The sequence below is a fragment of the Molothrus ater genome, chromosome 4 (assembly GCF_012460135.2).
Source record: "Molothrus ater isolate BHLD 08-10-18 breed brown headed cowbird chromosome 4, BPBGC_Mater_1.1, whole genome shotgun sequence".
Taxonomy (NCBI): Eukaryota; Metazoa; Chordata; class Aves; order Passeriformes; family Icteridae; genus Molothrus; species Molothrus ater.
The window spans coordinates 47,108,470-47,224,349 of record NC_050481.2 but is presented as its reverse complement, the minus strand read 5'-3'; the positions used below and the strand labels follow the sequence as shown (position 1 = coordinate 47,224,349).

At 38.8% G+C, this 115,880-nt stretch overlaps 1 protein-coding gene across 5 annotated transcripts; it reads left to right on the top strand.

The window, feature by feature from the left end:
• The first annotated feature begins 11,240 nt into the window (after window positions 1–11,240).
• On the top strand, window positions 11,241–113,753 carry GABRB1 (gamma-aminobutyric acid type A receptor subunit beta1). 5 transcript variants are annotated; one of them, XR_004980109.2, is made up of 11 exons: window positions 11,241–11,424; window positions 11,519–11,610; window positions 11,688–11,755; window positions 71,475–71,695; window positions 89,880–89,962; window positions 105,937–106,074; window positions 106,182–106,334; window positions 107,655–107,905; window positions 109,270–109,406; window positions 109,872–110,038; window positions 110,148–110,465. XR_004980109.2 is itself a non-coding variant. In XM_036382112.2 (9 exons), exons 1-9 carry the CDS (start codon window positions 11,345–11,347, stop codon window positions 112,984–112,986), a joined length of 1,419 nt encoding a protein of 472 aa, XP_036238005.1. In that variant the 5' UTR covers window positions 11,242–11,344; the 3' UTR covers window positions 112,987–113,753. The 5 variants fall into 5 exon arrangements, 2 of the variants coding, with proteins under 2 accessions (XP_036238005.1, XP_036238006.1); XR_004980108.2 differs by having other exon boundaries at window positions 109,258–109,406; XR_004980107.2 differs by having other exon boundaries at window positions 11,242–11,424; window positions 109,145–109,406.
• The last annotated feature ends 2,127 nt before the right edge of the window (window positions 113,754–115,880 follow it).

The window sequence follows — 115,880 nt, the reverse complement described above, 5'->3', positions numbered from 1 at the left end:
TTTTCAGTCAGGGAGGATACCAGGACACTGTGGGCCTTGCCTACACCTTAAGTGATGTGCTTATGGTTAAGGAATGTAGATTTTGGGTCTATTGATTGAAACTTAAGTTCTGCTCTGGGAACAGTAAGATAATAACAGTAAGATGAATAAGCTCTTTCTAGGTCTTCTTCCAATCCCAGCTTTCCCTGTAGTTCACTTTCCCAATATAGTTCTCGAAGTTTTCTTTCCAGGTTCCTATTTCAGTATCTGATCACAAAGTTTTTACCTACACACTTGCCTCTCTAAAGAACATACAGTCTAGATAAACAAGACTAAGTAAGGACTGGATACAAGAAAGTACTGTTATTTCTGTTCTGGGAATAGAGACACAAAAAGTGGCAATGCAACACAATTTATGAAATGTAACTGCTTCCAATATAAGACATTTACAGGAGAACATGAGCTTAATTCCAGTCTGCTGTGTCCCAGGTCAGTTTTCTAGTCACATCCTCACCTGTCTTTTCAGAGCACAGCATAAGCTAGCTCTGTGTAAAACTGAACCTCCAGCTGGCCCAGCTCTGCTTCAGTTCCATGGCCAGAACTCCTACGAAACTGCAGGAGCTGATGCCGACATGCATTTAGCTGTGTATTTTTTCCTCTGACATATGGTATTTACAAGACTGCTCTACAGTACCATGGTTATTTTAACACATATGTCCTTGATTGCTTGGAATAAGACTAGAAAATCCTAGTACCAAATATAAATATATATATATATATATATACACATGTATATATTGCTATTACCGATTGCAAGAAGATTTATATGGATTATAGTGATTGACACATGGATGTTTAAGGAGGTAAACTGTGAGCTTCATATTTAAGGGGACCTCTCAGTGTTTGTGGAAGCATTCACTGCAGGAACTGCAATTTGGGGCAAAAAAGTGTTGTCACCAAGAAAGCACTAGAGGATTCATGTGCCTTCATGTCTTCTTTCTTATCTGACCCCAATACTTTCCTGGCACACACATTCATAATTTGACACATCACTGACCCATGTCACATCTGCAGCCAGGGCCATCAGGACAAGTTGTAGTCATGTCCTCATTGGCAAAGTGGGAAATCAAGGAGATTTCCTGATTTCTGTCTCTAAAATGGGCATCCCCAGAAAAAAAAACAAGAGAAAAAAACCCTCTTCATGCAGGGGGAAATACAGATGTTCCTAAAAGCAATACAAATCTGTCTCTCTTTCATTGAGGTGAAGGACATGGCAACCAAGGTTGTGGGGAGGAACCTGGGAAGCCACCACCCTGTATCTTGCCTTTCCCTGTCAGGGTTCCCACGTTTAATACAAAATGTGTCAAAAAATTTTGGTTGCCACGAGCAACAGTTGCACACTTCCTGCAGCACTCAGAAGCGACAGGCAGGGCAGAGAGGGGCAGGGGGCTGAGGCAGGGGAAGTTTGTGGGGGCTGCCATAGCTCAGATGGAGAGGGGAGGAAGGCTGGATGCTCCCACTTGCAGAGTCCTTCAGATTTCTGCTTTCAGGCAGAGCCTGCTGCTCTGCCTACTGGTTTTAAGACAGCTGCATCCTGCTGCTGGCAACTGCTCCCAGAAGGAACAAGAGAGAATATGCACCAACAAACTGCCTTCCTGGAAGGCTTCATTGTTCCCAGTCATTACATGTCTACTAATCCCAGAAGTTTATGAATCATGGGCAGATACCTGGGGAATGACTTAAATATTCCACGGAAGCCACAGTGAAGCCATTGGCAACAGCTCTAGTGATTTTCTCCCTGCCTTCCTGGTGCCTGGCTTGCACCAAAGGAGGAGGAGCCTCATTTTTCTTTAAAAGGAGGAAAGAGTTGTAAAGTCTCTGGATTTTATAGTGCCAGGAAAAACCTGAAAAATTGACCTAGATGGTTTACAAGTACTGCATAAAGAACCCAAAATCCTGCAGGCAGGTAAGTAAAACTGAGATTCTGAATCTCATGAGCTCTGTGGGGCTGACTTCTGGCTCTCAAAGGTCTGGGGCTAGCAGTACTTAAGAGGCCCTGTTGATGCTGCTCTTCCCTCATGTTGCCATGCTGGGGGGTTGGTGGGCTGTGCCCAACACCACCTCTTCACTGACAATGATGTTCAGCTAAGAACTTTGCTTTGGTTTGGTTCACTTCTTAACGCTGCTCCCTTTGCTGACATCAAGCACGCACACTTACAGACTTTCCTTTCTACCTTGAAAGAGGCACACCCTTCATAACATTTGGAGAAATAGAATGGCAGCAGAAGAAGCAAGGAATACAGTCACTTAAAGGTGTTCTGCATCTACTTTCTCACAAGAGATAGCTCATATAGTGATACACCAAATATAGTCAAACCTTCCTTATAATAAGAACATTTTTGTACTAAATAATAATATCAGCATTTGTGCATTAGGTAGAGAATATTCCCTTTCACATATTTTAGTATAAAAGCAAACAGAATGATTGGGGGGATAATACAAATAGAGCTGCCAAGTGGACTGGCCCAGAGGTAAGCAGCTGAACAAATTGGTGTTTAGACCTGTAAGTTCTGCTAGTAAAAGCAAAATTTGCTACTGTGGCAAAACACTAAAGCTACAAAAGACACTCAACTCGTCTGCTCTTCATTACCATCTGGTGGTTGTTGCATGGAGTGGCATTACTCACATCTCAAAGTTACTGAGTAAAAATTTCATATCCTCAGAAAGAAAAGGAAAGTAGCAGCAGTGGGCAGCGCAAGGGGGGTGATTTTGTTTTATAGGCATCAATAAAAAGGCATCAGGCAAAGAAACACTGAAAAGATGAGTGGGTAGAAAAGAGAAAAAATTAAGTACTTCTTTCAAGCATTTTAAGGTGTACCTTAGTATCATTTGCAAGGAGCTGAGAACTGCTTAGGATGCACTCTGAATCAAAGAACGAGCCACTTAAGGAGACAGCAAGACAAAGGAAGACACAACAAAGAGGTTGAGAATATGAGAAGTCAAATCATGCGAAAGATTGCTAAACCAACCCTTACAGTAGGAAAAGATGAGAGACAAAGGTTTCCAAATCATTAATTTATTGATATTTGTTCTTTTGGCCGCTTCTGCAGACAAAACTAAATCTTCTCTCAACCTCTATTCACTTCTGTCCCAAAATGGTACTAAAAACTGTCTGAAGCTAATACTGACATCACACAAATGCTTGATGCTGCTCAAGAGAAGCTCAAGAGAACAAGGGGATGCTCCTGCATCCCTTATGTCACCTTTTACTGCTTCCTGAGCTTTAACATGCTGCTCGTTGTTCTAAAAGAGAAGTCATGATGGTTTCACCCTCTGAGCTGGGTTTGAAAGCAGCCATAAAAAGTTTGGTCTTTTCCAAAATGTATGAACAGTGAATAAAGCAACACTCCATGCTGTTGAGCCATTCCTCCTGAATACCTCTTCTAAGAGAAGTTATCCATGGGAGCATCCTTGTGCCCCTGTGCCTGCCACTGCAGTGGGAAGAGATACAAATAGGAGTTAAGAAACCACTAAAGCATCCCAGTTCTGTGATCTGGCTGAGGAACATCTTTGCCAATTCTCTGTCTTTGTGTTCAATTTCTTTTTTTCTTCAAATTCTTAACTTTGCACTTATTTTAGTCTTTATTTTAAGGTTCTTTTTCAACTAGCTAAAAGCAGCTAAATGACAGGGCACAATCCATTTCTCAGTATATGGACTGCTTCCAGTGACTGCTGCCAGCCCACACAACATATATAAATCATGGATTTTAGACCTGCATCCCTGCATCACTTAAAGAGAGAAGTAAAATTACTGTTGTCTTACAATTCCCTGATGACAAAGTGACTCCCAGCAGAAGAGATTCACACGTGCTCTTTATTTCAGCAAGCCAGAAGCATCTGTCTCACTCTTCAAATGTGCTCCTAAGACAAGAAAGGAGTGTGCAAGCAGCTGGTGTGTAGGACTATTGCATTTGTTAAAGTCATGCCTACTTTGTTTTCTCCTAGCGTAGGTATGACTGTGCATGGTGGTACCTAATGCTGTCATTTTCATGGCTGTAAGTTGACAACAGAATTCTAGGGGAATTTGCCATCATCAAAGAAAGCATCTTGCAAGTTTTCAGTCTGGCAGGTTTTATTGTTATATTTTGCTCTTTCCATAAAACTCACTCTTAAATATGAGAGGTGTCATATTTGTAAACATATTCTTGAAATACAATGCAAATTTTTCTTATTGTCACCTCCATCTTTGGAAGCAGCAGACAACCTTGATAATGAGTGGAAATATAAAATGCCTACCTTTCATGAGGCAGGTGTAACAGCAAGATAAAGAACTGTTTCTATTTGCAATGCCCATTCTTGGCTCTGTTCAAGCTTTTCCTTTTTAGGGTTTTAACATATATATATTATATATATATAATTCACAACCTACATATTGTTAAAAAACAAGTACTATAAAATCTCAACCAAAATGTCTGTTTCCTTTCTTACTGAACTTGGCTGTTTTAGGAGTATGTGATTTGCAGTGTGGGTCTTCAGTGCACTAAGAATAATTTTGGGTAGATTTGATTTTAAAACTGGAAGTGGTGGCCAATGGAAAAGGCCTGTGTTCAGCACCAGTTTTCATCACAAATCAGATTTAAGTCAAAACCCCAAAATTTCTAATGTAAAACTAGCTTTGAGGAACAACTAGCCAGGATCTTCAAACTTCTCAGCAATATAATACACCAAATAAGCAGAGGCTACGGGAGATTGAAAAGGAACTGGAACTACCATTTCTATGGAAGAATTATAAACCAGAAGCAGAGGCATAAAGCAATGCTACCACCCTTTAAGTCCACAAAATACTTGAAATTGGAAGGGGAAGATGAGTAGCCTACCTCCTGCTCAACTGCAGAGCCAAGCTCGCTTTCTTCCCTGAGCTGCATTAACCTCAAAGATAGACCAGGTTGCTTAGGAGTATTTTTTAATTCAAAACTTCTTGAGAGAATAAAATGCAAAAATTTATATTTTCTCAAAGAAAATTTCATTTTGATCCAGTTTGGTTCTTGGTTCTTCCTGAGTTGGTTCTTGGTTCTTCTCCACTTGGTTCTTCCTGAGAAAGCAACTCTCTGAGCTACACAGTTATGGAACATATCTCCAGAGAAATTCAGTATGTGACTAAATTCAGCCATTCTATTCCCTTATTGCTAGAAGAAAACAAGCTAGGCTCTTATTTACATGACTCACATTCACAAGTGTTTGTAGTGAGTGCATCACATCACTGAAATGGGAGAAAGAGACACATTGCATTCTAGTGGCTCTGTGTGGTAAAATGCTTGTGAGTATGAGAATACAACTCATAACCTGATAATTTTAATAAGGATTTGCAGTGAGCTGCTTCAGAAAACAATGGAAAGGCAAATCTGGGTTAAATTAATCCATTTATCAGAAAAATAATTTTTGAGCCATTCAACTAACAGTGCTTTGTTTCTTATGCTAAAAAAAGAGCAAAAAATAGCCTTTACAAATGAAGACAGGAGCTGGCCTAAAAAGCATAGCAGCAAAGTTCTCAATCCTGCAAATGTAAAAGCACCTTGCCACAGTATGCATCAGCCTCTTAAAACCAAGGGAGCTGCCTGTAATCAAAAGGTATACATGTGCTCAATTTCTCCAGGATAAAACATCAGCTGTTAACTCTTTCTGTCCTGCTTCTGACATACTCCACTACTGAAAAAACTCAAATTTAGGAGCTGTATAAAAGGAAGTATCTGAAGTACCTTTAAAGAAAAGTCAAAATCATCTTTCATATTTCTCTGTTTTGTAAATACCTCCTTAAAACCAGCTTCTGCAGTGCTGCCATCAACTGCCTTCCTTTTCCAACAACACTTAAGATGACTGGCTCCTTGTAGTTAATATGTCCATAAAAACTATACAAATGCATGCAGACTAACTGCTGCCTTCACCTTCTTCATGTCTGTCTGAACACTTATGGCTTGTCTATCCTTATTTACCCTGAATGGTTTGTTCTCTGAAACTAAAATTGTCTTTTTTTATAATCTCTATAGAAACTGGCACAAGACCTTACTCTTTAGCCCCTACTACTTCTCTTGAGCCAGAATCAGAGGCTGAAGGAGCTTCTGAATCTTTCACAGATGGGATGAAGGACTTTGAAGCAAGGTTGTTACCCATAGGTGGTGAGGAGGGAGGGCAAAGGAAATGTGCTGCTCTAGTGCTGCTCTAGGGTTTTCTGTCATTAGGGGTGCAGTACTGGGCACGCACATCTTGAGAGGAAACAAATTCTCTAAGGTAAGAATGGATGTTGAATGGTGGTCTAGACAAAAAGCTGGGAAATCTAAAAAGCGATTTCAAATGAGTAGTACATATGTTTAGCTGACATGATTAAAAGACTCACTAAATTATCCTGGCTATAATTATTACAGGACAAAATCCTATAACTCATATATTCTCATTTTGAATATTAAAAGTGAGTAACTGATTCACACTTTTGATATTTACTATTAATTCCTTAAAAGAACTGTCCTGAGCATTTTACAGTCCTTTAAAACAAAGTAGAATATGCACTGTAGAAAGACCTTAATTGATCTTTACAGGGTATAAAGAGAAGGATGAAAATGGAGCACCAAGAGGAACCTTTTTCTTTCCTGAGATAAGAGTGAGGGCTTGCTCAGAGAGACCCAAAGGAAAGGGAAATAGGTGTGAGGGTGAGGTGATCTCCTCAGTGTGTAGCAACCACACTGCCTACAGATCCCAGGATAAAGCACAAGTTCAGCATGGCAGTCCTCAGCTCTTGTCAATCGTTTGTGCAGCTTTGCTGCTGTACTGAAATCCCCAAGGCACACTAAAAGTACTTCCAGCTTGCAGTTTTCTGTCATTTGAGAAGATGGCTCAAAAGCTCTATTTGACTCGAGGGATTGCTGTAGGTACAAAACAACAATAGCACTATCACTAAGCAGATGAAATAAGTGACCTATTTCATTACCTGCCTCTTTATGTACAAATATGAACAAGATTTGTTTTTTACCTGCCCAGGTAGTCATTTCACAATCTCAAGGTTTCACTTCATAGTTTTCAAACCCAATCATTCATCTTAATTGTAAAAAAATTGATCTAAAATTTTGAATTTATATAATTTATATAATTACTGCAAAATGTTGCCTGCTCAGTGCCAATTAAAAAAAAAAATATGTACCCATCCTATGTCTCATTTTTCTTTCAGCTGTGTATGTAGTATGAAAAATCCACACAGCAGTTCCAATTGGACACAGACTAGGAGTATCCAGGGTCTGCAAGTCCCTATTTGCACTATCTCAAAACCTGTCAATATCACAATTATCATTCTCAGTTACCACCTCCACATACAAGGTCTACACTGTGAGGGACACAGCTCCCCATTTGTTTTGAGCAGAAGCACAGAGACACCTACTTTCATTCTACTTTTAAGAAGGCACAAAATATGAGTAGAGAGAGATTGCATAGTCATAATGTTTTTATTTCTTTAAAACTTGTGGTCTTCCTAAACCACTTTAGGAAGTGCTGCCTACAGAGCTTATCTAGCGGGACACAGAAAGAATTTCCAAATTTCCCTCTTTTTCAGTGATCTTGCTTTTTTTTTAATTAGCCAACATTATCTGAGCAGGACATTATCTTTGTATGATGTGCACTTTCTGGTGCCAAATTAAAATGAGCAGTGCAAAAAAGGTATTTAGTAAAGTGGAAACATTAATATGTGTAAGAAAAAAGATGCCATCCTGAAAGATTAAACATAATGAAGGTAAAAAATGAACATGCATTTGGCCCAGGATAGTTTCTGCATCATGCTCTATGATTATATTATTTGTCTTGCTTCTAGTAAGTACTTGACATGCCTTAGAATATGAAAAAAAGGTCATGGTTAATATGATAAAACTAGTGGATTTCAATTGGTTTCATTTATTAGTGCTTACATATGTCGAACAAATATGAAATTATTCCCTGCCCAAAAGGTCTGCCTTGTCTAACAAAGACCAGAAAATATATTTTAAATCTTACGTACAAGTTGTATTTCTATCTCATAGACCCTGTACATACTAAACCCAGAGTAGAAATGATTGGGAAAGAAACTTGGCACTATCATTAGCAAGGGTTTCAAAGTTTTGAACAACAGTATGAGGAAATAAGCATAATGAAAGACCATAGGAGCTGAAATTGATGCCACCACAGGTGTTTGAAAACCAAATTGGGCTTGGTACAATGGAGTTACAGCTCCCATAGGCTGTGAGCTGACTGCATGCCACCTCAGCACGCTGCTAGGTTCACTAAGCAGCACACATGGGTCAGGGTGGTAGGTCTGCCATGGGAGCTCAATTCACTGACAGAGTGGACAGGAAAGGTAATAGCAATAGAAATATTTAATTATTTCTGTGAAGGTAGAAACTTCCATGCAGAGGACATGCACTTTTCTTGGTATAGCAGCTGTGTTATAGCCAGTCTTATTAAAAAACCACAGATTTATAACTCATATTTCAGAGGTGAGAGAACTAAAAATATTGAAAAGTAGTGCCAAAACTCTCCAGATTAAGCTCCTAGAATTTTGGACACTAAGCAGCCTGATTTCCAAAACTGCAAATTAGCTATCTACTTAGTTGTCTATATTCCAAGATGCCCAAAACCCATGCTGAGTACCCACCAGGTTTCACTCAGCCTGGGTGTTTGAGCAAACCCTGTTGGAGAGGATGGAAAGACACACTGCTGCATTTTGAAACGAATTTATTGACTGCAGAAGCAGCTGCCATATTAAGCACATGTCAAAAACAGATCACCAGACGACTCATCACCTGTATAAGCTTTTAGAAAACATTTGTAAATGATAGTCATAATATTTGTGTGTAAGCCCCTTCCCCATAGTCATTCATTTTGGATGTCTTTGTTCTTTGCACAAGGTGTTGTTAAAGAGATCCTGAAGCAAGAACTATGTCACATGGAGTGTTTTATCAAAATTACATCAAAATTCTTCCCCATTGGTGGCCTGGAAAAGCATACTGTATTCTCCTAGAAACAGATGATCTGCAAAGAGAGCAGAACTTCCAAATTCTTAATTAATTGACTACTTCAGCTAGCAACACGTGTGAGAGTGGAAGTCCTGCTGATAATAATGTACCTTTTTAGTCCTGAAAACAATGGAAAACAGGTCTCACTCATGTTTCCATCATCCTCCCCATAGGGCAAGAGAAATCCTTCTCACCCCCTCTGCCCCGGCAGTGTAATGCCATGCAGGTCCTCCTTTGTATGGTTTTTTAAAAAGACATATAAATCTCTTTGTTCCCAAGCCCCCAGTACTGAGGGATCTGTTCAGTATTGTCTCTACACTGCAGAATATTTGTAGCTGTTTCAAAAACCAAGCTTAGAGCCCTGATGTTCCCAGTAATCAAGCTGTACTAAGTGGAGTTGAATTTCAACAATTTGGGTCTTATTTTTGGGATGTTCAGTGGAGGAAGCTCGAGGCTGGTGTCCTCGACAGGACAGCTTGGTTGGGAGAGCTCTCAGAGGAACCAGCTTGCCCATAGGAACATCCTCATCCCTCCTGGAAGTATATTTGCTGGGCTGAGGCATCCCTGATTGCAGGAGACCTGCAGGACAGGCTTTGCTCATGCCTTTTCAGACCAGATGGTAAGGTCAGAAATTCACCTAAAATAGTTCAACCACTAACGTGCATTCAGTCCAGGGACCAGACTACAGCTCATCTGAACTAAAGCTGCCCTGAAATGTGCTGCAGATTAAGAATTCTAATAGAATAAACCTCTGCACTTATGCCTTAAGACAGATTTTGGCAAGCCATGGGGAGCAGTGGTCTCCATTAAATACAGGCATAACTGACTTTCACATGGCTTATGACAAAGCTAAATGTAATGCTGTATACCATCAAGAAGTAAAATATATAGCTCTATGGTAAATCCTAATTCAGAAGAACCAGGTAGCTTTATGATGGCTGTGTGGGATACAACTCTAATTAAAGATACTATTTGGCAGACAGCTATAGGTAGGATTGGTAGGATTTCTTTTTTTTTTTTTTTAAGCACTCTACCCAAGCCACACCAATTATAATTGGACAAATCTCTTTCCAAACAGCAATCCTAAAGTACTCTCAAGTTGAGCTGGGAGGTCACATTTTTCAGGAACTAATTACTGAACTAGGAGGAAAAGAAAAAAATATAAAACTCCTAAAAGAAAATCGAAAATATTTATTATATACTGTAACCAAGAACTGATAAAATAATTCTTTTCATAAATTTGTACACTTATGGTTGGAGAAAGCAGATGTGAGATGAAGGATCCCATAGTAATCTCTCAAGAAACACGTTGGGCTCCTTCTCCAAAAGGGACAAATTTTCATAGAAAAATGCATTGTTCAAAAATTTGTTCCAAAAGCTGCTCAAAAGTATCACTAGAATGTGTGTCAGTATCAATATTCCATCATTTTTCAAATATCGTGGCATATTTCAGCTACAAGAAACATCACCAAGTCTGCTATTTCTCAGAAACAAGTCTGCATCAGCAGGCTGTAGCAGAGTCAGAAGCATCCAATATGTATCCCAAGGGCAGCGCACGCAGGACTGTGAAGCGCACAGAGATGGGCTGAACCTGAAAGGGATAAATGTTATTTCTGCTGCGCTACGGTGCAGTGAAAGCGAGCGGCACCGGCAAAGTCATGAACTATGCACAGGGCTCCGATCAGCCACTCTGTAATGATGCACAGGAAAGGTCAGGTTACATTAGAGCATCCATTCCGAGAGTCTTAAAAAAGAAGACGTTCTAAAAGCAAGATCAGTTACAAAAAACATTGGTACCGGGATCAGTTTCCCGGGGCACCGCGGGTACCGCTGCGGGAGCGTCCTCAAGCCCCCGCCGCTCGGCAAAAGGCGACCTGCAGCAAAACGTGCCATTTTGTCCAAATGGCCGTGCCCCTTTCACTTCATGGCTAACATAACATCGAGGGGAATTTTCACGCCGAAGCGCCCTCAACAATCATTCACTGTCTCTTGACGGGAAGCCGGCGCTCCAGCGGTTGGGGTTGCGCCCGGCGGTGGCAGCCCCTTCCCCTCGGCAGCTCGGGGGTCTCGGTCCCGCTGTGCCCCGCCAGCCGCGGGGCCCCGCCGCCCTCATGGCTGCCGCGGTACCTGTTGCGGCGCCGCGCCCTCGGGCCCCGCTCCCTCAGCAGCCCGCGGCGGGCGCGGCGCGGCTGGGCCCGGGCGTCCGGGGCGGGCAGAGGGGCGCCCGGGGCCGCGGCGCTCCGCTCCGCGCATGCGTCCCGCTCTCGGGAATTGTCTCTCCCCGTCGGTCCGCACCAAGTTCCAGTCCGCGGCTCGTCCCCCGTGAGGCGGCGGCCGGGATGGGGGCGGCTGCGAGGCGGGCCGGCCCGCGGGCGCTGCTGCTGCCGCTGGCGCTGGCCGTGGCGTGCGCGGCGCGCAGGTGAGCGCCGCCGGGCTGCGGACGGAGGCAGGGAGACAGGCGGGCGCGGGGCCGCCCGGCCACCTCCTTAACCCGCTTGTGCTTCTTCCCGCAGCGCCGACGGGCCCAGCAACATGTCCTACGTGAAGGAGACTGTGGACAGGCTGCTCCAAGGCTACGACATCCGCCTCCGCCCGGACTTCGGAGGTGAGGCGCCCGTGGCCCCCCGACCCGCGCCCCGGCCCCTCCAGGTGCGCTAACGCCGCCTCCCGCTCCCCCCGCAGGTCCGCCCGTGGATGTGGGCATGCGGATAGAGATCGCCAGCATCGACGTGGTCTCGGAAGTCAACATGGTGAGTGACCCTCGGGCCGGACCCCACGGCGCCCCGGCCGTGCGGGCGCTGCCGCAGCCGCGGGACCCGCGATGCCGGCGGCCGGGAGCCCGGCTGCGCAGGGATGCGCGTACCGAGCCACTGCGATTGCCACAAAATAACCGAGCACGTCGCAGTTGCTAGGAAAAGTTATTTGCGTTTTTGGGATGATGTTGGCATGCCTGTGGTGGCACTTCAGAAGAGCTCCCTGTCCCGGTCAGAATACCTATTGCAGGTTTGAGGTTCTGCGTCCCTCTTGCCCTGGTTTGCCCTTTGCGTAGTCAGCAGCTGCCGTCGGAAATGCTGGAGTTTCTTGAACTGTAGCAGCAGATGGCCAGATGTGCGTGTTTTCATGTTAAATTATTTAAAGAGTTAGACAGTTCACTTTGCATGTAGTAGCCTTGAGTAAAAGGTGCAAAGAGAAAATAAGGACTTCTAGAAATGCTCTTTCTTGTAGAAGGGAAAAAAACAACACTGCAGAATAAGTACATAAGGATGCTTCCTGCTATCAAAATCAGAAGTCTCGTAGCTACAGGTGTGAAACATATTGCGTTTGATTTCAGTTCTCCTGCAGGAAGGAATGCTAATAGGCAAGCAGGTTTAAAGAGCAAAAATGTGACTTTAGTGCCTGCCTCATTTGACAGCCTTTTCCCAGAAGAAGACAATGAATCAGTTGCAAGTTTGAACATTGTACAAAATCATGTTGAATTAGTCAGCATCATGGGCATTTTGCTCTCACTCTCTTTTCTTATGTTTGATCTCACTTGAAAATCTCAGTTGTTTCTGTACGTAAGGGAACACCTACTTAGTTAAAAGAAGCTTAGAAACCTTACATTTCCATCCTGATCAGCTGTTTATTTCACTGGGTGATATTTGCCTGTTTGAAGTAATTTACCCAAAGGTGGGGATTTCTTCCTTGGTATATTAGTTAATAGCTGCTATTCAAACAATCTCTTCATTGATTTTTTTTTTTTGTTTTGTTTTCATTCTTAGGTTTTTTTCTGTTGTTTGTTATATGTATCACAGGTTCTGTTTGTGTGCTACTGTTTTATTTGCTTATGAATGAATATGTGTGGTAGAGTGGGGAGGAAACAGAATTTGTCATGTTGTGTATAGCATACCAAGGTCTGCAGACAAAGACAACATTTTGCAAGTTTCAGCTCCTGGTCTTCCTGTGTTGTACTTTCAGGGAGGAGCATGGTGCATACCACACAGATAAGGCAGAGGAAACAGAACACAGATCTTATCAAAATAGTCAAAGAACAAATCTACTCCAACTCCAAGCTATTTCTGTGACACTGTAGTGGGATTGCTGCTTTCACATCTGGAAAAAGCCAAACGGAGCAAAACACAAAAACACCTGTTCTGAAAAGTCCAAAACTTATCTTGTAAAATCTCAACACCTGAAATACTGTTAATCTGTAGGAGGTGGATGTGACAGTTTCCAGTGGCAATCTCACAGGGTATTAATTGTCATTAATTGTCACCAGCTCACAGCATTTCTTAGTTGCCTCCTGTACTTATCAAAGCTTTCCTCTCTGTTCCAGCACTTGCACAGTCTCTGAGAAAGAGAAGTTATATGCTAAATAGATTTTTTGTATAATCTCTGTGTGTAGGGGGCAGCTTGACTAAAACTGGTCAAAAAGTAAAAAATGTTTTCATTTCATAAAATGCCACATCTCACAGTGGAAGGAAGCAACTGGTCCCAGCTGTAGCTGTAGCCATTCCTGAATGCAAAATATGGAGTCTCATTCTGAATCAGTTTAAAAGGGCTTTGATATCACAAGTGCTACCTGTACATACCCATATCTAGTGTTCTGTGTTGCAAGGTCTTTATTGTGTTGCTAGAGATTGTCTGCCTTGTTTTGGACAGTGATCAGTAATTTCATCCATCATTGCAAAAACAAGGTGATTGATATCTTGGCATAATAAGAAAAGGTTTTTTACCTAGTAAAATGATGCTTTCTTCTGGTACTTTTTTTTATTTCTGAGAAATCGTAGCCTTGAGATGTTTAATGTTGCAGTCACATGTAAGTCATTAATCTTCTTTTCCTTTAAACTCTGTCTTATAGATTTTTTTTTTAATTTATTTAGTAAGAACTACTGTTCTGTGGCTTCAGAGCCAGAAATGTTTTTCAGAAGATCTAAGTTTACAGTGTCCTCTGGCTATAGGGCAGTTTTGTTGCTGAAGGGATAGGAGAAAGGAGGGCAATACATCATATGAGGTCCTCCTGACAAGAGAGTCAGGTTGGATCCACTAGAGTTCAATCAGTCTCACCCTAGCAGTATTGGAGGGAATTGTCTTATCCCTTGGCTTTCCTCAGCAACATGAAAACGTATGTCTAGAGTGATAGAGGCACACACTGCCAGTCATCGTGCCCACAGAGTTAAATTTTGTGTTCCAGTCTCAATGCATAAATAAGAGTAAATATTATACATATATATATATATATATAGAGGTAGAGAGAGAGAGAGGAGGTGCTCTCCTTTGGTGTGTTGGGTGAGACATGGTCATGGCTGTAGACTGTCTGTAGACTGTCTGCCATGTCAACAGGGTGATTTGTATGTCCAAGTACATCCAGTCCTTGGGTAAAAAGTTGAGATATAGGCAATAGAATTATTTTGAATTCTGCAAGCACCAATAGTAGTAACTGTCTGTTCGAGCAGCTTGGCTGGTTGAAGTGGCTTGTGCTAATCTGTGAGACTATTGTAAGATACTTTACTCAGTTAATGAAGCAAGTTTTAGTTTAGTTTTCCATCTGATTTTCACAGCCTTGTTGTGGTAAGTGCAAGCATTACCTTCCAAAGGCACATGGTGACCTTTCTCCTTGTCTCAGTTAGTGACTGTTGAGCTAATTTTCATTCATGACAGAGCTCCATAAGTGTAATAGACATTTACATGAATATAGAGTTCATTAAAACCATGCTATGACTAGATCTATTAAGCTGCTGTGATGTCTGGTTTACTCTGATGCCTTTATGTGGTTGGCAGAAGGTGCTGCTTGTACATCAACAATAAACATGGGCAGAATGATTGGCAGTAATTAGTGTCATGCTTCAGGGCAAGCAAACTGATAATGTATTTATCTACTGAGAAAGAGTTGAGAGAAGTAACTGGATTCGAAAAAAATTGACATGCAGTACATGTTGTAATTTTCTCTAAAATGTGTTCCTTACTGAAGTAAAGGTGGTCAAACCTTTATAATGGACAAAAGATGTCATGTACATGTCCTAAAGTTTAAAAAAAATGTATATGATAAAGAACCTTTTATAGAGTAGTTAAAAAAAGATGCCAAAGAGGAAAGAAAAAAAAAGGAAAAAATCCTTTTATTTTATATTGGGAACACTGTTCCTGACCTACCATACTGATCTTACATTGATGGTGATGTAATTTCTGTGATCACAGACTGAAGGTTTCATGTCTCAGCAAAAAGAGGTAAATAAAGTCATGGAAAGAATGTATAATTCTTTAGCTTCTCTAAAATTGTATTCAAGGCTCTTACATTTATCTGATCTCCCAAATAAGCCACAAATCTTGCAGACATTAGTTTTTTTGACATTCCAACCTGTTGGGTAATGTCTTTTTGCCCCAGAAAGAATTTATATAGCTTAAACCACTGACTTTTTGTATACTTTTTGTAAAGTGGATAATTAAATAAGCCAACTGCATAAACATATATGTATTTATTATGTATATATATGTATATAGTTTTCCAGTTTGCCACAGAAGCATCCAGGGCCTAGAAGAGCAAAGGCCTTCCCTTTACTTTAGGGTTGATGTTAGCCCAGGTGGCTGTGGCATCCTACAGTGGTAGATGTTTAGCCAAGACAATCTGAATCTGTGGGCTTTAACACCTGAGCTGGGTAATGCTTAGAACCAAGGCACTGAAAGTTTGACCATTAATCCTGGCAGGCCACTGCTCATGCATTAGATCCCAACTCCAGAAATGGTAGAAGGACTTTACATACATGGATGGAGGTTATCTTAAGACACTTTCTGCAGATTGAGAAAGACTTAAGCTGTGTTTACTGGAGTAGCCAGAATTTCACACATCTTATTCCTCCTTCCTGTCTTAATTAGGTATCTGAGAATTTAGCATGGTGGCTGTTGTCAGTCTCAACATAGGAAATAAATCCTGGGAACCAAATTGGCATTATGAGCCTCATCTCATACTCTTTGCATCACAGCATCCAAGTCTCATTTTTTGTAATCATAAGTCTGGTTTATATAGAACTAAAATGTCAAAAATTCCTTTAGCCCCAGCCAGTGTGGAAACACAAATGATAATAAATGGTCCTTGGTCTAAATATATTTACCAGAAGATGTTCATATTAAACTAATTAGATTACACTAATTTTTTTTTTCTGAAAAGTCATAAAGCCTAATAATTATTAATGAAAATTTACTTAGCTGTAGTGCAGAAGAAGAAAGGAGAAATACTTTTTTGTTATATAGCAACTGTCCTAAAGAGCATGAAGGAGATGCAGAGACACTTCAATATTAATAAGAATGTTCAGTAACTGATTTTATTTTTTTTCAGCAAATATGGAAAAACTAATCAAGTAATAATACATAAAGGTCAGATCATTTCATCACTGTCTATTCCAAACAGGAGTAATTATATTAGAGAGTGAAATGTGGAATGAATGTAGAAATGGGTAGCTTGAGGTTAAATGACTGGGTCACTGTTCGTGGATGTTTTGTTGGATCGTTTTTGATTTGACAAGAATAAGCATTTATTCAACAAAATTGATAAACAGGCAAAACTTATAAAGCAATAATGTGAATGTTGTCTCTTAAGATCCAGAAATCTGATATATCTTAATTTTTTAAACCTCGAGCAAAATTGAGACCAGCTTCAGGGTTGATATAAGCTGTAGTCCACATTTTCCTTTAGGCTGACAGGTACAATACTTTTCTGATTTCAAGGCTTAGACAAACTAGCTGTGAATGCCCTCTAGAAAATATGTATTTTTTTTGTCTAATGTTAAACTCACAGTTCCCCACAAATGCAACTCTCCTGACTCCCCCAACAGAGAGTTAATCATATCGTAATGGTGCCTATGAAATTAAAGGGGTGACACCCTCTCCTTTAGTAGTGGAACCTTTAGCACCCAGTTTGAGGTCTGTAGGATTTCATTAAAGAGAGTAGGCCTGTAAAGAGATAGGCTTTTTAGTTGTGTAGAAGGGAAAATGAAAGGATTTCCCTGGCACTGCCTGTTTAGTGTACGTGCATCAAATAACATGACTGCTGTGACTGTGGAAACAACCAGCTGGGCATCTGTTAATGTGCACTAGTCCTACAGTTCAGTGGCACAAACCTTTGGAAACATTCATAGTGCCAAGTCGTTGTGTAGTAATGGAACACAAATTATTAACTCAAAAAGACCTATTCTCCTAAATTAACTTCTTTCTAAAAAATGAAAAATAAATCCATAAAATTAATTTCTTGTTTCTTTTCTTGTGTGCAGGACAGGACAAGTGGTTATTTAAAAGCTTTCACATTTTCTACAATTGCATTTCCCATTTACTTCTGATTTTGGATTTTACATCTGACTTCTGAAAGAGAGTATCAGAACCTTCCAAACTAAGAATTCTTCTTCTTGAATAAGGAAATTCAAGGTATGCATTTCAAATGCCTGCAAAACATAGTCTTTTTTTTTTTTTTTATAATCAGCTTTACTTTGTACTCTATTGCTTGAAAAGTTCCATACCTCCTCTAGGCCATAATAATTAATTATCTACCAACTGCAGCTCAGTACAGACCTGAAGCTGAAGCTGTGCAACCAAGAGAGGGAACACTCACACCACTAGTTCACCCTGAGGTTGGAAAAGGGGGGGAACCTCAGTGGAGGAACAGTGACAACCTGAAAAGCTATTACCAGAAAGACCTGTTCCTGTTCACAGGATGCCAGGTATTCTGTGACAGCAGTTCAAACTGTTAAATCAAACTCAGAGATTGGCTTTATTTAGAGGTATCCCCAACCGATGTGTTTTGTTGATCACTGTATTCTAAACAGCAGCTGCTTGGGAGAATTCTCGGTAGTTTTTTCTCTCCCATCCATCTTGAGTGTGCTAGACTTTAAAGCATCAGTAAAGGCCAAAAAAATAACTATAAGGTCTTCTGGCAGATGTTGACAAGTAGCCAAGATGGCCACTGGAACGATTTTATACTTTAATGCTCTTTGAGACTCCTTATTTTCTTCTAGAAAGAGAACCCAGAATCTAAAGGTATGAACTTTTCATGCTTGTAGAATTCTCTCACATAAAAAATCCCTGTAACTCTGGCAGTGCTCCAAAAAACATATTAAAATGAAATTATTTCCACCCCAAAGACTAAACTACTGCAAATATGCTCACAAGGAAATTGGTCGTAGGAGTCACTGAATAATCTAGCAGAATAACACCAGATAATGCAGTTGATTCTTTCTTTAAGCAACAACTGTGTTAAGGTTTACGTGGGATGGAAAATGTAGATCAGATTTCTTGCCTATCAACTTTTACAATAACCTTGCAAGGTTAAATGGTTGCTTTTGTCCAAAGCAGTGTCACACTGAGGTTGACTTCATCCCCTGTTGGGGCAAGTCCTTAATGGTTTATGTCATGAACTAAGGAAAGATAATTTAAAAGATTCAAAGACAGCTTCTAGAAAGCTGTATTATTACTCAGACATCCACCTTATAACAAGATTGACTTGTATGGTTTTAAATGCTCACATTACAGTACATAGTTTCAAAGCATAGATTAATGATTTCAGACTGCCAAACTTAATTAAAGGTTGGAATAAATGTTCTCCATTAAAACTCATCAATCCATTTGACTGAGATGGAAGAATTTCAGTCATGTCTTTTTTAATTGCCTGTAGAAAGAACTGAAGAGTTAGCAAAGTTAAAACTGTTGAAACACATAAATGGTGTCTAAATATTATGCAGGATCTTAATCATATTAAAAGAGGAATTAAGTTAATTTTGTAGCATAATTTTAACCTCAAGAGCCTCGTAAGTGTAACTGAAGTAACATGAATAGAAGTCATTGGCATGTAGATGTGTTTGTGCTTGTGTACAAATGTACACAAGCAGGTAAGGAGCTTCTGTAAGCACTAATTACTGCAGTGCACCGCTGTCCCATCCAAGTGGCCTAGATGCTGATAGTCCCATGTTTTCAATGAATATGCTCACCGATAAAATTTCTTACACCACTAAAATGCAGTACATAATATCTCCACCAGCTCAACAGTTTACTCAGCAGCTTGCAGGAGCAGTTCAGCTCTCCAGTTTACATAATTTTAAAACCTTTGTTTCTTTTTAATTTTCTGTGTTGTTGCTCTTCAACAGCATGAGAGAGTAACTGAGACTGGAATTATACCCTCCCGTCCTGTGTTCTTCGTTATGATTTATCCTTTCCTTAATCGGTGTTTTTTTGTAAACCATTAACTGATCAAAATAATACACTGGTCAAGGAGGGAAATGGATGAGGTTTGGAGGTTTCATTCACATTAGCACATTTCATAGGCAGTGCAGTTTTGTCACTGATTTCCTATGAAGGGAACAAAACATGGGATTGACAGCCACCTGTAAATTCTGAAGTTAAATATTAATCTGTAGATGATTCTGACATATTACTCAGGCAAGCTTATTACCTGGGCTTATTGTGGAACCTCATGGTTTCAATGACTTTTGCACAGTTGCTGTTTGAAAATCCAGGCAACAGGTGCTCCAGATCATAGAGAACAAGTAAGTGGAAGCGGTGTTGCTGAGGACAACCTGTTGTGCCAGGGAACAGCATCAGGGCCTGACTGGGCAGGAAAGGACTGCTGGCTCAGCAGGGACACTCTGATCTCACTGCTGCTCTGCAGGGCCCATCAGGTCAAGCTGCTGTCGTGACAGATGGCTAATTCTTTTCAACAGATTTGCAACAGCAGTACTGTGGTAGATTATTTTTTATAGTTTTATTTTTTTTCTATTTAGAACCTTTTACAACGCAGGCAACATTTTTTATGAATTGCGTAGTTTGGTTTTTTTTCAAGGATGTTTGTGGGGCTAGAAGGATCTTGCAATAAAGCAATTGTGATGGTTTTTTTCTCATCTAAGTGATTACAGTAATGAAGAATTCAGCACAGTGTTATGGAAAGGAATTTAAAAATATGGAGCTCTGTACTTAAAACATTATGAATCTGTTAAACTCATTAGTATGCATAATTTTGCAATTTTTAGTCCAAAAAAATGGAAAGTCAGTATTTCATGTAACTTCCAGTAAACAGAAGTGATCAGTACAACATGTTGCAATATTCAAGAACTCTGGAGCAAGAAGGTGGACAAACTTTATGCAACAGCAAGCCAAATGCAATTTTGAACCAATACACTTTGGTTGAAATACTTTATTAGCTAAGGTTTATATTTATCTCTGTGCTCTTGAGTCAAGAAAAATATATTTGCTGTCTTGGTAGGGGAAAAGATTGATCCCATTTATTAGCTGTTCTTCCACTTCAGAATATCAGCTCCAAATGGCTTCTCTGGAGCACGTGGAGCATTGACGTGCTCGGCTCACCTTGTTCATTGGTTAGGTTCCTCTGAAAATCAGTGAAGTTGCATCAGTAATGAGTCAAACAAACCTTACTTAAGGTGATTATACTTTCCTGCAGTAACTGCATTTTCTTGGAAAAAAATTTGCCAGTAATGTGTAAACTCAAGACAAACTGCTCTGAACATACAGACATCAAGAAAAAACTTTTTAAAATGTTTAATTGTTATGGTGATGCCTCTGAGAAGCAAAATGTAAAACAGAATGAAAATGAGCAATTGAGAAAAAAACAAGAAGTCTGTTACCCTCATGGGAATATATTCTCTGTCATTGCAGAGTCTTGGTTTGCAGACAGCTTGGTTTTCCTTGAAGCATTTTTACTATTTTCCTGCTGCTGTATTCATGCATCCTAGCTTAGTGTTTAAAGTAAGAGTTGGACCAATCCTTAGTATCAACACAGGCTGGGGGATGAACAGATCAAGAGCAGCCTTGTTGAGAAGGGTTTGGTGATGCTGTTGGGTGACAGGCTGGACTTGACCCAGCCATGTGCACTCACAGCCCAGAAAGCCAGATGTGTCCTGGGCTGCATCCAGAGCAGTGTGGGCAGCAGGGGAGGGAGAGGATTCTGCCCCTCTGCTCTGCTCTGGTGAGACCCCACCTGGGGTGTTGTGTCCAGCTCTGGGGTCCCCAGCACAGGAAGAACATGAACTCGTTGAAGCAAGTCCAGAGGAGGTCGCCAGGATGGTTAGAGGGATGGAGCAGCTCTTATATGAAGAATTGGGATTATTCAGCCTGGAGAAGACACCATGGGTAACCTAATTGCAGCCTCCAGTCCCTAAAGCAGCCTACAAGAAAGATGGAGGGGACTTTTTACAAGGGCATGTAGTGACAGGACAATGGTTGATGGCTTTAAACAAAAAGATAATAGGTTTAGATTAGATATTAGGAAGACATTCTTTCCTGTGAGGGTGGTGAGGCACTGGAACAGGTGCCCAGAAGTTGTGGCTGCCCCATCCCTGGAAGTGTCCAAGGCCAGGTTGGATGGGGCTCTGAGCAACCTGGTCTAGTGAAGGCTGTCCCTGTCTGTGGCAGGAAGGTTGGAGCTAGGTGATGTTGTCCCTTCCACACATAACCATTCTATGATGGTATAATTTAAACATTGGTATAAGAAGCTATCAGGTCTTTCCAAGAGTAATCTGAGACCTCAGTCTCCTTAGTCTATGCTGAGCCAGATCCAGTGAAAACAAAATGGACATAAACAACTACCTATGCATCTTCTTTTTTATTATTCACACCCACAACCAAATTATCTGAATGGCATGCAAGTTTTAGAAGTCACAAGTGGGAATCTCTTCTGTTCTTTGTAGGTACCTTTGATTTTATTTGCATATTTGAGTTTAAAATAAAGAAATCAAAATAGATCCATAATAGGAGCTTTGAATTTTTACTGAAATTGGGGAAATATGTGGGTGTTAATGCCTTTTCCTCCTGGTAATCACAACAATCATTGTAGTAGCAGAACAAAGCTGTGAGTGGAGGTCCTTATTCCAAAGAAAAGGGCAGTGATTCAGGTGGCTTGGGTCATGCTCAGAAGGTGTTTTGGAGGCCAGTGTCTTAGATTTCACTCTTGCATTCCGCAGGAGATCAGTGCCTACAGGGGTTATATGTTGTTTGCTTTATGGAAGGAAAGAGTCTCAGGGGAGAGATATCAAGTGGAACCAAACTGTAAATTTCTGTCCTTACATGGATTTTTTTGATTGGTTTGTTTCATTTCTCTGGACCTCAGTTGCTTCTTTGTTAAGATTTCTACCTTTCAGGGATACTATGGGAATTAAATGCATTGTATGAGCATTCATTTGAACAGTGAGCAAGTTTCTGCACACTCAGGTGGAAAGAAAAGGCATACAGCCTGCAGCTAAAAAAGAATATATCCCCTGTGACCAGTTATTTCAACACAGCATCATGGCTTGTGACCCAGCTGGTCTGTTCCTACATCTCTACAACAATACTCCTGCAGTCCTGACAGGAATTTATTTCTTACTTACCTAGTGAGCAATCCCAAGAAAGCACAAGATGTTGCATAGTAATTACATTTTCCCCAGTGGTATTGCTGAATGACATATTGTGATATATCAAGAGGCAACTGTGAATTTAACTTCACTCATCACAGTACTCTGCCCAGTACAGTAGGTTTCCAGATGAACACAGTGAATGTAAGAATAAAGAGAAGTTTCTGAATACCACACAGCATCATGCATACTTTGTCAGCATTAGCTTTCAAAGCATGTACGATTCTGTGCTGCCTTGGGGAGTCTTCGTGTATTCATTATTTATTTAGCTTACATATTCACTCTAATATTTAAGAATATATTGTTTGCAGATGGTTTCACAGGAGAAGATGATAATGATAGTCATTTGTCAGAAGAATCAGACATCAAAATATGAAGCTTTCTCTTTCTGTTTAGTGTTTGATGCCACTAAATGCCTGTTTCTTGTGATTAACAGAACAGGTAAGCAACTTGCATGATTATTCTGTTAGGAAGGCTATTTAACCTTACCTAATTTCAGGACATTGTTTTCCCAGTTTTTGGAATGTGATAACAACATGCAAAAGCATAGGGTTTTGCTAATCATTAGGGAGGTGGCAGTTTTTCAAATTTATCACTCAGTCCTCATATTGTCTTTTGCAAGATATTGCAAGGCTGGCATGTGGGGAGGAAGAAACAATAAAGACTTGCACAAATTCTGCTTTTTGTCCCACACACTTACCAGGGCAGTTAGCACGAGCAGAAATTCCCCTCTGTGGAAAGAACATTTTTCTTTAGGTATTTGTGAAAGAGTTTTAGTGCACCCTAACAGACAATAACCTTCATGCAAAGTGTGTGGCTGACAACTGAAAATACTCTTCCCAGACCTCCATTCTTATTTCTAGAGTGGACACTTACTTCACTGGGTGCTCTGTCAGTGCCAGGCCCAATGTGCTTTTAGACAACTCTGCATTGCAGCTGCAGCCCTTTGGCCACTTGTGTCTTATGTTGGGAGTAGCACTTTCAAAGTCAGCCATCCCAGGGCTAAAAGAGTGTGGATACCTAGTTTTAGTTCCTGGGTAGATGAGAAGGGCAAGTACTTTAATTCTGAAATACTGCTACTGATGTGCTGGAATGAGAATTGAGTGCAATAGTGCCAAATATCTTCAGCTGTTAGCAGTCTACTCACCAGAGAGGTAATGCAGGTTCCTTAAACTGACAAAGAGGAAAGTTTTCCTCCCTCGTCTAAATAGTTTGTTTGAAGTATCCTAATCTCATTCTTTATTAATTCTGTCACACAAAGTCTATGCTGATATTTCTTTAAGGTTAGGAGGCTAAAGTTAGGCAGTATGAGACCTTGACAAAGATTTTTTTTTCCCTGCTTTATAATATGCTACTCCTTAAATTCAAAGCAAGGAGCGCTTTTTCACTTAGCAATTCTTAGTCTCAGGATTCAAGCATTATCACATTACCAGACCAATTGCAGAAGTAACGTAAAGGCATCTGAAAACTGTATGGATATTAGTGTGGTTTGATGCATAAAATTGCTTCTTAGACTCATTCTTTTGGCCATGTCTCTATGAGAAAGACCAATCAAAGGCAACACAAGGTAATATGGCTGATAAGTGCCAATTGGAAATTTTTGTGCACTTGACAAGTCCCTATAACTGAGTGAACTGGTGTTATAGCTGCTTAAAGATAATGAATGAGTGACAGGACCCAAGAATGACAAGATATTTAGGTCCCTGTCAAAACCTGATACATTTGTTAAGAGTAAAGTGTGAAATGAGAGAAGTTATCTAACTCCGTCCATACAGTAAGTGAGGAGAATCCTACCTTTCATTGTGTATTTACTGTTCTTACTCCAAGCCAGTCTGAAATCAGAACATGGTTGAGCAGTCCTTCCCTATCTCAGTCAGGGTGCTCTCCTTGACTCCAAGACATTATTTCTCATGTGTTTATTTTATGACTTTTGTATCACATATAAACATCTGTGCCTTTCACAAAAGGAAAGCAGTCATTTTTTTCTCCTTTGTTTTACATTCATTAGTGCTTTTTTCCCCTCAAGTTTTTTTCTCTGATATGGTATCTTTAAAATCAATGGTCATTACTTTCAAGTTAATAAAACAGCACATCATATGCCATTGCAAGTACCAGCCTATGTAAGGATCTGCCTTAGGCAGTCTGGAAGGCCATGCTTGGCTCTGTTCCTGCTTCATAGGTATATTTTCAGATGTTGCTGAGCAAACTTAACAACTGATGTGTAAAGCCATTACACATCATAGGAGTAGTCCATTTTGGAGTTGTACTTCTCACTACACATTGACATTAGATCAGAACTCTTGTTCACCAGTACTATTGTAAGCTGGCAGTAACTAGTCTGTATTGGATAAGTCATATTCAGATGAAAGAAAGAGGACAAGCAGACAAAGTGTAGTTTCAAAAGCAAACTTCTGTATATGTATGTATTCCAGAACAAAGTGTCTTTCAGATGTTGGATGGAAAGTAATTGCAATTCAATGTATCATTCCCAAACCTCCTCATTTCCCTGTAATTTTGTTCCTTACAGCAGAGCCGTACTGGTTTTTTTTATACTATAAATAATATTTTATTAATTCTGTTTTCATGCCTGTTCTTACATCTAAGCAATCTTACCTAAATATACCTGCAACCTGTTTATTTTAATACATGACTTCCTGCATTCACTCAACTTTCTGGTTGTCATCCTGGAAAACGATATATATTAAATTTGTTTGTGAAAAGAACTAGGAGTAAACAGGTTCAAGATACTTTGCTGGCATAAATTATTTCTCAGCAAGTTCTTAGGTACTCTGACTGAAGTAAGTTTTGAATCAACATCTTTGAGATAAGGATGTAGATAAAAAGCTTTGACTACTCAGCCTGGGCATTATTGCAGACCTGAAACTATCAAATTCCTGGACAGAGTGTATTTTCCACAGTATGAATTCTAAAAGATAGGCAACTTCTATATTGCTTTCCACTTCAGTGCCAAGAATGAATTTTCATGCAAGACTGAGTGGAAATATGTTACAATAAGATAAGTAAACACATTTTTTAGTGTCAGCAATCCAGCTTTTTTTCTCAGTGTTTGGTTTTCCATTAAATATGCAGCAGTAGGCTATCCGCAAATCTTTTTTTTTTTCATATTCAATATCTTCTGACACATGAGATATGCACAAAGGGGCAGCAAAGCTGAAAGGTCACAGGGTGTCTGATTCATTGTCATAGATGTGAGCAACAGGGCACCTGTGTAGCAGATGTGAAGGGGGACTTCCGGTATCTTTTAAGAAGATACCCGGCTAGAGTTTACTTATGGAGCTGCTGAAATTAGCCTGCACTTTGAGAGTCATTTAGATGGCATTCCATGGTTTTTGTCTGGTTCCAGAGAGAGCACTGACGTTTTGAAATGGCACTGGAAGCAAGAAAAGCAAATAGTGTATGAGCCTTCAGTGCAGACAGTGAGGCATACCTTAGATCCAGGTCAAGAACACTGCTTAAAAAGAAACAAAACCAAAATAGTCATCTTCTCTCCTGCATGTTTCTGAGTTTGGTGAGGGTGTGCAGTATGTTTCCCTGAAGTGGATTCTATCATCAAGCTAGGGTATGATTCTCACCTTAGCAGGGAGTGATTAATACCTTGATAGCACACATGGGCAATTTCTCAGTTTCTTTGTAGTCGTGATACACCCAGACAGTACTACTGACAATTTGAGTTCAGAGTCAAGTGATAAAAGTGTATCAGAGGATCAGTGAAATGTATTTCAGAAAGGATCAGCAGGAAGAAATGTGTAAATAATATGAAGTATGCCAAAGTATGCCAGACTGAAATATAAATACTAGATGGTGTATTGTATATAATCTGTCATAGTACAATCAAATTTTTTAAAATAACTTCATTTTTCATTAAAGATGGTGTCTGAGCAATGAAATATCTCAGAAGAGATTAAACATTAAAAATTAAATACCAAACAATTGTTTTTTTGTCTGTCTGTTAACAGATTAAATCTCTACTATCTAGATACCTGTAAGCATAATATAATCTAAAGAGAAATACAAAATGTAATTTAACTTTAATTTTTTTAATTTAATTTTATTTTATACCGTGTTTTATTGTCTGTATTTAGCAGGATGGAAGAAGATGGCCAAGAAAATATCCTTTCCAAAGAGAGCTCTCTGCATTCTTCTGTCCCATGGCTCCTGTCTCTTGTCCTCATCCCTTGCTGTATCTCAAATGATAAAAAGCCAGAACTGGCGTTTCAATAACTAGTGCTAGAGGTGTTTGCTCAGGTAGCTGCATAACTAGGGATTGGAGTAGGAGGATTTTGACCGAAGTATGGTGTGGGAAACGCTGTCTTGAAAAATGCTTCCTAAATTCCTATATTTATTTAGTGATTATCATTAACATAAAGGTCCACAAAAGGCTAGGGACTTGGTATTAACATTGGAAAATGGAATGGAATAATCTAAAGCATCACTTTACTCTTCATTGCTAAACAAACAGAACCAAAGAAAAATTCATAGAAATCTTCCCAAAGATGAGAAGCAATCCTGTAGTGCTCTACCATGATTGTGAACAGATATTATCATCTTTGGAACTGAAACAAATTCCCAGCTCTACTCTATAGCCTCCTTGCTCCAGAAAATATTTTGTAAACCAGACAGTACCAACAACTGAGAATGATATTAAACAGTGTTATGAAATTTACTCTTAGCTTTCTTGCTACTTCTACACAAAGATACAAATTTTTAAAAATAAAATCAAATATGGCTCAGTTTCTGTCTCCCTTTAGGGTGTTCCATGGAAAATATCAATGGATTCCCTTGGTGAACTAAATGGTAAATGAAAACAGTGCAGAAATCCTAATTTTATCCTGAAGATTCTATAAACAGTTCTTCCTGTACCTGTGGCAGCCATTGTTTCTTTATGTTTCCCTGTTCCCAAATGGGTATTCCTGGTTTTCTTGTAGAATCCTTTGAAGTCTTCTTCATTTGAGATTTGCTGCTAACAAATTGTCAGTGTACAAAAATCTGTTGCAAAAAATACTCCAAACACCAGTAATCTATCCCTTGCTTTCCACTACAAGTATTTGCATCTGTTGGAATACAAAAGTTGACAAGCAGCAGCAGAACTGTGTGTGTATACTGCACTCTCCAAGCAAAAAAAACTTTGAAAGTAAGATACTTGAAAAAACGTAACTTCCAAAAGAGGTATGAATGCCTGGCCACAGTTACTTAAACATTTACATAGTCAAAAGTATGAATCAGGCAAAGAAATGTTATCTGGTAACAATCATGTAAAAGGCAGTGGTGTTCTTCCCTGAACCAGGACTAGAAAGGAAAGCTGTCCTTAGGCTATGACCCTAGATAGTCTGATGCAGTTCCTAAGTCAGCTGGAGAGTTGCAGTTGTATTTTATCTAGCAATATTATTTTCTCTTGCTAAATGCCTGAGCTTTTCAACATGACCAGTAATAGCAACATCCATCAGATTTATTACTACAGGATGGGATGATATCTTATGCTACTTCTGATTTCATTTTAAAAGAAGAATTACCTAAATTAATTTCACAGCATAAGAGCTAGAGTCACAAAGAAGGATTTATTTCTCTGTATGATATATTTCTGCGTCTGTATTTTCGTGTTTTATTAGGTGACTATGATTTGCTTCCAGCATTTTCAGATCATGGAGTAGTGTCTTTGAATGCTCATAATTCAAGTTCCTAATCACTTGAGAATTAATTGTTGCTCACACAGTTGAGAAAGAAGTGGTTAAGAGGATTATTTTATGAAAGAATATACCTACAAATATGCATTTTAAAATTCTTTTCCAACCTGTTGATCATAAGCCTGAGACTTAAACTAACAATATCTACTGGACTTGCACACATTAGCAAAAAAAAACCACACCAAATGTGGTTTTATGGAGTCTCCAAGTCTTTGACCATTTTATCTTTTCCATAAGTTTCTGCAATCTGTAAACTGATTATAGAAAAGCAATTTTGTTTCCACTGAGTCTAACATGTTTGTCAAAGCAGTGATACAATTTGTTTCTGTGCTGGGCTTCAGAGACACAACTAGTTTTTTACTTTCTTTTCCATAATTCATCTATTCTGGAATGAAAACAACTGGAAGCAATATCAAGTAAAAATCCTTCCTACTTTTTGGTTCAGAATATCTGAATATACTGAAGAAAGTATAATAATGAAGACTGGAGGGAGAGGAGTGAAAGAGATTCAGAATTGCTTATCATTTTGTCAATTTGGACATTTCAGAAATACTGGGCTTCCCTAGCTCTACATTGCTGTAAATATTTTTGTTCCTTTCCCCATTATGTTGTTCTTGGTCAAACTGTAGGTTCATCCACTCCTTTTGCTCAGCTTGCATAAAACTCTGCTTCTCCATTACAGTGGTATTGGAAGGTCAGTTGTGAAAAAGAAACAGAAGAAACATTTAACACTTCAGTTTTTAGGGGCATTCCATTAGTGATTGCCAGCAAGGCGAAGTATCATACAAATAAACACAAATAGCTCATAAAGGAAAATTAAATAAAGAAATAAAATCCTATGACTGGTGGTTCCCCTTTGCTGTGCAGGATATTGTCTATCAGTAATCATTCAGAGTGCAGCCATGAAGTTCAGCATTTCCTCTGTGTTCAAATTGGAGGGATTTTCTAGCTGTCTGTAAATTTGCCATTTGGCAAAAAAGCACCAGTGGATTATAGAATATCTGTACAGGTCTTCTCACAACCTGTGACATAGATCAAGCCTTCTAGCAAGCTTTTCTACATTAGAACCATCAGCATCTTTCAATACCATTGATAACCAATGATGTGATCATTAAAAGATACCTTTTAAAGGTATTGAAATAATTTATTAAAGGTGTCAGAGCATTTGAAGTAGTTTCTTAAAAGATGTCAGAGAGTATGTGCTCACTGTCTAACCACGTCTCTTTGGAGCAAGTAGGAATTGCTTTCTCCTCTCTTTTCAATACAATTGTTCAAAATTTAGCACAAATAGTTGAAGAATCAAAGCACACTGTTTCTCAACCAGTTTAAAGTCTCTAAATCTCTTCAGATGTAGTGTTTGGACTGTAGTCCAGACAGAGAGTACGAATAGTGAAGACCAGTTCACAAATAGAAGGAGCTGTAATCAAGTTCCCAGTTCCATTCCCAAGCCCATTCTAGTGGTAACAGCCTCAGTAGGACTTAATTCTCCAACGTAAATCAGTAATAACTCCATTTGTACCAGGGGTTTATACCAACAACAGAGAAATCAGTATCAGGTTCAAGAACTACAGTGACAAAATACTGTGTTCTGTATAATTTCAGAGCATTTCAAATGCTGATGCTCTTTGATGATGCTGTTTTATCAATACAGCTATGAAACACTAAGGAGAGCAAAAGAATACACACTTGGTATGCTTGAGCTACTCTTTTCATGGAAAGTTTTCTAAAGAAAATGGGACAAGGTCAGTACTTTAATATTCATACCTCAGTTAAGATGTATGACCGTATATCAATATATTTGGGTAATGAAATTTATAATCTATTAACTGAAAAAAAAAATCAGGTAAATAAGGTAAATATCTTAAAGCTTTAAAATGGCATTTGTTGAAAAGAGAAGGATTTTGTTAAAGAGAAGGATTATTTACAACAAAATCACATTAACCAATCAACTACATTTTTGAAAACCAATAAAAACTTCAAATTAAAACTTTATGACTCTGACTGAAAAAAAGAATCATACTGCCTTGACTAAAAAGAAAAGAGGCAAAAAGGAAGTGATTACTGGCTGAGAATTTATATTCCAAGTTTTATTTGGATGGTTGTATCAGATTCATTATATGTATGTATATGTATCAGATTCATTATGTTCACACTGCCAAGAATTACTCTAATGTAGTAGATGAGAATTTCTCTAATGTATTACTGTTGGCTGGAAGTAATTATTTCAATTCAAAGAACTAATGACATTTACTAATATTGCCATGCTGCTTTATTGCAGCTTTGAAAATAGATGGGCATACTGAGTGGTGTGACATTCTAAACAGACTAAATTTAGAGCCCTGTTCCCTGCTCTTTCCACTCTGTTTCATGAGACCAAATCTGAACAGCAGCACTTTGTGTCAGGCCTGCAGTGTGTGATAGAGTAGGTGGAATGGCACCTTGAATTAAACCAGAATCTACAGCATGCCTGGAGAATGTGAGGCATCCAAGACAATGATTGGTCACCCTGTGATAGAGTGTAAGATAATCATCCAGCTAATCCCTTTCCAGAGATTCCATGTTATGCAGGATAACATGAAGATTCTAGTTTTAGTCTGGAAGCAGGGAAGCCAGATCTTGCAGCACTGTGCCCAAAATCATTAGTCCAGACTCAGCAGGGATGATGAATTTAGCCTTGGCATCCAGAAATACAGCTGTATCATTTCTCTCTCAGTACAGACATGGGTCAGAAGCCATTTAGGTTGTCTGTACCAAGACTTGTGGCAGAAGAGTCACATGGATGAAATTAGAGCATGGGGTCAGCTCACTCAACCTAAGCCAGACAGAAGTTTTCTTCCTAACTGATTGCTCATGGTGGGGCCTTGCAAACCAGATGTTTGTCACAGAGGAAAAAGGTACAGTACTGTTTTCTTTTCACTTGGCTGCCTTTGGGCAGTTGTGCAAAACACAATTTCTGTGTTCTGGAGTAACTGATTTCATGTCTCCCATAGTGGGTTTAGTACTGGCCAAACACCAGTGCACCCACTAGAATTATTTACTCATTTTCTGCTGTGAGATAAGGATTAGGAGGAGAGCAAAGCAGGCTCAAGGTTTTAAAGGGTGTAAGAAAACTTTATTAACAGAATTAAAAGAAAAATAGTAAGAAATCAGAACAAGCTTTCAGAATACTTCTCCTCCTCCCAGCTTTTCTTTTTTTCCCCCACCAACAACGTAAAGAGACAAATTTGGTATTTTCAGTCAGTCTGCCACTCTTAAAATAATCTTTTTTCAGTCCACTTAGGGAGAGGAGTGTCTCTTACCATGCCATGGAGACTTTTCCACAAGAAACAAATCTCTTGTGATTTTAATTTTCACGAATAGCAGCCACCCAGAAATCTGAAATTGTGAGGTCCCTCCCATGGTTTTGGTAGTTTTCCCACAGCTACCACCATGGGTCATTTCAGCTTATTGGTGTACAATTTTAAGGATGAGCCATTCTGGTATAGAAACAAAAGTTCTCTTATATCTGGGAACAGAGGTTTTCTTCTTCCATTCCTGGGGCAAGGTTTTTCATCTCACTCATTTTCTCTCTTTTCAAGCTTCTCAATGGATCACAGCTACGTCAACATCTGCTTGCAGGTGCCTCTGCTCATGTGTTTAGTTAGAATGCTACATCCCCCCAATGCATTCCATGGGTCACAGGGAAAAAAAAAGTCTGATGCAGCAATTATATCTTCCCCATAGCCTCACAAGAGAATTTCAACCCAAGACTAAGACATCTCCTCATTCTCCTCCCATCTGGGATTTGACTCCTTCTTTACTGACCCTGATGTCTCCATGTTATTTTCTTTACGTGTCTTCACCCCTTCCTTTTTTCTCACTCGAGAGAGGATTGATGTCTGCAAGTTTCATCGGTGCACTGAAAGAGTTGATATCTTGCCCTGGCCTGTAGATGGCTGGGCCGGCCTGGCTGTGCAGCAGAGCAGGGCCCTGCCCCACCAGGCCGCGCGGCAGAGCGGGGCCGGGCCCTGTGTCCTGGTCTTGCCAGCGTCCACTTACCTGTTCAAAGGACAGAAGCAAGAGAGCTTTTTCTGGGGCTTGTTCATTTCTAAGTGTGATTTCACAGAGGTGTCTTCAGCTTTCTTAAGTGGTTTAACAGAGTGTCAGCATTCAAAACTAGTTGGCTGATTGGTTCTGTCAGGTCTGAAGGAAGCTGCCAAGGTCCTTACAGGGAATGGCTTCCATAGCTCGTGGTCTCCATCCCCAGCTAAAAACCAAACTACATTAAACCACAACACCTCCTTAAGGAATGGTTTGAACTAAGTTATCCTGGTGTAGTGCTAAGTTGCTCCTCAGAAGACTTAGAAGTAATTGCATGTTTTTGGGTAAGAAAACATGAGATGTAACATATCTGAGGTCCTGCCCTCCCTCCATAAACGCCTAATATTAAAACCACACTAATACCAGATTAAAATGTTTGCATTTGCAGTTCGGTGGGAATTCTCTTCCCCCAGGAGCTGAGTAGAAATCCAGCACACTTACAAAGTAGGAATGTATGAAAACTCACAATTAAAATCTTCTTCCATTGCCTTGGCAAGGAGTAAGGACTGGACATATTCCACAGCCAAGGGAGGCTTCTTCACCTGTCTAGAAATTTATGTAGGTCTGTGTAAGAACCTATATTATAAATTCTTAGTACGCAACATTTACGTGACCACATTTTCAGCAGAGGTAAGGAGAACAAAGAAGCTAAATCATAAAGATAATTTTTATGAAGAGAAACAATATATTTCTCTGGATTTTCTACAGTGAAGTTGTAAAACCTCCCTAGAAAGATAAAAGAAGCCTGCTTAGAAGATTATTTGGATAGTTGAAGCCCCTCTGTACCAAATGTGCCGACAGACTTTATTTTTCAGATGACAAATTTCTTAATATGAAGTCCTTTCTCAAAGGTGCTAAAATCTAGCAGCAGTACAGCAGTAGCCACAAGGATTATAAACAGGAATCTGTCAAGTCATAAATAATTTATTAGCTTTCTCTAGTCTTGTAGCAAATTCATTATCAGAATACATGGTGTGTGTAATTCTAACTGAAATACACATCCGACAACTCTGTATGAGTGTTTGTACTGGGAATTACAAACTGGAGCACATGCAGCATCCTTCTCCTTTGTGACTGCATGTGCTAAAAAAGGGTGTGAGGCAGGAGGTCAGTACCTCCCACTGCATCACCACATGATTCCCAGCTGCTGGTGCAATGTATGGGAACATAACTGTTATTCCTTACTGGCTTGTGTTTCCCAGACAGAACAGGTTAAAACAGAGCTCTGAAAGCTGAGCTTGGTGATGGCAAGGACTCAAGCAAAATAAGCGGTTACCTAAACTAAGCAAGTGCTGGACACAGGAAATTTGTAAGGGTAAACATAGAAGGGAATCCTGTAGTTCTTCCAGCAGTGACCCCAACTCTACTCCAGATTCAAGCCTCTCCCCAAAACAACTCATTCAACTGCCCTCTCCCCATGCATCCCTGGAGGCAATTTGCTCTTGCAATGCACCCCTGGTTCTGCTGTGCTTGCCAGCGCTGACACTGCAGGAAAAGGCTGTGTGGTTAAAGCTGCTTTGGTGGGAGGGAGAGGCAGCTGGCAACCTTCTCCTTACATTCCCCCAGACAGCAGGGCAGGGTGTGGGTACATGAGCTCGGTACTGGCAGGAAAGCAGCTGCTTTAGGTGTAACTGAAGACACAAACAGACACAAGTGCTAGGAAAGGGAGCTCATTTGGCCTTTGCTTCCATCCCACGCAGGTAGATGGTGCCTGACAGACCCACACTCTTGTGGCTGTGAAACTGAATTTTTGTCAAAATGAGTGAGTTATTTTGTCTTATCCTCAAGACAGGAAATGTATTTGTTTGTACTGATACGAAACCTGCAGCCCACTGAGTATATGGGTGTATACAAACCATGCTGCATCTTCCATGTACTTTTTACAACAGAAGGCTGCAGATCCTGACACAGCATGCTTTGCCACAAGGAGAATATGTTTGCTATCATTGCATATGTCCTGCACAATTTGCAAGATGTGATTTCACTGTGCTGAATCCTTAAGAACCAAGGAGCACTTACATATGAAATAAGCTTAAGTTTCCTAGGCTTGATTTTCCATACAGCCTACCCTCTAACTCCAGAGGTCTTCTCATACTGTTTGTGGCTAGTGTAAGGGTTAACTCTGAAAGAACAAGAATACTCTCAAATTCATCCTAGAAGAGTTACTTCAGTTTCCAAAAGAGAAATTTCCAAAAGAACCTAGAGCCTGAACTGATGCTTCCATCTGCAATCCCAGGAAAACAGCATCTGTCTAGAGGGCTAGGCTTGGATTCAAATAGAGAATTTGCTGCAGCTATCAATGATGTAAAAATAGTTTTATTTTTTACATTAGCTCTCTCATTTTTTCTGCTAACTGACAAAACCTTTTCAGATTATTGAAGGGCAATTATGAAGTCCTAAAATGTATAAACTAAACTGCTCACCTACTGTGAGCCTTGTTTGTGTTCCACCAAGGCAGAAATTTTCAGATAAAAGCACAGCCCCATAGGTGTTAGGAATCTGGTCCAAATAATAATCTAAGCTCATTTTTACTGTCCTAGAGAAAGAAATGTCTGCCCAGCAAGTTATCAGTCAATTTATTATCATTTTAAGATGCACAAAATGTCTGTCAAAGGTATGATAAGAAATTTTACTACTCTTAAGTGAAATAACACTTCATATAAAGAGAAAAATAGATTTGTTAAATGAGGGGGACAATTTATGTGCGATAGTGAGCCAGGTGAAAAAAACATCAAGAATCAGCAATAAAACACATCAATAAGCCAGGGTAATTGAATCAGTCACAAATGTTGTTAGATTTTTTTCTCCACTCCCAATCTGAAGCAGTGTGAGTGGCTTTAGCAAAGCTCTATTTGGAGATACTCTCCGGTTCCATATTTGCCATCTGGAAATGGCGTGACAGAAACACACTGATGTGCATTTAAACACACACCCACACTCTCAGAGGCCCCAGTTACATAAGAGTGTGAAGCAATTAAAGCCTCCTGGTTTAGAAATAATGTTATTTATTGCAGCTGATTTCATGCCTCCTTCTTACATGCAGTGCTTCTTAAAATCACAGCCTTGGTGTGCCCCATCCCTGTGCTGGGAGGAGGCATTTCATGTCATGGCTTCAAGTCCCTTTGGTCCCAGTGCTGCAGCCAGGGAATGAACAGGAACATAGTAATGCTTCTCCTGCCTATGCACTTGATTTCTCAAGCATGGAAATGGAGTCAGGAAGATAGAACAAATCACAGTAATTTCAGATGTTGTTAGGCTTAATTTGTAGACTTAAATTGTGTAATTAAGTAATAGAAGCACTAGCTCTTAGGGGCATCTGATGCCGTCAGACTAGCAGTGCTGAGTTAAAAAAATAAGATACTGGTTTTCTGTGTGCATTTCAAATTAAAATTACTTTCAGCTGAAGAAAACTTCATCATTCAAGGCTTATGGAGATGAAAGTTGAAGGCATGGTGGTAGTTAAAAGATTCACAATAACAAATTACAAAAAGGCAGAAACTATGTAACTTTCTTTAAAAATAAAGATATGTCAAATAAACATAAAAACATAAAAAGAACTATACTAATCAAGTTACATTTAATAGGAAAAAATGGTGTACCTTACTGCCCTCTGTACCAATTTAAGTGTTAATGTTGCAGTCAGTAGCACTTAGGTTTTTTGTTGATAAACCTTCAAAACAGGGAGATATGTTCATTTTTGCTTGAAAAAGTCAGGTTGCCTCAGTTCAGTTCCTTTCTGGACCAAATAGACTGTGTGCAGTTGTGTTACCACAAGGAGTTTCTTAGAAATAGTTTGATAATGAATTAATCATTTGCCAGAAAAGAACAATAGGAGAAGTTCCATGTTAGAAACATACCACTGTTTTTCTAAACTTGTCTTCTTTCATGTTACTAAGTACTTCATCATGGATTTTCCTAGGAGTATCCCAAAAATCTTTTAAGACCATACTTCTGACAGGTTTTGCTCCTTTTCCTGTCAAGATCCTCTGGTTGCTCAATGACTAGTGTTTCTGAAAGACTTTTAAAAATTTTTACCATCTTCCAGTATAGTTCACAGGGCCAAAAGTAGCATTTCCAATTAATTAATCTGTGAATGAGAGCAGCTTCCCTGAGGTGGTCTTATGTTGTGCTCTAACCCTCAGCTTGTGCTTAGTTCACTTTGCTCAGCAACTAACTGGTTGCAAAATTTTTATCTTGGCTCCAGCCTCTGTTTTCTTGTTGAGCTGATATATAATGCAGTAAAAAAAAAAAAAATCGGATGGTAAATGATGAGTATGAGTAGTCAACTTGAAACAAGTAGGGTCAATACCTATGCTTCACCTGGCAAGCAGTGTCTGCAGCCCCCTCCCCTAGGTCCTAAAACACTTCCTTTCTCTTCCATCATGGCTACTACCCATCTACCTTTTTTTTCTACCATGCCCTCTTTTTTTTCTCCCTGAGATGCCCAATCCTCGCACAGGGCTTGGCAGCTTTCTTCATTTGCACTCTGTCTGGCTGGCCAGTATGCTGAACAGCACAGTGGGCATCTTAACAGCTGTCCACTTTCATATGCCACATATTGTGCACAGCATACCATAATAGATAAGATTTATTAAGTGTTTAACTGGAAATCAGGCACTAATCAAATAATAAAGCTCTGCTGTTTATAGCCATTTCCAGAATGAGTGCTCTACTCATGTCCTGCCAAGGATTTGACCTGAAATCATTCCAGTTATTTAGCTGATCCACTGCCTTAGGCACTCTGAGCCAGTGAAGGGCAAGAGAGCAAGTACCAAAGAGAGACACAGACATCTTTACATAGAGGGAAAACCCATGTGCAAGATGTTAATCAAACAGTAGGTGGTATCTCTGACTCAAAACACTTCATTATCTAAGTTACAAGTCTTAATACTTTGATAAAGGAAACAACTGAGCCAAAACAAAAGCATATAGGAATCCAGCTGGTGTGAAAAAAAAGATTTTTTTTCTTCTTCAGTGCCCATTGTCCTGAGTTCAAGAGTTAGAAAAGGTGGTTCTGGTTACAATTTACCACCTGTCATTATCAGTTTGAAAGACTGTATATTATAGTAAAGGGAAGGGGGCTGAAAAAGTTGTTTGTAAGAAGTTTTCCACAGCTAGGAGAGGTAATAGAAGAGAATAAAGGTTTTGGGGATGTAGGGAACCTCAAAAGCAAGACTTCAGCTGAGGATGACCTGCAGCTCTGGTAACAGGATAATTTGTATCCTAGAGATCACTCTGTGTGTATTTAGGGCACTTTCTTTAGATGCTATTAACATTTGCTGCTGGAACATTAGGAATTGGCATGAATACATATTTGAGTAATTGTAAAATAAATGAATGTACTTCAAAACTATGTTACCTTTCATCCTGCCTCTTACCAAATACTGATAATGAAATATTGCACTTAGACATCTTGGCAATTCCAGAGAAGCCTGAGAAAGTCCCACAGTCCCTTTCATTGAACGTTGCAAGTGTTAGTGGTGCTATAATACCTGCACAACACCTGTGGTTAATAGGGACTTAGAAACTGCCAGTGACTGATCCCCTGTAACAACCTGAAGTAACTGATGTAAAACGTATCCTCGGAATTAGAAAGTTTTCCCCCTGCTAACTGACATCTACTTTGTTGCATTCTAAGCCCATCCTGTCTTTACTTTGCAGGTCAAAAAGTCAGCAGCAAGTCAAGTCAGCAATAGTCTTTCAGGTACTTGAAGACTGATATATCTTATCTCCTATATGTCTTCTCTGTACCGTGTTAAATACAAGCTGTTGCAGATTCTCCTTCTCTTTACACATCCCACTTGAGCATATGCCACTTTTCCTTCTGCAACAGCTTGACAGTGGTCCACATTCTTTTTGTAAGCTACATCTTGCTCAGAGCTGCTTCTTATTCCCTGTCCTGTATATATACACATTCAGTGTATGTATACATATGCATAAATATATATACACAGGATGGGGATACTTTACACAGTATTACTGTTGAGTATAGAACTTGAATGTGTCATAAACTGAATCACATTACATTTTTTTCAGGCTGTTTTCAGAATTTATCAAGATCTTGACACGAATACAAGATAGGTAAAGGAAAAGACATAGCAGAATCTTTTCTGTTATTACAATCATTGCTTTATCTATTACAGGCAGAAATTTAAACAAATCCTGTCCCAAAAAAACAAATCAAAAACAAAACCAAAAAAAACCACCCAAAAAAATGTACAAATAAAAATTAAACAAAACCCCAATTCTGTCAATAAACGTGTTTAAAGTTGAATTCACCACTACTGTGACAGGCTTCTATCTTAAAATTTCTTTACAACATTCTTATAGATAGTGACAATTTCCAGTGACATTTTCTTGCATAGAAGGAATGCTGAAAACCCACAAAATAAAGCCAGAATGGGAGCTTGGTCCTCTCAGTATCTCTGATAGTATACAATATCAAGTCACTTAAAGTAACCATGAGGAAGTGACAAGCCACAATATTTTACTACTGCATTTGGTCACTTCAAAACATGACATTGTTTTTTAATATAATCTTTTTTTTCCTTTCTTTTTTCTTTTTTTTTTTTTTTTGAGATGTGATGCCTGTCAGCTTCTAGGAGCCATAGAGAACAGCATATTGAACTTCTTGTACTGTAATAGAATCCAAGAAAAATAGTCCAGTTCATAACACATCAAATTAGAGATAATTATTGAAGCAATATTGAAGCAAGAGATGCTGCACTCCCTCTGCTTATAACAAAGGATGGAAATTATTTTAAAAGGGTAATGCAGGAATCAACACAGTATTTTTTCTGTGTAATATTTAGGATAATGTGTCCAACTCCCTATTTAAAGTATTACAGCATACACATCAAAATAGTGCAAGAAGTGAAACATTAAACAAGGATTGAAATTTCTAAATTCCAACTCCAAATGCCATTGGAAACAATGGTGTACTTGAATTACCTCAAAATAAATGTGATTAGTAGGCAAAGATTAGAAAGAAAAGTTAAGGCCTTAAATCAGTCTTGCTGAATATCTGAAATGCTGTGACATTCAAAATGCCTATCCAGAATCAAATAATCTGTCTGAGAAATCTGTAGAGGTATAGTAAAGCAACACTTGTAAAAATTGAGAATATCTCCACTTATTCATTTCATATTTTAATACTGAGTCAGAGTAAGGGTTCTTCACCCCAGAAAGAAAAAATTACAGATCATAGTCACCTTCTGTGGCAAAAGATGGAGAGCAGCTTATAGGCATGGAAATTACCACAGATAATTCTCCATTCTTTCTCAATCTGTACAAGAAAGAAGATACAACAGCTCCCACAAATGCTGCCCCATCTCTGAACTTAAGCAGCTTATGGTAACTTATGCAAAAACACAGATCTACAGCCCTCACCTTGCTTTGGGAACAGGTAGGGCAAAAAAAGCCTGGACTGGCATGATTTAATACCTGCCAAGGATGCTACTGCTCAGAAGATATATTTTATAGTACTAAGTAGTGCAAAATCTGTGAAGACCAACTGTGGTGTATACATGACATCCATGACAGAATGGATTTGTAAAAGACAGCTCTGAGAAGTTGCTAGGTAACAGTGTCTTGTCCTCACAACTGCTGGGTCCTGATCATCTGTTCTCATGATGCTCTGCTGCATCCTCTTGTCCTTGCTCAACACTAGTGTGGATACAGATTTTTAACTAAAAGTAGATCTGAGATGATCTCTCTAATTGACAAATGTTTCCTTTGCCAACCTTTTGAAAGTCTGCCTAATTCATCACACTTACACAAGACACAGCTCTTCATATTTCCAGGAAATTACTGCCTGGCCCTCAATACTCACTCTTTGTGACAGACCAATTAAGAAATTTTACAACAGAAAGCTCACCCCTCTGCCTGATTTTATTAAGAGAATACATGACCTACAATATTGCGTTCAGTATGGTGTCAACTCAAAAAAAAAAAAAAAAAAAAGCGTTCCAGCAACACATAAAGGAAAAGTAGCTTTAAGGATATCTGAGAAAAAACTAGTTCTGCACCAGGACTCTCAGAGGACCTGAAATGGCCTAGGGGGACAAAGATGGTAGCACCAAAACAAATCCAACTATAAGGCAAGTTCCCTACAACCCATTGTAAATAATAAAACACATCTGCTGCAGATATAACATCACTGGGATTTGTATGATGGAATGTGACAGCCAAGGAACTCTGACACTAAGAGTGGCTTTGCTTGGGCTTTGTTTTTTTCCAAGCATGTTAACACAGCTTAGCCATTTCCTTGCTTCATTTCACTGCGACATTTTGTCCTTCCTGTTGTTTTTAAAAGCAGAGTGAGCAATACATTATAGATCATTGTCAGCCAGAATTAGCAATTCAAAGCTAAGAAGTCACCCTCTGAGGAGTGAGCTGGTACAGCAGCTCCCTGGGACCTCAGGTCTGAGGTGAGCACAAGACCTCTAAAGGAACAGCTTAGCTGCCCCATCTATTCACTGTGATGCTTTGCTCCCCAGCAGTGCAGGCAAAAGCCATGAAAACCTGGCTTCAAGAACCCAAGGAAAAGGAACAAATTCATTTTACTGTGCAGAAAGCTCTCAAAGGCTGTGTATCTTTCATCAGATCTATTATAACAGAAGCTGTAACTTCAATTGATACTTCAAGTGATCTCAATCTGCCCAACAGTGATGTCCTGCTTCTGGCAGTTTCGATCAGTTCCAGTCAGGAGAAGAGTTATTAGCTTAATAAATTCTGTTCAGCCAGAAGCCAAATATTCTCAAAAACAGATTTTGGAAGTAATCATTATATTCTTCTGCTGGGCTTCTTATTTTTCAGTGTATTGCCCTAAGCATTCTTTGTACTATCTAGAACTAATGGCTTCATGTTAGAGACTCTCTAAAGGCAAACAAGAGTTTTTAAGGTTGCTTTACACCCTTTCCAACAAGTGCCACAATTCAAGTGCATCTGAAGCCCCCTCACTCATGTTGTAGACACTCTTCCCAAGTAGGCCAGAGACTTGCTTTTTCACCAAGGTTAAAGCTGCACATTCATTAGGTGCCATGACTTCAAGCTAGGCTGTACAGTACACCCCTGACAGAAGCCCTCCTCCACCCAGGACACACAGTGTGCCTCTAGAGGCAGAGCCTCACCATTTTGCTAGGATTATCCTGCTTGAATAATTCATCACATCCTACTGCCAGTGGTGTTTGCTGTTTGGGGACCTAGTTCATTAAAATTTTGTCATAACAAAGGCACTTAGTATATGAAATAAAAGACAATGGCACATCTGACCAGTACTAAACCATAAAATTTTCCTTGAAACCTTTGTTAAGTTCAACTTTTTTAGGCACAAAATGGATTTTGGTGCTTACTTCAGCACCTTACCCTTCCAAATTCCCTTTTCAGTGTACAATGCAACTGATTTCAGCATCTTTACCAGCACAAAATACTTTCAGAAATAAATCGTTTCCCTGGTATCTTTCCAGTTCTTCAGAGTACACCTGAGTTTGCAACTTACCAAATGTTGCTTCTTTGTTACTTTTATAGTCAGTCACAGTCAGTCTTCCAGGACATACTGGGGTATGCCTTCAGCCCATTATTGTGCCACTACAACACATTCCCCCATTCCAGTGTGCAGCACCTCGGTCAGCTGCCTACAGGCACAGCAACATCTTTTCCTCCTCAAGGAAACACAGTATTTTCTAGAAGCTGTTCTATAGTTTAGAAATCTCCTGTACCCTGTATGTGTTTGAATCTGTTCCTTCTTCTTCTTCCAAAAACTTCTGTTGCAACTCAAAAAATATTCAACAGATTTCTTTTTTTTAATCTGAGGCATTGGTAGGAGTGATACTGGACACAAAAGGAGGAGTTCAAAGAAAACTGAGATTTTTCACACACGTATCAGAGCTGTAGATTTCCTCTGATTCTCTCTGCTGCCATAGTGCTCTTTCTTCATTGTTGTATTACGTGGGCTGCCATCAGCTGTCAGTCTTGGGTTAGGTTCAGCTGTGAGCTGTTTGGAACACTAGTCTTGAAATAATTTGTTTGTAACCAGAGATTTCACTTACCACAGCTGCAGGCTGTACTATGCAACTCCCCATTTCTCTTTTGTAAATAATTTTGCAGACATTTCAAATCCTAAATTCCTAATTTGCTACTGGTGGCTAAATGTTATGCATTAGTCTTCTTCAGTGACTACTGGCTTCTCACAACTTCCCTCTTCATTACACAACAAATGATTAAGAAAAATCATTTTGGTATTTGTTCCTTAATTAGCGCTGGATTTATTCTTCCTTGTAGTGATCTCAATGCCAAACTAGTCAATACAGTTCTTCATCGCCACAGATCTTTACCCATTAACCTTGCACATTTCACAATATAAACCAGGTGCTGTGCTGAATATATTCCACATGAAAACAGAAATACAGTCATTTCATTGTTTTAAAACTGGTTTGAAATAAATATGATGTCTAAAATTTTACAGTAAATAGAATAATATAATTAAGCTCCCTTTTAGTATGAGGAGTGAGTTTAGTTCATATCATACTTCTGTTTGGAGCTGCTTTTCTCTATATCAGATCCATTTCAGAATGGATCATCCAAAACCTTCCTAGACAAGTACATGAATACTTGTTTTTAACTGCCTGTGTTGTATAGCACAACAACATCATTTTCAACAGACATCAATATCAGAAACAAAATGACAATGTAGATTACCATCATTCTACCTGAGCCACAGAAATTATATATTGAGGTCAAACCTAAACATGTGGGACTCTAGGAAGTGCTTTAGCTAGTTGAGCTCACCACATGCCCAATGTGCCCCTTCAGTGAACATCTCTGCCATAGAACTTTTGAACAAAAGTGTTCATAAAGTGCAAAAGTAGGAAGCAGGAGACAAGTCAGGTACCCAGAAATTTCACTGAGAAGTTAAACAAAACACACGCAAAAAAAAGTTTGTAACATTTTCCATTTTTTTCTAATGAACAGATGCCTGAAAATTTCCCTTGCTTATAATAGATACCTGTTAATACCATATGTCAGCTCAAAGTCCCCAGAGCACGTCACATACTTGTTCATTTGCCTGCATTTCTCACTTCCTAGCTTGCTGTGACTATAAGGGAAAAGGTATATTACTGTTCATGAGATGTTTCTACTTTATCCCCTCTCTTTAAAACTGGTTGTTAGTTCACCCATTAACACTAACTGCAGCAGCAGAGCTATCAGATGTGGAAAGCCAATTCTCTCACCAAACATTTAGAACTTTATAGAGTAATAAGGCAGAAAGCAGCTAATGCAGCATGCAATGTGCTAGCAAAATGTGTGAAGCACTACAGCTTAGATAAACCCATCTGAGTCTAATTCACCTTTTGCATGATCTCAGTAAGCATTTCAATCTTCTGAATAAACGTGTATTGGTGAAGGGTGATTGCCCAAGTCAGAAAAGCCATATTCCCCTCAGTCGACATTGCAGCTGCATAAACATCCAGGATTTAAACCACCTAAAAACTGCAAACTTTTCATAAACTACATCGGTAAAAATCACAGAATTGTTGAGGTTGGGGGCCATCCTTAGAGGTAATTTGGTGCAACCCCTCTGCTCCAGCAGGGCCACTGTAAGTGTCTTGTACAGCACCATTCCCAGACAGCTTTTGAATATCTCCAAGAATTGAGACTCCATGACCTCTCTTGGTAACATGCACCAGTGCTCAGTCACCCCTCACAGTGAAAAGCATGTTTCTGAAATTCAGGAGAAACTTCCTATGTTTCAGTTTGTGCCTGCTCACTCTTGTCCTGTCACTGAGCACCACTGGAAATAGCCAGGCTCTGTCCTCTTTCCACAATCCCTTCAGGCATTTACAGACATGAATGAGATTGCCCCTCAGCTTTCTCTTCTCCAGGCTAAACAGCCTCAGTTCTCCTAGCCTTTCCTCATAGGAGAGGTACTCCTGTCCCTTAAATACCTTTTTGGCCCTTTAACTAAACTCTCTCCAGTAGTTCCATGAGTGTTTTGTTCTGAGGAGCCCAGAACTGGACACAATATCCAGCTTTGGTCTTGCCAGGGCTGAGTAGAGAAGAGATCACCTTCACCAACCTGCTGGCAATATGTTTGACAAACACAGCCCAAGGTACCATTAACCTTTACTGCAACAAGGGCACGTTTCTGGCTCATGTTCAGGCTACTTTCCAGTGAGTATCCCCCTGTATATGCCAGTGAATGGTGGCGTTCCTACCCAGAGGCAGGAATTTACATCTCCACAAATATGTGTATATATATGTGTGCATGTATATAGATATATATATTTATCTCTGTGATTTGCATCAAGGAATTGCAAATTTCTTAACCAAATGTTAATTTTCTCCTGTGGTGTAGCTGCAGGGAGTGTTTTAAGCAATAAATACTAATTGAGTTGAGAGTAGCTGCTACATCCAAACTACTTGAAAGGATGAAAGGCAATTTCCCTCCTAAGGAATCCAAAAATCACTTGGGATTGCAAGTCTACCAAAATTTCAAGCAGAAATGTACTAAAACCTTCAGAGGAGCCACATGCTTGCAGTTCCCCAGGCAATGACAAATACACTTTGGCTTGGTTCTGAATCAAAGAAAAAGGTCTCAAAAAATATACTCAGTACAAAGACACTATTTCTAGTGCCAGAGCTATAGCTTTCCAAAAGATTCAGCTGCTATATCGTAGTAGGTGGTAGGTTAAAAGGATGCCTTCAGTAGCTGAGTTCCAGACCCTCTTTCTAGGCTGAAGACACCATGCTGTCTTTTGTTTTGTCTCCAGTTCCCAAAGTCTACACATTCGCAATCTGAACAAGTCTTGCAAAACTAGCAGCAAAGGAAACATTATACTGATTTATTTTTCATTTCTCTTCCTAACTGATTTTCAAATTAAAAAGTTTAAAGAGCCTTCAAGAGACATATCTCTTCCCATGTATACCTATTTTGACATTTGTTACCAATTAAAGTGTGACATTTTCTGTAATGCAATATAATAACTACAGTCCTTTAATGAGTGTAATTAATTGAGTCTCAGAACATCCCTGTGAAATAGCCAAGATTTATTATTTTACAGGTGAGTGAGCTGAGGCACAGAGAAGTTAAGACCAAGAGAAAATAAGAAAAATACTCAGTGCAAACTCACCACAATAATTCTTACACAAATGCTGATAAGTTTACATTCCTTGATACTAGCAGCTTATTACTTTCCAAGACATTCAGAATTGTTTGTTAGTTATGAAATGGAACTGGTTTTGAATAGTCTGTTAGGCTCTCCCCCTACCCCCCAGCCTTATTTTGCTCCTTCCTTCAGAGTTCAGCGTATAGCTGAAAGTCTGTATTTCAGCATCTGAAGATGCTACACATAGATGACTTATGAAGGTCATTAAAGAAATAAAAATAATAAATTTCTGAAACTGGTTATGGTAGAGGTCCAGAGTGGATTAATCAGCCTTATCTGTCACTTCTACAGCAGATTGGAACATTATCATGACATATTTTAGCAACAAAAAGTCTATACTATGTCTAGCCTTACTATGGTTTATAAAACACGCCACTGAATGTTGTAAATAGGTAAAATAGTAAATACTGGCTAAATAGCACATAAAAACTAGAACAGTAAAGCATGGCATAGTAGATATAGCTGCCAAGGAAGCATGTTTTTAAAATTCTGACAGCATTCCAGGGCTAGAATGATTTTAATTTCTTCTTGTTCACAAATTCTTCTTAGTTACATCTTTGGATAAGTGGCCTGATTTTTTAAAAACCACTAGAACCCACAGACCTGCTCTTTAGGAGTGTTTCAGCATGTGGCATATATCTGGGGTTTGTGCCTGGCTTTTGAAGTCCTGGGTGTAGTTGTAGAATGCAACTGTAGACCTGTTAATGGTCACGGGAATTAAGGCAGAAATAGCTGAGAACTTGTTAAAAGTCTGCATGACATTCCATACTGTGTCAAAGAAAAGACACTTAAGCAAAGCAAAACTCTGTCAGGACATGTTTCAGGGATTGTTTTTGGACTTTTCCCTTTCCAAACCGCAGAAGCCTTGAAGAGTATGTCCCAAAAAAAACTGTTGGCATCACACGTCAGATTTCCAAAGTGATTGCCCAGGAGGTTTTTTTCATAAAACTGTCCCCTGGAGAAAGAAATAATATCCTCAGTATAACTGGGCTGGCAATATAAACTAAAAATGGTAATCAAATGATTAACAATGTCATATTCTGTAAAACAGACAAGTTAATAGCATTAATTCATGTTTGTTCCAACTTAATTTTTGAGCATATTTTTATTTTTCTTTTTCTTTTTAAATTATTTTCCCATTTGTGTAGCACAATATTTATGAATCCATTTCAAAGGGGTTTTATCACAGGGTTTTCACTCAAATCTCTGTAGGTGGCTCTTTAGCACAGAGCAGAGTTCATTTACAGAGCAGTTGTTTCAACATCTGCCACCACTCATCAGGACAGGTGACCTATTTTGTATTTTGTAGAAGTCTTACAGTGCCATGGTCCTTTAGACATTGTGATCTGGTTCTAAAGATCATCCTTTTTAAGCTCCTTCTTTGTTGTGTACTTGTTTCTTCAAGGCTTGAAATTTATACTTTCAACTAAACTACTAAGGGTTTAGTCAGCAGAAGTATAAGCCCAACATTTAATTAAGAGAAACATGCCCTAAATCAATTCCTGCTCATTGAAACCTCACTAATGAAGCACTTGGTGTGTCTAGTTTTCATTCTGATAGACATGTGTTCATGAAGTGATGTGTGTGTTCGTGATGAAGTGAACCATGTGCTAACACAAGGTCCTGATGCACCTGCATCTTGGTTTCCCAGAAAGGACCAGATAGTACATGTCACTCCTACAGGCATGTGTCAGGGAAGAAGGCACAAAACATCTTTCAAGTTCTTGGCCATATTCTAAGTTTCTTTATAAACTGGTCCTTCTATACCAGTCCCTGGACCAGAACCTACAGGTAGTGCTAATTCTCTGAATCTCATACAGATGCTGTATTATTATTCTCAAACAGAGATAGCAGAGCTTCTTTTTACTTATTCGTCTATTTACATGAATGCTTCATCTCAGGTGGCTACATAACTCTTTCCTAATTCAAGCCTCCTTCCCCCACCTACACAGACACAGGATTTTAATCAGACTATTTCTGGTCTACTTATAGTGGACAAACAAGTGAACAAAAATTCACCCACCCAATTTCCTTGGTGGATTGCCAAAGATACATGAGACAGGAAAACATAAAAACACAGAACTCTCATGCCATGTAGTTGGAGAGACAATTTGTCCTACCAGCATCAGAGGCTGATGATAATTAAATGCAAACCAAAAACAGGAAAGCAAGCTGGTAGGTACTGAACAGGAAAGAACAGTTCACCATGGCAAGTGTAATTATACTCTTAGGGTTTAATTGTAAATAACAGCTACTTCTGTATTGACTAGTGTGAACACAAAATGGTTTTAATGTTCTGAACTTCTAGGAGTAGTGTATATTCCTGTCCCTGAGTTTCCGAAAGCATTTCTCACCCAGCACCACCCTAGCATTTGTTAGGATCAAAGTGAAGGAGAAATTCCCAGATGGTTTCTGTGACTCAGACAGTTGACCAAGAAATCCCTGAAGAATCACACCAAGAAATAGTTTGATATAAATTCAAAAAGGTGGAAAAAAGCATGATGTAGAGATAGAGGTCTTGGGCACGTTTTTAGTAATTGAATCCAGCTGGAAATGACAGAAGAGGAAGAATAGATGTGGGAGATACCAAAGCAGGAAAAAGAAAGGAGAGAAAACAAAAGGCCAACATACGCTACTTTATTTTAAACATTCTTATTTAAGACAAAGTCCAGTCATAAGCGAGAAGAAAATGTTATTCACCAAGTAATTTGTGTGTTGCTGAAGAAAAGTTAGAACCCTTACAAAAGCTCTGAAATATTGTAAAAAAAAGATGTCATTGGGACTCCTCAAATGCCATATGAGGACCTAAAAACATGAAAACAGTGATTCACTTCATCTAGGAAAACCACAAAACTGTTCCGTTCCAATAATCTGCTTCCATTATTTATGGTGTTCATCAAATATAAATATGTTTTCCTATCTTCTGCTGATCAAATCTTGAAAATATTCAAGTCCACTCACAAAAGTGAACTCCAAGCCTGAATCCACTGCCCCCACCATGATTAGGTGAGGTGATCTAGAAGGCTGCAAGGCTGGGGTCATGCCCCTGTACCAAGGACTTTTCACAAAGTAACTCTACAGCACACCTTCCAGCAGATCACAGGTATCCTGGTGTATCCACTGTCAACAGCAGAGCTGCACAGACCTACCTGAGGGTCATGGGCACCCTGTTGCTCACCCTGCTTTCCACACTACAGGTGGACTTCACCACCAGCTCATGCTGCAAGGTGAACTCATAGTTCACCTTGTCTTCCTCCCAAAGAAAACATGTGGATTTGGGCAAATTAAAGCCACTGGCTGTTTGAATAAGTCCTCTGGGTGGGATGCCTGATATATCAGGTCTAATGAGGGTTCAGCAGAGAACATCTGCTCAACATAGGTTGAGCCAGTGACAATAGGAAACTAGAAGGCAAAACTTCAGGCTCCTGTCCATTAGAGATCTGGAGATTAGTACTTGTTCATTCAGTGTCACCTGGAAGTCAACTGTGGGCCAGGTTGTGAACTCCATTATATGTACACATAATAATGTTTCCCATTAAGATGATGCTGGAATTAGGAAGGCATAAGAAGCAGGAAGGACTAGGTGTCTGAGCATGCATCACAAAAACTTGACCTACGGCAAAATTAACAGAAAATTTTCCTACTTTCATATTCAAGAGAAATTACATGAAATATCCACTAAATAAATTAAATATCCACTACAGCTAACAATGACTGCTGAAATATGTTGAATACAGTTAAGAAAAATGAGTTAGGAACATATGACAGAAACCTCATTCTCTTGAATTCCATGTTCTGGTGTAGATTCTTGCACAAGTGGAAAATAACTGCAACAAGGCACCCTTTTCATGCAGCATCTTCCAGCTTCTGTGAAAAGTACCAGACTTGTATAAGAGAGCTGAGCTTTAAAACATCTAACAGATTGTAAGCTTTGGAGTTGCCTTAGAGAGAGCAAAAAAAAAGAAACAAAGCAGACATACTAGCTAGAATAAGCTGAAAAGCATATAATAATGTTAGAAAACTATGAAAAAATATGTTGAAGTAACCCTCATGCTGTGAAGGTCCAGCCTTGTGTCACTGATGGGGAGGAGAGGTGCTTTGGCAAGGTGATCTGTGAGTTTTCATGATTAGCGATGCTTTCAACAGGAAAGGATTAACTGAGTAGCAAATAACTTGCTTTTCTTCTCTATGGAAAGAGATCATGTTTCTTATGGATTCATTTCAAAAGTAGTTAAGTTTGACCCATCATTTCTCTGTAGGGTTACTTCTTCCTTCATCTTCTAAAACACCTTATATCAACTCCATTAAAAACCAAATTGAATATATAAATGAACTTGACACAGCCTTTCATACTAGTAATTTCTGTAATCAACAGAAAGTTATTCCTATGATAAATTAATATTTTTATATTCACACAGTAAAAGGCTAAAATGGAAAAATAGACTATCCTATAAGAGAGGAATTTGGAAGCAAAAATAAAAAAAAGGATTTCAGACAAAATAAAATCCTTAGGTTTAGAAAAATTTTTTAAGATCTTTATCTAGGTATTCTGATATTCACCATTGCATTGAGTACCTCTGGGAAGTACATCTCTAAAGTACTGAGAAGATGTTGAGAATTTTCTTTTTCTTCATGTGTGATGCACTCATAAAAAGGCATATTTTTGCTATTTGGGGCATGGTTTAGGTTAAAATCCTACAATATGGAACTGATATGGTTGACTGTTGCAGGGGGTGAAACATCATTTTACTCCAAAACAAAGCCTCTCCAAATACTGTCTTTGTAAACATATTCCCACAATTGAAAGTAATGTAAAACTTTCCTCTGTAAGACAATGGGCATATTCCTCTAGTGTGTTCAAAACTAGTCAGTTCGCAAGTGAACTTTGTTACATAAAAGACATCAGTTTTACACAGAAAGGAAAACCAATTATGTGGTACACAATAAGCAAATAACAAAAATGGAAACAATTGCAGAAATTCAGGCCAATTGCTTCAAATTCAGGTTGTCGGAATAGTCAAAGCGGTATGCACAGACTTTTTAATTTACCTGAAATACAGCAAAACAGACATCAAAAGCACATCTCTGAATTTAATATGATTCTCCTATTTCCTTTAAAGGTCCTTGTCAGACATAAGTCTGTGCTCATTAACATGTAAGTTCTTGTGAACAAAACATTCAGAAAATCCTGCTGCTTTCACTTTGTAATATTATAAATTTTCTTGATGGGATCATTATTCAGTAATACTTGATGGCTAGTGAAACTCACACTAATGAGGGTATTTGAACTTTAGGTTTGGCTAATTAACCCTGCTTCAGTTGCAAAGTAGATTCAGAACAGAAATAGCAATTAAATGCTGAATTTACTTAACCTGCTAGAGAAATAGAAGCACATAAAGAAAACTCAGAAGAATGGTCAAGTGACTAGCATGTATAATCACAGAAATTAGTGCTGAATTCTCCATTACTGTTCCCAAAATAGTCTACCTATTTTGTATCTCTTAACAAGCATTTCCAAAATTACCTCATCATTGTAGGAAAAAACAAACAAACAAACAAACAAACATGTGGACACTCACAGTGGAAAGCAGCAGCTAAGGGAAGGATTTTAGGTTTCTTTCATGAAAGCATTGATCCAGACTAGCATCAAAAACAGTTTTAGATTTCACCATCTGTGAAATGTAGGAATTGTCTTTATAAGATCAGGAAAATTGCCTACAGCTGATACTACCAGCCGTTACAAATTAATGCATTTGTCAGAAAAGAGTATTGATTTCCAAAGGCAGTAAACTTTACTAACTCCTTTCAAGAAAAGGACCTGGACCCCCATCCCACTGCATCTAAATTCAGTTAAAGAAACAAGGAATGGCATGCTCAGTAATAACATAGGATTGAATGGCAGCAGAAAAAAGTTTTGTTCTAAATCAAGCTGAATATTCTTCCTGAGAGGACACTGCAATCAAAAAGTTACAGAAAGTACCTGAGAAAATTAGTGTCAAAGTTCAGATGATCAAATTGTGTGTTCATACGTATCTGAAGTATATATAAGAGCTTATGAAGTTCTAACAGAGCAATTCAGTATTTTAAACTAACCAAGTATAAAAATCAAGAGGCTCAGAAACAATTATTGTATGACACTAACATCTTGGTAAATTTACAATAGAACTTCTGATTTTCTCCTGTAACTTCTTCTTCCAGGTTTTCCCAGGATTGAAATAAGATTTTTCCTTTTTTTCTGCATACTGTCTTCCTCTTTCCCAGCATCTCCACTGGCAATTTTACATTCTCTTTGCCCTTATACAAATGTTGTATTGCCTTAACCACCACACCCTCCTGTAGCCTTTCTTTGCCGTCTAATTGAAGAAGCTCTACAAGCCTGGTGAAAAGCCAGGCTGTCTGTTGATCTAACCAAAGCAGTGTGTTTACAGAAAAATGCAAGAGGCAGGATGCGCTGTGTTCAGAATTTGTACAGGCTCCAGTTTTATTTTCATTCCTCAGTGGCTTTATAGCATATGCTCAGGAGATGCAGAGAGCCAGGAGCACCATGGCTTGAATATGAAGTATCTTATTTGTCATAGCTATACAAAACAGCCACATCAAAGTAAAAATAGGTATTAAAAAATATTTGCAAACAGATGAGAAATTAATACAAACACTGTCCCTGTGGCTTCTATTATGCTCCTTTATCGTAATATCAGTGTCTTCTATTAGGGAAATGTTTCTTTTTTTATTAAAGAAATATGATATACCTTAGAGAAAAGAACGGGAAATGAACTGATATTCTAAAATCAAATGTCAGCTCTTCCTCTATCTAAGCTTTCAGATGATTACAAAAGGCTTAGCTGGAAGCCAATTCTTATGCCAAGATACACACTGAAGCATTCCTATAGATTTACTATTTGAGCTGCACTATTATTCCTTTATACAATGTACATTGTCCAGAAAGAAATATTATTTGCAAACACCAGCTAAAGGAAATGCTCAATATAGTTGCAAATCACCTGTGCATCTCTATAAGCATGCAAATACAATATTTGATTCCCAACATTTCTTTGGTACAAGGATACTACAAAGGTTGCTTTTCTTTCCTTTCCTCCTCATCCCTCAGTTTTTTTCACACTTGGGAATTCAACAAGAGTCTAAAACAAAGTAAAACACATCTGACTTTTAATAGCTGTTACTCAAGTGACTCAAAGTTCTCACTATTATTTTCTTCTTTATTAATAAGAATTCAATCAAAGTAAAATGTTCTAGATTAATTCTTCATGAGCTCTATTTCTGTCATTTTTCTGCTGACACATGACAGCATTTCATGGCTAAAAAGATTTATTTCTCAGTATTTTTCCCAAACACTTTAAGTTAAAAAGAAAAACAGCATAGTCACATACAGATGCTATTACTAGAATATTATAGGGTAAAATAATACAAGGATTACCTTGGAAAATATCATATGTGAATGAAAATCATTTGCTACACTTGAATGGGAGACAGATTTTCCCCACCAGGTCAAGGTTTAATATCACCAGCTCAACACATGCCTGTGATAACTTTTTCTTCATTTGTAAGCGAAGAAGATTTAGCAAATTAGATAAGCCCTTTGATCTACTTGATTTTATTGTGTAGATGTTTAAAGCTAAGCATTTCAGCCAAAAATTTCAAATATAAACTCAGTGGGAAAAAAAAATTATTTTACAGATAATGACAGTACAGCTGAAACTTTTAAACACCTGTTATCTTATGTTGTCAGACATAATTCTACTTAAACATGCTTTTAAACAATGAGAGATTTCCTGTTCAAAAAAAAATGTTAAAACATTTTTTTATGCAGGAATATGTAACATGCAGGAATATATAAGAAGAATTGAAATTCAGTATCATCATGTAATATCATTAATAATCATAATCAGCTCTACTGAAATTTTTAGTTCAATACATGAGCTTTTTTGTATTTATCTTATACACATAGGCATTAGATGAGAGACAAGGGACAAAAATTGGAATGTGAGAAATTCTGACTGAACATAAGAATGAAGATTTCCCCTGTTAGGACTATGAAACACCAGAACAGGTTGTCCAGGGAGGTTGTGGAGTTTCCATCCTTGGAGATACTCAAAACTCAGGTGCATGAGGCCCCAAGAAGCCTGATCTCACTGGATATGCTGTGAGCTGGAGGAGGTTTTCTGGAGCTTCCCTGCAAATTGTATGATTCTGTAATTCATATAAAAACTGGTAGGTATACCTTAGAAAGAGGCTGAACACCCACACATTTTGAATCTTGTAAGTAGAACTTTGAGGAGGGTTTTCACAACAGAAATAATTTTTTAAAGAATTATTCATTAATTCTTCTCACTATTTATGAATTTTGACCTCTCCAGTGTAAAAAAAATACTGTGTCAACAGCCTGATATATTAATTTATAAGATTGTATTTTATAGTATATTCATCTCTATTTAATAAAGTAGTTTTAAAAAGCAAAACAAAACAAATATGAGGTATCATTTAGTTAAAACTATTTTTAAGGAACTTTCATTAAGTATTCACTTTTGGGTGATCCAAAATTCTTTTCATTTTCCATTTGTCTACTGACTTCAAAAAAGGAAAAAAAAAAGACAAACCTCCCTCCCCCAAACAACAAACCCCAAATACCTCATGCTTCCTTCTGATGCTATTTCTTGATACTCAGGTGATATGCCAGATAGATAAGTATTCAGCTCTTTCATCTTTTTTTTTATCCCATTACCCAACAAGGTCTCGTCTTCTAAAATATTTCCTTATAATTCGTCTCCTAGTCTATGACTTTTCAGTATTGAATATAATCCCACTTTTACTACCCCAACACTCAAGATGATCATTGTGATATTCTGATACTCTCTGATGTAACAGTGGCTCCTTACTTTAATATCAGCTGAAAATTTCATTATTACATTTTGATTTTTCTAGTGGCAGAAAAAATAAAAGAGAAAATAAAAATTAGTCCCAAATCTCATCCTTTAAGTATTTCTGCCTGTAATCTCCCTTAGCATGTGACTTTCTGTGTTCTCCATACAGTACTGTCACAGCCCCTCTGAACCAGAATCTTAACCATTCTGCTGTTTTTTCTGAGTTTGGCTGGAGTGGAGTTAATTCTCTTCACAGTTGCCCAGTGTGGGGCTGTGGTTTGGGTTTGTGCAGTGCTGATCAGACAGGGATGTTCAGGTTATTGCTGAGCAGTGCTTCCAGAGAGGCAAGGCCATCTCAGCTCCTCATCCCACAGCACTGGTGAGGAGGCTGGAGATGCACAAGGGGTTGGGAGGGGGCACAGCCAGGACAGCTGACCCCAGCTGACCCAAGGGATATTCCATTCCGTTCCATTCCATTCCGTTCCATTCCATTCCACTCCATTCCATTCCATGTGGTGCCATGCTCAGCACTGAACCAGAGCATAAGTGGCCAGGGTGCCAGTGCTGAGGCCCTGGCTGAGCAATGGTCAACTAGTGCTCAGCAATTGCTTTCATTTTCATCATTTGTCTTCCTTGGGTTTTATATCTCTCTCTCTCTCTCTTTGTGATTTAGATTTTTACTACAATTTATTACTAATGTTGTTTTATTTCTGTTATTAAACTGTTCTTATCTCAACCCATGAGTTTTCTCACTTTTACCCTTTTACTCTTGCATCCATCCTGCTGGGAGAGGTAGGGAGAGTAACCAAGTGGCTGTATGATGCGTAGTTGCCAGCTGGGGTTGAACCATGACACTTCTTTTGTTCTAATTCCCATTTTCATCCATTTACAGGATGTAGTCAAAGATGTTTTATTGAACATTAGATAGCCGAGGTCCACCAGATTTCTTTTATCTAGGGAATCAGTCACAGAATAAACAAGAAATTACATTGATCTACAATTGCTAAGCATATGTTGCATTTTATTTCATCACCAGCTGTTTCTAATCTTGTCACTTATGGTATTAAAACAGAAACCAAACAAAAAAAAGACTCACCACACAATTTACATAATTCTTGAGATTCCTCTAAGCAAAACAAAACAAACTCTAGGGTAAAAGGATGTATCAATTAATCTCAGATCTCATATACGAATGAAACTTAATCTGAAACAATGCATCCTTTTAAACATCCTCAATCTAAAAGTCAGAGCAGCAGCAGCTGCCCCATCCTAATTTATTTACCAAAACAAACAAACAAACAAATCCCATGGTAAATATGTACTAGCTAGCTGTGATACAGTTGACTTAGGTGTAAAGTTCAAAGACTTGCTGGAGAATATTCTACATCTAATATTATATTTAATAGATTCAGGACAAAAATAAACCACAATTATGAGTCACTAAATAGAAAAGTTACTTGCAGTTAAACATTATATAAGATTTCAGTTTCCTCAAAGACTCAAAAACCAGTATCATAAAGTTGAAAAAGTCATATATCAAATGAAAAAATATGGTGTGCTATTTATAGCTGAATGGGCTTTGCTTAAAGATTTGATTAAAAATTCTAATTAGTTTTGCACTTTGTTATGAAAAAGTATGTAGAGAATAAGTCAGAAAACCATAGAATGGCTTGAATTGGAAGGGGCTTCAAAGACCATCTAGTTCCAACACTCCTGAATTGGGTGAGAACACCTCTCACTAGGGGAGGCTCCTAAAAGCCCCATCCAACCTTGCCTTGAACACTGCCAGGGATCCACAACTTCTCTGAGCACCCTGTTCCGGTACCTCACCAGCCTCACAGTGAAGAATTTTTTGATAATACCTAATCTAAACTTACTTTCTTTCAGTTTGAACAGTTTGAACCCATTCCCCCTTGTCCTGTCACTCCACGTTTTTGGAAAAAGCCTCTCTCCGTCTTCCTTGTAGGCTCCCTCCAGATACTGAAGGCTGCAATCGCATCATCCCAAAGTCTTCTTTTCTACAGAATGAAGCAATATACTGTAAGATGTTATGAATAGTGGTAGGATAATAAGCCCTTTGAGATTAGCAAGTAGTGCCATTCTGATAATTCAATAACAAAACCCATCTGGGATGTAGAATCTCTCACCCTGCACTAGTTAGCAGTCAGGTTAGAAATTCAGTTCTCTCAGAACTCTACATCTTTTTTCCCCATCCATTAAGCATAAAGCACAATCCTGTACCCTTTCCTGAACTATAGAATGATCCAGATTAGACATTCTCTGTCTAGATTCATTCCTATGCCTGAACCACAGTCAGAAGAGACATTTGCCAGCTTAAAAGCATTATTTATCTAGATGTTCCCATTAGACTTGTCTCTGAGAAGAGCCACTAGTCCTGCACTAGCAGTGCTCAGGCACTGATATCATCTCAAGAAACCTCCCTGGGCAATTCTGGTCTTGGGTTGTTAATTTGGTTTATGGATGGATACCTATCTGTTAGAGAGAACTGTGGTAGATCAGTGATTTTCTGCCATCTGTGAACAGATGGATTGAAATTGGGGTGAGGGACCTCAACACATGAAATATCAGCCACCTGGGCCATAAAGTCATCTGCTCTCATAATGCCTAAAAATGACTCAGTGATGTCTTTGTAATATTTGCAGCTGGGAAGGATCCAAGTTTCAATCTTTCTTTTGGCTGACAATGTTGACACAGACTTCAAACCAGGCAGTGATTAAATCTTAGATGTCTGAGTTTGAAAACCCAATATTGCTTTGAGCTGCATTTTAAACTAGTAAGTATTCTTTCACCTCTTATGTAAGCAATCCACTTATAATAGCAGACCACTGTCTTGCAAGCAAAGCATTGCAATGGAATTATCTCAAACTGTCAATGTCTGTTTTAACACTTGCAAACATGATCCCAAATGTCTGGGGTGTCTCAAATATATATATTTTGTTACAAGCTTTAAGACTTAAATCTTGGATTTGTTGCTAGAACTAGATGCTGTAACCATAGTGATTACCTTTCAGTTGCTAGACTTTGACTCTCCATGAAATGAAGAAGGAAAAGGCTTGGGGAGAGATTTAAACAGTTCACCCAGTATTGAACTGACACCTACTGCTGAATCTACATTGATACCATAGAAAATAGGTATCTTTATGACAAGCAATCTTTGCAGACAGAATTTGAAGACAGAATATGATTAAAAACTGACTGAAATCAGGATTAAAGAACAGGATTTTTTCTGTAAATACAAAAAGGGAGAAATAAAAACACTGTTCTCACACAGAACACTAATCTTTAACATAACAGATATCCCCATCACAGAAAGGCTTTTCCCAAACATCAGATTGGTGAAATAGAAGAGGATATATGATAAAAAGCAAGTGCTGGGCAGGGACTAAGCTACCATGGTTGCTCCCCTGGAGCTGAGATGCAAAAGCATTATCCATGTCATTAAACTCTGGCAGCTACCATTGCAGCAGACCACAAATGGTACCTATTAAGCCTACTGAACTTCATTTTGCTGTAGCCAAAACCAAGCTATTCTCCTATCCTGTGCTCTACACATTCCTAGTAAGATTACATTACCTATATACATATTTCTTACAGGAGCCACAAATGTCTTACTCATCTACAGCTATTTCACTGCTCAATATGCTGACATTTTTGTCTGTTTTATCACATCTATAATCCAGGGGAGACCCAAGGCTTAGCATTCATCTGGCTGTCTTAGAACAAGAGGGCTGTCATGCTAAGACTTGGTGACCATTTAAAGTCCTGTCTCCACTGTAGCCAGCATCCAATACTATATAAAAATGTACAAGAATTCTCTAACATAGAGAAGTGGAACACTCTTCCCCCCCCAACATTATTTTCATTCTGACCCACAAAAGGGAAGTTATTTTGCCCTGCACCATGCTAATTTATATTCCTCCCAAGATTTATTTACAACACACTTTCATAAGCCTGTTTTAACAAGTGCAAATTAGGTGTCACTTCTATCACTAAAAATAGCAAACTGAAAAGCATACCAGGGGAGTAATTTATATCACTCAAATTATGAGAAATTATAGGAGATCTCCCTGCAACAACACTGGTGAATGCTGGATATCTACTTCTGGTATTGTGCTCTAGGGTTCAGAGTAGCTGGAAAAGGAGGCAGGACTATCTGCTTCTGATGATCTGCTAACACCAATTGTTTGAGCAAGGTATTCAAGTCCCAGAGCCACTATCTGATTTTCTATCCTTTTCCAAATATAATGGACTATTGCATCTGGAAAGTTTGCTGTAGGGTATGTTAAGAAGTCAGTTTAGTGAAAGGAATGTACTAAAGTGAGAGCAAAGAAAGGCAGAGCTGTCCCTTGTTGTTTCCTAGACTCCATTCTCCACTCCACTCATTAGCTCTATAATTATTGTCTGAGAAGGGTCGATCTTCAGGGAACAGATGTTCATACTATCCTGAGACACCTTAAGATGTTGTAATTAGCTGAAAGCAAGCAGAAGGATAAATTATTTTTGTAGTTCAGTTAATTTATTACTATACCCTAACAGATCTAAAATCCATTCCTGCTATAAATAAGTGAAAAACTACAAAGCCATTCAGATAAAACATATCCATCTGGAGAGTCCTATGACTAGCCAGAATGTTTATCTCTTTGCATTCAGTGTCTACTGATGCAAAGCCATTGGTTCTGTAATGATTTAATCAATGTTTATGTGATTAAGGCAAATAACAGGAAAAATATGGAAAATGTTCATTTTACTAAACCCACTAAACTAAACTTCACCTACACCATATCATCAGGAACCTTAACTGAAGGCACTTGCCACATCACTTCAAAGATTTTCTTGCTGCATGGCATGGTGCTGCATCCTACTTTGTGCTGTAGCTTCACTTGTCTCATTACCTGTGAGGGCCTTAATTCTGCTTAGGAGCCATTAGCCAGAGCTATTTTATCATATTGAAGATCAGCAAGATTCACCACCATTACCACAAAGAAGAAATCCTTCCCATTACCTACATTGTTGCTCATACCAGGAACAATGGCATGACTTGGCCACCTCTGCCATGCACCACAACTTCCAAACAACTGATCTCCTGTCCCAGGAGTTTCCCCTGGTCTGTTTCCCACTATCACCCCTTTCTTGCTACAGACTCTTTGTAGGTGGCAAGAGGAAAAGAGTTATATCTGTCCCATAGGAGTGCTGCTTCACTGACACTGGTTTCCATTTGTGTCCACAAATACCTCATTTATGAACACTGTCTTCAGAATGACCAAACCTTCTGGACCTCTACACTTCATGGTGCTCTGATAACAGCACCTGTGATTAGCTCTGCAAGAAGTTAAACCAGTCCTACAAAAAGCTGTAGGTGAGAAAATACCACACTTCAGCTTTGAACAGTAGTGTCACAAACCTAACCTTCACAGTTTGGCCAGCTGCATGTGGAACATCTCTGGCTAAATACAAGTCTATTATAGTTTAAAATTGGTCTTACTACACAGTAGAGGCATTAAGAAACAGAAAAGCAGTCATATTTGTAGAAGGAGGAATAAATGCATAGGAACAATGCCTGTTTCACTATGAAAACACAGTGAATTTCCATTCCTGTCTTGGACTGAAATTGTCTAATTTGTGAAACAGTGAAAACTTACCAGTAACAAACAGCAGTTTGCTTCAAAATGGAAAAATATTCATGAGGACTTTTAGTTGACGCAGTTAAGGCTTTACAATGACTCCAGAAATTAAAGCTTCAGAGGAAAATATTGCTTGGCCAACAACCCATGGATTTAAGATCCCTCAGCCCTCAATAATCCCTCTAGCATGTATCGTATCAGTTGCAATAAATTCAGGACACACCAGATTTATGCCATCTGCATCAGTGATCATCAAGTACGGGTCACATAGATGTTTTAAGTTTATCCTTTGTAGTGTGACACAGCTGTCTCTAGAAAGCACCAAGGGAAGTGAAGCTGTGTGCAGAAGAACTGCTATGTGTACTTCTCCTGACCTTTCAAGATGGACCAAAAATGAATATTTCAGAAGCACAGGGACATGTAAAAAAACCCAGACAACAACTCAACAAACTAACTCCATGCTTCTGCTAGCAAGGTTCCTTCTCCCCCTCTCAGAGGTTACCATGCTGGACAAACTTTACAACAACATCTGAATATTCTGTATAATCTCTATTGTTTCTTTTTTTTTCCCAAGTTAATGAATGAGCAAACATAGCCGAGGTAATACTGAAACAGTTGACTGGCTGCTGAGCTCCTGCAGTATTTTAATACTGTGAAAACAGTAATAAACTTACCTAGCAAATATAAGAGAGTAGATAGGCTATTAGATGCCACCCCATGAGATGCTTGGGTGTCCAGTCTTTTGAGAAGGGTTAGTGCAACCCTGGCAGTAGAACTGAGCTGCTTCTGTTGCTCTGACTTGACACTGTAGAACAGCTGTACACAGCTACCAAACCTGCTCTCAGCTGTAGCCCCACGCCTGACAGCACACTGCTAACCATTCTGGTTCACCCTGGCCTCCTCTGACTAGAAAACATGAAAATTGCCTTGACTGAGGAGAGTAGTACATGAGTCCTGTGATCTTTCACAAGATCCTTTCGTTTTTCCTGCCTTGTTCTTGGGACTGTAAATCCCACTCCAGAGCTGTAGTTTCACAGCTGCTCTGAGCTGCTCTGCAAAGCTGCTTTGGCTTTGTCCTTCACTCTTAGTTGTCCTTTCCTGCCACAGAACCAATGCTTGGATAGCCATTGGTGGTGGAGACAGGATCAAGGAATTTATCTACAGAGAAAAACACCATGCAAAAATAGTAATGACAAAGTTCATCTCTAATCTGTGTTCCTTCCACTTCCTAACTAGTTATTCAAATGTGTGTGGTCAGACAGAGAGGGATGGAAGTAGCAGTTGTCTTGGGCTTCACTGAGGTGGAAGCCTTCTGAAATTTCAGTCTCAGAGAGAGGTTTTACTGCCCTAAGCATTAAATAAAACTGATTTTGAGGTTTGCTTTATAAATAAAGTCATTTACATGAAGACACTCTCCTGGATTTTCAGAATAATGGCACCAATCCCAATCTCTTGCACTAAGCTACTCAGTTCCTCAGATAATTACTAATCCCATGTTCTCCTTAGTTACATATTTTGCAGAAAAGAGAGCCTGCACCTCCATATCCTAATAAGTACTCAAGAGTATTAATCAGATGCTTTCCAACTGACTGATGAGTTATTTGCTCTTTCATGGGGTTTTTTCATCTCCTAAAATGTCTACACATACTATACAGTATTTTGAAATGTTGGTTCCCATGAGACTGGCAAAAGCACTGCATATATAGGGTTTTAATCAGATTAATCATATTAAATTGGCCAGTGCCATTAGTTACCCAACTGATTCTGCTGTCAAAATAAAAATAAAACAAAGTCCTTTACTATCAACACTCTGCATTCTGCTTTGCATTCTGCTCTGAGGATTTAGTGTCAACAATACATGTATTTAAAGGCAGTCTGATTCCCTGCAAAAGCCGAAAGCAAATTTTCCTCAGAGAGTCTACATCAGTGTTGTATACTCACCAGCTGTGATGTTAAATTATCATGTAAGCAGCTTAATAATATTTAAATTATGCAGCTCATGAGAAATCGCATGAAGGGCTTTTCCTCAAGCTGCCTTTTGTTGAAACATCCCAGATGAAAAGCTAGTACTTACAGCACATTTGGTTTGCAGTGATCCCAAGATGACAGAATTCAAGATCTGGAGGATAGCTGAGACAGTGAGCAGTGGAGTTAAGACTCAGGACATCAGGACAGTAGAATTTGGCTTATTTGGGTAATTGCTAAGTAAAATTTCCCAGCAAGCAGTCATCAAGCAGAAAGAGATGAGGCTGAATTTTTAAGAAAACCAGGAACAATCCACTGTTTCATGCAAGAAGGCCAGAATTTCATTAGCAGAACTGCCAGGTTTAGACGGAAGCCCCTCCATGAACTAAAACACAGATGGGAGCATACAGAAGGAGGAAACAAGGCAACAGAACTGGCAAGGAAACTAGAAAGAAGAATTACTGGTCAGATGGCTGGAAATGAGAGGAAATGGAGCTGCCCTCTATGTGAGAAAACAGCTGGAATACTTGGAGCTATGCCTCGGGATGGATCAGAAGCCAAACAACAGTTTGTGGATCAAGATTAGCAGACAAACCAATATTGTTTGGCCTTGTATTGTGGGTATCTACTATAGACATCCTGGCCAGGAAGAAAATGCAGATGAGACTTTCTTCCAACAACTGGAAGAAGTCTTATGTGCACAGGTCCTGTTCCTCATGGGACACTAACCACTGCTGTATCTGCCAGAAGGATGATACAGGAGGGCTCAGGAAATCTAGACGACTTCTTGAACACACCGATGACAGCTTCCTGGTAACTGAGAAGCTAACAAAAAAACATGATCTGCTAGACCTTGTAGTTACAAGAATAAAAAATTTGTCTAAGAAAGTCAGAGGCAGCCTTAGTTGCAGTGAATATGAAATGGTAGAATTCAGGAATCTGGGAGGAGAGAAAAACAACAAAAAGCAGGATCACCGCCCTGGATTTCAGGAGAGCAGCTAAGGCTGCCTCTGACTTTCATGTTTCAAATTCTCTTTCAATCTCAATGAGACCCTTCCAACCTAAATGAGTCTTTGATTCTGTGAAGCATAAAAATATTGTTTCGAATCCTAGCTGGACATGACAGTAAAAAGAAACAGGGCAACAAGAAAGGCTTCTCTAGTTACATTAATTGTAAAATGAAGATGCATACAACATGGGTCAAAAGATAATTAGGAGTTCACTGATAACAAATTCAAAACTGCTGCCAGCTCTGGTGAAAAACATGTGTCATCGAGAAGGTCTCTGGTGGTATGAAAAACAGCAAACATATACCCATCTCTAGGTCCAGCCAGGAAACTCAGAATTCAGCAGGTGGAAAACTCATGGATTAAGCAGCAGCTGAATACAAGCCACAAAGTGCACTTTCATTGTGTAGACTGTATGCTAAGTGACACTGCCAGGGATATGGGCAGCACAGAGGAATTTATTACCCTCCCATATTCTGTAATGGCACAGCTGCACTTTCAACAGGTCTCCCATTTCTTTCCTGATACTGAGAATCTGAAAAGGATCTAGTGAAGAGGTATCAGTGTGGCCAGGGCCTTGAGCACAAGCACAAACCTATCAGGAGAGACATTGGAGCTTGCCTTGCTTCAGTTGGCAAGGAGAAAAGCCAAAGGAAAACCTCATGGCAGCCTTTAATGTCCTGAAGGGAAGATTGCAATAAAACCACTTTCAGTAGCGGCAGATGAAATAATGAAGGGCAGCAACTACTAACTTCACTTAAGGAGGATCAGAGTAGATGTCAGGAAAGATTTACCATAAAGGTAGTGCTGCACAGGAAGAGTCTGCCCACAGATGTTGTGGAATTCCCATTCTTGAGGGTCTTCAAGATTTTCTAGACAAATCTATATCTCAACCTGACACAGGTTGGTGACAGTCCTGCTTCTGACAGGAGATTGGACTAGAAATTCCCAGAGGATTTTGCAACCAGCACTGTCACTAATACCCTTAGTGTTATCCACTCTTAAGTGCAAAATGCCTCTGCCTGGCTGTCATTATAAAGGAGAAATGTCATGGTGTTCCTCTATCCCTGGTTTCCAAATACAGCACAAAATGTGAATATCAGTCTGACTTATGATTTATGGGTTAGAATCAGTCAAGGTGCCAAAAATATACAGAAAAAATATCTCTGGCCAAATAAGTCATCATAATCATGACCATTTTATAGAACACTATTCAATCATAAGTCTAATGAACAATGAAACAATGTTGTCCTGAGCATTTAGGGAAAAAAAAATAGTAGTTACATACAAAGCTACAGAGCAACCAACCAATTAAAAATTAATTTAAAAAACCACCAAAAATACCCACTCACACCAAAAAAACCCCAGTAAGGTATCCACAAGTTTAAAGATCTGGCAGCAGCTATGTAATTACTGTTTCTATTCCAGGTAGAGACACTGACTCATCACATGTCACTTTGACCTCCATCTGCTTCACTCAAAACTAGAGACTTGATATAGTAGATTGACAGTTGAGAACCAGGCAGGAGGAATCAAATAGAATTCAATCACCAGACCCATAGAAGTAGAAATAACTCCTGCTCCTAAATGGGTAAAAAATAAATTTTATAAATATATAAAGGTATAAAAAAAACAGTTGCTGTTTTTATAAAGTTAGCCCAACCTCATACTAAGATATATGTATCTTCCCTCCTACATTGTTAAGCATCTTCTGGAGCCAAAGAGTCTAGCTATGGTTGGCTGTCCTTATTTCTGATTTCTTACTTTAAAGTTTTACCAAGCTCTTAGCAGTGTGTCATCCTCCTTAGTTATACAGCACACTCTGTAATACTCATAGTTCACCTCTGCTGAGCTAGATGGAAATTGCAAAGGAAAAAAAAAAATCAAGTCTTTCAGCAACAGCCATTGATAGAAAACAGGCTGCTTTCCAATTATCTTGCTTATAGGTAGCAAGGAAAGTGGTGTTTAATTAATTCTTCACTCTTCTACAATGTTTTTCCTTAATGGGAACTTGAAAGTGCTGCACCCTCCCAATTATCTTTGGCTTAGTTTGCTTTAGTCCTCACATGACGTTCCATGTGATAGACCCTCAGAGCTCATCTATGCCCAAGTCATGAGCCAGTCCTCCAGTCAGTAGAAAGCCATCTATATACAGTCCACACAAGAAGATGGGAAGTACAGTTTTCACGTAATGCCCAGTCCTACTCCTTTGATGTTTCATCTCTAGGCTGGATGAAACAAAATTAAAAAACCACAGAATCATTTAGGTTGGAAAAGACCTCTGAGGTCACATTTTCCAGCCTTTGACTGATCATCACCTTGTCAACCAGACCAAGGCACTAAGTGCCACATCTGGTTGCTTCTTGAACACCTCCAGGGATGGTGACCCCCCCACCTCGTAGCACAGTCCTTTCCAATGTTTAACAATCCTTTCTGTGAAGAAAATCTTCCTGATGTCCAACCTGAACCTCCGTGGTTCTTCCCATGTTGCTTACTGGGTGAAAAGATTGTCTACTTCCTTTCGGGTAGTTGTAGAGAGAGAGATAAGGTCCCACCAAGATTCCTTTTCTCCAGGTTAAACAACCCCAGGTCCCTCAGCTGCTCCTCCTACAACTTACTCTCGAGACCCTTCAACAGTTTTGTTGCCCTTCTCTGGAAATGCTCCAGCACCTCAATGTCTTTCTTGCTGTGAGGGGCTTAAAACTGATCACAGCACTTAAAGGTGCAGCATCACCAGCTGAGTACAGGAGGACAATCACTGTCCTGATTCTGCTGGCCACACTGTACTTGATACAGGCCCAGGATGCCACTGGCCTTCTTGGCCACCTGGGCACAGCTGGCTCATGTTCAGCTGATGTCACCAGCATCCCCAGGTCCTTTTCTGCAGGGCCACTTTCCAACCACTCTGCCCCCAGCCTGTAGCACAGCCTAGGGCTGTTTAACCAAAGCATAGGATCTGGCATTTGGCCTAACAAGACCTCACACAACTTTTTCTCCTACAAAAGTCTCACATCTATAAACAATCTGTAATTTTCTGGTGGAAAACATGATCTCTGCAAAACTGAAGTTTGCTGTGTGAAAATTCTGATCCTGTTAAAGAACACCAAACAGCTCCTGTGTGGAAAATAGAAGGGGTTTATCCTGTTGTCATGGAGTCCTAGCTTTCCCTTCCATTTTCCCTAACATAAGTGTAGCTCACAAGAACCATGGCCTCCTCTGAACCAGGCCAGGGAATACTGAATAATTTGAGTACATGCTCCCTCTCCCATCTTCCCACTAATTTGGATAGAAGAGGAGAAACTGGGTAACATATGCTGCGTCAGTCTTCATTGAAAACATCCACAGGAACCCTGAACTGTGTCCTTAGAAAGAAAGGCAAGTACAAATGGTCCAGTTCTGTGCCCCCTAATTCCCTGGCTTCCTTGCTTGGCTGGACTGGAGACTTAATAAAGAGGTGCATTTCCCCTAACATTCTTAGAAAAGAATATGAGTAGAACCAGTATATTCTTCCTCCTTAGTTTTAGCTAAAATTTTTTCCACTAATTTCTGTGCAGTATCTGGAATTGAGCATCAGGGGCAGGCAAGAGGTGGGGAAGAACCAAAAACAGCCTGCAAAGAAACAAGCAAAAAAAACCCCAACACAAAGCACACGCAAATTCCAAACATAAACCCAAAATCCCACATCACCATTTGTGTCCTCTTATCATAAAATAGCTCTTCTGCAGGTGAGGATATAGAGCTTCCCTTAGAGTTCCAAGGTAGGAAAATTAACTTGCTGAACAACTAACAGCTGCTTCTGATACATTAGCACAATTTTTTACAATTTGCAAATTTATATATTTGCCATTCTTTCAAAACTCTGCCCTTCCTATCCTTGTAACAGATAAACATGGAAAATGCTCTTACCCAATTAATAAGTGTTTGCAGTCACAGTAAGATTTTCATATATTGCTTTTCTGCATTTATGGCATTATTGTTGTCAATATTTATATTCTGATTATCACTCCATATTTAATTTTAAATTGCAATTCCAGTTACATTTGTCTTGATTGTTATAAGGTATCTGATTTTCATTGCATCTCATTTTCTGTGAGGCTGACAGATACTGTATTAGTGGGTGGTTCCCAAGGATAAAATTTAAATTCAAGATTATTTGGGTGTACAGTGTTTGTCCCACAACCAGCAATATACACTGCTGTCTATTAGTAGTATGATTGGTGCACTTCATGTATTCATTTTGCTGCACAGTGCCTTCATGTGCAAACTCATGTAGACAGCTAATGTCTGATTGACCTAGAACAGCTAAATATTCACAAGATAGTATTTGATTTGCTAACTTTTGCTAATAACTGCATCCACATTATTTACTTTTTGCTGTTAAGACTTTCAGAGTGTGCTTTGATATTCAGTTATTACTTAAATATATCACAATGTGTTAACCTGCTGTTCAGTTCATTAAATGATAACAGAGCTTAGATTAAGGCCACCTTGGAAAAGGGAAAAACACAAGGTCTTTTAGACCACCAAGCTCAACATTGCATGTGAAAAGATTCCCTATTTTCTCCTTAAAATATGGACTTTGTAAAAGAAGAAACAACTAGCAGTACAGCAGACATGTGAACTCATCTTTTATTCTGCCAGAATCCATAATTCAGCTGATAAACATAGTGAAGTTCTAGTTCTGTGTCTCTCAGAAGGTTAGATTATAATATAGCAATGTATTCCACATTATATTCTGCTGTAGTGAACTGGTAAATCACAGAGTAGAAATTTCCAGCAAATCCAAATTCTTCAGTTATTTTAATGTATCTCTTCTAGTTTCAGAGATCTACAGAGGTTTAACAGGAAAGGAAAAAAATGTGTTGTTGTCCTTACATTATCTATTTTTGTTCCACCAAAAAAATTTAAAAATAGGAGAAAAAATAGAATTAAAAAAGGAATTATTATTGTATGGTAACTCTTCTGTCTATTCCTTACTGGCACTCTAAATTGTTCATCTGACCTCAAGTACAATATACTTCAATGGTCCATTCATTTTCTTTACTGAGAAATTTATACTGTGAGGCTTGGTGCCAGTATTTATCTATTAGGTTTCTTAAATTCAGACTATGAAATATCTTTCAATTTTGAGTAAAATAGACTAATTTCTCTTATATTTTCACAGAACGTCTCTTAACTAGGACTAGCATGTATTTTTCTTAGCAACCTAATGCACTTTATTAAAGCACTGGTAAAGATTTACTTATAAGTTATAGTACACATCTGCATACACACATTTACAAATTTCTAGTTTGATACAAAGAAATAAGAAATTTGCATAATTACTAAGAGAAAAAGATCTCATACTAGTAAATCAAATCTTTTCATGGAAAAAGGGAAAGTGAAATTTTCATGAAAAAAGATGCATAAACAGCACTATTTAATCTACTGAAATATCATGATTTTTCAGCAGAATTACAGATTTTTTTAATTACAAAAAGTAAAGTTCAGAAAAAAAAACTGTTCAGTGTGTTTCTATAAAACATGAATTGTTTTTAAAAACAAATCATTTGAAAGAACAGTGAGCTGCAGAAACAGATTCTCTTTTTTAATTTTACATTGGGCCCTGCTTCTTAAACTCATGAATAGAATTTTTTAAATATGAAAGTTAAATACAGTGTGATTTATTTTCATATCTAGACTTATGCTTGAGATCTTGGGAAGCTTTCATAAGAAGCTAAAAAAATTCTGCAGCCAATTACCACTACAGATGTGACAGATTCAGAAATTATTCATATAGTCTAGAATTTGAAAGCACAAAGTCCCCAGCAAATTTTACAGGGTAGAAGACAAGTAGTCCTTAAATCCTCACTTCACTCACACCACTGTACTATATAAAAAATAATACAAGAACCTCCAAGATGTGGCTAGCCATATGGTTGGCCAACATTTAATACTTCACAGATGAGAGATAAGAAGGGTAAGGCTGTATTCCTTTAAAAAACAATTAGAAATTTTATAACTACAAAATTGGGGTTGTTATAGTGCAGCTGTAATTTGCTTTTCATTAAAACAGTCTTTGACTATGCTTTTTAAAATATGAACTTACTGCAACAGGGACTCTCACAATCATGATATCAGACTATTTTTCTTATTTAAATACCAAATGAGTAATACCTCCACGTAGTGAGGAATGGAAAAAAAATAGATAATTTGCTTAGTTAGGAAACCCTGAGATTCCTTTAGGATGAAGCTCAGATTTTTTTTCCTCATTAACACTTGAAGGCTTGCCACATACTTCTCCATAGTACAGCACAATTGCAGACCAGAGGATCACTCTCTCTACTGTGGTGTTGCCAACAGCAGCATTTTGTGTAAAGCACAAATGTTGGATGAAACAAAATTTTTTTAACAGACTATGATGCTAAAAATGGCAACTCAACTTCTTCTAGTAGTCATAGCCAAGAGACAGAATTTCTTTATCTCTCACATCCTTTAAGATCTCTTGTAGCTTACTGTGGCTATTCTTCTCTTGATTGAGTTTTGAGAACCATTGCATAGACACCATTCTCAATTGTTTGGTTTTCTATGGAACAGCATAACAATTCCACAAAAGCAGCCTTAAGGCCTAGGGAAAATATAAAGAAAGGCAAGAAGGAGAAAAGATAGTTATATATAATCAGAATTTCGGTTCCATCTGTGCTGCAGGCTACATAGGCTCTGCTGGATCAGGCAGAAGATGTAGAGGATAGCAGGTGCAGCACTGAGGGTTTGAATTTTATCAGTCATCTATGAAAGCTTTTCTATCTAAAGAGATTTTAAATAGGGCAGGTTAGGAAACAGATAAAATGTATGAAAACTGCACCAGAATAGTGGTGGGGGCTTATGTGGGATTTGTGGTGTTTGGTGGGGGTTTTGTTTTGTTCTTTCATGTTTGGCTGATTTTTGGTTTTGTTTTTAATTTTTTGATTTCTCTCATCCAATTCCCAACTGGTTTTTGTATATGTGTAAGAGTAAGGGTAAACTCTCTTTAACTGATGCTTCTAACCCACCTCTATTCAAGTTTTACATTCAAAAACTTGCCTCCTTAGTATTCCTGCTCCTCTGTACCCCTATTTAAATTAAATTACCTACTCAGCAAAATGCAGCATATATCTCACTGCATTACTTTGTAGTTCCAGGCTTGACCAGCATGGTGTGAAAAGGAAAGATGTTCTGACCTCCTCCTAGTGACCCAGGCCAGCAAAAAAACTGAACAAACCTTCAGCATACAGCCTCTTGTGTCTGTTGTGTGTAACAACAAATTTGCAGGCCTGAAAAGGGGCGTATCTACAAAATCCTTGCGAATCTGGGGTCTGTGTTCACAGTGGATGTAATTATCCTATTGTATATAACCGCTGATCCTCAATCATGATATTTCATCCATAAAGAAAAAACCCAAAGAAAGCTACTGGCCCAGGACAAGGAAGAGCAGTATTTTTATTAACAACTTCCACTGGCAAGTCTGTATTATAGCTCTGTTGAATGTGACTTTTCAGGTAGAAAGTCTTTTTGAAAAGTAACTCTGCTTTGATTTCATGGCAATGATACAGTCTTAAGAAACCACTATAGATGAAGAGTACAAATTGTATCAGACAGCTTTTATGCTGCTTCTTCAAGAATTAGAGTCCAGGCTAGGATTTGTGACAATGACAGAGGTAAGGTTTTCTATCACATAAAAGAAAATCTTACTCCTGACCAGACCAATTTTTTCAGTAATAGCTATGATTTGGATGCACTTCTACCATAAAAACATGTGACAAAGTAGCCTGTCACATGAAAACAGGGCTGAGGGAGGAGATGAGGAAGAGAGAAACTAATAGTCCACATACTGCTGTTCTACTCATCTTTTAAGAGCTCCATGAGCTACAAAGTACATAGGTTTTTCCCATGTACTTGAAAAAATTGACTACCTTTAAAATCATCAATTTCCCAGAAAGATATATACAAGAGAGTAAATCAGACTATGAGCCTTTAGAAAATTTCTATTCAGACAAAATGAAAGCTGAAAGGCTGCATAAATGGTGTTTCACTGGAGTTATAACATGATAGCCAAGTTGTTGACTTTCTGTACAGCAAAATCCAGTTGGCAAGGACAGAAAGCACCGCATTTCCCAGGCTGAGACAAGATATGCCTGGCTATCTAGAGTCACTACATCTGGCAACTCCAGCAGAGGCGGAATGGGAAGTTATCCATTATGTTCTGAGCTTGTATTTGCTCTTTCTGAGGAAGGCCAGGCCTTTCTGGATTGTGGGGAGAATCTTTCAGGGTGAAAGGAGGGAATATCAGAAAAATATCCTAAGTGCTATGCAATGCTATTTGGCTGAGCTCAGCTAAACACACACATTTTAAAAAAGAAAAATTAGAAACCAAGTTTGATCCACAGACTGGAGACCCAAATGTGCCATTTATTCCCTCTGGGTCAAGAGATCATGAAAGCCTGCTGTAGTCACTGCCACTGGTAAGTGTCAAGTTTGACACTAATATGAACAAGCCAAGATTCATGATCATGCCTAATGGCAACAATGCCTTGATGATCCTTAAATTTCCTATTGCTACTGATATTCAGTTACTGAGATTCATCCAAAACTAAACTTCTGGTCAGTCAATCAGTATGAAAATACAAAAAGCCCTTCTTGTTTCTTCCCTAGGACTACACCTTGACCATGTACTTTCAGCAGTCCTGGAGGGATAAAAGGCTCTCTTATTCTGGAATACCTTTGAACTTAACTCTGGACAACAGAGTGGCCGACCAGCTCTGGGTGCCGGACACGTATTTCCAAAATGACAAGAAATCATTTGTCCATGGGGTGACCGTAAAAAATCGAATGATCCGACTCCATCCAGATGGGACAGTCCTTTATGGCCTACGGTATGTTGGGCATTTTAATCTGTCTGTGCTGGCAGAAGTGCTGGTAGAATCAGTGCCACTTTCCTGTGCTTTTTTCCTGGTTTCTCATGTATGAGTCAGCACATACTCCATTTAGTCAACCACTACACACTCAAGGATTTTCCACAGAGCAGCAACACTACCTTTAACAGCTACAGCCATAGCTAACGAAGCCTAATGCCTCTTTCTTCCAGCTCTTCTGAGTGTGTTAAAACTATTAAAGTGTTCCTCATTATGGCTCCCACCTGGTAATCAATCACAGCTCACACAAACACTTCCTTCCTTCTGAAATTTCTCTTTAGGACAATGGGAATTTAAGATTTGAAGTCATTTGAAGAAATGTGATATTTGGTAGAGAATACAAAGGAGATATTTGTAGATTTGCATAAATTATTTAAATATTATCTGAATGCCTGAGTATAGGGTCTCAGGGTGCAGCAAGGCCGAGTTTTGCCAGATGGGCCCATAAACACTGACGGCATTGCCATCACCAGCTGCATGCAGGAAGAGATGCTGAGCTGTCAGGTCTTTTTCACGGCTCAAGTTGATGCACCATGTTTTCCCCAAGGAAAGGCAGCTGTTTAGACACATCTGGTGAACAGACTTTGGCCTGTAGTTGTGAGTAAAAATACATGTAGTGTCCCCATCCCACAAGAAAGCTCTAACCAAAGGCAAAAATAACAAATGAGCAGAAGATAAAATGAAGTTAAGAAACATTAAAATTTTCTTCCTGCAACAGATGGCAGTTATTGCACTAAACTTGCATCTGTGGTCACTTTCCTCATGGTAATAAATATGCTTCTGTCAGCCTTTAGGTTACCTTTAATTCATGTAAGCATCAGTTTTTCATATTCCAAGTGACATATATGCCTTGTAAGAAACAAAACATGAGAAAACACTGCAGAAAATACTTTTAGGTAAAATTCAGCATTCAGAGATTTGAGCACAGTTCCAATCTAGTCTCACAAGCAGAAAAGAAACTGCAGCATATTACCTTGATTTAGCATCTGTGCAATAGAGAGCATGAAGACAGTATCACCAAAGCTCTCACATGGGTTGTGACCTGTGAGTTTCATTTTCTTTGCTGAAGACAGAGCATTGGCCTAGCATGTCTTGAACAAGAAAAACAACACCAATTATGCTGCAACCAGAGTCTGAATTCCTCACAAATTAGTCAGGGTCTTTAACCATATCTCAAGGATGATTTAAATGCTTCCTTTCCCTCATGCCTCCTGTTCCCCAAACAGCTTTTCTGTTTTCAGTCCAGAGTTAATATTTCTGTTCAGGCTCAGCTACGAAATTTTACTGGCTTCTTCTTTAATCAGAAATTGTAACAATCATAACAGCTCTAAATAACCTGTTTGCTTGCACCCAGGTACACAGCAGTTTGTCGTTGTTGCAATGTTCAGCCTCAACAGAGCTGAGGAGAAATAAACCAAGGTTAACCATTCGGCTTTACAGATGAATAAACAAGGGAAGCCTGCACATAATACACTGGAGTGGTTTTAGGTCATGTAACAAAGCATTATCACTTCACTATGTCTCCATTATTGTATTGTTTCTATGATAAACTCAACAATCCCTTTAGCTATTTTTTCCAGTAACTTTCAGCTGTTATGTCCCCACAGTTTAAAGAACAATGTGTGCTATAAACTTGTGGAGACAGAGAATAATCCTAAGCCTTCTGACCTCTAAAATTGGGCATTGTTGTTATGTCTCTTGCTTCAAAAGGCAGGTTTGTTAATTGTTCACAGTAGAAAAAATGTGTAATATTACAAACCAAATAACTCTTTCATCCTTTCACCCAAGAACTACACACACAAACACTTTTAACTCCATGGTAATATTTCCACAGAACTTCATTTCAAATATCCCAGGGAAGTTGAGTGTCAGTGTTGAAGATCATGTTTCTTCTGTTTCTGTCTAGTACTCCTGCCAGCAGCTATTTTCATTTTCTGTAGTATAGCCACCTGCTTCCTAAGAGAAAGGGAAAAATCCCTTTGGGTCAATGTGCAACCTGCAGCACTCTGAGGCTGGTGTATGGGACAGTACCAGCCTGGTGCCAGTACAGCTGGAAAAATACTGGATTATTCTTTTTTTTTCCCCTTACCCATTTTTAACAAGTGATTGGATGCCATTAGCTCTAACAGTTCTGGCACTAGTAGTGTCTCTCATTATTTTTATTCCCTGTTCAGGCAAAATGCTCTGGAAATCTCTCCCAAAGCTCCAAAATCTTAAACCAATACTTCTGTTGCTTCTTTTTCTTCTCCTTTCTCCAGCTTTCCCGAGTAAGATGCTAGACATGTAATGTGTCTTTGAGATATTTAAGGAACCATTAATAATTTATTTTACTGTATTCTGTATTCAGATTCTTATGTCATTATGTCAGGAATGGAAGCTCTGATTTAAATCATCCTTTCCTAGTATTTTATGCCACCTCTTAGTTCTTCTCAGATTTTCACTAGCAGAAAAATGACACCATGTTGCTGTGGAGACTTCTGTTCTTATATCATGACATTGCCTCACAATAAACAACAGCAGAATTTCATGTGTGTTGGAAGGAGCATATCCTTCAGCAGAGTTAGTTGTTGGGAAGTGTAACATACCTCCAGCAATACCTTTGCACAGACTTCTCTCTCTGATGTTCAGACACAGAACTGCCACCTTTGATTAGGGCAATTCTTTATTTCAAGGCAGGGGGACTGAGCATACCATGACAAGGTGTGAAGAGCTGGTTTGGAGCATCTAAAACTTTTGATTTCAGTGAGACCACTCATTTTTATACCGCTACAGCAGAGGATGCCACTTTGCTAGGCACTGCTACAATTGCAAGAGGACAAGGGGAAGAATAATCCTGTCTTCAACATAAGGATTTATTTCACCACTTCTTACACAGAGAAGGTTTTCTGTGGTGCAAACACTGGCAGACAAATTCACTTACCTTTAACCAATTCACAAACAAGAACTGATCCATTTAACATTTGATTTACTAACCATTTATTCATGCAATATCCATGGAAGCAAATCCTAGAGGTGGAATGCAAGAAAAGCTGTATTTCAATGCAGAATGTTTAGTTTTTAGTATGACCTTGAAAATAAATTTAAGTGTAGACTTTTGCTTTTTACTACCTCAATTTTGGCAATATAGCTGAGAGGGTTATTAAAGAAATTTGCTATATAGTTGTTTACATCTTTCATTGCAGTGAAATTTTAATAGTTTTTGGATTGCTTTTAAATTGCCATGTTTTGGGATTGTGGAGTTTTGGCTTTCCTCTAAGCACCTTCATGGATTTCCTTAAAGAGACAGTTATTGAGTCCTTCTGACGACAACCCATCATGGCAACAAGTAGCCTTTTTACACTGGTACTCAATAGATTGTCCTACTTGTGTTACTAAACAGGTCCAGCCAAAAAACAGACTGCAGTTGTTCTAAATGAGAAAAATCCATGTCATCTATATAGTGAAATAAAAAGCTACATTTTATTTCACTACAGAAAAAGAAAATACAGAGAAAATTATAAAGTAGTATTTTTTTAGGTGATAATTTTGAAAATCCTACAAAAAATATTTCTTCCATGCATCAATGGCAAAAGATTTAGCACTGAACATTTTAAGACCCATGAGAATCATTCTGGGACTCCCTTTATATTTTTAGACCCTAAAAATATACAAGAACTTTGCAAACATAAATCAAGCAATTATTCATCATTTCTTCCATTTAATACATAGGGAAGAGGAGGACATACTTCAGGTTGAACTGATCTCTGTAGAGAGTTTATAAAAAAAAAACCAGCAGAAATACACAAATACTAAACATGGACTCAGCTTTAAATATATGAGCATTGGCTCCTGTAATCAGTAGTTGAAGTACATAAACTCCACATGGTGGAGTCACAACTGCCTTCACAGGCCTGAATTTCAAGACAAGCTTTAGATGCTGTAATTGATTGCAGCTATCAAGTACAGCACTTTGAAGAACTAAATAAGCATTTTGTAGTGCAAAGCCCGCTAAGCTTTTTTCAAAGACGACTCAATTGAAGCAGGGTCTAGATCAAATTCAGATTACTGAAATGATATGTCAACTACTTAAGTATATTAATATTTTTAATAACTATTTAATCCCACTAATACTACCAAAAGAACAAATAATGATTAGCCAATATTTAACAAATGTTTAGTTTTAAAGCTGAAAGGAACTGCAGTGTATGGGTTACATATTTTCTAGGCAGCATACCATCTCTTACCATCTTGGTATAAATAGATTTTGGATGATTTTCTTATCCTCTATTTTACAGGCTCTGTTCTGTCTATTAAATCTGGTGTTATAACTGCCAGGACAAAATGACCCCATTTTAAGAGGCAAAATATGTGACAAATAAATTGCTTTAATTTATAAAACCATTAATAAGGAAATCAAGCTGAGCAGACAGAAGGTAGGTACTTCAAATACAATTCATGTTGTTTTGGATTACAAATCTAATTAGTTATGATCTTCCAGGGAAGAATCTAGAAATATCAGAAGTCCTGGACTTACTCAGAGCCTAAAGAAGGAGTCAAAGTTGGACAAAGCAACTTGAAAATCATTCAGCACTTAAAACCTATAGTAGGTAAATGTATGTGGGAGTGACCTACGCAGGAGTCTGAGGTGACAGTGAACTGTTCCTCAGTCTCTGGGTCAGTCATCAGGCAGCTCTGTCTGCAGCCAGAGTGGCTGGTTTCACTGCAGCTGAGGTACCTGCCCCAGGTCAGGGTTACACAGCAGTCAGTCTCCAGCCTCAATACCAGCAACATGTCCCACTGACAGAAACACTGGCTCCAATTATTGAAATGCCATTAGAAAAGCAAACAGCAAACTCCCAGGTACAGCAACAACAGAAAACACCAACACAAAATAAAACCCAAATTACTAAATAAAACACAAGCACACAAATGGAAAAAACACACACAGGTCCTTTCTAGAATCAGATTAATAAGAATATACACTCATTACACCTAGCTTCTCTTTGAAAAAAATAGTTAAAACCAAACCAAAACACATACAAATTACTCATGGTTGCTTATTGCAAAACTAAATGTTTTCCACATATGCAAAGTGTCCAGTTCTTCATATTTACAAGAAAATGCCAAAGACAAATTTTTCCAAGCCACATGCATAACAATAGGCTTGGTTCAACCAGACACCAGTCATCCAAGAAGAAACATGTATGCCCTCTTATACTACCATCAGTCCTATACCTCAGACAGAGGAGTTTATAGTCTGAGAAGATAAGTTCTGTACAATGGGTAATCTTACATCTCCCAGAAACCTGGGGAAGTTTAAACACTTGGAACTTCTCAGGCCTGGGAAGTTTAACTGTCTGATGCTCTGATGCATGCTGCTGATGTCCCTTTTAGCAGAGCCTCTCTAGCAACCTCAGAGAGCATGATCGCAAGCGACTGCAAATGCGGCATTTTTCATAGTCGTTAGATAGATGGATTTGTAAACCATGTGAGACAGTGTGATCAAATGGCTATATTGGAAGCATAAATATACTTCCAGTCCTGTTCCTATTGTATTTGTGTAAATCAAGAACGTGTAAAATAAATCTGGTGTGGAAAACGGAATATTTTGAGGTTTATTAGTAGATATGAGGTGTTTCAAACTTGTTCTCGGGTTTGTTGATAAGCCTTTTTACAAATAAAAGACCAAATGCCTTAAGGCTAGCTATTTTTTAGTAAAATAAGAGCTAAAATTGAGCAGGTTTTTAAAGGCCTAACAGTTACACAGTTAAATTACCTATATGTTTTCAACGCTGCATTCATCAATTTTAAAATCTCCCGGCCAAGGGACAGAAAGAAAAATTGCACAGATTTTATTGTTATGGATTGAGTTCAAATAATGTCCAACCCATTTCCTGTTCTTTTCTTCTGTCAGAAACCATATGTGGAGTACACCTTTGGAGTCCAATTTAAAAAAAAAAAATCTCATTTTCTATTTTATTAGTCCTGAACTACTCTGCAAGAAATATTTCCATACTTGAATAAGAGGTGCTGAAGAAATACTTTCCAGAAATCTCTAGTCATATTTTCATACGGAAAGTGGAGAGAGAATAAAAGATTGTCAGAGTATTTCCTAAGAAATATTCCATTGATCCCAGCTGGCATAATTTCAAATACATTTGGCTAGTGGCTTACTTGTCTTGTTACAATGTCTCCAGCTGTTGAGTCTTTCCCTGAAAGAAGTAAATGGAAAAGCTATAAAATTAGGACTTTTAAATTTTTGGCAGGATTCTAGAAAGCTATCGCAATATTTAATTTTTAAAATTATTTCTTTATCTGAGACTGATAACTCTGCTCTTTATATAATTTGATAACACAGGGTATACATTTAACCCATCTACAGAGAATTACTGAAGTGCATGAGCACTCAAAGATATCTCTCAGGCTTATCAGAATTAAACATAAACTGGCAGAAGACCTGTATCAGCAGATTTTTAAAACCCCTAAGGCAACAATTTCAACTTTTCACCATTTATCTACTTTTGGATGCAAGGGAAAGCAATTCCCACTGAAAGACTTCAAGATGAGCAAAAAGAGTTCAGCAAGTAAAACCTGCTTTAAGTAAAAGGCTTAAAAAGAAGAAAAAAAGACTACTCTAAGGAGTAATTTAACTCAAATTCTTGAAAGTTTTAAAATACATGTTATCATCCAAGTGTGGGCACCAAGTGTGTATTAAGACTGCTACAGATTTTGTGTTACCTGGGAGCCCCCTGCTGGGACTCTGTCGAGAGAAAATGAGAAAAGAGAAGGGTTTTGTTTTGAAGGTGTGTCACAGATGTTTCAGTAATATTTAATTATGCTATATATGGTATGTTAATGCAACCTTATTTAATTTCTCATAAGCAATCACTAAAAATGAGAACTCTGCACAGCAGATGCATATACTTAGTATTAGTTAAATGCTCAAAATACTTTAAAATACCCCTTATTCTCAGAATTCATGATGATTATTCAAATGGGCAGCCTATCTGCTGAATATAAGGAATTCAAACTGATGGGTGATCTGTGTTGTTATCGTTAAAGAACATATAAACAGAATTAGCTTTATTCCATTTGATTAACACATGCACCAAAAAAAAGAAAAAAAAGCCTGAAAATGCAGACATTTCAGGACTGCAAGAAGAGTAAAATACCAAAAATAATTTTGTCTAACCCAACAAATTTCAGGCTAAGTACGTGTTAGAACAATTGCTGTAACTCACAGATCATCAGTATTTCCTTTCCTGAAAAGCTCATCTAAAATATTTCAACCCATCCTGTATTCACTACCTCCTCCATTCTGCAGGTACAGCCATTCAGAGCTCTGTGTAATTAAACTGCCTGGGTTATAAACAGCAGCCTCTTCCACAAGTATTTTGTACCCATATAATTTAACTCTTGTGGCTGTGGATGATACAGACATAAAGCTTACTTTCCAGATTAATCTTTGAGGATATTTTGTAGGTCTCCCTATAAGCTGGAAAAGTTTCCTCAAAGGCAATGGAAGTTTCTATCTTTTGTGAGCATTGAGATGATGGCTGTTTGATATATGTGTATGAGCTTTCACTCACTAGTGATCTTTTATTCCATTTTTAATTCCTTTTTTTCTGTTACTTCCTAATGGCAAAATGTCAGGCTTATGTTTAAGATGCCAGTGAAAATATCAAAGCATTTTCTTAAGAAAAAATCAAAGGCCTGCATGCTCACAAGATTATAAGTAAATCTGCCTGAATACTGCACAGTGCTGTTCAGGACTTTCTGCTTTCACAGGGAATAACTCAATCTTCTGCTATACTCAGTCACCTGTAGGAAATTTTATCAGTATAAGCAAATTATTTCCTAAATTGAAGAGCTATTAGCATACTCAAAGAGAAAGTCGTGGCCATAGCAAGAGGAGTTTAAAGATCAAAGGAAAAAACTTATCGCAGTTCTCCTCAGCGTGCCAGGTATGCACTTACTCTGTGTAAAGGTAACAATAAGTAAAATGTATATGTAAATATTTTCCCTTCCAAAGCATCTTTAAATTAGATGCAGGAAGAATGTATGAAACTAGTAGAAGATGCAATATATGAATTTTAAAATGCAACATTTCCAAACCCATTTTTAAACCCTTCTCCTATAAACGTTTCGAACTCCATCCTTGGATACAAAATAAGGTGTTCATTGAAGGAAAAGAAATCATTCTGGGAAACCACTGGACACTAAACCTTAGCAGTAATATGACTAGACTTGAGAATAATAGTAAAAAACGTTCAGGATGGAAAGTATAGGGATGAGAGTTTCAAAACCCTACAGGCTGACACAATGCCTTTCATACTTTTTTCCATTTTTATTAGTTTATCTTAATGAAAGAATGCCCATGTAATTTTTTGTGACTTACAGCATCAAAACAGTTCAGGGAAGAACTTCTGAACTATGAAATTCAACAGAAAATATGACACAGTAGTCAAGTAGCAATGCCATACTGTATTTTCCTCTTGTCCTGTGAGAAGCATAAAGAAAAAAAAAATTAAAATTACCAAACTACCTCTTGGGACTCAAGAAGCCATGCAACATAGAAAGGTTATGATGAAACAACACAAAGTGAGAATTTAACACCATAAACAACCTAGTTTTTATCTAAAAATTCTCCTTAACTACTCAGATAACAAAAGCAGAAAAGCTGGTCTGTTTTATAAGCTTCAGTCTTAATTCAGTATTTTAACATTATGGTAAAGAGTATCTCTGTCAACTAAGGAGACTTTTTCTGTCCTTATAAACCTTGCATAAATAAAGGCACAGTAGCATTAGAAAGAGTCTATTGTACTGTGCTCTTAAAGCTAAAGATAGAAGAGACAGGCGCGGCGACAGATACTGACTGTGAGGAATTACACATCAACTACTTGAAGAAATCAAATGCAGATGAGTTGCTAGGAGAGAACAAAAGCCTGCAGAGTCTGAGCCTGCAGAATATCAACGATCACAGAATCACAGAATATTCTGAGTTGGAAGGGACCCACAAAGATCATCAAAGTCCAACTCCTGGCCCTGCACAGGACAACCCCAAAAATCACACCCTGTGCCTGAGAGCACTGTCCAAATGCTCCTTGAACTCTCAGGCTTGCTGCTCTGAGATTACTCAAGACATGAGGAAAAAAGCCTCTGTTCCCCCCTGCCCCCTCCCCCCCAAAAAAAAAAACCCAAACAAAAAACCCAAACAAACTAAAACCAACCAAACAAACCTGAAACCAAACATGAAACAATACCAAAAAAACAAACCTGAAACCACCAGCTGTTTTGCCCAAGCACATCCTGAAGCCTTCCAAACCGGGCTGCATATGGAAGATATTGCCTTGTTTCTGCTCCTGCCAAAGAGAGCAAGTGTATGTTGGTGTCTAATTTGGTTTTATTTTGAAATAAGCAACAACACAACAACCAAACCAAAAGGTGACCATACCAGATGACACTAACATCACTGCTGCCATCTAGCAGACTTGTATTCTCTCCTGAGCAGGATGTTTTGGTCAGTGGATATTATCTGCCCCTTTCTGGCATTTAGTCACTTTTAGAAGGTTTGCATACATTGAAAAAGTTACAGATTTATCAACTTTTTTTCTTTCTTTTTTTATTCAAACCAGATTGAAAAACAGTCATTTTACTTTATTTCTCTCTTGAACCTTTCTTTATGCTAATCACTTCCCATCAGGCTTGCTCTTTTTCTTTTTATCTTGCAACATACTTGCACTGTCAAACTAAATTACTATTTGCAGTAAATTTCAGCTCCAAATCTAAGGCACTTTTTATTGAAGTATCTTGGTTGCCCTGGTATGGTTATAGGCCTCTTGGGATTTATATTGTAAAATTTATTTTCATGGGTTTATAGCTTTGCAGTAAAAATCCTCATTGCACTGAAATTTGGCTTAGAAGCATCAAATACACAGCTTTTTTTTTAATATTTAAAAGGTTTTATGCTGTAAAATTGTAGTGATTTTTTTATTATTATTCTTGATATTTACAAACGTCTTCATTCTTCCACCATTCATCTTCACTCTACTCTGAACTATTTCTGATGCACTACATTGAACAGAATAATGGTCTTACATTATCTTTAAAAAGTACATATCTGGCTTAAGGTTTTGATTTTAGGAGGTTCTAATTCAGTCAGAGCAACATGTTTTCTCACAGACCTTATGTCTCACCACCTCTCTCCTCATCTCCTCCATGTACGAGCTCTCCCTTTCCCAGTGCCTCCTATTGCCACTGCTCTGCTGGACCTTCAGGTTCTCCCCTTGGAAAAGGCAGAAGCCAGCAAGTCAGCTTGTCTGAATTTTGGGTAATTTCCCCACCCCATCCCTATTCGTGATAGTCCTAAGCAGCTATTTAACTGTCTAACTATGTAGCTGAAGCAGAGTTCTGGCAGCTGAAAGACTATTCATTAAGGGTTTAAGCAAAAAATTGATGAATTTACTGACAATTACTTGGAGTGTTGAAGTAAATCTCCCAAGACAATGGAAATGTGATGTTCTCTTCCCCAAAATATTTTCATGCCCACAGCACTCTTATTGAAAATTAAGTAACCTTTGATATACTCTTACTTTGCACTGACTGTAGAAGTCAATGTGTTCTGTGAAAAAAATACGGGGGGAAAAAAGTGACCTAAGCTCTGGCAGCAAATCTTTTTAAACCACTGCCAAGCAGGACATAAAATACAAAAGCACAGTGTTCCCATAAGCATCCAGTAGCACCTGCCCAACACAATTGATAACACTTATTTGCATTCAGAAGTGAGGTTAAAGGTGGGAATTATACCACCAGCTTACATTTTACAATAAAAATCAGAGTAAGGAACAGAGAATTCTGCTTGAAGACATCACTTGCCGCAGGCAGTTCTTGGGCAGTATTGTCCTATAGATCACAACACCATTATCACAGGGTGCTGCATCTGAAAGCCTTCATCACAAAACACATATGCCCCAAGTTCTGTAAGAGATTTCTGAACCTGGAATACCCAAAGAAAGATCAGCAGTGACCTTTTCCAGTAAACAACCCTTCATAATTCAAACAAACAGACTAACAAAACCAAACCAAAACAAAAAAAAAACCAAAACCAAAACAAAACAAAACAAAAAAAGCAAAAAACAAAAACAAAAAAACAAACAAACAAAAAAACCCCAAAAAACAAACAAACAAACAAAAAAAAAAACCAAAAAAAAAAGGAAGAAAATACAATGTGTAAGGGGGCAGGGAAGAATAAACAGCAAATGGATAACAAGTTTCAAATTCATAGTCAGTTCAGTCTAGCAGAAGAGGATTTGACCATTGCATAGCTTTGTAGGGACAAAGCAGGTGTGATAAACTGGTGCCTGGGTCATGTTAAAGAATACTAATTGAAGCAAAGTGAAATGACCACAACAGCAAGACCCGGCACGTACTTACTCCGATCAGCACATCCTGCATTAGACTCAGTAACTGTTTGGGCATATAAAAATACAGTCACAAACCATTCTTTCCTCAGTGGGTGTCACACTGTGCTCTGTGGCTTGCCCCTGCCTGAGACTGAATGGATACCTCAGGATTAGGCTCTGCTGCTGAGACAGACAGGGAACATTCTTTAAGAACAGAATTTTGACTCTTCCAGGACTTCTGTCTCAGACAAAGCTCAGGCAGTTTACCGGCAGTTCACTGGTGGTGAATATTCCCACTGACATGGGAATAACAAAATTCATTGTATGGGGGCACTGCCTTCATCAGTTCTTCATCATCATTACTCCCTTCTGATATGGTGCTATTTAACTATCTTTAGGGCCCAGCATGGACCCCAACTGATGAGCTGATTCAAGAACAATAGTCAGTTCAGGCAAATTCTGCCTCATCTGTCTTGGCTGCTGTTGAGTTGATATAACCAGGGGGAAATAAGAATGGGATAAGGAGTGTCTCAGAGGACCTACAGGACAACAGGGCAGCCCAGGCAGACAGCTCAGTAGCTTTTGGGGAGGGCATATCAGAATGGAAAGAGCAATAAGAGCAGTCATGTTTTCATTAAGATGTTATTTTTTTAGCATTCTTATTTCGAGCCAATGCAGTTGATTGATTTGACATCCTGCAGATTAACTTTTCATGCCTGTCTTTTGCTTGAAAACAGACATTTGTACTTACACCTCGGAGAAAACCGAGTATTCCTCCTCTACATTTGACAAGTCTATTCACTCTCAGGAATGTTACTAGCTACATAGGGAAAGAAAAAACCCAGAATGATTCTTCCAGGTCTCAGCACAAATCCATGACCATCACTATGCTACAGCACTAGTCAGTGCTACTATTAGTTATTTCTTCTTCTAGTTTTTTCAATAGTTTGTTGTGGTTTTGTTGGGTGGTGTTGTCACTGACCACTGCAGCTCATTTTACCTTAAAAGCAATATTTCAGCCCTTGAAAGACATAGCAAAATTTTACCATGTGTGCCCCTTTCTGGCTGCAGCTACACTAGCTCAGGTCCTTGATACCAGAGGCAAATGACGTTATCGCTGAGCTGCTCACATTTCATTCAAGGTTCAACGTGGGCAGCTAAAGGGACAAAGATGAAGGAGAGGCAAACCAAGCAAACACTGCCAAGTTCAGGATGTTGAGAAAATACAGCAGAAAGCCCACAGTCTGACCCGTTTTTCCCTGCCTAATCTTTGTGCAACTTAAGTATAACAGGTCACTTTACCCAATATTGTTAAGGTCTTTGAGCTGTGTATTTCTCTTTACACATCTTCCTCAAGGTCCTTTTTTTTTTTGTCATGATTATTCAACTGTACTATTTCTCTGAGCAAGATCAAAAGGAAATGTGTGTTGTACTTTTTAAGCTAAATCATACAAAAGCTTTCTTTACAAACTTGAGTGTTATCTCAAAGTATGCAGTCTGCAGCAGTGACCTAGCAGTTGACAGCTTGTCACCCTAGAGCCACAAATATATATCCTACTGGGAAAATTAGCTAAAATATAATAGTTTTCTAATTAAAAAAAAGTTTTCACATGCTAATGTACTCATATCTAAAACTAAGGATCTAATATTACAAATTTTTTCTCAGCTTCTAATGAGATCTGTGAAAGCATTACTCTTTAATCACCTTTTGGCTCTTGACAGTTTTACTAATACTCATATCTCCTTTTTTTTAAATATAGTTTAATAGACTTTATTGGAATGTGACCAGACAAGCAACACACAGGCTGTTGAACACAGATTTCCTGAGTTCACACAACATTATATCAAATACCCAGCACCAAACCAATAATGCTGATGCTCAATGTAGACTCTGCAAGTAGGCTGCTCCAGGCAGTAGAAGTTGGGCACATTTCCAGGTGCAGAGATGACATTTCTCCCAGGGTCAAGCACTCAGGCTGTGCTTGGAAATGTATGGTGTCAGCAGGTATGACAATTGTAAACCTTGTACATGGCTTGGACAGAGAAAAAATTTGCAGATTACATGTAATTTTATTTCTGCCTTCCTCTATTGCTTCAATAACTCTCCTTACAAGACATCCCCACTCAAACATCAAGATTCTTCCAGTTTCAGAAAAATTAAACCAGTTACACCAGGGATACAGATCTGGGTTCTGATGTTCCTAGGGGACTAAATTCCCTGATACCAGTAAAGTTAAATTAACACTGATTTAATAAAAGCAATTTTTTACCTGGAATATGTAAGTCTACTTCCAGCACGTACTAGAGCCCTAGCACCTACAGTGGTTAAGAGAAGCATGTTTCTTCTTTATTTGATTTGAAGATTTCATTTAGCTTTTAAGGAAAAGAAATTAGTCCATCCCAGTTCATATCCTCATGTACATTTATAATTTATGCTCTGTTGACTGACAGAAAAAGAACAAACATATTAAAACTTAATACTTGACCTCCAAATGAAGGAAACATTTGCATTGTTTAGCTCTCATCATCTTCACATTTAATTATTATTGTTATCTTAAATATTGCATCTATTTCTTGTCCAAGAATTGAGGATCAGCTTTTTGACAGCATATTGAGGAAATTATCTACTGAACCATAAATCTACTTCCTCTGTTTATTCTGTACTTACTTTAACTGCTCATTGATGATTTAACTCAAAATACTAAGCTTTAACATTTGTTCCTACAAAACCTGCTGCTCTGCAGGGAAATCTCTGACAGTATTATTTAAGGAAGTCAGTTTTGCAAATACTGGACATCAGTGGGTTTTTTTTTTTTCATTTAATCTTATATTTAGCAAAAAAATAACTTGACTATACAGTAAGGATAAGATATTCAGAGAGCAAGGCATCAAAGTAAAAGCTAAGCATTGGATCAAATAACTTGAACCCCAAGCCACAATTTCAAAAAATTAAATCAGTTGATTTTGCTTTTATGCAAATTCTATTTATCTTGCCTGTTGCCAGTTCAGACTTCATTCCATCTCAGAATGTCTGGGTACTGACATGAGTGAAATTAAGTAGCATAATGAAATATCTCCACCTAACTGCTTGTCTTCTTTGCATAATCCCATTTTTAGCATTTGCAGCCAAATTATTCTAAAGAATGTAAGGACAGTAGAATAAAAGACACTGTACAAACAAAATAAATTAGCCCCAACACCTGAACTTAAAATGTATTTTAAGAATGGAAAGCCTGGAAGAAACACATCCTACTTTGAGATATATAAATAGTTCTGCTTCAAGTGTAGGATTAATCCTCCACTTAAGCATGTACAGAGCCTCATGATATTCTGCCATTGCCACAAACTTGTGCTGAGGGCCTTTCAGGTCTAATCCTCTTGAACACAGATTTATTGGAGCTTTGCCCTATGCTCAGAATATTGCAATCTTCTTCCTGCCATTACACCCCTGTGTTCTGCATTTGAATATCTTTATTTTTAAGCTTCTGATGCATGTTCAAGCCATCAGTTACTTCCTCCACCCAGAGAGAGTACAACCACTAACAGGTCTGGGATTTATTTACTCTATTTATAATAAAATACTTGATTTTATTTTCATCAAGACAACAATTACTATGGTTTCATCTGGGTTTAATTTATCTGCTTAAATAAGTTTTGTGGTTATGCAGAGCATAATGCCATTAACAATTTTACACAGCTGAGCTCTATCAAGAGTGGGAAACATGCTTGAAAGGCAGATTTATGAACTACAGGTAATGAAGGTTGCTGAATCCTGAAGCACTCCTGCAATTACATGTAGCTATTTTCATGGGAACTTAAGATTTCCAATAAAATTTAAGCACCTCCAACTTTAGGAGGGACCATATTGTGTTGGCAGGCTGGTGGAGAAGACAGTATAGTTGTCAGAATTACAATGTCAGGGGAAAAGATTATGTAGAATATTTAAATTTTAGATACAAACAGTTGTATTAATTACTACTTCACTATCAATTTGCATTGATGATGTAAAGAATAGCTAATTGCTGTTGCTTATGTAACTTATGTAAAATACACAAAGCTGCAGAAGTCAGTAGTACAGATACCCTGCCATTAGGAATAACTGGTCATTCAAACTCTGGTTATCACAAATGAGTGGTTAGGATGACTCAAAAACCATTGTCAAATATATTAGCAAAAGAAGGTTTAATATAAATTTGTACAGCTTCACAAAGTGCTATAGAAAGGTTTGGTCTGTTACTTACTACACAGAAGAAGCATAGCTATGAAAATTGGATTAGAATCAGTTTAGAATTTGCACAGAGACCAGGAAGAAAAAAGTGTAAGGGTGCAGAAGAGGGTGCATGACTCGTTATAGATCCAGGATGGCAACATTCATGCTATACTTGCCATAGTGTGTTTCAATCACTTCACACACACAAACATCTACAGACACAATGTCTGTGTCTAAATAAATTTACAAAGATATACCTGTTAAAAATTACCCTCAAATCCAATGAAATACTCATATTAAATACCTTGTAATTTCTCTGTGGGTGAGACTTGAGCCTTGAGAGGGAGTGGGAGTGTCAGTGTGGGTCCCACTGTGAGTTTTCTGTCCAGCAAGTATAGCAAAGCTCAAAGAGGTGTCCCTCTAAGAGAGAGGTGCATCCACTGCAGTCCAGAAGAGCTCAAAGGGCAGCTCTTAGAAGAGCTGCTTAGAGGGTCACAAAATGCTTGGCTTTAGTCATTAGTGAGTTTCTATCCTGGCTGCAATCCAAGCTGGTAATTACTGGAGTTCTTAAAAACGATGCTACGGCTCCACTCAGGCTCAATTCAGGTAAATAATGTTCCAAGGCTGTCAGAGGATGCCTGAGTATCTCTTGTTCCTCTCCCTGGGGAGGCAGCAGAAGTCCCTGGTACAGAAAGTGCCACCCCCACCTTCGCCATGCAAGAATTTGTGGCACGGTCAAGGTACACTTCACCACTCAACTCATTGCCCAAAAGCCAAGCCAAGTTGGAGTCCCTGGGATCACAGAGTAGCCTGAGGAGGTGGCAGGGGGAGTGCTGCCTCACCACAGTAGCACTCTGTTCAGAAAACACTCTGGTGATACACGTGAACTAAATTACCATAAAGGCCAATTTATTAATGGGGAACAAAACATTTCCCTATGGAACCTTCATTAAAAGCATTTAACTGTGACTAATGTTAGCATATTGTTATGTGTGATCTTAAGTGTTATTAAGCAGGTGTCTGACAAATGAGTGTCTTCTCAGTGCCTCTCAGTGAAGTGTAATTGATACATGGCTAATCTAAATGAGGTCCTACTGCAGCTGAAGACCTTTTTCTGGCAAATACATTTCTATGGCAAATGCATGTTCTATGGCACATGCATTTCTATTTAATGTGACAAAGTCAGCCTGAAAAAAAGTATAAATGTACCATTTTCATGGTACTTTACACAGTATTCCAGAGTCATTTCATGGGCTGGTTCTTATGGGTTTTGTAGAGTTAGTAAATGTTGAAGCATGTCACAGTAATAAAGCATGTGGCATTATTTTCCTTTTTAATTTCTGACAGTTCAGTGACAGCAGGGATTATCACCCCAATACAGCATGTAAGTGTGCTTGACTTTCAGCACATCAAAATTAAAATCTCAAAATGTGCTCCTCTGGTATTCATTAACATGGAACTGGAACAACAGGACCAAAACCAGATCAAGAAAAGAGGTTATCTACCTTTATCTGGTATAAATCTTTGGAGAGAGAAGGAGAGAGACCAATAAAATTAGAAGCCAAGTTTGCCCATTCACAACTTCAGAGGTTTTATAAGCATTTAAGAACCCATCTATCACAAAAAAAAAAAAAAAAAGCAAATGAAGGTGATAACTCACTTTTGTGAGTTAGAAAACACTGATCTAATTGTCTTTCTCAAAGGGAGCTTTAAAATTTGATCCCCATCTTCATGAAGTCATTTAACCTTCCTCCCACACAGTCACAGACTTATCAGCAAATATTTTTTTAGATGTTCTTGTGATTTATGGTCTAACAAGGGAGAGGAACTACCTTGCAAAAAGTCTTAGGCTATGGAGAATACCTTTAGGGACCAAATATCAACTCACATGCCCTCTAGAAGAAGTAAGGATCTGAAACATCCAGCCTGCAATCAGTTACTCTCAGTATTCATGAAGTAACCACTGTATGATGTTATATTTCACTAGTGTTTGATTGCCTCATGCCATATTTAAGAGGTAATGTACAATTATCATAGTTAATGATAAACTGATTATGAAAGCATAAAAATAATGAATGAGATATTATCAGGTATTCCACTGCATGGATGAAAATACACCTGCCTATCAGACAAAACAGCAGTAAGTGACAACGAAATGGAAAAAGAAAGATATCATCAATATGAGATACAAATAAAACAATTTGCTAAACAATTTGAAGATGTCTCAATTTAGAACATTTAAGAAAAGATGTCCAAGTAGAAATCTCACTGAATGTCCTTCAAAACACTGTACACTTTTACACAGAAACTTTTGAGTCAAAATCCTCTCTACAATATTCAGCATACAGTTTTATGCTTTAAGCTGTAACCAGTATTCTGTGCTGCATAAATTAATCATGCTTTACAAGCTCTATAAAGACTGCATGCCAGGAATCCAAGCAGATACCATTCTGTATTTAAACAAACACAAAATCCATTATAGAAAATCTTGCCATCTCAAACAAGCAAAATGTGGTTTCAAGTCTCATTAAGTTTTTTCACCCTCCTCTTACAGGATCACAACAACAGCTGCTTGCATGATGGATCTACGCAGATATCCTCTGGATGAACAAAACTGCACACTAGAAATTGAAAGTTGTAAGTCAACGGAGGGAAGGGGTTGGCGAAATGACAGCTGAGAATTGAACCACATTCACAGATGAGGCAAAACAGGAGCAAGTTGTTCAAATACTATGGGTTCAGTGAGCTTGCATGCTGAACATACTAAATATATTTCTGTAATACACAAGCTAAATGTGTTTCATTCACAATACTGGTTGATCCAAGCTTGTAAGATGCCTTTCAAAATCTCTTGACAAGGAAAGGAGGTGGGTATTGTTTGAAGATTAGCTCAGAGGACAGCAGTCAAGCACTGTCCATCTTCAGTGCCTAAGCACTGCTGAACCCAGATTAATTACTTCACCTTAGCACATTCATCTCTAACATCAAGATTGACATCTGTCCCATGTGGTTCTGGCAGGATTGATCAATTGCTGTTACCAAATCATTTGGAGGTTATAGAAAGAAATAATTTGATCCTTCAGCACCAAGGTTAATGAGAGCTTTGTCACTGTCTTCCATGAGCATAGGAACACAGCGTGCATTTACAAATTTTTGTTATTGTCTCTTTATTTTCTGATGGTAGCTGTTAGAGAAGTGCCTGTGAAGGTTTTTGAAAATAATCTTCATTATTCTGGCCATGTAGCTTCCCTTTTCTGTGTTTTCCATCATGCTACTGATCCCCCCAGTCACTTTCTGCTTGTTCAAAACTCAGTCCAAGTGTCACAATCCACCACTTTACAGTTGCTTGGTAAGATGTATGGTTGTCTTCCCATACTTGGGCTTTGCAGTCCCTTGCCTATTTATGGCACAAAACAATTTTCTTCCTTGCTGCTGCTTGGCTCATCTTCTGCCTTAAACTTATTAAGGTATGTAATGGATGCATTTGGAGAATGAGTCAAGTCTTGAGTTTCAAAATATAGTGCATGACACTTCTCCTCAGTCACTTTTCCACCTGATTAGCAGAGGAAATTGATATATATACAATACCGCAGCAACCAAAATGGGTGACAATAATGAAGTTACCTTCATACTGAACACATACCTAGTTTATTTGTTGGGAGGTAGTTGATTTGAAGTCCCCAGCTCAATCATGACTGAAGATGATGAAAGTAGGTAAGCATTTATCAGCTAGCATATATCAGCCCAAATAATGAAATTAGAGTGACACTTTACTGGTTTGTACCTCTCTTTTCACAAGCTTTCACATAAATGAAGATTTGTAGGGATAAATGTTCTCAGTGAGAATGGATTTAGTACTGCCACTGAGACCTTATCAAGAATCAAAATTAGCATCAGATGGAATAAGTAATTAAAATGCTAACCCAACCAGGGATGAGAGAATACTATGTTATTCATGTGGCCAGTCACACATGCCCAAAAGAAAATTGCTTTTCAGACCTTTTGAACACTTGTATAAATAAGTCATGTCTCCAGAGATACATATGTTGATATGTTAAGACTTGTTGAGCTGATCACAATTTGCAACAGGTCAAAATTGGAGAGTCAATTTCTTCTCATGAGTATTTAGGTCAGTTCTACTAACAACAGAATGATTTTCCAAAAGCACAGATGTGCTTACCTGCTACTGGAAGCCCAAAGTAGTAGATGTATCAGGGGCACTGGTGTCTTTGACAATTTTCCACCTAAACATACCTTCTAATGCACCACAGTTCTTCTAATCTATGTGTCTAAAATACTTGAAAATTATGGAACATATGTCCTGGGGTGGCCTAAACCAGGACATCATATTTGGAAGAATGCAGTTCTGAAGGCCAAGCTGCCAGCTTCTTTCTTAGGCATTTGAGTACAAGTAAGCCACTTGTCCAGAGTATCTGCACTCAGTAGTACCAACTAATCGCCTTGAGAGTAATGAGGGGACAGAATGAAAAAAGGTGAATAAAAAGGTGATAACCATGACCATGGCTTCTCTGCTCATGCCATGTGTTAGGCATGTGCCATTTGCTTCCATGACACAACCAGTTGATAAGACTCCCACCCTCAAGCTCTCCTTCCAGCTCCTGCATCGCCCTTCAGCTACTGAGTTTGTGTTCTGTTTTTATTGTGCCAGTGTAGAATGTCCACAGAGCTAGGTTAAAAATGAAACTGTTCATATATTTTGGTTAAAAAATATCTCTTTGATAGAAAGGCTTATCCACCACAATTTTGGGACAGACAGGAATTCAATAAACCCCAGGACAGAACTATTCCTTAAGTAAAATGGGCAAGGAAGGTTGTTGTCACTAAGCAAGTCTTTAAATCACTAAGCAAGTCTGCAATAGCGAGCACCATTTCTCACCACTAGACAGATACTGTGCAGTATGTGCACTGCCAAACCATTTTCAAAGCACTGGAAAGTGGGCTTGTTCATTTGTATACTGTGCACAGTTTTGTGGCTTAACCCATGTGGCACCAGCTTCCAGAGCAGTACTTTGTACTCTGAGAGCTGCAGGACTTCCTTCATTCCCAAAGGTTGGCAGGCAAGTGGTTTCTCAGAGAGTCTGAGGGTGCTTCCCCATTTCCAGAACAAGCAAGCTGGAGACACATTTTCCCCTCCAAAACCTGAATGCTCCCCAATGCATCTACAACAGCTGTGCAGTACTGCCACAGAGCACCAATGCTGAAGCACACACAACCTGTCTCTCTTTTGGGTTCTCATGAGTTTTTAAGGGTGACTTACTCCTGCCACAGAAGAAGCATGTTCCAGAGGAGCCAGGAAGTCCCACAGATTGATTTGTCAAAGAATAGATGAACATTGCACTGCTTGTGAGCAGAAAGGCACTGACTCATTTCACCTCGTAGGGATGCTGTGGTAATTAGCCAGACAGTCCCTGAAAACCTAAAGTGATAAGAATTTTTCCTTAATAATACTTAACAGTGAGTAATTTTAGGCATTGCAAATAGCAGCAAAACAGCTGTGTGACACAGGAATGGAAAAGAGCACAAGAAACCAAATGCTGCACTATTATCAAACCTCTCCAGCAGCGCAGCAAAGGCATGGATAATGCATGCCTATATTGAGCCAGCAGATTATTTTCATGAAAAAATTGCATTTCCAGCTTTCCTAAAGCTATCTTACAGGACTGCAGAAGCTATGTATGCATGGCTGACAAAAAGAGAAATGTATACATTTAGGAGGGGAGCATTTTGGCTGCATATGTTCTTTCACATGCATTTTTCACAGCTTCACCCAACCAGTTCAACTTATTCCAAATTCTGCAGTGGAAGATGGTGAGACCATATCAGACATTTTGCACCTGTTCCAGTGTCTAATACCACAATGGCCACTGGAAACTTCTGTGTACAGACTCAAGGGATTTTATAACTGGACCTGCTTCATCAGTGGAGCTGGGATCTGTAACAATCCATTTCTCACAGATTAGCATGTACTGGGAAAGAGGAGATTTAATATTTGGCTGGAGGTTACACAGACTGCTTGGCACTCTCACATGAGCTCTGATGGATGTCAGTTTGGCCATTTAAGATGTTAAATCCCCCAGCTGTTAGTTCTGCTGTATCAGGTAGCCTTTGGCAAGGGCTACAACTGCGATGGCAGTTCAGAACCCAGTGCCTTGGCACAAGTCCACTGTTCCTGGCAGCAGCCACAACAGGCTCTGGACTGGCATGGGTGCAGACACACAGCTGATAAAGGAGCAAGCAGAAGGAGGAGGCAAACAACCAGGGATGGCAGCATCAAAATGCTACAATTAAATCACCCAGACATTGTCTGTCAGAGACTTCTGAGTGCATACAGCTGCCCCACTCTAGCATCCTTCTTTACAAGTACAAGTGCTAACCTCACTGCACTACTTAGAGTGTAAGACAGAATACTGTTATTGTTTTAATATTCTTTGTCCCTCTGAGGTTGCCAGTAGCACAGTAGCAGCGGATCTTGTGGAGTAAGCTTGCACCTGGCTTTCACTCATCTGAAAAAAAATGTGTGCTGACAGCATCACTCTTACAATAAATTAAATCCCCATTTGGGGTTTTACTTACAGCATCTCACAAACTTCAGTGAAATGTGTTTCCCTGTCACAAGAGACGGAGGGACCAGCTGTGCTCTAGTTTGGCAAAGTTATTTACTTATTGGCAAGCTATGTGTTTTACAACAGGTCTGAGCTGATTATCAAAACTGTCCCTTTGGAATCAAAAATCTGTGTCTCTATGACAACAGTTAGTGCTGCAGCAGGATTCAGGGATCAACACTGCAACACTGAACTGTGCATCAGCCTTGTCAGCAGCACCCTTAGAAACCACTTGAATGGGTGAACTGAACAGGCCCACAGAAACCTGAGCAGAGACACTTGGGGAAAAGAGGAAGATTTATTCAGTTGGCTACAGTATAAGAAATGGCAATTCTGTTTCAATTCCATTGTTTTATGGCTGTCCCTTCTTCATATGGAAATAGATCTAATACTAAATATACGTAAGGCTTCTATGAAAGCACAACCAACTTAGAGTGATATTAAAGTAAATCAATAAAATGCTCCACTTGAACCTCTACATAGTTTGTTGCCAGGAAAAAAACAACTGAGTTCATACCTAAACATTCATTATCACCTTTGTTGGCACAGAGCCGGCTGAGGGAATGAGATTTGAACAGATTTATCACAGATCTCTGCTTGAGACAAGATTGCATTGATCCAGGGTATGACTGCATTTGAACAACCAAGGATGTAAGAACTTACACCTCAAACAAATAGGGATTTTTTTTAGAGATGAAAAACCTGTCTTAAATCCAAGCTTTCCCATACAGCTTTTCCTTTGCTTGTCTGCAGGCACCAGATTTATTCACCAGTAATTTATTCATGCCTAGCAATAAAAATTCACTAATGAATATTGCTGTTCTCATACCTGAGGCAGCAAGAGCTTTGAGCTGGATCCACTTATATATTGTCCCTAAAGTATCCAAAACCACTAAAAGGGCATCTGATCTCATCCTGCTTCTCACCAAGCATATCAAATTGGTTCCACAGAAAGCATAATTTCTCCTTTCTCAAAGGAGCTTGCTGCTCAGAGTATTCTAAAAGCCAGTTGCAAGGCCCCTTCCCAATTAAAAAAAAAAAAGTCTGGAAAGAGGATGAACCCAATTACTTTTTTAAGAGCTTCTATTTCTCATGTTCCTTAAGAGTACAGCCCCCCCAGTACCAGTTGCTTTGGTTTTTCACATCTGTAAATGAAGAGCTTCTCTCACTCACTCTCCTGCCAGACTGCCCCTGCTCTCCCATGAGACCTGTCAGCCATAAACCTGTTCTCTGGAATGTGTTGCTTCCCATGGGTCCTGTAAACCCCAGGTAAAAAAACCCCTCATTTTCTCCACTTTGACTTGTCTCTGGTTGTTACAGCATAACACTTGGAATAAAAAATTTCTTCTGCTTCTGGCCAATTTCTTTAAGTGTTCTAAAATACATATTCAGCTTTAAATTTTTTCCAAACTTGGTGGACTAAGAGGAGCAAGATAGAGGTTCCAAAACTCATATCATTCAAACAGTGCAATGCAATGCAAACTGTCTGAATGAAAAAGTCAGAAGGGTTCCTGCCTGCCCATCTTCTCTTGATGTGCCAGCTGTAAGTGATAGGATGTTCTTAGCATGTCATCCTATTGACATCTTTCCCAACTCACCAGTGTGCAGGTGGGTCTCCATCCATGCCTGCTGTACTCCCATTGCTGCCTGTGCTCTGACATGCACAAATCACCTTATTTCACAAAGACTCTGCCCCTGGATCAAATGCCATGGTCAAGCTCCCACAAAGCCTAACAAAGGAATAGGCAACAGCAGGACACAGAAAAGCACATTTTATCACAGCATACTCAGAAAACAAGCAAGACAGTACCATACAAAACACCCCAGCAAGAGCAGAGCAGGAATGGAGATCAGCACAAAAGGCTGCCAAGTTATCCCATATACTGCCCAGTGGGATAGCAGAATGACTACTCTCTGGGCAACACATTTTGCAATTTGAAAATCACTTTATAATTTATTAAGGCATTTAGATAATAAAGCCTAGGTTACTCCATCTACCCTATGCAGAATATACATACTGAGCTGGTATCATTGCAAATGCACTCTCAGAAGGATCGCCCGTGGAGACTCTGCATGCACACAACAATCTGTGGATCCACATTAACTTCTGACATGCCATCCTTCTGAGCTGCAGAGAACATGCTGGCAGCAAAACAAGAGAGATTTTAAAGTTACAGCATGAGCATCCACAGCAGTCAATTTAAACATCACAGGAACAGAAAGACTAGCACAGAGCTGTGAAGCTGAGCAAGTTGTTTTTTAGATACTTTGAGAGGCAGATTCACAAATAGCTTGTTGATATTGAAACTGAGAAATTAGCCAAGTAGGACTGCATGCTTCCTTTTTTTTTTCCACATCAAAAGTTAAAATGTATTTTTGGCTCAGTTTGTGTCATTCCTTACCACTCATCTTTTAAGTCAGCCACTGAGCCAAAATAATTCATTCTTCACAGCACACTAGTGTTAAGCCACAGTGACTGCTCTGTTTCCACACTTTGGAAATATTTCTTTCCCCAGAGGACTATAAATCAGTTATGTTACTTTCAGAATGTATTTTTACACTGCACACAAATTTACAAGTTACTCATATGCAGATAGTTTAGTCTATATGACTTTCACATTTTATTTTCAAAAAGATGGATAGCTTGTCTTTATATGGATGCATAGATTTTAATAGCAAATATTTGGCATTCAACAATTCCAGAACATGAGCATATGAAATTAGCAAAGCTTGGACTGTCTTAAGCACTTTTTAATTACACACAGAGGAATGCAAAGTTATTTTCACCAACTGCTCTTCTTGTTTAGTGTCATCTCAGTAATCTCAGAAGTCCCAATATGTGACCCAGAGTGTCCCCTGGTGACCACAGAGGACAGGAAAGCTGGAGCTGAGTCACTTCCCAGCACAACCTCATCAAGTCTCAGTCTTCAGCCTCTGAGACTTTTCAGGCCAGGGCAACAGCAAAAGGAAAAGCTTAGCTTGCTTTAAAAAAAATTAAAGATTCATTTGGAGGAAGGGCTGACTTCTCCAGAAGCAGCTGTGCTCTTAGATGAATCTGTGTTTCTGCAGTCAGAGCTGAAGGAAAAATAATCTTTGCACCTGGTAATATAACAATCTTGGAAGAGCCGGTATACTGTGCTTTGAGACAATACAGTTGTTCTAGAATGGCACAGTAGAATGGCACAGCCATAAGTATTCTTTATATATTTCAAGACAAGGTGTCTTCTGCCAAGGTGTGAATTGCTGTATAGAAGAAAAAAAACCCAGAACAAACTGGAGGATTCTGGTATTCATGGATTTGCTTCAGTTTGTGAAAATGAAATCTTTCCCCCAATGCATCTGTATTTACAGATATTATAAATCTTGAGAAATTATCTGCTCAGTGCCTATCCCTTCTCTGTCTTGATCTATATGTATGGTTTCTTGACACTGCAGTAATACAAATAACAAAACACAATGCCTCCAATCTCAGTGGGAAGATGACTTATCTTAAAATTATCCTAAAGCTTATCTTAAAACGCCAAGTACAGTGGACTTGTACTTGGTTCCATGTCGGACAATACTTTTTTTTGAGCTAGAGATGGAGCAACTGAGAGGTGTTTTAAAAACTTTTGTTTCATTTCTAGTCTCATGAGAAGGGTGAGACAAATTCTTTCTACAAATCCATTTCCCACATTCCTACATTTACCTCTCTGAAAAACTTTAGCACCTGCATTAAATAATTAAAATTTTAAAAGGGTTTTCACTGTCTTAGGTGGGAACACAATATTGCACAGAAATATGTGTACTTGTATAAGACATGCTGGCATAGGTAAGAAACATACAATGTCCTGATTCATCTCCAGTCTGAGTCCTGGAAAGCAGAGACCCTACTGCCTTAAAGATGAGCAGGTTTTGGCCTGACCCACTAGAGCACCAACCAGGTGGTCCTGGATTTCAAATGCCTTTTTCACCAAGTACAACAGCGGTATCTAAAGTTGGGCGAGTCTGCCTGGCAACAAAATGAGAGCACTTAGAAGTAGATCTTAATTAGTCAAATGAAGTAAGTGCTCAAAGGCAAGATGTGTTTACAATATGAGCAGACAAAACTGTGTACCATGCAATATTGACTGAACTAAATTAATTGAATGCTAAGCAGCTGAACCTCTGTTGCTAATGTTTACATAATGTGCTTATAAATAGTGTTGTTCCCTTTTTAACTTTGTAAAGCAACTCAAGTCAGAAAAAAACTTCTAGGATTATGGCTCAGACTGTGAGAGTCATCTATTGTACAGCAGCTCAAATGAGGAAAAAAAAGAGGAAGAAAGAAACTGGTGGGGTTGAAAAAAAGATTTGCATTGGACTTACAAATTCTATATCAAATGTGCTCCTGACAGCACAGCACGCAAGTTGCCTTTGTCAGATTTGTGTGAAGGTGTGGAAGTCCTTTGAGTGAGCAAACAAGGTGAAGGATTGCATGAGGCTTTCAGGAGAGGGCAGGTCTCTCTCAACATGCCACAGTCTTTCATCCTGAGTCTAGCACTCCCAGACTGTGCTGCTGGGACTAGAGTAGAAACAATGTGTGGTCTCCATTTTGCTGCTCCTGGAAATGGATATTTACTTCCTCCTCCTCAAACCAGAGGGGAATAAAGGTTAGAAGAAAAAAAAACAAAGAGGAGAAATAAAAGCAAGCAAGCCTCTGCAGAAGAGGTGAGGATCTTTGGCTCACCTTTCTGCCTGCTGAGATACAGCTGGTAACCAGTAGTGTCCCCATTCAAAAGAAGAATAAGAAAGGGAGAAGCAGAAAGATCAAAGCAGATTCCAGAAAAAGGCATCTCAGAATGAAAGGAAGAGAAGATGGCTGGGATCTCTGACACTTGCTACTGGAAAGAAACAAATCTTCTTTCCAGCTCCAAGCTCTCAAGGACAGTCTGGTACCACCAGCAAGTGAAATGGCATGCAAGGCAAGGAGACTCTTTGGGTTAACTTTCTCATGCATAGCTCCTGCACTAATCACTGTTGACAAGTCTTTAGACAAGAACATGACAGTGTGACTTCAGAACTTTGGTGGTTTCAACCCCACAAGAGAAGAGGATCCAGGCAAACGAGTGAGAAAGATGGAAGCAATTAAACAAAATGTTCCTCAGCATATGTAACTATCAAAGTAACTAAAGTGCCATCTTAAAACTTCATGCTGCAGAGCCATTCAAACTAACTTATAAGATGAGAAACTTGCTAAAAGTCTGTAGAAACTGATGCATGATGTGTGTGTCAGAGCTGACCTGTCCTTGTACATATTCCATGTACGATTACACAAGTGTCTGGGCTGCACAAGAGGACACCAGTCATGAACACATACTGCTTGCCTGCTTTCTGAAAAAATGTTTGAAAACAATATGTTGCTGGTGGAAATTTTTTAGACAACAGGTCATCAAAATTATTCAAGTCCAAATCTGAATCACTGGCACTACTCACTAAGCATTTGCATATAAGGAACTTCAGAGTTTTCTATGACATCTTAGCCTCTAAGCTACTATGGGCAAGCTGCTTCTTACTACACAAAATGTGTGGGCCTGAACAAGACTTTTTAATCACAGTTTCATTTACAGGAATTACACAGAGATGTGTAGAGTCAGAGGCTCTTAACATCAGGCTAAAAGTCATCACTCCAGTGATGAAAGTATTGTAAAGGTGAAAGAAATGAGATGGGTAAATCAGGCTGCACTGGAACATGTCAGACCCCTAACTGTTGTACAGACTTAGATGTAGGGTCTGTCTTAACCATTATCTTGTGTCTGAGAGTGGCCAGCAGAACATATCAATGAAGACAGAACAGAGCCTAGGATAGTGCTCTATCTACACGTGCTGATATTCCTCAGTAAGCATCTCTAGTAAGTGTTCTGCCCTTTGCTACATCCAGTCAGATATAGTATCATACTTTACAACCTGGATAGATTTTTATTCTGTGATTCCATGGCAGCTTTTGAACAAGCAGAAACTAAGGACACTCATGAGAATGAGTGATTTCTGCAGTTTATCTGTATGCTGAATTTCCCTTTATTTCTTTCAAACTAGCCTCTAGACATGATTTGTTGTTTTCTTGGTCTGAAGGTCTGATGGTGTGTAAATAATCGTGTGCTCTTCAAGCTCACCATGCTAACTTAGGATCTTACAGACTTTTTATCAGCCACCTTGCCTCCAGGCTAAAGAATCTTGACTCAGACTCAGGTCCTTTCTTCACTGGAATCAAGTGTGTCCTTCATTCTAGTCAATTTAGGATTGCTATTTTGGGCAAAGAAAGGAAACTCCATGAAATAGCACAACGTGAATTGGAATGTATATGGAAATGCAATCAAGGAATTTTGCATTTGCTTCCCTTTCTTAATAGTTCTTTAGTTTGGGTTTTTGGTTAGGGTTCATAGCTAATGAGAATTAAATTCTTACTAGGGAACAGGAAACAAAAATACCAGTATGCCTTACAGGAGGTGCTCTCTAACATGAAAGCCATGCTAGCTAAAGCATACCAATGTGTTTCTGATTGTTCATTACACTATATTTATTTTAGCCTTTAAGTTCCTTTGCCATCACTGGCATAGTCCAGAAGAAGGGGCCAAATTAGCTGGAAGGCATTTTCAATACAAGTTTGAGTACTTACCCAGAATCCTTCATTTCCCTGTTGAGGCACAGTGATACAGACAAGTCTTGCTGTGTTAGCCATTAAAGAGATATTAAGCAAAACCAAATAATGTCTCTCCCACAGGACTTTCAGGTTTGTGTCAAGTCTCACTGGCAAAAAATGATAACAAGTAAAACTGAACCAATATTAAAGGTACTTGCAAATTAAGGCAAGGTTATAATTCACTCTTTGAACTAGATTAGGATCTTGCAAGAGTGACTTTATGCTGTAATAATGTTTATTTTCCTCTTCTAATGGATAGGAAGTTATGTCTCCAACTGGGAGGGAACAGATTGCCACATACATAAAATTTATTTTTATTTGAGAAACCTTCTTAAATAACTGACAATGTTTAGTACTCCAGCAAGTAAAAGTAACCAAGTTTTCATTTGAGCCAGTGTTGCTAAGGCTAACTCTTATCCCCAGGAAAAACAAAAAATATTTTCAGTGAAAAAAAAAAAGAACCTTATACATGCAAATATGCACTCAAACACAAGTGGCAGGAAACCTTTTCTATCACCTTAATGTTAACTAGTTACACTGATTTCCAAAACACATCTTCAGATGCGTGGTGCCCCATTCACAAGTCAGATTTAAGATAAAATAGTACAATGTACTTACCACCGTATGGACTGCCTTGTGGTGTGTGGAAGGAATGAGTTATCTTCCTGTTTGAATACAATCATAGGAATAATAACAAAAAAAAAAAAATATATATATAAGACATTTAGCAACAAAGACCGAGTTGTTAATGAAAGACACAATCCAGGAGGAATGGAAGAGGGTTGGGGTACAATCTCAACCTCAGCCTAAGGGCCCTGTCCAGGGCCAACAGATTTGTGCACACGGAATTGCTGTAGCCTTTTGAAAGCCCTGTTTAGATCCGAAGGAAGAGATCTGGCTGCTGGGTGTTTCAGAGCTACCTGCTCCCCTGCCCCGGAGAATCAGAAGGGAAAAGGGATTCTGTTTGGACATCTCTGTTGAATTGCTAATGATAGTGGAACCATGATTTGTATTTGTGAATGTAGCACACATCCTCACTTATCCCAGAGATATTTGAGAAGTGCTGCAGTGTAAAACAGAACAGCCTGGTGACATCCCATACACTGTTGAACTTGGCTAAATCACAATGTCAGCAACATTTCTAAAGTATTTTTTTCTGTGAACAGGGAGATTTATACATAACCTATTTCTTGCCATGTGTGTATAGTTACTTTTTAAATCTGTGGTACTTCTGACCAAGCATTCTCACTTAAACTCTCAGATGCTGAGTTAAAAAAAAAATTTAAAAAAAAAGTTGGTGATTAAGTGCTGTATTTTAAGATCAATTTTAATTAATTTAATTAATTTTAATTTAAGGTATTTTAATTTCTAGACAAGATTTTCTAGGAAGCAGAAGTTTTATATCTCGAGCTGGGCAATTAAATGTGCTTTTTAGTGGTTTTAAAGATGGAAAATAATCTAGCAAACAAAAAAAAGGCTTAAGAAGGACAAATATTTTTCATGGACCATTATTAATTATACACAAATAATTAATTTTTAGAGGTCGCTCATTATTTAGGCCAACAAAACCACACGGAAAACTACTTGATTAAGCGAGCTAGACTGCTAGGGATGCCAGCACAGCAATGAGGCCACGCTCGCTGCAGAAGCTGGGAGCAAACCAGCTCCCTAAATGATCGGTTCGGGGTTCGGCTCCCCGCGCATCCCCCGCGCAATCCCCGCGCGGTCCGAGGCGGAGCGCGGGCGCCCCCGCGCGGTCGCGGGGCGCTCTGCCGGCGCTCTCCCCCGTTCGGCCCGTGGCAGCTCCTGTCTGCATCGCTGAAACGCTGCGGGCCCGCGGTGTCTCTGACTTGTATGAAATTCGTGTTCGGACATCACGGTCCAGCTGCGAGTGCTGCTCTCTCTGTCACAAAAGCAGAGCTATGCATTTAAATTGGTGTTATGTATACGTAGGCAGAGGGACAAGGATTACATGGCAAAAGAGCTGCCGAGGGAGTACCTGGGCAGTACTGATAAGTTCGGTGAACAAACCAGCATTAACACTGGCCACTGCAAGGGCAAGACTCACTTTTCCTATCACTGAAATAGCTTTTCTTCCTTTGTAAACGCTACGGCATTTGCTGCTCGAAATAAGGGGTTTCCATTGCCTGCTAGCCAGCAGTCACTACTGCTCCACACTTGGAGGTTCCTTCATTTGCACCACTACAGCTCCTCGCTTAAAGCCGCTGTCCACTTGAAAAAGGAGAAGGAGCAATCTGTCTCCTGCTCACTGTTCAGAGCTGAGATCAATTCCTGTCTTTAACCTGCAGCCAACTGTCACCCTCCTAAGTTTTCTAGAAAAAAGCCATGCCGAGCACCTGTGAAATTCCTGCACCTCTGAGCCACTGTCAGCCATGAAAAGCAATGCCCCTTACACACCTAGAACAATGTGCAAAACACATAAGGAAAGGGCATCGCACAGCAACAATCCTATCAGGGAATGGACTGCCCAGGGAGAATTTACACCTTGTTAGTGTCTAGCAGAGATTTTACAATGACTGCCAGGGAAATAATGAATGTACTGAGGTTCACTGTACCTAAAACCACAGGAAGATGTTTTTGCTCAACTACTTTTCTAAAAATGTGAATGCTCCTGGGTGAAAAACATCACTATCCCGTTCTCATAATATCCATCAACTTTAGGGAAGCTTTAATTCAAGAAAAAAATTCGATATATTCAGAAAAAGTAGCTTACATTCGAGCCACTTTTTGTTGTATTTGGAAGTTTGGAGAGATTAAAAACGTGGCCTATCAGCAGTGACAGCTTGTCTTACATGCAAGGCTCTTCCTTTTGGTTAGTTGACTTAATAACCTACTAGTTCTACTTTTCACTTAGTAGCCAAAGTCATAGAGAGCAAAACTAGGGGAAAGCACATTGTCTCCATTACAAAACTCACATGATTTCCTTTTGCAAATATCCAACATGACCACTCATTGTATCAATAACATGGTGCAATCTTTTTGCAGGAGGTTGCACCTGTTTTCTTTTTGAAATCTGCTTTCTGATATCCCAGGTGTTTCTTTGGCACCTTTGTGGGTGTTAACAACTAAATCAGTAATAATTCACCTTCAGGGAAGGGAATTTCAGCCCCAATAAGGTGCCAAACTATTATTTCTTTTCTCAAAACATCAGAGAAACTGCAGAGAGGCTGGCTGTGGCTGCCTTAAGAAGCTGCAAGTGAAGTCAGGAGCTCCTGAGGACTGGAGGCTGTTCCTCTCACTGCCCTGGGTCCCAGCCTGCGCTGCCCAAGGAAACGGCACAATCTGAGCTAAATGAAGGGCAGGATGTGAAAAGGGCAACAGATGATGACAGCACAGAACAGAAGAATCATTTCCATCATTTTCTTCCAAAGCCTGAGGCAGAGTTCAGGATTCTCACATCTAAACCTTCACCTGTGACTTTGCAGCAAGTAGCTGCTCAACATCTAGGTAGTGATGCCCCTTTTTGTTTTTTATTCTGTCCCCTAAAGACAAAGGATGGGTATTACCTCATGTAGAGGATATCTGTGTGGTACAAAGTCTACACATAATCAATGCCCCTTCAGTGTGAGATGACAGTTCCAATGCCATCTGTTTTGCACCACCTTTTCTGAGAAGAGAAATCCTTCAAGAGAAGGTTTTCATAAAACAGATTTGCAAGAAAATGAAGTTAACACTTCCCTGCCAATCTCAGTCTTGATCTTTTAAACAGTCTAAGCAGTCTTCATTCACTTTGCCATTCTGTATCACACCCAACATGTAGCTCATGTCAGCCCTGGGGTTTGTGTGCACAGCCTTTAAAGCAGCTACTGAAGTCTCAGTACCAAGCAGCTACCTCGACCTTTTGCAGCGAGAAGGAATGAAAACCAGCCATGCATAGCTCTGTGTCACAGCCCTGGGATGGGTCATTTGAAACAAAAATAAAATAGCATAAGTAATGGGAAACCCAGTTTTAAGCTTGCAGCAGCAATCCATATTACATAAGTTAGTGTGGTTTTCAGAGCAATTCTGATAGTTAGAACACCATGGCACTGACAGTTCAGAAATAAAATTTGTGAACGTCTAACATTGTTCAGCCCATCATTGTGTGTTTGCATCAAAAGATAGCTGTTCAATAGCTGCAGACTTTCCAAGCAATCTCTGGAGCTTCTCTGACTGTCACCAGGAAACCATGGATCTGTTCTGCATGTGGTCAGTCTTCCAGGGATGAGGCTATTACCAGGCACCATCACAGGAAAAGACATCTCAAGACTAATTTCCTTAGCTTGATATTGCATATGATACTTGTGCATATGAAAGGATAGGTTCTCCTAACTCTGTGGAGGCTTCAAGGCTACAGTTGGTTCAACTGGCAAAAGTACTATCAAGTTTTCTAAAGGTTTGAGTTCAAACACATGTTTTTATTTGATCTGTGTTATATGATTTAAACCTGATTACATCTAACACCTGAAGGAAAAATTTAAAAATAGATGAGATGTTCTCTCCTCTGGTAGATATCTGGGGAAAGTAAAAAAATGCAATAAAGTGGAACCAGTTTAAATATTAGTTCAAAAATGTTGTCAATTGCGAGATTTTTTTGAAACTCAGTCACTTCTGAGTTCAGTCAAAATATTCCTGAAAATGGTAACAATAATGTTAACATTTCCAGTGATATAATAGCAAATTAATTTTTAATTACATTATAAATAATCAACATCACTGTTAAAAGGAAACAGAAGAAAGGTGCTAGTTTTGGAGTAAAAAAGAAATAGTTCTGTGATAACAGAAGATCAAAGATGGCATGGTCTAATTAAAATATAAAATTCTTCATGAATATCAAAGGGTTACCTACAGCTCTGACAGACATTGTCAGGTGACACTACAGGCACCTTAATTCTTCTAGAATCATCTTTGTCTCCATTGGCTCTCAGCTGTGTATTTTGTCACATCCTGCATAGGAAACCAAATTAAAATCTGGAGACTGAACCTGTTTTTACTGTCAGAGCTCCTCCAAAGAGTTTAAAAGTTTTGCTGATTATGTGTCTGTCCGTTGGCAAACTGAGCAGCTCAAGCCTGACTGAAAAGTAGTAGTATTAGAGCTAGCTAAAAAACAAACTTTAAGGATTAATTCTGTCCTTGTTTTTTGTCTTCTCCTCTTCTACATCTAGAATCTTCCTCAGGGCACAGAGAATGCTTCTGTGTAACAGGAATGTCACAAAACAGAAGGCTGAATTCCTGTTTAACAGCAGCTCCTTCCACTTGAACTGCAACTATTTAAGCAAAGTAATAAACCAAAAAGAAAAGTAAATAATCAAATTATGCCTCTGTTTCAGATGGATACACTACTGATGATATTGAATTTTACTGGAATGGAGGAGAGTCAGCAGTGACAGGAGTCAATAACATCGAGCTCCCACAATTTTCTATTGTGGATTACAAGATGGTATCAAAGAGAGTGGAATTTACAACAGGTAAGCACTGACAAGTTAAAAAAAGTTGTCCCCTCTTCCTCCAACCCAGAAATATCAGTGCCTACCTTTTGTGAGGCATTAGTCATTATATGACTTCTTTCTTCCAGGAGCATATCCTCGACTATCACTTAGCTTCCGGCTTAAAAGAAATATTGGATACTTCATTTTGCAAACCTACATGCCTTCCACACTGATCACAATTCTGTCATGGGTGTCTTTTTGGATCAATTACGATGCCTCTGCAGCCAGAGTTGCTCTAGGTAACTTCTTCTCAAAATGACTGAATGATGTGGGCACTTGCTGCCTTTTAAAACAGTGGCACCAAATCCATTCTGCTGGTTGTAGCATCATTAATTGTGATCTTACACAAGCAGCACAGGCTTGTCAGGAAGGCAGGCAGGTGTGACCTTGCATACATCTGAAGCTCTTGCTCCACACTTTGGCTGGGATTCTGACAGACTTCCTCTTGTCATAATGGTCTTTGGATCAGGCCAAAAGCATCTTGCTTCCAAACTGGAGCATGGAAGTCTAATTCAGGTGTCTAAGGGTATCTACACTGTGCTGCATGAACAGTGTTGATGTTCAAAAGTGTTCTTTCAGGCCAGATCTGTGACTGGTAGGAATACACAAGATCCTACTGACATCAGTGGAGACAGACCAGCTTACACCAAATAAATCTGGTTTACCTATAGTTGGTTCTTTCCCCTACCACCTTCCTTCCTACAATTTTCCATAACAATGAATCTTTCCATAACAATCTTCTGCACTATCTGTGCTTTAAGGCATATATGTTTTTCAGCTCTATTGCCAAAAAAACATTTTGTCCCATCTCCCTGAAAATTAAACTTGTTACACCTCTGCCTAGAGCTATTATCTACATGCACTCATGACCTGTAATTAAAGCAGACTAAAAAGTAATTTCAGCCAGCTGAAAGAAAAAACACATATGAGAAAAAAAATCATTCAGTGGTGGATAACACAATGAGATGGAAATGCTTTACTTGCAAGCACCTAGTTAACAGGAGAAGTTGTTTTGGTACAAGCATATGTATTAATCTTCTCTTCACCAAAGACCATCACTTTATCAAAAGGCTTCCCTTTCTCCTTTCAATCCTCCAATTTAAATCAAATGCTAGATACTTACTGCAGATCCCCACAGCAATGCAAGTCACCTATAGGGTCAAACAGAGCTACTGCTGTAAATGAAGTAAGAAGCATTTTCTCACATAGAAAGAACAGCAATCAACTTTTGCTATCCAGGTCAGCTAACACCACATTCCCTAGCACAGTTATTGCAAAAATTAAGGCAAGGAGTTCCAACATAGCCTGGGCTATTAAAGGTTATTTCATTCATCCTCCACTTCATGAAAAGCCAAGGAAGGTGCTATCAGCAGACTTGTTCCAGTTCCAGCAAGGACTTGTTCCTTTCCAGTTCTGCAAAACACATTCCTTTGGCTGCTAAGAAGCTGATCACATAATTAACCCATCTGCATGAGAAGTGCAATGCTGCCATTATGTCTTTTGTGCTCAAATCTCCTTCCTTGTCTCATTAGTCAATGTCTATTTCTTCCCTTTGCAAGGAATCACGACTGTGCTGACCATGACCACCATCAGCACCCACCTCAGGGAGACCTTGCCAAAGATTCCCTATGTCAAGGCAATAGATATTTACCTGATGGGATGCTTTGTGTTTGTGTTCCTGGCCTTGCTGGAATATGCCTTTGTAAACTACATATTCTTTGGGAAAGGACCTCGACGTCAAAAAAAGACAGCAGGCAGAGCAGGACATGCTACAGGAGAGAAGAGCAGACTGGAAACAAATAGAGTCCAGGTAAAATGTTCAAGCTATCTTGTCAAACATTACTTTTACTGTAAAAATGTTCATTTATATGATGATAGAGATAAATACAGGTGGAACACATGTGCAAAAGCAATGCAAAATTGGAAAAAAAGCATTTAAGATTGCATAGAGAAAAATTGTATTTTAAGGAGTTCACAGCAAAATATGGTCTGTTCCATCTTCAACTGGAAACAGAGTAAGAAAATGCAAATGAATATTTAGGACATGTGTTTCTTTCTTCTTCATATTTCTTGCAGAAGAAGTACAAGGGGTACAAGGAAGTTAAATATTTATCACTTCAGCTGTATCTTTTTTTGCTTTAGAAGGTGGTATAGAAGAAATGTTTAAAGTTCCTCTTTACATACAGAAACTTCACCAAAAATAAAAAGCATAGACAAGCTTGGTTGCTTCAGTGAGCCCTGAATGAAGCCTGTAGGACTGACCTTTGAGGAACACAAGGATGCTGCTGCTAGGTTATAACAGCTTCATAGATGTCAGGATTTTTCCCTCAGTTAAATTCAGGCACACCACAATTACCCCCTCTTTAAAAAACAGGCCAGAAAACTTACAGAAAGTAATACTATGGACATATTTTTAATGAGGATGAGTTTAATTTTGCAAAATGTCAATGAGCACTTGCAAATATCATAAACCTATTTCACTTTTCCCCAGCTTTTCAGAAACAAACCCTTTGAAGCCTCAGGTGTATTTGGCCCAGTCTGATGCAGAGGAAAATACATATCCTAACAAGCCAAAAATTTTCTTCCTTTCTGTGCTTTCCTTACAATATATTACATCCAGGTATTAATGAGATTTTGCCCAGGCTGTCCTATAAACTTCTTTACTGCTGTGGCCTGAGGTGAAAACATTTGAACAAAACTCTATTCATGCCCTCTGTTCAGTTTGAAGAATGAGACCAACACATAAAACTCTAAGAGTAAGACTTCATCTTGATAAAAGGCTACAGTGTCACATACACATCAGGAAGTGCATTTCAGAAACTCTGTGATATCTTATTAATTCTAGAGCTGTGTGTTTGGTGTCCCACCACTACAGCTATGCCTCATTAACAAAGCCATCATATCCTCAGTCTCAGTGAACTCATCAGCCCATTAAAAGTTCTTTGCCTTCTGTCCCACTGTGTAGGAGATACTTTATTACAGTGAGGGCACAAATTCAGTTCAGGCAATCAGCAGTCTCCAAGACCCCACAAAGTACTGTCTTCCACAGAGCACAGCAGATAAGCCACTCCAGCGTGGATTGTCATGCACAGATGCTGTCTATCCATTTCTATGGAAAATAAGGAAGGGGAAAAAACAACATAACCCACAAATTCTGACCAGCTACCTCAACAGCTCCTGAGATAACCCAGCCTAGGTGAGAAGCCACACAGCAACGATTCATGATGAAGAGGAAGTCAAGACTTCTTCAGAGGTCAGCCTTGGCTACATGTGCCCCAGTGCACTGAACTGAGTAAAGGATAAGAGTGCAGGTAAGTTCTTCTCCTACATATTTGGAGAGTTCATTTAACTAACAAAATGCCATAACTCATAACTAAAAGCTTTTGTCTAAATGTTATGCAGCAAAGATTACACTGGGATTGGTACTCAGAATGGGATGGAAAGTTTTTAAAGCACCGCCATTGCATACACCATCATTTTTCTGATAGAAAAAGGAAGTCATACATGTTTTGAACCAGGATTTCTAAATGCTCACACTTCAGACAGCAATCCCATTCTGAGACTGAGTCCTTTGAGTGAACAGACTGCTTTCTGCCTGTACAGTGCAGGTTTGTGATTGTAAATACGTATATAGGCACACATATACATAAACACACACATGTGAATGCATATTGGTGAATTTTGTGTTCCACATACTGAGGTGAGACATTGTGAACATTAGTTTTACTCAGCATAGAAATGCTAATTTCCAACAGTTGTATTTCTGTCTTTGGCAGGAAGAGTGCACATGACCAGAACAGTGGGGTACACAGCAAGGTTCTGTTACCTCCAGTGAAACAGCTCCCAGCCCCTCTCCATCATTTCTTGAGATTTTTCACTGGTATTATGATGCCTGCACCAGAGCAGGGGAAAGTCGTTTTTTGAGCATAAAAGAAGTACAGTTGTAAGTATGGGACATTTTTTCCCTTTTATTCTTGACCCACACCATTTATCCATACAGGCACCTGTAACTATTAGACAATATGTAACAGTGCTTCATCTCTTTGTGCCAGGTGAAGATATTGATCATTCTCATCTGACATACAGCTCCAAAGACCAAAAGAGTTCAAATTCCTCCACCAGATAACACAAGCTTTAGATGCTTGAGCAACACTCAGCAAACAATATGAACAGTATAGAGAAGACCAGATGAAAAATGAAACAGAACTGCTGTTTCATATGTGGCTGTTCCATACTCTAAAGACTGAAGAAGATGGAAATAAAGTCTCTCCACCTTCACAATTTATGCAATTTTTATTTTTAATATACAAAAACTATTAATTTGTAGTAAACAATCTTTCTGTTTCTATGAATAAAGCATAAAGACTGTTTATATCTCCTTGTTCATTTGTCAAACTGAGATGTCACTGACAGGGACAGCCTGAGAGAGACCCCTCATCAGGTCTTCCCAGTTTATGACCCTTAGTGGGTCTTCCTCTTTATTTATGTTACCCACTGCCAGCAACAGCCAGCACCTGGCAAGGACTCACACTAACAGCTTATGGAATATCACTATTTATTAATAAAAAATGGGGACAGGTTAAGGTTCAAGGATTGCCAGTGATAGTATCTGACTGCACAGAAAAAATGTCAGATCTTCAGAGTAAATGAATAGTCCCATAGTTATGGCAGTCCTCTGAAGAGTAGAAGACCCTAGCTTAAATTTTCCTTCTTCTTAAATTTAAAGAACTGACGTAAGAAGTATGAAATACAGCCCATATCTCAAGCAAACATTTGAAACACCATGCTGATTTTTGACAAGCTGACCTTTCTAACCCAGAACATGTGAGCTTTTCCCACCAAAACAGTGGTAGGAACTGGGGTGTTACCACTGAATTCTCATTTCAGCACATTTGTCGTCAATCAATTTCCAAACCAGAATAGTGCATTTTCTACCTGTGATGCCTTATTGCTTCACTTAGAAGGCTTTTTTGCCCCACAGTTCTCTTGTGTGGATTTTGTACAAATACTCCCTTCACTGCTTTTCTTTCAGTTAGTAAGTGCTTAGTCTGGCACAGTGCAAATATGCTGTCAGTAATGATGTAAAGATTTCTTCTTGTGATGGGAAAGAACATCTTCCACATTGCCAGGTGGAACTGAAACTTTCTTTGGTCCCATCTTTCCTTTGCAGCAACTCGCAAAAACTAGGTTTCCCTGTGTGTTTTGTTTGGAATTTCTTCTTGCACATACTTCAAATCTGCTGTAATTATTATATAATTTTCTAGGTCTGCTATGTCTTACTAAAAATGTAAAGCTCAGAGTGTAAACAAAGCACTGCATTTCAATGGTGCCTCACAAGACTAGATATTTTCTATAATTAATACCTTATTCGCTGATATAAAGGCATCCACAGACACGATCGAGTTTGTTATAAATTTGGGATAGGTCCAACACCACAATTTACCAAAAACAACAGTAATATTCAAGCCTCAAGGTGAAGACCTTGAAGTTTCATTTAAGAGGCCAGTGTTATGAAGTATATTTCTCTCATATGAGCCATGGTGAATGTTTAAACATCTGTGAATTTGAAACATCTATTAAGTCTTTGTGGAGAAATCAGAAGTTAACCTGGAAATACCACAAAAACTTTTCAAAAGAGGTTTTACTACAAATATGTAGAAAATGAAAGATTTGTGAAAAGGAGAACATTTCACAGCAATGCAGCAATTCATGGTTAATAGCACTCATACATGAGAAGACAATGATACAAAAATATTTAATATTTATATATATATAATTGTTTGTGCCAGACATGTACATACTGGTTGCAGTTTTCAGTTCTTTGCTCAGGTATTTAAAACAGTGCTTTAATTAATAGCACAAATAAAGGGACAAACATATTTGAAACAGCTGCTTCTGACACTAACACATAAAAATGCAACTGAATGTAAGTTTTCATTTAATAAATAGGATTATTCTATCTGCACATGAACAAGTTAATGTGCTATGGTTTCATCCCTGTAATAGAGTAATTGCCCAAAATCAATTCTCATCACGAGTATTTTATAATAACTGATAAAATATATGTGTATCGTGTATCTACATGCTCTTCATATGATGAACCCATTGTTAAAAAATTTTTAGAAACTAACCTGCAGCACAAAACCAGTCAAAAACTGTTTAAAATGGGCAGAGACAGCAACATTTTCTTTTCATCTTGACTGTGTGAAAGCTTCAGGTGCCAGTCACCAGATTTTGAAGATCAGTATTTCAAAAAGACCATGGTCCAAGTAAAAGATAAAGTTACAAAAGTCTTATTTCACAGAGAATGAGACAATTAACTGAATTACAAGACCAAGGAGTCGAGTCAGGATGGAAGGTGCTTAGATGTTGAATAGCTAATTTCACACCAGTCAGGAAAGTGTATTCAGTGTCTTTTCACCTTTGTGAATGCTGTACCAGACGGGACTGACACCGCAGCCCCAGGAGCACCCTGACACTAGAGCCACAAGGTCCATCTGGGAAACACCTTGGGCTGGCTGAGGAGCTTGTCTAATCCCCATTCCTTCCTTGACACAGGTTGATGCCCATGGAAACATGCTTCTGGAACCTCTTGAGCTACGATATAACATTTGCACCATCTTCCATGAGCCCCGAGCCACCACGCACACGTACGACAGTGCCAACCTGCAGCACAGAAGAGCCACTTCCAGCAGAGACCTCTACAGCAGGAGTGCTCTGGACAGGCACAGGCTCCATAAAAAAGGACACTTACGCAGGAGGGCATCCCAGATCAAAGTCAAAATCCCTGACCTGACTGATGTTAACCTGATAGACAAGTGGTCCAGAGTGGTCTTTCCCATCATGTTTATTCTTTTTAATGTTGTTTACTGGCTGTATTATGTCCACTGAGTTATGCAATCATGTTACCACAGACTAACATAATTAGACTTGTTTCTTTTCCTTCTCAATTTCATTAATTCTGAAGAACTGCAGGTAGCTATAATGTTCCATGTTCAACGTAAGATTCTCCACCATGGAACACTTCTAGATTTAAGCTTTAAAAAAAAAAAACAAAAACAAACAAACAAAAAAACAACCCAACACAAATCCAGGGTTGCAACATTTAGATCAGAACAGTACAGATCAGCTCTTAAGGGGCATCTTGAGAAAAATTGCTCTACCTTGATTTTTACAAAGTTTATGTATCACCCATGACCTTTCTGTGCCAAATTTATTTTTTTTAAGTGGAAATTTGTCCCACTGTATTTCTTATCACATATTGGCAGCTCACAGCAGCATGCTTCCAAACAACACAGTCAAACTACTAGTAGTGCCTATGTCACTGTCTTTCACCATTCAGAGTGTAGAGAAATGTGAAGAAATTACAGTTTAAAGAATTATAACTATTGCACCATGCTTCACTTCAAACTTAATAGCTTTACTGGAAAGTATTTCCATAGTGTGTTTGAGAAGTATCACTCAAGGAGAAGTCAAATAACATTTTCATAGACAGAGATCTTCAAAAGAAAAAAGGGTAGCAGAGAGAAATCCCACTGAGTATCCAAGCAAGTAATCAGCTGATTTGATCTTAATGGAATTCTGTTATTTCCACAATAACAGAAGCAAAGTCATTATTTATGAGAACAGTTGTGCCGTATGTAATTTAGTATTAAAAAGTAGAAAACAAACACATGTTGATTCCTTGAAGCAACTCTATGGGATACCCCAGGCCAAGATTTTTCTTAACACCAAGTTTTCTGTGTTTTCTGGTAATTGCAACATTCTCCCAAAAGTTGGTAGATGTCTGGGAACAGATCTGAGGAAATTTCTGCACACAGTTTCCTTCAGATTTCTTTATTCCACTCAGGAGATGCAGCTGAGCCTTACAGCACACTGGCAATGCAGGTGCACTCCTCCTGAGGAGCTGCCTCTTCAAACCTGGCTGCCCATTGCCTGACACAGCTCCAGCCAAGGAGCCACAGGCAATGTCCATGCAGCTGAGAAGCAACAGATCAGTCATCTTCTACCTATATTAAACAGGCAATAATATATATAAAATAAATTAAATTAAGGAAGTCTTGCAAACTGAGCTTTACAAAACCGCAAAAAATAGCACCAGGAGGGAGACAGCAGTAGGACCATATGTGCTGTCCATTGCAAACACATATCCATTAAATAGTTTTGAATTCTTTGAACTGGCATGAGACTTAACAGAGTAAGTCCATGAGCCATTGAATTTGCTTGCTTCATGCTTATACACAAAAATTAATTCAAAGAAAGGAATGAATTCTGCAGATTTGTAGTATAAAATACAACCATCAATGATTCATGTTTTGCGTTACCAGATTTCCAAAAGACATTCACAGACAGACCTCAGGTAAGTAATTAAGCCCAGCTGATCCAGTGGTGAAGCGATACTGCAACCTCTCCTTACAGCTGCAGTGAACATTTTAGAAGAGCCAACATCTAACATGACTTCAAAAAGTCTTTAGGTTAAAAAAAAAGGATCCTTTGTTTTGGATTACAAGGGCAAAGATCAGCTTTACTGATCTTCAGCATTTCTTTTGCAGGCCCCTAACATATCCATACATATATTTTTCTAGTTTATGGTTCAGCCAGATACTCCTGGCACAGTTAATAGGTACATGGACTAAAATCAGTTACATTGTACAGTTCCAAACAGAAAAAAAAAAAACAAACACAACAACAACAACAACAAAAAACCAAAACAAAAAACAAACAAACAAAAACAAAAAAAAAACCAACCAAAAAAAAATGGAGCAGAGTAAAAGCCATTAACAAAACAAGAGCAGGGCACATGCAAAACTCCTTAAGAACAGCATGTCCCAAAATAGGAGGATGTAGCCTTCTGCCCAGGAGACACTGAACACATACCTATCCAAATCCCAGCCCCACAGGACATTTTGAGCAGCACACACCAAGGCCTGTCTGCATCAAGAGCTGGAAGCCACCACCACCACCACCTGAGTCAGGAAACAGCTGCCAGCTCTTGGTGCAAAGTTTGGCAGCAGGGACTAATAACCCATCGCATACAGAGGCAAGAGCTACTAACTGTATGTACAAGTTCTAGAGAAAAAAGCAGAAGAAATCATTTCTCACTGAGAGCAATAGCTTGGTAGCAAGGAAAAGCCAGTGGTTATTAGTGGCATGGCACGGCAAAATGAGTCCATTTATAGGCTACCCAGATACAATGCCATCTGGAGCTAGAAATTATGGAGAACAAAACAAACATGATATCTTCCTGTCAATAAGTTGGAGTAATTTGGCTGGCTTCATACAATAAAGCTGAATAATGCTGTAATGCTAAGTTCCCTCACAGTTGTACTTCAGTAGTTTCCCTCACCTGAAGAACCAGACTTCAAGATCAGCCCAGGTAAGGTCCTGTTGCTAATTAGATTTTAGCTAAACTCCCATGCAGTTTGTGCAGCTCTCATGCAATTTCTACTGCAAGTCATTTTTGGCTGGGTTTCCTGAGGTGTTGAGTTTCTACTGTCCCTGAGCATGTACATTTGTGTGCCTACCTGGGAGTCTCCCAACAATATTTGAATCTATTGAAATATCAACCAATAATTTTCTTTTCGTTCAAAAGCTGAAAAAACAGTAAGGATGTGAGATACTACATTCCTACGAGTTTCAACAAAGCAGCTAGGTTAGCTAGGACAAACATCACAATAATCACCCCTCTTGTCAGCCTTCACAGACACAAAAACCAGTCTTTTCAGTGAAACAGGAATATTTTTGACATTACATTTCTTTATGCTACCACTGAACAGCACAGAGGT

Bases quoted from the DNA above. Each gene is read 5' to 3' on its own strand.
- GABRB1 (XM_036382112.2), top strand. From the start codon at position 11,345: ATGGGGGCGGCTGCGAGGCGGGCCGGCCCGCGGGCGCTGCTGCTGCCG. The intron at 106,075-106,181 runs GTAAGCACTGAC...TCTTTCTTCCAG, and splicing joins GAGAGTGGAATTTACAACAG to GAGCATATCCTCGACTATCA. The intron at 107,906-112,653 runs GTAAAATGTTCA...TCCTTGACACAG, and splicing joins TGGAAACAAATAGAGTCCAG to GTTGATGCCCATGGAAACAT.